Source organism: Lampris incognitus, chromosome 19 (assembly GCF_029633865.1).
Source record: "Lampris incognitus isolate fLamInc1 chromosome 19, fLamInc1.hap2, whole genome shotgun sequence".
Classification (NCBI taxonomy): domain Eukaryota; kingdom Metazoa; phylum Chordata; class Actinopteri; order Lampriformes; family Lampridae; genus Lampris; species Lampris incognitus.
This window is the reverse complement of record NC_079229.1, coordinates 21,241,003-21,385,181: the sequence shown is the minus strand read 5'-3', so window position 1 is coordinate 21,385,181 and position 144,179 is coordinate 21,241,003. Positions and strand designations below refer to the sequence as shown.

The window sequence follows — 144,179 nt, the reverse complement described above, 5'->3', positions numbered from 1 at the left end:
GCCAAAGGTGGTTGAAAATGGCAGACTAAGATCCTGTGGCACTTCAAGTTCCAGACTGACAAGCAGGTGCTGGCTAACCAACCACACATTGTGGTGGTCGACAAGGAACAGAAGACAGCAGTACTGATAGATGTAGCAATCCCGAGCGACGGCAAAATCAGGAAGAAAGTGCATGAGAAGCTAGAGAAATACCAAGGGCTGAGGGAAGAACTAGATCGGATGTGGAAGGTCAAATTCACAGTAGTCCCAGGGGAAATAGGAGCACTAGGGGCTGTGACCCCCAAACTGGGAGAGTGGCTCCAGCAGATTCCAGGAACAACATCTGAGGTCTCTGTCCAGAAGAGTGCAGTCCTAGGAACAGCTAAGATACTGTGCAGAACCCTCAAACTCCCAGGCCTCTGGTAGAGGACCCAATCTTGGGGAAGACACACCACCCAAAAAAAGGGTGAGAGGGATATATAAGTGCATTGTAAACGGCTGGTAAGGAATATCACTGTATCTTAACAGACAGAGGTCAAGTGCGGGTATGCCTGTTATTTATGGTTTCATTTTCTCATCCACCCCTCTTTTCTCATGTTGTTGTTCAGCCAACAGTATTGATCTGACAGACACTGGTTTGATCCCATACCCCTTATTGCATGGATATATAGATCACAGACAATGGGAGCAAAGTACAATCTAGGTGCTCTGTGGATTTAGTTTAGTGGATGCTGTTGTCTTAGGCATGTTCATGAGTTACCAAGTTAGCAAGCACAGAAACAAAAATATACTAGTGTATGACTATGTTAACTTTATGAGATGTACAGACCTTGTTTAACCCCCCTCATAAGACATGGGGAATTCTCAGGATGTGCAATACTCAGAACTGCATGTATATTTAGCACATAGACCAAGATGCTGTGTTCTCTTAACCTCTTTTCATTTGGGCATTTCATTTGGTCACGTTTGTTTTTGACACATTGTTCAACTTTGTCACTCCTACTTCCACCATTTGTATTCAGTTTAACAGGTTACCAGTCGGTAATAGTGCTTGTGCTGCTGAAAAAAAGTCCATCTAAACTTGACCTCTTGTTGAATTTAGTATGAAAATCTTTTTATTCCAAAACATAGTGAAACTGAGCCTCAAATACCTAATGTAGAATTCTGCCAATGAGGTGAAATGATTGTGTGTTTCCAATGCAGTTTTACTTTGCTCAAGATTTTTTTTTTTAAACATAGCCCTTATCTTTAAAAGTAGATTGCGCCATTCTTGTCAAGAAAATGATACCTGAGTCAAGGAATTTCTTCAAATTGATTTGTATTTGAAACAAGAGAAATCGTCTCAACCTGTTTTGTTTTTTCATTTGCAGAAAAATTAGTCTAAAAGATAAGACTCGCTACTAGATTTTGCTACTTGGTGAGATTTGCAGAGAAATCAGAATTCAACATTCAAAAAGACTGCTGAGCTCAAACCCCGTGGTGCTGTAAGGGAGATCTACGTGTTGCTTGCAAAAGCCATAATTCTACAAGGGCTTTTTATCATTTATATTCAGCAACAGATGTATATATTATTCAGAAATATCGGTGTCCAGGTAGCGTAGTGGTCTATTCCATTGCCTACCAACAGGGGGGTTGCTGGTTTGAATCCCCGTGTTACCTCCAGCTTGGTTGGGCGTCCCTACAGACACAATTGGCCGTGTCTGCGGGTGGGAAGCCGGATGTGGGTATGTGTCCTGGTCACTGCACTAGTGCTTCCTCTGGTTAGTCAGGGTGCCTGTTCCAGGGGGAGGGGGAACTGGGGGGAAAGCATGATCCTCTCACACGCTACGTCCCCCTGGCGAAACTCCTCACCGTCAGGTGAAAAGAAGTGGCTGGCGACTCCACATGTATCGGAGGAGACGTGGTAGTCTGCAGCCCTCCCCGGATCAGCAGAGGGGGTGGAGCAGCGACTGGGATGGCTTGGAAGAGTGGGGTAATTGGCTAAGTACAATTGGGGAGAAAAATGGGGATATATATATATATATATCAGTGGAAATGGAAGATGAAGCTCTGTGTGAGTGCAAACACTATTTTAGAAGGGTTCTTTTCAGTTTGTGGACCCAAATAAATGCTTTAAAAAGTGGAACATGACAGTTATTCTTATACCGTTCCCAAGAGGAAATGTTTGTAGTTATGCAATACTTACTTTGTTAGGTCCGCAGAGTTTTCACTTGCATGTGATGGCGGAAATAGAGGCCTTTTAGTTCAAGTGTTGAGCCTGGAGCCTAATGAAAGACATCTGAGTGTCATTAACTTGCCAGTTTTCTGGCGTCAGGGCCTCTGCAGAATTATGGTGGAGGTGTCCACATCTGGCCCCAAAGCGCTACTGGGTGCAAAGTCGAAAGTCAGATTAAGACCAAGATTTAATTTTAATAGAGTACTTTCCACAAAGTCTTGGCTCAGACAGTCTTCGTGATGCGTTAGTGCCCCCCCCCGCCCCCCATGCTTTTCTTATGTTAAATTATGTGCTTGGCTGCAGACAAGTGTGTGCCTTATTGTGTGGGTAATAGTTTCTTGTTTGGCCTATGTGTACCATTGCATGAATGCACAAGTACTTTTCTGTCATTGATGTATGTGTCTTTGTGGTATTAACTTCTGAATTCAAATTCCATTAGCTTCCTTCACTTGGACCCAGATGTCTCAATGTGCTTGATGCTTATGTTGTTATTGGCGGAAGGACAAGTATGATACACTTTGTGTCCTAGTAGCAGGAATCTTTTCTTGACCAGACTGTTGGAACCACAAACTGCATGGATGCAATCGTCTTTATTTTTATTCAAACAGCATAGGCCGGTGAGCAATCATTTTATCACTGTAAATATTTATGCTTTGAGTGACAATCTGCCACTGTTTGTTGAAATTATCTCTCCCACTCTCTGAGCGGCAGATGGTGTATGTTGACAGTTGTAAATGGTCTCAGAGAATTCATGTCTGCCATAAACCTCAGCTAATTTCCTATTTTTAGTGATAAGACCCACCGGCTGTGCTACCACCCCTGACTGACTGTGTTTGCATGGACTTGCGTATCCCGGTTGTGATCAGGCTCTTGAAGTTTCCCATTTTTGTGTTTGTGCATGTAAACATCATATCCTGATTTCAGAAACCTGAATAAGCCCTTATCCCGGTTTTGAGAGAAACCCAATTATGCTAGCTGGAGTACTCCAAGAGGAAGTGAGACACCGAAACAGAGTTTTGTCTTTCAGTGATGAAAGAATTAAATATACTTGGAAGATTAGATGGGAGAAAGTGTCAAAATGCTGAATGCTGCCAAATCCGATGTTGGCAATTAATAGTACTAAGCCCGCTATAAGCCAAAGTGGTCCGATTTTCAGTAGCCACAGTCAAATTAAGGTTAACAGTTACAGAAGATTATCAGATTAACGATTTCAAAATTGCCAGTTTGTGTTGTAAACATCACAGGCGCCTGTGCAAATAGCATGCTGTAATCAGTAACCGGGGTGCCAATATTTAGCATGTATACGGGCATATGAATAACCAGATTTCTCTGTGTTCCATGTAAACGCCATACCCCGAATATGATCAAAACCAGGATAAGCCTCTTAATTGGGATACTCAAGTCCATGTAAATGCAGCCACTGACAGTTTCCAGGGCTTTTTTTGCTTTTCCCAGAATTTCGATAACAGGGGTGGCTTGGTTTAGGTCTCTGCATCAGACACGGTTGATTCACAAAGACAATGTGCTCCCGCTTTGGCTGCACATTGTCTTTTCATCTCTACAACTAAGCTTTCTCGCTCTCTTTATAGATTACTCTCTATCCCTAGCTCTCTCTCTTTCTCTCACTCTTTATTTCCCTCTGCCTGTCTTTATTTCTTCCTCTTTCTCCATTGAACTCACAATATCTCATCTTTATATGCCAAGTTTCAAGGGGTTGCAGAATGGGGGGGGGGGCTAGTTGTAAGGCTACATTCAGTGGTCTTCCTGTGTCATTGGGTTGAATTTCCTGTGCTCCAGCAAAGGAAGGGCCGAGTCAGCAAACACAGGGAGTCTGTGGGGTTTACTGTACAGAAGCTCCTATCTCCACAGGCTAAGCCGCTGGCTCATACTGTTGCAGACCACCTCCCCCAGCGGACCCACCGATCTAGACTGCATCATAGCCCGATGGTAGGGGATGGGACATTAGGTGCTCACTGCTTTACTGTGGATCCCCTTTCAGAGTAGCGCTTAAGTGTTAAAACAGATGCCTCAGTAAAAATGCTTCATTTCACAGACGCAAGAGTGCTTTTGAACAATCCCAAGTCAAATGTTTCTCTTATCTTTTTAAACGGTTTGTGAAGTTATGAAAGTGATATGGCATTGTGTGTGGTGATATTTTTGGAACATTTTGTGGTCTTGACCTACAAAATATTGATTAAAATATCAGTAGTTTCAATGCTGTTTTTGGTTTATGTCTATCTTTACCTTGAGATCTTAAAATCTCTTTAACTTTGTTGCTTCCCCCAAATGCTCTACTGGTTTGGCTTGTGGAGTAAATGCAGAGGTCAGGTGGAGAGGAAGAGTCAAAAATAGCTTGTTAACAGTGCTCAGCTATTTAAGATATATGGACCTGGCCCTCCTCCAGAGGCTTGGGGGTCCCTTTTTCCTCATTTATCTCTACCAAACCATCCAAATGGTGAGGACAAGCTGTGAAGTGATCTGGACCCCAGATAAAGCAAATATGTTTAGCTTGGAAACAGCGCAAGTGTTATTGATCTTCTGACTAGAAAATCACTGCAGTTACCTTAATATCCTTTCAAGGCAATATTCCACTAGAGGTGTATCTTTAGCCCTTTTCACACATGAGGGGAGAGCTGGCTTGCGGCCACCTTATGTGGTTATCTGTCCAATGTGGTTAGTCCAACATTTTTGAGACCAGCAGTAAGCTGTGTTTTTGTCATGTAGCCATCTCTCTGGCTATGTTACAGGTGCCAGGAAACAAGCTGTCTTGTTACTCAATGAATTCACTTCGATCTAAAGCTTTACTATTTCAGGAATAATATATGTCCAAATCACAAAACTTGTTAGCTCCAATCTCACACTTTGCCTCCCGCTCAGTGATGGCTGAATTTACAGCTAGCTCAACAGCTATGCTAACAATGATTGCATCTCTAAAACATGTACTTTTTTGTTTAAGATAACTTTCACAAAGGAAAAAATAACAACAGCAAACAAAACCATTTACTTTTTCCTGAAATCAACCCAAGGATTCAGAATCTTGATTATGCCTCATATGTTATACAAAAAAAGCAGTACCTAGCCATGATCTTCATAGGGCATGGATTAGCAATCTCTTTGGATCTTGGATCTTTGAATCTTGGTACTTGGATTTCCACTGGGTATAATATCTGCTCATATCTATGTAAATGGCACAGTTTCAAAGTAAAAAATGGAAATGTGGTTTTTCTGAAGAAAGAAATTGGATATTCCTTCAAATGATCAACACACACATCAGTGTTACAAAATTGACTTCGTAAAAGCTCTCAGAGAAAAGAGGGGACAGTGCGCAAGAACACTACAAGAATCTTCTCCTCTCTCCTGCTCCCAGAGGACAACTTGATTCATTGCTTTTGTCTGCAGTGAGCGGGCCTCCCGGATGGGGTGATGGGGAGGTGGTGGTGGTAAGAAACACAGACAGACTCTGTTTGGTATTCTCCTTCAGTTGCGTAGGACAGCTTGTACGTCTTCAGGCCCAGCCGTGTTCTGCACTCGGCACAGTTTTGAAGGGTATGTGATGTCAAGGGCTGTGGTTTAGCTTGGCTCGTGAAAGGAGGGAGTGAACTGAACTATTGTGTGGTGGTTGGTGGGGGAGGAAGAGAGTGAGTGAGAAAGTGAAAGACAGAAATGAACAAGGGTGAGAGGGAGGATGGGATCAGGATGCCATAGATATAATTGAGACAACCCTCACATAATTGTATAAGAAAGATGGTATCAGTGGAGTCCAGTGTTTGGGACACAGAACGGAGGATGAAGGAGAGAATAAAGGGCCTAAGCAGAAGGGGTAGGAAAATTGTAAAGATCCTTCTTCCCTTTGGACTTGAGGCAACCCCTTTTTCCTTCAAGCAAGGAGCTATGGACCGCCCTTTCCTGTTTTTACTTCTTTTCCATTCCTCCTTTCCACGTCTGGAGAGGAACAGCAATACTAAGTGAGGACAGCTTAAAGCTAGTCCCTTTTCTACAAGAGAACTGCTACACTGAGCTACTGTTTTTTTCCCCTTTCTCCTTGTGTGCAATCCTCGTTCTTGCTCGCGCTCTCTTTCTCTCTTTTCCTGTCTCTCTCCCCTTCTCTCCCCTCTTCCACCATCAGCTCTGGACGTTATTATTCACTAGAATACTTAATGCACTAAGTATATTGCCAAGTTTTTGCAGTTAAAGAAAACAAAATCCACCCATTCAGTACTAATGTCTGTGATTTGGCTGCACAGTTAGAGTAAGTTTTCTACTTCTTGTCACTTACCCAGTTATCCTTTTGCACATAACTCAGTTTTACAATTTTTATACATTTTATACTTGTCTGTAAATGCCCTTTCTTCCTCACAATTCTATCAAGGAACATGATAATTATGAGAAAACATAGAAATAGGGGATTGTGAGAGACAGGCTGTTACAAGTAGCGCACATCCAAATATGGCATCCATTCATGGCTGTCATAGTTCATGCATCCTAAAGTTCAGTAATAGTGTTAGCTTACTATCCTGGTCTAGGAGCATTCAGCCCCTCAGGAATGCCCGAGAGCCCAGAGCCATTTTAGTCATGCGCCACAGTGTCTGCCATGCATCACCCTCTTGCCAATCTAGACAACTACACAAGAGCTCATGAAACACCAGCTTGTCACCTCAGGTGTGTGTGGCAAGTGTACAGGTGTTGATGCATAGTATGTGTGTTATTTGTCTATGTGTTGGTGTATGAGTGTGAGATATGCATCTGTAAGTCAATACAGAACCTCACCAATACTTCATACTGTGTGATTTGTATACTCACACAAAATATAAAAAGTGCTCTAGTAAACTTTGTTTTAACTCAAGAATGCAAGTCATGTTAAGTGTGAGATAATGCATCATGTCCTCTCTGAGATGCGTGAAATACATGAAAAGTGTGGAGAGAAAATGACAGAAAAAGATTGTGAGAGATTGTGAGTTCTATTTAAAAACGACTAAAATTAAAGTTTTGTGTATGAGAAAGTCTAGCTCTGATCCATCTTGGTGTCTCGAAGTTATGCTGTCTGGATCTTTCCTTTATTTTAATACTTTCCCTTAGACGTAAAACACTTTTGGGCATTGCGGTTGTTTTGACAAATTCCCTTAATACTCACCATCTATCCCTCCCTCACATTGGCACCATCTTTCCCATCTGTCTGACAAGAAATATGAGCAAATTATTCAGTGTTTATGAACCTTTGCTTATCAGGGAACTAACATTTTATAATAAATCAAATTGACTTCATTCTTTGCGGTTTTAAATGATATTTTCCCCCATGTCTAAATATGGTATCTCCACATCATGGTTGTTAAGCTCCCCTTTCTCTATGAGAAATGCCTACTTAGCCTCTGCAGCAAACTGCTGCTCTTTGGTATAATGTCACACTATTTAGCTTTTAAAGCATTACCACGCAGCTGCTGCGCTTCATCGGAAGCCGTGTTTATTTTTCTTGTCTTTTCACCTCAGGCATTTTATTGACATAGTCTACATTTTAACGATTCCCTGGAACATCAGCCTGAAGCTCCAAAATAAATAAATAAATAAATAACCGGAAGACTGCAAAGGATAAGTGCGGTTCTGCCAAAAAAAAAAGAAGAAAAAAGACAGAAAAAAGTGAGGTGGATGTCTTTTTCCTCTCCTCTCAGCTCAATGGTCACAGTTTCAAGCTGTTCTCTGTTTAAACACGGTAGTGGCCCATGGCCTTAAATACTAGTGGGGCGGACACCGGCTCCAGCTCCCGACTCGCTAGCCACGCCCACTTTTGATATCGATACTTTAATAATTAGGTACATTAAATACTTACATGACGTATAATAATTACTAATGTAACCGGTTATTTTCTTGCCCGGTGCGGGATTCGATACGGGGTGTACTGCACCACAAGGCGACATCACTAACCGCTCGACTAAAGGGTCAGACCCGTTATCTATGGGCTAACGTGTCTTATTAGTAGTTTACAGTCGTCACCCTCTCCCGGAAGCGCGCCCTCGCGCTGTGTTTTCCCGCGCTCCGCAGAGACTTTTGAGGATCTGCACACTTCCGGATCCCACCGCTGCCACCAATGTAACCGATTATTTTCTTGCCCGGTGCGGGATTCGATACGGGGTGGTACTGCACCACAAGGCGACGTTACTAACCGCTCGGCTAAAGGGTCAGACCCGTTATCTAGGGACTAACGTGTCTTATTAGTAGTTTACACTACTACTACTACTTTCGGCTGCTCCCGTTAGGGGTCGCCACAGCGGATCATCCGATTAGTAGTTTACACTATATTAGAGAATAGACTACATATATGTAAACATACCAGCCAGCAGCCCACATAACGCCGCAGTAGCCAGCACGTTTCAAAGATGGATAGGCTATAACACGAGTGCAAGCGGAAAAAAACAAACACCCACGACAAACTAAAGCAATGTCTAAAAATAGCTTACTCCAATTTTTCACAATCATGAGAAGGACATGACAGTTACATGACGTCTAGCGTGCAATCGAGTGGCTCGTTCTGGACACTTCCGGGCGTACCTTTGAGAACCGTTGCCGCTTCCAGGTGTTCCTGCATTGCAGTAGCCAACGGCGAAACTACATCCACAAGGCCACGGAAGACGCCAGGGTTATCGGATGAGTCGGTCTCGTCGCGTCTGTTACGGGTCTAGATAGATCGATGCCATCGGCTATCCACTAGTTTACCTTAGATACACATGACCCGCGCTCCGGAACATGTTACATCACTTTTTGAATATACTTGGCTGCACTGAGCAACTCGTGTGTGTGTCATTCTTTATAAGATAGCCTACTGAAACAGCGTCCTCTAAGGGCTAGCTCAAATGCTCCACAGAATTTTGTGCAGTCTGTAAGCTTTGACAAAATGTGCCGGGTTTTGTCCACCTCCTTATTGTGATTCCGCACCCTCACATGGTAGCTCTCGTCAAGCTGTGCTGCTATGTTAGCCCGACCAATCATGGCTAGTTTTATAGCACAATGCAAATGTGCTTTGCTGGACTCGTGTTTCTTAGCCCGTTCTGAAAAGGGCTTCAAATCATTCGGCCCTGTTTTATTTAGTCCATATCAGAATCAGAAACACTCTTGTCATTCCACTTCATGCACTTCCTCCCATCCATCCATTATCCAAACCACTTATTCTGCTGCCAGGGTCGCGGGGATACGTGAAATGAAACGAAATGCCGTTTCCCCCAGCCCACAGCAGTACAACACAAGGACAAAAACACACAAAACTACAAGAACACGCACCCCAACTAACACAAATATCCAAACTTAAAAAAAAAATCACTAGCCAATCCCCTTGTCCTGACCCTGCTAGAGATGACCGGGACAATAGGCACGGGACACAGAATACTACTGCATCCCGCGTCGAGCAACCACATAGCCATGTTTTCTTTTCATACCATGTTCGCGAAAATGTCCTGTTGTAGGGTTTCCCTTTGTCCGCCAAGCTGCTTAATGACTAACTATTCTTGTAATTGTAGTCGTTCAAATCTTCTTCTTTTAAAAAAAAATAAGCTTTACGCTGTTAGACACACCAGGTGCAACATGGCTGTTCACTTCTGCGGTAACCGTGTGGACTAACCCTAGAAAACGGTGGAGGGCTGCAGAGTACGGGAGTAGGGCAGACTCATTTCCTCCCCAATGAGCCTATCTTGGCGCTTATTGCAGTTTCAATTTTGACCACAAGGCGCTATAATAAATTTGCCAGCCAAAGCGGGGCGCTGAGGTTTCCTGCCCCAATATTGCGCAACGCACTAAATTGAGACCGAATCACTGAAATTACGATTTTAACTTTCAAAGAGCCAAAGTTGTTGACTAGCTTTATTCATTTATTGCACAAAACTAGGTAATATTTATTGCAATGTAAATTATGATGTATTAACGCGGAAAAATAGTTTATGATTAGGAACTATGTTTTTGGGTGGATGATTTTTTTTCAGTGGGGCGCTGCCCCACCTGCCCATATAAACGCCCGTTTAAACGAGCAAAAAGCACATTATTACATTATTACATCATTACCTTTTACAATAACTATAGCCAATGAAGAAGCTTACCGTGTTTTCTGGACTACAAGCTGCATCGGAGTATTATTCGCACTCAGCAAAAAACGCGCTGTTGTGAGGGGGGAAACCCCACACACAAGTCGCATTTATATGGTGGTTCCAGATGCATGACAGTAGAACGGACATTCCGATTCCAGTAAACGTTTTTTTCCCTTCTTCTTCTGCTTCTTTTTCTTCTTCTTGGTGTTTATTGGCTGTTGGCAAACAACGAATTGGTGCGTTACCGCCACCAGCTGGTAGAGTGTGGCTCAGAACGTATTAGTTACGCTATCCCCCCCCCCCAAAAAACTCAAATCTTCTCAATTAAATTGGTTACTCTACGAAACTGAAATAAGATTTTATAACACGCAGTTGAATTATTCTGTAGAATATCTACTAAATCAAATTGTACTTTTATTTTCCATAGAAGGATGGTCAGAGCTGCGGCGGCTATTTGAACTGTGACCATGGTAGCGGGCTAAACCGTATAAACCGACTTGCGACAAGTCGCGGACTCTTTTTTGTTCTTTCTTTCGCGAACTCACTGGTTTTGCAGTAACGACCAAACGAGCAGTGGCGTGGTACGAACATTTACAGACCCACTTACGTGTGCTGGCACCATAACAACTAACAGCAATCGTCATTGTCTTTTGAACTACTCAAATGACCACGGCCAACATGTCAATGTCCGTTCTGTTCAATTGCTATGGGTGGTACAGTATTTTCAATTGAGTCACAAGATTAAACAGTGACATCTAGTGGCTGTACTTGAAATGCAGCGTATTTGTCCAACAGAATTACATCGTATAAATTGATTTAGAATACAAATCGCTAGACTGGCCAGACGAGTAAAAAATAGCAAAACAAAACAAACAAAAAAACCCAGCGACTTATAATCCAGTCAAGTCTAGTCAAGTCGTCAATTTTATTTGTATAGCCGGGAAATACGAATAAATTTGTCTATTTCAGTTGTCAGCCAAAGTGGTTTTGTGATAGTTTAGGGTTTGGCGATACTGACAAAGTCAGATGTCACAATATTTTTGACCTCGATGTTGATAATATGACGATATGTTGGGGATGACTGTTGGTACTTTCATAAGATATGTACACACGACATTTTTCAGAAATGATCATTAGTAAAGTAGATGTAATGACCAAGCAGGGTGTTCATTTCACTCAGCTAAAACAGTCGAATACGTTCAGAATCACTTTACAGTAATACAGACTTTAAGACCAGGGAATGACAACATTTAAGTTGTATCATGATATTATGATAACCCAAATCCAAGAAGATATGTAGTGTCACATCCCAATATCAATATTATATCAATATTGTCCTGCTCTTAAGTTTTGCTATTGGCCCAAAGCCTATGAGCATATCCGTTAATAGACTGTGATGGTGGCATTAGGTGGGGCAAGGGTTATTATGGGGTTTATCTCATTAACACACACACACACACACACACACACACACACACACACCCACACACACACACAAACGTAGAGCAGTAGAGTGAGACTCAAGCAAGTTGATCTAATCTTGAGGGTTGCAGACAGGCTGTCTGCCCTGTTGTATATAAACTCTCTCACACACACATACACACACACACACACACACACACACACACACACACACACACACACACACACACACACACACACACACACACACACACACACACAAATGGGCACTCAGGAATGCTTCACTCAACACTGCACACACTTAAAGTTGGAGCACTCTTGAACCACAGTGTAAGGAAATGCAGTCTTTTAATGTAGCCCTGGTGAATAGCCAATTAGTACACCCAATAGCCTAGCAAGATCATAAACTTCTAGTTGTGTTTTACGCAGGTAATGTCTTTAAGTCAGGGAGTTCTGAGTTTAAAAGGTGAAACAGTTCCTTTAATGTTCAGTGTGATCTAAATAAGAAACTAACGATTCTCTGTAAATGGGCTTCAACTTTCTTGAGTTCACCATTTGTGATAAGGCAGGAAACCGTTCATACATACCACAGTTATTAGATTTGTCACAAACTAAATAAAGCCTCGCTGGCCAGTCCACGATATCAGTGAGGTGGAACTATGCCACTGATATGGTATCTCTTTCCCTCTTAAGAAGCTATCCTAGCACTCGCTAATTATAACTGTCAGTAAGAAAGTGGAGAATTGTATAATATTCAGAGAGTAGGGAAGTATTGCAGAATTTGTACTAACTTTGAGGATCATTTAGTAACTGCTGTCTCTTATTGACTGTACAGATCCTAAACACAGAATTCTTTTTTTCTGTCCTCATCTTCAATTGTGGTATTAACATAAACGAGGATTACCGCACACTCCATATTTGGAGCAGACTGCTGTTCACAAATGGCCCATTTGGCCCAGACAAAGTCCATTTAGTCCCCTTGTCATTAGTAAGTCCATAAGCGTTGCATTTGAATTGGGGATGATTCATTGACATGGCTGACCAAGGGCCTACACAAGGACAGGGGATCAATGAGCATGACAGGAGAGAGGTTTGTTCCAGGGAGCTCAGGCTATTTACAGTACAAGAAGGACTGCTGTGAGGGAAGAGGAGACTCCAGACCAGGGAGATGTGCACTCGAGTGTGTCTGTGCATGCTAATACTATGAGTGTTCGTATATGTTCAAAGAGGCTTTATTGAATTAGCTTCCTGTCATCCATCCGGTGGCTGAGCGAGAATAGCAAAGACTTTGCCACTGGATAGTTAATTAGGTCCAGTTATAATGAGGCCATATACTGATGCAATCCATCATCTGTTGGTAACCTTTTATGTGTGTTATCATTGTTAATAACAAGATATTTGCAGCCGATACGGTGTATTGCTTTCCAAAAATAACATTCCTATTTGTGTTTTCGTTTTTTTTCCCCCAGATGGACCTGAAGCTGCTTTTGATATCCACTTTGTTAGGAGTCATCTGTTACAGTAATGCTCAGAAAGGTAAGACTTTTCTTTTTACCTGTAACCAAACGTGGACAAGACAAACTAATGTATGACAGGAGCATTAGTATTCTGCTCACTGACCGCACCAAATGTGGCGTAGCTGCATTGATCCGTACTCGATGTCCATCTCAGAAATGACGCCCGCCTCCGTCTCCGGAGGGATGCAGGCCCCTTTAGCATAATGATGTCATCATCCAGAAGTTGTGCTCCACCTTAGCGTCACGGACCACAGTGCATAATGGAAAAAGATGAAATATTCCTTCTCTGTCTCCAATTACTGCTAAGCCACGCAGTGTTCCAGATGAACTGATGTATAAACAAGGGGGGCTTAGCAGGCTGCTTACTTTGCAGTACCAATCATCTCTCTTAGTCTGGGTCTCCTCTTCTCTCTTTGTTTTCTGTCCAGAGGGGAATGAGTGCATCAATGCCAATGCCAAGTATTGTGGGGAGTGCATCCAGGCGGGAGCCAAATGCGGCTGGTGTAAAGACCCAGTATGTGGATTACAGCAGTCACCTATATCCCTCACCAAATGACGTAGTATCGCACCATACACACATGTCACATTACATCGCATTACTTTGATTGAACCTGGTTGCCTGCTGCTGGGTAACTCCAAGTACAAACTACTGATGTTGCAGTAAGTCTCCTGGAGGTAATGAGTCTAGCCTGTTGAATTTTGAGCTTGCCATTAAGTTGTAGTATGGCCTCCCACCCCTTTCCCAGAAATTCCTGAAACAGGGCGAGACCGTGTCAACCCGTTGTGATGAGCTGCAGTCTCTGAAGAAGAGGGGCTGCCCTGACAAAGACATTGAGAACCCACGAGGAGGACAAAGGATCGCCAAGAACAAAATGTTGACGAATCGCAGCAAGGGAGGAAAGAAACCCAGGCTGGAGGACATCACTCAGATTCAACCTCAGAAACTCAGTCTCACACTAAGATCAGGTGAGCAGCGAGAAAATATCAGAAAGAAATAACACTTTTAACATCACCGTGCGAGGATCTTTTGACAGGATACCGTACGAAAATATTGTGAAAAACCTGACACCAATATCAGATTACTGTCCTCGGGACGCTTTTAATAAACGTTTTGTAAAATACATTTTAGGACTTCTGTTTGGACTGAACAATTTTATCTGTTTGTTTTATAGGGACATACCAATGTTTTTGCCTGTTTTATTGGCCTTTTGGATGTATTTTTCCTACCTTCCAGGAAACCATTGGCCTCCATTCATTTCAGTACTGTATGAAAATTAACTTGCAGAGACTTGAACAAAGATTGGAGATGATATTTTTTGGTCAGGCCAAAAACATTCCTTACTTTAATTACCCTGACACCTGACACATATCTAAGACTGCTTAGTCTGCAATCATTGGTACGTTGTTTGGGCACATCCTCCAAAATGAAGGCTACGTGTCCGCAAGGTGCAATACCCACATAAACCATGGGGGCAGTATACGGGCAGTAACCATTAGCTTTTAAACAGTGTGTGTGTGTGTGTGTGTGTGTATATACCATTTTTTTCTATTCTAACGGGGACATTTGGTCCCCATTAGGATAGAAAACCAGAAACCACCTACCTTGTGGGGCCATTTTATGGGGCCCCACAAGTAAAAGGGTCTATTTTAGGGTTAGGACGTGGTTTTAGGGTTGAGGTTAGAATTAGGGTTAGGTTAAGGTTAGGGTAAGGGTTAGGGTTAGGCATGTAGTTTGCATGGGTAAGGTTAGGGTTAAGGGCTAGGAAATGAATGTAGTCAGTGAGGGGTCCCCACAAGTATAGATTTGCAAGTGTGTGTGTGTGTGTGTGTGTGTGTGTGTGTGTATGTATGTACAAAACAATCCAGCTTTTAACTGCAAACTGCATTGTCCTGCAATGACAGCATAACTTTTACACACAAAAAAAAAAAATTGACAGAATGTCCACTGTGATGGATTACCTATCTCAAGCACGTTTCAAGTCACTGCAAATTGATTTTCATGCTGCGCTGAAATAAATGGAAATCTATGGCTGCCTGGAAGGTGGGAACAAGTCATCAAAAAAAATCTAATAAAACTTCTTTGGAAAATGGTCAGGTGTAACGTGAAGTATACACCTTTTGTAATAAATGGGTTAAAACAAAGACAAACGCCAGTATGTCCCTTTAGTGAACATTCCCCTATCAAATGCAACTTGACTGATTGATTGATGGTGGACTTTAAGCAGAAAGCTCAAGCAGTAGTGCTTAAGCAGAGTGGGTAACAGTACTTACTGTACTCCTGGTTCCCCATAACATATATGAAGTACAGAGCCTGTATATGATTTTTTTTGTGTGTAGGAGAGCCCCAGTCATTCGACGTGAATTTCAAACGTGCAGAGGATTACCCCATTGACCTGTACTACCTGATGGACCTATCCTACTCCATGAAAGACGATCTGGAGAATGTCAAGAATCTCGGAACCAATCTGATGGAAGAGATGACCAAGATCACCTCTGACTTCCAGATAGGTGAGTGGATGCTTCCCAGACAGCTGGAAACCAGTATTTCCTCAACCCCTCTCATCATAACATCAGGGTGGCCTAGTTAGCAGAAAGACTAAAGGCCAGGATCTGAGCCCTCCTTGATCAGCTAAGAATTTGCCCTGCTGAAGTTTCTTTGAGCAAGACCCTTAATTCAGCTCCAGAGGTGCTGCACTGTAGCTAACAATATGTTCTGTCCTCTCACCCTGCACATGTTGGTGCACACTGTAAAAAATGTCAAATGAATGGTAACGTGATTGAGAAAATGAGTGATCTTCTACTACTACTACTACTACTTTCGGCTGCTCCCGTTAGGGGTCACCACAGCGGATCATCTGTTTTCATTTCTTCCTGTCTTCTGCGTCTTCCTCTGTCACACCAGCCACCTGCATGTCTTCCCTCACCAGATCCATAAACCTCCTCTTTGGCCTCCCTCTTTTCCTCTTTTCTTGCAGCTCCATATTCAGTATCCTTCTCCCAATATACCCAGCATCTCTCCTCCACACATGTCCAAGCCACCTCAGTCTTGCCTCTCTTGCTTTGTCTCCAAACCGTCCAACCTGAGCGGTCCCTCTAATATAATCGTTCCTAATCCTGTCCTTCATCGTTACTCCCAGTGAAAATCTTAGCATCTTCAACTCTGCCACCTCCAGCTCCACCTCCTGTCTTTTCGATCTTCTACTACCAAATTGAAATTAGCCAATAGCATATTGATGTCCACATTCTCTAAAAATGCCTGGTTGGTATTGGCTGTAAGTCAAATCCAACTCCAGCTCCTCACAAAATCCACTTGACTCATTTGGGTATATGTCAAATTGTAGATGTTTGCTGTGTTCTTAAAGCCATTCCACTGCACCTTTTTTTTTCTTTATTGGGATTTGCAAAAAAATAACGTGTCTTCAGAGTGTTCAAAAAGGGTAAAAAGTACACATTCCCTTTACAAAAACACACCACAAAAAAGTTGACAACTGACCCATTGCTAAACACCACAACAACCCACAGAAACCAAGAAAACAAACAAACCACACAACCATCAACAAACAACAAAAAGAAAAAAAAATCCCCCATCAGTCAAACAATAAACCGTGTCAGTAGTAGACACCAATAGTCAGTGCAGCAACACATTACTCACGTCACAACAGACTCAATATTAATACCCATCTAAACCACAAGAGCTGCCTCAATCAGGGATAAACTGAAAATTCATTTTCTGAACAAGTTGAAAGAATGGACCCCATATTTTCCCAAATTTATTGGAGGAGCAACTTAATGAAAATCTGTTTTTTTCCCATTGGACCTTTAACTTGATATTTTCAAAATTCGCTTGACTCATTTGGATGTACGTCAAATCGTAGACGTTTACTGCATTCTAAATGCCATACCACTGGACCTTTAACTTGACATTTTCAATGTTACATTTTCTTTAAAACAATTCTGCAAAAAAGCAACAGGTCTCGGATAAAATGTATTGGCGAGAGACAGCCTTTGGTAGTAGTGGATTGGCGTTGGCGCTTTCCTGCAAAGCAACAGTTTTGTTTGTGTTTTTAAACAGACAAACCTTCAGTAGATCAGGCCCTCAGAGGACAGTGGTGAGTCTTAATAACTGATGAATATGTCTTCATGCTTCTTTATGTATGACACGCTTATCAGAGTAGATTTGAAATCAGGGTGGCACGGTGGCACAGTGGTTAGTGCGGTCGCGTCCCAGCAAGAAGATCCTGGGTTCGAGCCCTGGTGTAGTCCAACCTTGGGGGTCGTTCGGGTTCGTCCTCTTTGTGGAGTTTGCATGAACTCCCCGTGTCTGCGTGGGTTTCCTTCAGGGGCTTCAGTTTCCTCCCATAGTCCAAAGACATGTAGGTCAGGTGAATCGGCCATGCTAAATTGTCCCTATAGGTGTGTGTATGTGTGTTTCTGCCCTGTGTGATGGCCTGGCAGCCTGTCCAGGGTGTCCCCCCGGCTGCCGCCCAATGACTGCTGGGATAGGCTCCAGGAACCCCCGCAACCCTGAGAGCAGGATAAGCGGTTCGGATAGTGGATGGATTTGAAATGATCTCTAAATGAAATGGCAGCAGCCATGTATATTGTCCTGTCTTTGTTTTTTCAAAGGCTTTGGCTCTTTTGTTGAGAAGACAGTCATGCCTTACATCAGCACAACCCCAGCCAAGATGAGGAACCCATGCACAGGTGACCAGAACTGCACCAGCCCCTTCAGCTACAAGAACGTCCTGAGTCTCACCAATGATGGCAATATGTTCAACACCCTGGTGGGCCAGCAGCAAATCTCTGGGAACTTGGACTCTCCTGAGGGGGGATTTGATGCCATCATGCAAGTGGCTGTGTGTGAAGTAAGTAGGAAGAAAACCCAGGGGAAAACAGGGGAAATAAACACACTGAGGTTCTGACTCCGAATTTATTCCAAGTTATTGCATCCGCTCCCAGCAGCATGGCAGCAGTAAAAAAGTTTATATGGCGATGTGTGATTAAATAGCTTAAAGAGAATTTTATGAGTGCGGTGGTTTATGAACAGGTTTTTGGATGCAAGGATTATCAGGATTTTTTTTGTCATATTCTGAAAGCTTGCACATTTCTAAGGTCACATGGTTCAGCGTGTTCAAGATAACGTTTTATTCCTATGGTTAGGTTGTAGTTGAAGTCTGTTGTTTTTTTCGTTCCACAGAAGCAGATCGGCTGGAGGAAAGTGACTCGTCTGCTGGTGTTCTCCACTGATGCCGGCTTCCACTTTGCTGGAGACGGCAAGCTGGGAGGCATCGTGTTGCCAAATGATGGGAAATGTCACCTGGAGAACAATGTGTACACCATGAGCCACTACTACGTAAGTAGCTCAGTATTCCTTGACCTGTTTTGAAGGCATTCCTTATATATGTTGAGGAAATGGTGGCTTATCAGTTTTAGAATGTTGTTACCCCGTCTTGTATCGTTTTCCATTTGGTCTGTGTCTCTGTCTGTCTGTCTGTTATGGAAAGGAAATGAATTTTTGGTTGTAACTAACCATGCAGTTCTCTCTACAGCAGCATTTGATAGGTATAATCCTTTGAAATGTTTGTGTCATGTGAAGTGAATTGAACTTTTTTTTTTTGTGACAAAGTTATGGCTAAAAAGGAATTTTTACCTTTTTTGTGACTTTGACCCAACCTGGTGGTACGGTGGCACAGTGATTAGCACAGTCGCCTCACAGCAAGAAGGTCCTGGGTTCGAACCCTGCGGTTGTCCAACTTTGGGGGTCATCCCAGGTCGTCCTCTGTGTGAGCATGTTCTCCCCATGTCTGCGTGGGTTTCTTCCGGGTACTCCAGTTTCCTCCCACAGTCCAACGACATGTAGGTCAGGTGTATCGGCCACACTAAAATATCCCTAGGTGTGAATGTGTCGGTCCTGTGATGGTCGTCTCCCCCCTGCTGCCCAATGACTGCTGGGATAGGCGCCAGCATCTCGTGACCCGACTTCCGATAAGCGGCTTGGATAATTGATGGATGGATGACACAAACCTCCAAATTTTAATTAGGTCATTTACGATAGAGAAGATGGACCATGTTTCCTGAAAGTTATGTCATTTGCTGCAGACATTTCCCTGTAAACTTGTTTATGGATGGGCAGACAAACAAATAGCACTAAAGACAATAAATACCCCATGGTTCGATTTGCTTCAAATTGACACCAAAAGTGTTTGATTTTTTTTTGTTGCTTCAAACATATATTTCTGTCCACTGCTATAGTAGGACATACGTTCATTTGAAGTAGCCACAGTTCAGGGGTCATGGTCATTAGGCAATTCATATAGGTTACTGATTTGTGCCTTATCTTCATGCGATTCTCAATTGGGTCAACACCCTAATCACAAAAACAGCTCTCAGGAGCGGGGAATTGTTGTGCCTGGCACAAATTATTGAAGATTTAAAAAGTATTCATGCTGACAGTGAGTTTTTTTAAGAAGTAACCTTTATTCTTTTTCTCCATCTTCTCTTTAAGGACTACCCCTCAATTGCTCACCTAGTCCAAAAGCTGAGCGACAACAACATTCAGACCATCTTTGCAGTCACAGAGGAGTTCCAGCCTGTTTACAAAGTTAGCCTTTTCTTATTTTGATTCCCACTCTTGTTTTCATTTGTCTTGCTCTCTCGCTCCCTTTGCTCTATTCATTTCCTTTCTCTCAATGAGCACATTCCTCTGCATGCCGTGTGTGCGTACGTATTCACCTATGCTTGCAGCATCTGCTCCTGGTTAATGTCCTATCTTATTTGAACTCTGATCAAGACCATCTGCTCTGCTGTGTTGTTGTTTTTTTGTTGTTGTTTTTTTAACCCCAGTCCATATCTGAGTTTGATAAGTCTCCTCATTATGTAAGTGTACATCAATCTCGCTGAGTTTTGGAGCATTAACGTCATTCTTTCATTTTCCATATCGATGTTAAATCTGTCTGAATCTAGAAACGCTAGAAATAGTTTAAATTTGGCCTCTCCGCTACTGTACATCTGTGTACCGAAGCTGGAATGTGGAGCGGTTCATGAAGCTGTTTTTCATCCCTGTTTTGGCTTTTTGGGATGCCAGAGATCAAACAGCTTTGACTTGTGCTGGCTTGTAAAATATTTTCTTTTTTTCAGGAGCTTAAAAATCTAATACCAAAGTCTGCAGTGGGCACGCTGTCTGCCAACTCCAGCAATGTGATCAACCTGATTATTGATGCCTACAATGTGAGTATAGCATGGACCCTATTTTAATCGTTTCCTTAAACCGCTTAAAAATGATGAATTCAATATTTATTTATCCTAACCACATTAAAGCATTCAACATTCTGAATGGTTCAGAAAGGATTTTAACAGTCAAAACTATTTTAAATCATGTATCCACATTGAATGCCCAGCTAAGCCTCTGTGTATTGTATGCCGTCCGGGTCAGGCTACCAGCTGACATTCCTCTGAAGTATGTAATAACACTCACGTTGTTATCTCTGGCTTTGGCAGTCTCTCTCGTCGGAGATCATTTTGGAAAACAGCAAGTTGCCAGAGGGAGTGACCATAGCTTACACGTCCCACTGTAAGAATGGCATAGTTAATGAGGGCGAGAACGGAAGGAAATGCTCCAATATCTCCATTGGGGATGAGGTGGGTATTCAACTCAAAAGTCAACGTTTGTGAACATTTAATTGATAGACATAGGCTTCCACTTCCCAATTGCGATAAAGATTTACGTAGAAGTATCATTTTGTTTGAGATCTACTCAAGCAGTTGGCAGTATCGCCCAATATTTCAGGTCCTTGAGCTTTGTGGGTTACCTGATTTTCCCCTTGTTTCTAGGTGACATTCACCATCAGTGTAACAGCTAAGGGCTGTCCCAAGCAAGGAAAGTCTGAGACCATTAAAATCAAACCCCTAGGCTTTACAGAGGAGGTGGAAGTTACCTTGAACTTCATCTGTGAATGCGAATGCCACAAGGACGCAATTGAGAACAGTGACCACTGCCACTTTGGCAATGGTACATATGAATGTGGAGCATGCAAGTAAGTCTTGTTTAGGTTAAGTTTTTACATAAGGTTTTTTTTTCTTTTGTATAATGCCCAATAAAGCATACCATGAAACTGTTAAGATTATGTGTGCAATTCTATTTTTAGTTCTAAAGAGCTGTTCCTGGGATATTAAGTCAGTGTTTTTTCACTCGTCTGGCTGGTGCTGGTACTTGTATTCCGAGGCGATTTATACAATGTTATTTTGTGGGATGAATACATTGCATTTCAACAGAGGCCACTATATGTCACTGTTTTATCCTGTGACATCGAAGTGACTTATATATGGGTTTTTTTTCCTCGCAACAATGCGTTTTTTGCCGAGTGTGACTTATACTGCAGTACGACTTGTAGATATGGTAATAACTCGTAGAAGTGTGGAAGTCCACACCAGTGAGATCTCCCTCATCCTCCCGTCTGTCTCAGGTGTAATGAAGGGCGTGTGGGCAGGCAGTGCGAGTGCAGCAGCAACATGGTGACCACGGAAGACATGGACAGGACGTGCCGCAAGGACAACGGCACTGACATCTGCAGCAATAATGGCGACTGTATCTGTGGGACGTGCGAGTGCAAAAAGAGAGACAATCCAGAGGAGCGATACAGTGGACAGTACTGCGAGTGTGATAACTTCAACTGTGACCGCTCTGGCAACAAGTTGTGCGGAGGTGAGTGCATCAGCTCTCACAGGGACAATAGAGGGTTTATTTTCCGACAATATTTACCACTTGAAATTCACCAAAAGTGATTCATCAGTCTCTCTAATATTAACTTCTGAAGATGAGTACATGACATTCATTGCTACAGTGGAACTGAAAGAGCATGTTGCAAGGATCATGACATCAGGAACCTGGTTACCACATGCAAGGACTCAATTAGCTACTTTTATATAACTGCAACATGCTATTGTATTAGAAACATCATATGATGTGAGATGGGGTGGAATATGTTCTATCCTCCAATTAAATTACCGCTGTCCCACTTTAAAATTTAGCTGTAATAGAATTAGATTTACTCTCTTTCATTCTAATGCTTTTATTCAATATTTGAAAAAATTTGCAAGCAATTTGCGATCATTGTTTGATGTTTTTGCCAGGGCACGGACACTGTGAGTGCAGGGTGTGTATCTGCGATCCAATGTGGACCGGTAGTGCCTGTGACTGTTCACTTGACACCAGTACATGCCTAGCGACAAACAAGCAGATCTGTAATGGCCGTGGGAACTGCGAGTGTGGTACCTGTAAGTGTACAGACCCCACGTTTCAGGGCCCTACCTGTGAGGCCTGCCCTACTTGTCCAGGAGTGTGCACACAGCACAAGTAAGTTTGATGGTCATTTTAAGATTTTGCTAATTATGTGTGTATGTGTTTATGCATGTATGGATGTGGCCAAGATAAATATCACTGCACATTACCAACAATACTCCAATTCCTTCAGAGAGTGTGTCCAGTGCCGGGCATTTGGCACAGGTGAGAAGAAGGACACATGCAAGAGCGAATGCGACACCTTCAACCTGATAAAAGTAAAGGACAGGGACAAGTTGCCCCAACCCAATGATGCCAACTACCCTGTGATACATTGTAAGGAGAGGGATGCCAACGATTGCTGGTTCTACTACACCTATGCTGTCAACAACACTGCAAATACGGTCCATGTGGTAGAGACGCTAGGTAAGCCGAGTGATGGAATAGAATGGGGTACTGTTATGAACAAAGGGACTACATGACCTGTTTCTAGTAAGAATATTTGCCTAGTTTTACAGATAGGCCACGAAAAGTTCCTGGTTAGAAAATGAAATACCGCCGCTCTGGTGGCCGAGCGGAATAAACCGCCGTTCTTGCAATCTGCTCGTCATGCGGCTGGGAGGTTCGTATCTCAGACTCGCCGTAACCGGTCACGGCCAGAGCGTCCACAGGGTAAGGCATTCATTAGGCCACCCTTACCCAAGGGATAGTGGGTGTAGATCGGTGTAGTGTTCGGGGACTCGTCGTTATCCAGCGAGCCCTCTGGCCCACCCGGGCGCCTGCAGCCAAGCAACTGAAAGCATTCTCCCTACGCCTCCTTCGCGGCTTGAAGGTGATGCAATCCATGTGATGCTTCAGCGTGTAAAATAGCGAGAGCAGCCGACACGAGTTTGAACGAAGCTGGTGTTACGCCTATCTCCTTCCTGTGGAAATGTGAGCCAGGGGAGTTATTCGACAAGAGTTCCGGCCATATGCCATTGGGTTAATCGGGTGGGATAAGGGGAAAAACTAGAAATAAATTTATAAAAAAAGAAAGAAAATGAAATACCAATTAAACTCAAAAGCAGTTTATTTTATTATTACCCTATGTAAATTAAGGTAATGTTTTTTATGCCGAGCTCAACCCAACTTAAAGCTATCCTTTAACTTCCCGCATTTCAGATTGCCCTGCTGGTCCTGACATCATTCCCATCGTGGCGGGTGTGGTTGCAGGCATCGTTCTGATTGGCTTAGCCCTGCTACTCATCTGGAAGCTGCTGATGATCATCCACGATAGACGAGAGTTTGCCAAGTTCGAGAAGGAGAAGATGAACGCCAAATGGGATACCGTGAGTGTTTGGTTGTAAATATTAACCACAACTGAGAAAGAATAGAAAGCCTATACAATCGAATAAATGTTTTCAGTTTTTGAGATGAGTTTGCATTCTGCTGTTGGTGAATAATTGAGATGTGAAAAACAGATGCTGTTCAAACGTTCTACGCAAGGCAAACTGCTGTCCAGGAAATGAACATGTGAATTAATTTGTTCTCTGTGTCTGATGAGAGTACCAGACATGCTAATGATTTTATGAATTAGTTCACTCCCTTTTGAACAGTGTCACAGCTGCAGAAATAGTTTCAATGATTTGCTTTCAAGCTGCACGCTAATAGTGTTACGCAATCTGCTCAAAAAATCGTGAAATAATGTCAAATACTGGATGGACTTTTTTGGGAATGTTATGCGCCCGAGCATAACTCACCCTTATCCGGGGAGTGGCATTTGAGCCTCCCCTTCCTGCTTCCTTCCGTCTTTAGAATTGCCAGGGAACAACAACCTGAGACTTTTTTTCAGCATAAGCATATTGTGCGTGCTTTGGCTCCATCTAGTGGTACATTATGATAAACCTGGTTAAACCACAGGGTAGTAGTAGATGTGAGACAAATGATCTCCTAAGTATATATTGTGCCCATGAGTGTAGGGGCCCAGTGTTGCATCATGGGTAATGGGAGACAGTAGCATGTGAGTTGGCTTTCGTGTCAATATTAAAGAGCAGAGCATCACAAGGATCTCTAATGAATCTCAAAGTGACAGCAAAAGTCATGCTTTTAGATGCAACACCACAATCAGTATTGGTATCACTGCCTATGGTACTATTGAGAGAGAAGATACGTCTGCCCCACGGTGGTTGTCAAGATGTGTTCATCAGAGAAGTATTCAATCTTGTTCTATATTAGAATAGACATTCCTTCTTTTCTCTCTTACTCTCTCTTTCCTGCTGTGGCTCCTCTCCATCGTTCTCACTGGCCTTCATCCACTTTTTTTTATCCTTTCTTTTGTTCAGTTTGATCTTTGTTGTTGTTTTCTTCTCTGTAGCAAGAGAACCCCATATACAAGAGTCCTATCAATAAGTTCCAGAACCCAAACTATGGACGTAAAGCTGCTGTCCAATAAGTTTGTATTCCTTCCCTCTCCGCTTGGATTTCCTGCATGGGCTTTTTCTGTTTCCTGTTTCACTAAACTTCAGTGTCTGTATTTTTATTTTCTATTTACCCTCTCTCTTAATACCTCAAAAGCACAGTCCAGTTTACAAACCCATCCACTGTATACTGTTGCCTTCTTAGTCAGAAAAAAAGCATGAGTGTGCTGTGATAAACAATACAGCTGAAAGTCACTAAACCAGTTTGGTGTCAGATAATGAAAACATACTTCTCATGGCATGAGTGCCTTTTCGTGTATAATATGTTGTATAAAATGATATAGGAACCCGTTTGCATCTTCTAGTAGTTGATCATTTATGGAATTGGCATGTTGTAACTGTTTATTGTGTTGTATCTACCAGTGTTAGCTGAATGACATTTACATGCTCAGTCTAACTTATGCCAAAGGTTAAATGTCCCTCTTTTTTTGCCAAAACAGTAAACCACATTTTACCTTGATTTAAAAAAAAATGTATAATTTTTTTATTTAACAAATTGTATTTTAAAATTGTTTAATTTTAAAAATGTTTTTAAAAAATTATATTTCAAACAAAAAAATGTAAATTTAAAAAAATATTTTAATTAAAATTATTGTAATCAAAATTAAAATTAATTTTAATTATTTTAACAAATTAAAACAATTTAGATAGTTTAACCTGTTTGGAATGAAAGTGGATTCTCCATACAGTTGACCACACATTTGTAATGTGACAATAATGAAACTCATACATGAATTTTTGCTTTGCAGGGTGAAAACCCCATCTACAAGAGCGCTGTCACAACGGTGGTCAATCCCAAATATGAAGGCAAATGATGGCCTATGTGTTTTCAATGGACAGTATTATCAAGCATTTGAACCCTACATTAAACACAATCAGGGCATGAGAGGAATAAATGGTTGATTTGATGTCCTTCATATGTTATTTTGTTGCTTCATTATTATAATGTAACATTTGGCCACTGCATCTGTATTTTTACTAACACATTTCATCCCTAAGCATTCAATGTATTTTTGATGTACAGCATATGTGTATATACTTTAAATTGCAAAAGACTATGAAATTAAGGTGTGGTTTTTTTTTCTCCTGCCAAAGGACTGGTATGGGCAAAGGATTTAGCTTTTTTCGTTTTCTTTTTTTTTTTTACCAATACAGCGTGTACAATATTGATGTATTGTTCAGATATAAATGGACAAGCGTTTCCAACTGTCTGTCTCTCTCTGTCTGTATCTTACATATGATCACTTTGTTTGTCTCTCGTCCACTTTCTCCCCTCTCTGCACTGACTTCCTGTGTATTTTTAGTTTTACAGAAAAGGGCCTGCGTTTAATACGTAACCCGTCTGCCATAGCACATTATATGTGATGTGTATTTATAGAGAACAAATAAACAGTAGGAAATACTGATTGCTCCCTGTCTAATTAAAGACAAACAAAAGTGTGGATTCTCACACAAATAGTTGTGGATAGATTGTTTTCATTTTGCAAAGCCAGTTTATGGATATCACTTGTAAGCAGCATCCATTGGAGAGAATATTGTTGCACTCTTAATGAGTACTGTCGTTCATGAAGGATAGAAATATAGACGTAAAAATCAAGAAAGTTAAAATTGGCACTAATTATTTTTAGCTTTAACATAATCACAAAAGGATTGTGTACCGATTGCTCCGATGGTGACTCCACGTGTGGCTGTGCTGAACAATTCAAAGGATTATTACAAGAAAAAATGTTAAAAGTAGTATTTTAATTTTATTTTCTAACTTTTTCTATTCATTCTCAGGTCTGTTCCTGTGTTCATGATCAATTAAGCAAAATATATTGTTGTTTCCCTGTGTCAGGTTGTTGCAAATTGTGAACTCATTGTGTCGGTCAATAGAATATGTTTAGTTAATCTTTAGACTATTAGAGCAAAACAAATACTTGTTTAAACAATGTTTGGAGACATCACATGTATCACCTCATCTTTTCAAACCCTTAAATGCCTCTGAATTACCACATAGGCCTACACAGTATTGTTTTCAAAGTGCCTTTTATTTCAATATCATGTTCACTACCAGTGCTGAATTTTATTTATTAAATAAACTATAAAAATGTCTGTGTATCTTTTTGTGAAGCCCAAAAGGGCCTGGTCAAATGTATCGTTTTGTGTGCTTATGTCCTGTTAATTTCTTCTTCTTTTTTTTATTAGATATGTTCACACCAAATTGTATCACCAAGTTAGACAACTCAACTCACCAATCAGAATCATGTTTATTGGCCATGTACGTTTGCACAAACATAGAATTTGACTCCAGTTTCGTGGCTCTCTCAAGTGTACTTAACATAGAATAACAACACTACAACACAACAGTCTTCAGATATATACACAAGGATGACTATATACAGGCGAAATAAGCGGTGGTAAAGTGCAATGGTGCAGAGAATATATCAGAGATGCTGAAATAGATGTTAGCAGATTACTTGCATACATGCCTGAGGTAGATGGATATGACAGAGCGTACCAGTACACATACAATGTACAATGCAGTATATACAAAATAGTTGGATTTATTGACAAGTGTTAAGCGTTCATTTGAATGAAGCCCACGGAAAGAAACTGTTTATATATCTGGTTGTTTTGGGGTACAGTGCTCTGTAGCACTTGCCAGAGGGGAGGAGTTAGAACAGGTTGTGACCAGGGTGTGATGGGTCTGCAGTGATGTTGCCTGCCCGTTTCCTGAGTCTGGAGGTGTATAAATCCTGAATGGAGGGCAGGTTGGCAGCGATGATTTTCTCTGCAGACCTAAATGTCTGTTAGTCTGTCCCTGTCCCGTTTGGTGGCCGAACCAAACCAGACAGTGATGGATGTGCAGAGGACAGACTGGATTATTGCAGTGTAGAACTGAATCAACAGTTCTTGAGGCAGGTTGAACTTCTTGAGCCAGCTGAGAAAGTACATCCTCTGCTGGGCCTTTTTGATGACTGTGTGTATGTTGGATGCCCACCTTAGGTCCTGGGAGATTGTGGAACCCAGTAATCTGTAGGTTTTCACTGTAGACACCGTGCTGTTGGTTATGGTGGGGGGGGGGGGGGCAGGGTTGGGGGACTCTTCCCGAAGTCCACTGTCATCTCTACTGTTTTGAGTGTGTTCAGCTCCAGGTTGTTATGGCTGTACCAGAGGTATTTTCTCTGCAGACTTAACTGTCCATTGTAGTCTGTTCCTGTCCTGTTTGGCCATTACGGCTATAATGTTCTCAGATTGCTTTGTATGAACAAAAAAGGCACACTGCTTGTCCTACATCGAATTTTGCTCTGCTGACATTTGTCTTTTTATCAGTTGAGTAACAGGCTCTTGTTAGGGCTGTTACCTCACAATGAGAGGGTCCTGGGTTCAATTCCAGCCCATCTCGGGTTGTTTTTTCCCCCCAGTCTTTAAATTGTCCATAGGTGTGAATGACATGGGGGTGACTGTGTGTGGGCCTTTCAATGGACCGATGAGCTATCCAGGGTGTCTCCCTGCCTTACACCCAGTGCGTGCTGGGACGAACTGCAACACTGAATTGGTAAAAGCGGGAAGAAATGATGGATGGATGATAAACACTTCGCTTGATTAAAATTTGAGGTACTGAACATTTTGGCCTCTGTTAATTTTGTTCAGGCTGTCCTCAAACAGTGTGCCACACATATTTGGCGGTAGTGCACTATGATTTTAAAAGTCCCATTCATAAAATTAACAAAAACAACATCAAAAGGGCCAATTAATTTGTCATCGATTAAATACACAAACTCTCTTCCCTCTTCATCATTTATTGAACAGAGGCAATTACCTAAATCTAATTTGCTTGAGATTTATTCCATTCTGTAACGATATTACATTATAAAATATGAATAATGTAAATGAGTTTTCTTCTTTCCCTGCACAATATTGGAATTAATACAAGTGTTTTTTATTACAGCTATGCTTTACGGATTTTTACATAATTATGTGTATCTATATTAAGAAAATCTATGTGATTTAAGTTAAAAAGAAATGACATTTTACAGTACGCAATGCAATATGTGGAATCCAGTCGAGATTGACGCAATCTCGCGTTGACGAGACTTAATCTCACCGGAAGTACAGAGACATCTTCCCGGATGTACACCGAATGTGAGGGTTGAGCAAGTCAAGAGGCTGTCAAAATATCTATTGCAAGCTGTAAACAGCAGCACATTTATAACTAACGTCATCGTGTCAGCAATCACTTGGTGTGCGCCCGACTAATACAACACACAAGAGGAAATGGACGATGACATACTGACGACGCTGAAAATATTGATAATAGGAGAAAGTGGGGTTGGGAAATCCAGGTAAGATAAAGTTACCTCGAAGAAGTTGATGTCGTGGCTGCTACGATAGCTAGTTAGCTCGCTAGTCGTCCCTGTCTTAACAACTCAAAGTCATGTTAGATTTAAAGCTAATCGCAGCTAACAGCAGGATAAACCATCTCACTCGATGTTAATGTATTGCCAACGGATATCATATCTGCGTTGACGCTACTTAGTCGGTATGAAATGTTTACTGTGTTGGTCTTACAAGGCAAGCTACCCTTAGCCTGGCGATGCTAGGTGTGACGTCATTCGCGTTAGACCGTATGATAAATTGGTGTACGACGTTGCAATCAAGGGACTTGACCAAGTTTCCCTCCTCTCCCTTTAGGTGATCTGCTTTTATTAGTATTGAAAGTTAATTTAGGATGATAGTCACCGTAGTGGCAACCCTTGGCTGATGTGTCAACATGTCCCCACAGAACAAAGACAACACCCTGTTTCAGTGAAGGGTTTTCAGATCACAGTATCAAAGCATTGTTTGTAGTGCTCAGTTCAGTGCCACAGTGAGACATCTAGCTCTCCACAAGTGTGGTTGGTTTTGCCAATTTTTGATTAGCAAAGGCTCGTCTTGATAACAAGAGTCTGTTTAGTATGATGCAAAGTAGGCTATAACGCTATTTCTAATGTCAGTCTCGTGATTGTGGCACTGCCAGTACAGAGTTCAGCCTAGTTTGTATGTCTCTATTTTTTCTGTAGCTGTGGTCTAGACTGCATGAAAGAATTGTGATAGCTTGAGCCTTGGACCATCACATTGCAAACTATTACAAATATCTTAATGCCTTCCAGAACCATTGCACTGTACAAAAACAGTGTCCCAATGTGTTGTAACAACAACATTTTGATAAATAAGCTGCCTGGTCCAGTGAAATGAAACCATCCTTCAAGGCGGTTGAATGATGAAACTGGCTTTATTTGTCTCTAAACAAAATGGGTTTTCAGTGTTTTCGTTCATGATCCTGGGTTGTGCTCTTTAACAAGATTTTTAAGAGATAAGATGTTATTAAGATTTAAGGATATCTCTATTTTCTGGATCAACCTAGAATTAGTCAAGATGGCTTTAAGTGATAAACTTACAATGTGCTGTTTTGGGCTTATTATACTGAAGAATGGCATCCAAATTGATTCTACTTTATCAGTGTTCAAAATGTTTATTCAGCTATAGACTTCTACACATTGGTCATATCTTGTGATTGGTTTTAGTTCTACTGTTTGCCTTGTTATGTTGTACTGATTATAATCCAGTTGGAAACAGAGTTTTCAGATCTTATGTTTGTTTTCATTTTAGAGAAGTTTCCTCCATTTGTGGGGGAAATTTTCTTGCTGTGATTGCATGATTTTATTGATTGAGTGTGCATGAAGTACATCCTTATATACTTAGGCTTCAGAGGAATATCCAGCTTTGTTGCGTTTCTTGAAAATGTCAGTTTGTTGCTAACTTTACTAGACCTACAAACAAACAGCTAGCCTGTCTTTTGCTTAATACAATAAACTAATTCAGAGTTTGATTTGGTCCAAATGCCATCATGGGAATCATCGTGGAACTAATACTCTATCATAAAGCAGACACACTGACAGGACTAATTTTTGACTTGCTTACACCCATTTGATCTCTTTCCCTGTAATCTGCAGAGGGCCTCAAATCAAAGCCTAGATTGTTACCTGGCAAGGAAAACACCCTTTACCTAAATAACCTTTTTAGAATAAATTTCTTTTTTGGCTGTTTCTCAGCACAGCTCAGCGGCCATGTAGACTTCAAACAATGAACACTCATCACTCCAGCATCCCTCTTCATGGGCCATGAAGAAATTAAGAGCATTATGCCAGTTGGTTTTATTCACAGGAAATGAGTGAGTTTATCCAGATCATCAGTGCTGTGATTAAGGCCTTTGCACTTTGATTAGTCACAGTAAGCAAGCGAACCCTGTCCTTTTGACCAAAATGAACCAGTGATGTCATCAGGAACTTGTGTAATGTATGTGAGGAAGAATGGGATCGATCAATAGAGAGGAAGAAGGATATAAAATAAGAGAGCTGATGCCTCAGGACAGGACAGGGCAGGTTTGGGAAAGATGGGCTATCTGGTTTAGGCAAACAGAAACTTAACACCAGGCCACCAGCTTACTCATTGTGCTTCCTCTGAAATAGAAGGTCTAAAGAAGATAAGGTCATTCTGCTTGGCTGTTTATTGCTGTATCCTAATAGCCCAACTTTATTTTCTTTCTTCTCTCTGCCTCTTGGTCGTAGCCTCCTTTTACGATTCACGGATGACACATTTGATCCAGAGCAAGCAGCAACAATAGGTAAGTAAGAGACAAGCTTTTCCCATGAATATTAACCACATCTATGAAGGCTAAGGACCTCAGGATACACCAAAGAGTTTAATGTCACTTCTTGACAGAGTGACAACTTATAAGGTGACACAGCCTACTAAACATGTACCGATCGATCAGCCGGTAACCGGAATCGGCCGATTTTCAGCTTGATCAGCTACGACTGGTGACCAGCTGGCCACTCACATATATCCGATTCTGTGCCAGTCAAATTTACATGCATGCGCCGCATGATGGTTCACGTTGCGTACACAGTGGCAGGCAGTAACGTCACAGCCTCACACACACAAGCTAAAACTTGTTGACAAAAACTGTCGTTTACTTTGGGAAAGTAAAACATGTTAGATAAAGTGGGATATACTACTGCAATTAATTTTCAGTTGGATTTTACTAGGGCTGTCCCCAATACCTGTTTTTGGGCTTCGAATACTCGGCAGCAAGTATTCGAAGTCCCAAGTATTCCGGGTCGACGACCGACTGTACAATAATCAAATTAAATAGATGACAGACTATAAAAACCAAATTGCTCATTTGTTTGCTGTTATTATTAATGAGTTATGTCTTTATCACATTCTTTCTTCTTTTCTTTTTGGCTGTTCCCGTTAGGGGTCGCCACGGTGGATCATCTTTTTCCATCTCTTCATGTCTTCTGCATCTTCCTCTGTCATGCCAACAACCTGCATGTCCACTCTCACCACATCAATAAACCTCCTCTTTGGCCTTCCTCTTTTCCTCTTGATTGGCAGCTCCATCTTCAGCATCCTTCTCCCAATATACCCAGCATCTCTCCTCCGCACATGTCCAAACCATCTGAATCGCGCCTCTCTTGCTTTGTCCCAAACTGTCCAACATGAGCTGCCCTTCTAATGTATTCATTCCTAAACCTGTCCATCTTCGTCACTCCCAATGAAAATCTTGGCATCTTCAACTATGCCACCTCCAGCTCCGCCGCCTGTCTTTTCATCAGTGCCACCAGCTCCAAACCATGCAACATAGCTGGTCTCACTACCATCTTGGAAAACCTTCCTTTTCACTCTTGCTGGCACCCTTCTGTCGCAAATCACTCCTGATGCTCTTCTCCATCCACTCCATCCCGCCTGCACCCTCTTCTTCACCTCTCTTCCGCACTCCCCATTACTTTGGACAATTGACCCCAAGTATTTAAACTCATCCACCTTTGCTACCTCTACTCCTTGCGTCCTCACCATTCCGCCGCTGTCCTCCCTGTCTTTCACGCATATGTATTCCATCATGCTCCTACTGAATTTCATTCCTCTTCTCTCCAGTGCATACCTCCACCTCTCCAGGCTCTCCTCAACCTGCTTCCTTCTCTCACCACAGATGAAAATGTCATCCGCAAACATCATAGTCCACGGAGACTCCTGTCTGATCTCATCCGTCAACCTGTCTATCGCCATTGCAAACAAGAAAGGGCTCAGACCCAATCCTTGATGTAATTCCACCTCCATCTTGAACCCATCACTCACTCCTACTGCACACCTCACCACTGTCACACTGCCCTCATACATATCCTGCGCCACTCTTACATACTTCACTGCCACTCCCGACTTCCTCATACAATACCACATATCCTCTCCCGGCAAGCTGTGATTATGCTTTCTCTAAAGACACAATGTAACTCCTTCTGACCTTCTCTATCCTTCTCCATCAACACTCTCAAAGCAAACATCACATCTGTGGTGCTCTTTCATGGCATGAAGCCATACTGCTGCTAACTAATCATCACCTCTCCTCTTAACGTAGCTTCCACTACTCTTTCCCACATCTTCATGCTGTGGCTGATCAACTTTATACCTCTGTAGTTACTACAGCTCTGCACATCAGCCTTCTTCTTGAAAATCGGTACCAGTACACTTCTCCACTCTTCAGGCATCCTCTCACTTTCCAAGATTGTGTTAAACAATCTAGTTACAAACTCCACCGCCATCTTTCCTAAATATCTCCATGCCTCCACAGGTATGTCATCTGGACCAACTGCCTTTCCACTCTTTATCCTCTTCATAGCTGCCCTCATTTCATCCTTGGTAATCCACCACAACTCCTGATTCACTATCCCCACATCATCCAACCTTCTCTCTCTCATTTTCTTCATTCATCAGTCCCTCAGAGTACTTCTTCCAACTTCTCACCACACTCTCCTTGCTTGTCAGCGCATTTCCATCTATCTTTCATCACCCTAACCTGCTGCACATGCTTCTCAGCTTGCACCCTCTGCCAATCGGTACAAGTCCTTTCCTCTTTCCTTAGTGTCCACCTCTCATACAACTCGCCATATGCCTTTTCCTTCACTACTTCTCTTTGCCTTACGCCGCATTTCCTTGTACTCCTGTCTAATTTCTTCATCTCTCTAACTATCCCACTTCTTTGCCAACCTCTTCCTCTGTATACTTTACTGTACTTCCTCATTCCACCACCAAGTTTCCTTGTCTTCCTTCCTCTGTCCAGATGACACACCAAGTACCTTCCTAGCTGCCTCCCCTTATCATTTCTGCAGTAGTTACCCAGCCATTAGGCAACTCTTCACGACCACCCACTGCCTGTCTTGGCTCCTCCCTAAACTCCACACAGCAGTCTTCCTGCTTCAACTTCCACCTTTTAATTCTTGCCTCTGCCTTCACTCTCTTCCTCTTCTTGATCTCCAACGTCATCCTACAGACCACCATCCGATGTTGCCTAGCCACGTTTTCCCGTCACCACCTTGCATTCTCCAATCTCTTTCAGATTGCACCTCCTGTGTGCACCTTCACCCACTCTTACACATCACCCTGTGTTCCTCCCTCTTCTTGAACTATGTATTCACCACAGTCATTTCCATCCATTTTGCAAAATCCCCCACCATCCGTCCTTCCACATTCCTCTCGACACCATACCTACTCATCACTTTCGTTCCCTTCACCAACATGCCCACTGAAATCTGCTCCAGCCAACACTCTCTCCTCCTTGGGTACACTCTCCACCACTTCATTCAACTCAATCCAGAATTCTTCTTTCTCTTCCATCTCTCACCCAACTTGCAGGGCATATGCATTGACAACATTCATCATCACTCTTGACATACTCTTCCTTTGGAATACCCTACCCCATTTCTCTTCCCATTCACACCATGGTAGAAATGTTTGAACAAACCTCCAGTGCTCCTGGCCTTACTTCCCTTCCACCTGGTCTCTTGCACACACAGTATATCTACCTTCCTTCTCTCCATCACATCAGCCAGCTCTCTCTCTTTACCAGTCATAATGCCAACATTCCTCCTCCCCCTCTCCTTCTCCTTTGCCCAACAGTAGCATAGTTTCCACCGGCACTCTGCTGGCCAATACCAGTGGCGACCATTGGTAACCCGGGCCTCAGCCGATCCGGTATGGAAATTTGATTTATGATCCACATATTTGATTTGGGAAGGGCTTTATGCCAGATGCCCTTCCTGACAAAACCCTCCCTCTTTATCCGGGCTTGGGACCGGCACTAAGAATGCACTGGCTTGTGCATTTCCAGTGGCTGGGTTTATCACATGCTATCATTAGGCTGTAATTATTATGCTATTGAGAGACAAATGCAAAATTGGACTTCAAGATATTTCCTTTTTATTGAAATAAACTGGCTACAAAAACACTTTTAAAGTGAAATCAGTTGCTCATGAAAAGCAATAATGCTTTTTGTCAGTGTAGACCTTAACATGAAATCTTAGATAATTAACAGCATTACTTCTGTTGCCTTACGATTATGTTTATGAACAGAGCTTGCATGCTGTGTTCATATAGTCACCTTTTTTCCTGTGCCATATTGCCAACTGCCGTTGGGGCGGGGGGATTTGAATACTAATTTTTCTGTCGATTACCATGGCAACAATCGAATGCAGCCCTAGACTTTTTATTTGTACAAAAACGCTCTGTTCAGTAACCTGGAGCACTTTTTATTTTGAGATTTGTTTGAGTGCGAGTGAGAGACAGTCTTAGAACCTGGTGCAGTTTTGGAGAAAATGTAAAAGTTATTTAATAGTCAGTGTTTTATTATGAACATACAATTGAAATTTCCATTAAAGAAAAGTTACAAAAATGTTTGTGTATGCTGTCAATAATAGTTCTTAAGGGGAAAAAAAATGGAATCAGCAGGTCAGACTTAAAAAAGGGCAAGTTGGAATCGGTCACGAAAATTACAATTGGTGCATCTCTACAGCCTACTTCTGCTTTCCTGACTTGATATCATAAATTCATTTTCAGAAAAATGGAACATCCACCACCACAGGCATATAACTATCCAGTAGGGCTGGGCAGTATGGCAAAAAAAGAAATGGCTTAATGGAATGATTTTTTTTATTCAGAAGCATGATTTGGACTAAACAGCCTTTACTAAATGCAATCAGATATGCTAACTTGGAAGTAAACACATTTTTGTTATTCATAATTGCTAAATGGCATCAAAAACATTTACAAAGATACAAACAAGTTCTGTGACAGCTGTTCTCAAACTTGAAAGTGTAGTTTTGGGAACGGTTCCTGAACAAAGAATTTACAACTTGGGTTATAGATTGGGTTGATTGTGTTCAAGAGAAAAGATCACAATTTTCAGCATTATCTCTCTATACATAAGCTATATATTGTAAACACTCCATTAGCAGCCATAATACTGAGCAGTCTTGTGTTTGTCTCTGACATGCCACCAAAACTGTCTGTCTGACATCAGTGGCTGACAATCTGTAATGTGAAAACAAGCCAATAGCAATTTTTATTTGCATGCTTTTATTTGAGTAACAACACTGTATTCACACTTCTCATACAATCCAGCCTATCAGCAAAGCCTCTGTGAGCTTCATGGGACAGATGTCTGGCCTCGAGATGCGAAACTCTCATACTCATGAGACCAGGAGGGGTCATGAGACTCCTGCAACTGCTCTGGTCCTCAGCAAACACAACTGGCTGCATAAAAAGCGCATCAAGAACACTTAGATATTCATGATGTTAGCTTCCTTTAGCTCTCCAATGAAATCATTATGAATATCTCTTATATTATTGATATTATTATCAATATATCACCCAGCTCTACTTTCAAGCCAATTAAAACAGCCATTCTTCTATGCTTCCTAGTCTGTTGGGCCTGCTGTTTGCGGTGACGTTGTACTGATCAACAGTGTGCATTGTGACAAGTCTTTTATCTTATCTGGAAAATGTATCTCAAAGTTGGCTTGTATCATGTGGCAATTGCACATGCTCTCTCTGCTTGAACTTTAAAAATAGGAGTGTGTGTGTGTAGCAGCTGGATAGCTCAGTGCATAAGAAAGCCGGCTTTTCCGCCTGAGATCAGGGGTTCATACCCTGGCTGGGACGAGTATTCAGTAAGAGTCCGTTGCTTAGACTCCTAATGCCAGACAAACCATCTACCTCAGACATGAGTGAGAGTAACACGAATAGAGTCATACAAGCTTGGACTTTGCCTGGGTTCCCAAGGTCCACATCAGGTGCTGGGGAACCAGGACAACCTGATGAGAAATGGGCTACTGGAACAAGACATTCATGGACAAGGGCTGAAAACCTGGAACTGATGGAATGCTACTAAAACAGCAGACCCCAGGAGAGGGGTTATATGAAGCATATACACTACCGTTCAAAAGTTTGGGATCACCCAAACAATTTTGTGTTTTCCATGAAAAGTCACACTTATTCACCACCATATGTTGTGAAATGAATAGAAAATAGAGTCAAGACATTGACAAGGTTAGAAATAATGATTTGTATTTGAAATAAGATTTTTTTTACATCAAACTTTGCTTTCGTCAAAGAATCCTCCATTTGCAGCAAATACAGCATTGCAGACCTTTGGCATTCTAGCTGTTAATTTGTTGAGGTAATCTGGAGAAATTGCACCCCACGCTTCCAGAAGCAGCTCCCACAAGTTGGATTGGTTGGATGGGCACTTCTTTGAGCAGATTGAGTTTCTGGAGCATCACATTTGTGGGGTCAATTAAACGCTCAAAATGGCCAGAAAAAGAGAACTTTCATCTGAAACTCGACAGTCTATTCTTGTTCTTAGAAATGAAGGCTATTCCATGCGAGAAATTGCTAAGAAATTGAAGATTTCCTACACCGGTGTGTACTACTCCCTTCAGAGGACAGCACACACAGGCTCTAACAGGTACTATTTAATGAAGATGCCAGTTGGGGACCTGTGAGGCGTCTGTTTCTCAAACTAGAGACTCTAATGTACTTATCTTCTTGCTCAGTTGTGCAACGCGACCTCCCACTTCTTTTTCTACTCTGGTTAGAGCCTGTTTGTGCTGTCCTCTGAAGGGAGTAGTACACACCGGTGTAGGAAATCTTCAATTTCTTAGCAATTTCTCGCATGGAATAGCCTTCATTTCTAAGAACAAGAATAGACTGTCGAGTTTCAGATGAAAGTTCTCTTTTTCTGGCCATTTTGAGCGTTTAATTGACCCCACAAATGTGATGCTCCAGAAACTCAATCTGCTCAAAGAAGTGCCCATCCAACCAATCCAACTTGTGGGAGCTGCTTCTGGAAGCGTGGGGTGCAATTTCTCCAGATTACCTCAACAAATTAACAGCTAGAATGCCAAAGGTCTGCAATGCTGTAATTGCTGCAAATGGAGGATTCTTTGACGAAAGCAAAGTTTGATGTAAAAAAAATCTTATTTCAAATACAAATCATTATTTCTAACCTTGTCAATGTCTTGACTCTATTTTCTATTCATTTCACAACATATGGTGGTGAATAAGTGTGACTTTTCATGGAAAACACAAAATTGTTTGGGTGATCCCAAACTTTTGAACGGTAGTGTATATATACACTACCGTTCAAAAGTTTGGGATCACCCAAACAATTTTGTGTTTTCCATGAAAAGTCACACTTATTCACCACCATATGTTGTGAAATGAATAGAAAATAGAGTCAAGACATTGACAAGGTTAGAAATAATGATTTGTATTTGAAATAAGATTTTTTTTACATCAAACTTTGCTTTCGTCAAAGAATCCTCCATTTGCAGCAATTACAGCATTGCAGACCTTTGGCATTCTAGCTGTTAATTTGTTGAGGTAATCTGGAGAAATTGCACCCCACGCTTCCAAAAGCAGCTCCCACAAGTTGGATTGGTTGGATGGGCACTTCTTGCGTACCGTACGGTCAAGCTGCTCCCACAACAGCTCAATGGGGTTCAGATCTGGTGACTGCGCTGGCCACTCCATTACCGATAGAATACCAGCTGCCTGCTTCTGCTCTAAATAGTTCTTGCACAATTTGGAGGTGTGTTTAGGGTCATTGTCCTGTTGTAGGATGAAATTGGCTCCAATCAAGCGCTGTCCACTGGGTATGGCATGGCGTTGCAAAATGGAGTGATAGCCTTCCTTATTCAGAATCCCTTTTACCCTGTACAAATCTCCCACCTTACCAGCACCAAAGCAACCCCAGACCATCACATTACCTCCACCATGCTTAACAGATGGCGTCAGGCATTCTTCCAGCATCTTTTCATTTGTTCTGCGTCTCACAAACGTTCTTCTTTGTGATCCAAACACCTCAAACTTGGATTCATCCGTCCACAACACTTTTTTCCAGTCTTCCTCTGTCCAATGTCTGTGTTCTTTTGCCCATCTTAATCTTTTTCTTTTATTGGTCAGTCTCAGATATGGCTTTTTCTTTGCCACTCTGCCCGGAAGCCCAGAATCCCGCAGCCGCCTCTTCACTGTAGATGTTGACACTGGTGTTTTGCGGGTACTATTTAATGAAGATGCCAGTTGGGGACCTGTGAGGCGTCTGTTTCTCAAACTAGAGACTCTAATGTACTTATCTTCTTGCTCAGTTGTGCAACGCGGCCTCCCACTTCTTTTTCTACTCTGGTTAGAGCCTGTTTGTGCTGTCCTCTGAAGGGAGTAGTACACACCGGTGTAGGAAATCTTCAATTTCTTAGCAATTTCTCGCATGGAATAGCCTTCATTTCTAAGAACAAGAATAGACTGTCGAGTTTCAGATGAAAGTTCTCTTTTTCTGGCCATTTTCAGCGTTTAATTGACCCCACAAATGTGATGCTCCAGAAACTCAATCTGCTCAAAGGAAGGTCAGTTTTGTAGCTTCTGTAATGAGCTAAACTGTTTTCAGATGTGTGAACATGATTGCACAAGGGTTTTCTAATCATCAATTAGCCTTCTGAGCCAATGAGCAAACACATTGTACCATTAGAACACTGGAGTGATAGTTGCTTGAAATGGGCCTCTATACACCTATGTAGATATTGCACCAAAAACCACACATTTGCAGCTAGAATAGTCATTTACCACATTAGCAATGTATAGAGTGTATTTCTTTAAAGTTAAGACTAGTTTAAAGTTATCTTCATTGAACAGTACAGTGCTTTTCCTTCAAAAATATGGACATTTCAATGTGATCCCAAACTTTTGAACGGTAGTGTATATATATATATATATATATATATATATATATATATATATATATACACACACACACACACACACATACACACAGCGGTGCTTGAAAGTTTGTGAACCCTTTAGAATTTTCTATATTTCTGCATAAATATGACTTAAAACATCATCAGATTTTCACACAAGTCCTAAAAGTAGATAAAGAGAACCCAATTAAACAAATGAGACAAAAATATTATACTTGGTCATTTATTTATTGAGGGAAATGATCCAATATTACATATCTATGAGTGGCAAACGTATGTGAACCTTTGCTTTCAGTATCTGGTGTGACCCCCCACCCCCTTGTGCAGCAATAACTGCAACTAAACGTTTCTAGTAACTTCATAAGTCCTGCACATCGGCTTGGAAGAATTTTAGCCCATTCCTCCGTACGGAACAGCTTCAACTCTGGGGTGTTGGTGGGTTTGCTAACATGAACTGCTTGCTCGCTTTAGGTCTTTCCACAACATTTCGATTGGATTAGGGTCAGGACTTTGACTTGGCCATTCTAAAACGTTAACTTTATTCTTCTTTAACCATTCTTTGGTAGAACGACTTGTGTGCTTAGGGTTGTTGTCTTGCTGCATGACCCACGTTCTCTTGAGATTCAGTTCATGGACAGATGTCCTGACATTTTCCTTAAGAATTTGCTGGTATAATTAAGAATTCATTGTTCCATCAATGATGGCAAGCCGTCCTGGCACAGATGCAGCAAAACAGGCCCAAACCATGATACTACCACCATCGTGTTTCACAGATGAGATAAGGTTCTTATGTTGGAATGCAGTGTTTTCCTTTCTCCAAACATAATGCTTCTCATTTAACACAAAAAGTTCTATTTTGGTTTCATCCGTCCACAAAACATTTTTCCAATAGCCTTCTGCCTTGTCCACGTGATCTTTAGCAAACTGCAGACAGGTAGCAATTTGGAGAGCAGTGGCTTTCTCCTTGCAACCCTGCCATGCACACCATTGTTGTTCAGTGTTCTCCTGATGGTGGACTCATGAACATTAACATTAGCCAATGTGAGAGAGGCTTTTCGTTGCTTAGCAGTTACCCTGGGTTCCTTTGTGACCTGGCCGACTATTACACGCTTTGCTCTTGGAGTGATCTTTGATGGTCGACCACTCCGGGGGAGGGTAACAATGGTCTTGAATTTCCTCCATTTGTACACAGTCTGTCTGACTGTGGATTGGTGGAGTCCAAACTCTTTAGAGAAGGTTTTGTAACCTTTTCCAGCTTGATGAGCATCAACAACGCTTTTTCTGAGGTCCTCAGAAATCTCCTTTGTTCTTGTCATGATACACTTCCACAAACGTGTTGTGAAGATCAGACTTTGATAGATCCCTTTTCTTTAAATAAAACAGGGCACCCACTCACACCTGATTGTCATCCCATTGACTGAAAACACCTGACGCTAATTTCGCCTTCAAATTAACTGCTAATCCTAGAGGTTCACATACTTTTGCCACTCACAGATATGTAATATTGGATCATTTTCCTCAATAAATAAATGACCAAGTATAATATTTTTGTCTCATTTGTTTAATTGGGTTCTCTTTATCTACTTTTGGACTTGTGTGAAAATGTGATGTTGTTTTAAGTCATATTTATGCAGAAATATAGAAAATTCTGAAGGGTTCACAAACTTTCAAGCACCACTGTATTAGGGATGCAAGATGATATTGGCACATCATCGGTATCGCCAGATATAAAGGCTCTAAAATGAAATATCAGCATCGTTCTGAAATGCCAATATGACAGGCTGATGAGATGACGCTTTAATTATGCGTACGCAACGCAAACCGTTGACCAGGAACGGATTGCGCGCGCTTCACATAGGCGGGACGCATAGGTGCCAATTTATGTTTTTGCTCGTGGGTGCCCTAGTTAAGTGAATATTACCAAGGTGATGATTGTCACAAAAATCACTTTTATTGCACGAGCTTTTGGACCCCCCCCCTTTTTCTCCCCAATTGTATCCGGCCAATTACCTCACTCTTCTCAGCTGTCCCAGTCGCTGCTCCACCCCCTCTGCCGATCCGACGAGGGCTGCAGACTACCACTTGCTTCCTCCGATACATGTGGAGTCGCCAGCCACTTCTTTTCACCCGACAGTGGGGCGTTTCACCAGGAGGACATAGCGCATGGGAGGATCACGCTATTCCCCCAGTTCCCCCTCCTGAACAGGTGCCCTGACTGATCAAAGGAGGCGCTAGTGCAGCAACCAGGACACACACCCACATCCGGCTTCCCACCTGCAGACACGGCCAATTGTGTATGTAGGGACGCCCAACCAAGCCGGAGGTAACACGGGGATTTGATCTGGCGAGCCCCATGTTGGTAGGCAACAGAATAGACCACTACGCTACCCGGACGCCTCCTATAGTCCTAACTTTAGTAATTACCGTGATGTAGGCTTACTTAGGCTGCTGTCATCTGTTGGATGTAGATACAACCCGCAACGAAATGCGACACTGTTTTGCTACACATTTTACCAGGCTACACCATATCAGCACAGTCTTGTTTATTTGTTAATTTCTTTATTTCTTTATTTAGTGATTGGGCTTCCTTGTGGGTGCTCAACCTTTTTGGTGGGTGCTCGAGCACCCATGGGATCAGCACCTATGGCGGGGTGTTTTTTAAAAAAAAAATTTTTTACCTGCTTCACCAACTGTGGTGCACGTGGTTGCATGCCAGCCATATTTTCTGAGAAGATTTCAAGTAGGCTACTTTGGAAAATGGGTAACCAAGGGGGCAAATGCTTTTAACTGGTGTTGAATTAATCAACTAGATTGCTTTAACTACAGGATCATGGATCACATTATTGTTTTATTTTAATGTGCAATGAAAAAAACCCCACAAGGTTGCATTGCTGCATCGCATTGCATCTGATACAATGAAATGTATGTTTTAATTATTTTTACACAGATTGTACTCATGTTTTACACAATTCTCTGTAGTTTTTACCTGTTGGAGGGCCGCATAGCCACGCGTAGAGAAAAAAGAAAATAGACCAGCCATAGAGATCAGCAGCGTGGGTGCCTGCGCGGGTGCACGCGGCTTCTGTGGTCAGTGCAGCAGCTTCAGTTCAGGCCACTACAGGACAGACTTGATGTTCTCTGTACATAGGTGGGGGGAAAAATGTGTATATATCAATATCGGCAATGGGCCAAAATGAGTTGAAAAATATTGGCCATCGGCATCTCTTATTTATTTCTATCCAATATTGTGCATTTCTTATTTATATATATATATATATATATATATATATATATATTGCTTATGGCATGAAACAGGCTTGTACTGTCTCAAAGAATTTACTTGACTCACTGGATTATATATATATAACTTTGTTAAAAGAAACACTCAACAGTAGGGATAGTGCTCAACAAATAAGGAGCAAAATAATCCAGTTAGTCAAGTATATATATATATATATATATATATATATTGCTTATGGCATGAAACAGGCTTGTACTGTCTCAAAGAATTTACTTGACTCACTGGATTATATATATATAACTTTGTTAAAAGAAACACTCAACAGTAGGGATAGTGCTCAACAAATAAGGAGCAAAATAATCCAGTTAGTCAAGTATATATATATATATATATATATATATATATATATACATACATAGATGGATATATCGAACATCTGTCAGTGTCACCACTGCACCACTCATAAGTGCAGCCACCCAGCTATTTGATTTATTGGAAGCTTAACAGGGAGTGTTACTTAAAAAAAAAAAAAACGGTAGACTGGGCTATCCATCTCCTGTGGTAAAACAGTGACCTTAACAGTACATGGTTCTGGCACATAGTGGTCTTTCCAGATCCTGGTGGATCTGAAAATTATATCAATTTTTTCAAGCGGTATTAAACATTTTGATGCATCAAGGACAACCCCTGCCATTTATTCAGGTGGTTTTGGGACTGTCACTTCCTTAGAGGGCAAATTGTTCATTAAAATATTCAAGAACTCAGGATTCATGGTCCTAATGACTTGGGAGGCTGACAGTCCCCCCCCCCCCGCCTTTATCCCGCCTAATGTGATTTTTTGAAAAACTTCTTGCTCACAATGCTGTCTCTGTTGAAAGAACCAAAAACACAGATTCAGATTCCCAGAGAGCCTGGAGTAATAAAACCCCATTATTTTCTACAGGGCAGGCATGCACTGCTACTGTTTTACTTGGCCAACTGGAATCTTTGCCCAACATATGTCTTCTTCGAAGTCTAGCCCTCCTCATCGATTCAGATACCCTAACATTCAAAGCAGGAAGATGGTTTGTAATCTGGTATCATTCTCACACATTCAGATTAACCCTCCACCCACCCAGATGCACATACATACCTCCTACATACATACCTCCTAAAGATCTTAGGTTACTGAGTTTGTATTTATCAATTTGCTGCCTTTAACATCAGCTTTCTCAAATTGCACATTAGTACACAAATTTGTTAATTGAGATTGATTGGACTTTTATACAGCTTCTTAATAATGCAGGGCGGGGCCTCTGGGTAGCATGGCGGTCTATTCTGTTGCCTACCAACACGGGGATTGCCGGTTCGAATCCTCCGGTTTGGTCGGGCGTCCCCACAGACACAATTGGCCATGTCTGCGGGTGGGAAGCCGGATGTGGGTGTGTGCCCTGGTCGCCGCACTAGCACCTCCTCTGGTCGGTTGGGGTGCCTGTTCGGGGGGGAGGGGGAACTGGGGGGGAATAGCATGATCTTCCCATGCGCTATGACCCCCTGGTGAAACTCCTCACTGTCAAGTGAAAAGCGGCTGGCGACTCCTCATGTATTGGAGGAGGCATATGGTAGTCTGCAGCCCTCCCCGGCTCAGCAGAGGGGGTGGAGCAGTGACCGGGATGGCTCGGAAGAGTGGTGTAATTGGACAAGTACAATTGGGGAGAAAAAAAGCGGGGGGGGGGGGGTGCAGCACTACGTTTTTGCCCTTTTTATTTGAAGTTTCATGAAGCAGGAAGAATTTCTATTAGTTTTTTTTTAGGGGGAAGGAAGCTATTGTACAAAGTCTTTGATAAGTAGGTCAAACTACGTAAAAGTAGGACAAGGATGTGCGATACAGTATAGCGGTCAGTGCAGCCTTGACGTGTACTCCAGGGTGTTTTGATACAGAGTGCCTGCTGGAGTCTCTCTGCGTGTAGCCTGTATCAGCTTAATGCAGCTCTGTTTGAGGTCAGCCAAAAACAGTCTTGTCTGCAGAGATCAGTCAACCTTGACTCCAGTGGTAGTGGCATCTTGTTGTGTTGTGATATTACTAACAGATGACGCCTGCTCTCCGGGAAAGGCCTATCTGAGTTCGCAGAGTGTGGGGGATGCATAGGGTACTGTTTAGTGTGGGATCTGAGGAAGGATTGCTCTCTGTGATTGACAGTTTTCTGAATGGAGTGTTAATGCACTTGTTCGAGTGATTGTCTATGTGTTGTGTGTGAATTGTATGTATTTGTGTGGGGAAGTGTGTGGTGTACAGGACTGTACGAGTTTGTAACTGTGTGCATGTTTTTTATGCTTGTGTGTGTGTCATGTGTGTGTAGATATGTCAGAGCGAGAACCCTCTGCATGAACACCCTCCCATCCCGCCCCTGCTGCCATGTCTCTTCTGTCTTGGCTCTGGATCCCCCCCCCCCGTCCCAGATGTAAAAACAGCCCGTCCCGAGCATATGTTTTCCTGGTAAATCTGTCAGTGCATGCTTAAACTAAGGGCGATGCGTCATCCAGACGCATCATGCTGTGTTTCCTCAGTGAGGCAATAGAAGAGATTTACTTGTTGAGAGCACGGAGGACAACACTGTTATGTTTGTGTAAATGTATATTGCCTTGGAGCCAGTCAGGGACTTTTAAGGTGAATCATGGTGCTCCCTGAGCCATGTCACAGGTGGCTTTTGTGTGTGTGTGTGTTCATTTATTCTCATTCCCTAATGGAGCTCTACCAAGTTGGTTTCACGGTCGATATCTATTCGCATATTAACCCATGCATTCTGATTGATATGCATCCATCAGTCTCACCATAATTTCAGTATGACACACAGTCAGGCTAAGCGTCTGTCTGAGTAGTTGGGGTGAGCGGAAGTTCAGGGACATTGGTGTGGCATGTATGTTTTGACAATTCATCATGGATGATTATAGCCTGTCATGAAAGAATATTCTTGGCAGCTATTAGTCAGACCTGTAAGACTCATCAGATTTGGGTTTGAATGGGATGAGGTAATCATGACAGCATGAGTGATTGACCAGGCTGTGTGTTTTGGCCCTTTTTTTTTTTCCCTTGTCTAGGTGTTGACTTCAAAGTGAAGACCCTCACTGTTGACGGTAACAAGACTAAGCTGGCAATATGGGTAAGTGACAAACCCAAGGTGTGCTTCAAGATTGAAATTACTCTCTGGAGAAAACTTGTGCATTTGTCTAGACTTGTCAATCAAAACATGGAAACGACCTTTGAAACTGTCTCATGTATAGATGTCATTCTCTGATTTCCCAGAAGATGGCGTTCAAGTAACACCGTTCCAAACAACTGGTTTAGGGAAAAAGTGAAAGTTTTTCCTTTTTTTTTTTTTGTCTTCACTGCTTGGTTTTCCTCCTATTTGAACCATTAGTTTTACCTTCCAGTATGTACGGCATGTGTTTTTTCAGGACACAGCAGGCCAGGAGCGCTTCCGTACCCTGACACCGAGTTACTACAGAGGAGCCCAGGGAGTTATCTTAGGTAAGGCAAGCCAAGCCACCACTTAAAAACAATTGGGGTGTGTGTTTGCACCTGTGTGCATTCCCCCTCTTGCTCAAGTCGGACCCAGTCAGGCCTCGGTTGTAAAGAGAGTGATGGTTTTTCATTCTGTGACTCATGCACACACACACACACACACACACACACACACACACACACACACACACACACACACACACACACACACTAATTTCCCCACCCCCAGTTACTTTCTCTCTCTCTCTCTGGAAGTCAGTTTATAGTCAGTCAGTTTATACCTATTACTCTAGCCTTTCAAACGGACGTGCAAATGCACACACAGGATCTGATTTGAAAACCCTTAATACTAAAGCAGACATCCTCTGCAGCCCACGGGCGTCACCATTCTGATGGCATACGGTTACAATATGCTCCTTTGTAGCACCAGGATACATAATCACGTGAGGCAATTTGTCCTTTTGCTCTCTTAAGCAATTCATTGACGCTGCAATATTTGGCTCTATCAAGTTCTGTTTCTTACATCTTTTTATGTAATTTCCCTTATCTTGCAGCAATCAGGACATTCAGGCTTGAAATCATTCCTTCAATGATGTTTTTCATTTTTCAAGCGCATGGGTTAGCAAGATCTCATGAGGCGGTCTTTTCTTAACAGCTCTGAAATGTGAATAAGTCTTTGAATACCATTTATAGGAAATGATTTGGAGTAGTATATGCAGTTATTGCTCCCTCCACAGGGTAGCCTTGTAATTGTGTCAGTTATTGATGGGGGGGGGGGGGCTAAAATACAATGACAGGCTGTCCTTCAGCCCCTTTAGTCTTATCTTGCCACAGATAAAAGTGTGTGTGTGTACACATTTGTGTCTGTTTATTTTGAAAACTCCTTGTCCATATCATCTTGTCACAGTGTACGACGTTACGCGGCGGGAGACTTTCGCCAAGCTGGACAACTGGCTCAATGAGCTGGAGACGTACTGTACAAGGAATGACCTCGTTAAAATGCTAGTGGGGAACAAAATAGATAAGGTGGGTGAAATGCTTTTCTCATAAGAATGCAGCGGTGGATAATGATCTTGGCACATCTGGTGTTAGCAGTCATTTATGTACGTTTCAAAATACTGAATTAAGGGCTCTTTTTTTTTTTTAAATGTTTCACTGATACTGTGTCCCACAACCACATTTTTCTCGTTCATAAACATAGCTTTGACCATAATGTTTAAGTGGTAAAACTTAACCACAGCTGTCTTTCTGTCATTTATTTTCTTTCCCATTGAATAATATACTAGACTGAGTCCACACTTTAAAAACGATGTTCATTTAATTTAATTTTAAATTCTACGGCTGGGTTGCACCAACAAGGGTTAATTTAATCTAAGATTAGTTCTAATCACAGTTTAGCAAAACTAGGTTTAAAATGAGTGAATCCATATTTAAAATTAAGCTCTACAGCACAATTAAAGAAAATCTCAGTTTAGTAAATACATGTTTATTGATGTAAACCAAAATTACATAGAGTTAAATCAATATGGAGATACTTGCTTACCAAAATTAAAACAAATAAATATAAATAAATAAACAGGCTAAATAAACAGATAAATCTGCATGCTGTGGGGACCTAGGAAGTTTAAATGGGGGGGGGGGGCGTTAACTTTCAGCTGCTCCTTAACAAAACGTTACATTGTTTGCTTGCTAGCTAGCTAAAAAGTTAGCCTACTGATGACATTGTTTGCTAGCTAGCTAAAAAGTTAGCCTACTCATGATTGCTTGGCAGAGAAGCTCCAATTTCTTCTCCTTTGAGAAAAACTTGTTGGCTGAATTAATGGAGCCAAATGGCCAAATAATAGAAGATTTAAAAAAAAAAAAGGACAACATAACGGCAAGGAAAAAAGAGACTACCTGGCAGCAACTGGCAGACTGTTTTAACGGAGCCCCTGGTGTGAAAGAAAGAAGAAATGTTGCTCAACTTCAACCTTGCTGCAAAAACATGAAAACAAAAGGCAAAAAGGTGGGATTTGTCATCACACACCACTTGCACACACTGATAGAGCAGTACACTTCTGGTTTTGAAAGAGCTCCCCACCAGGTCTGTGAACTGGGATGTGGGTATAATCAATAGCACCCCTGGAAATCCAGCTCGCCTGTAGAATCCAGCAGCTGTTTCCCCCGTTGGAGAGAACCGAATGTACTGGTTCCTCAGACTTACTATTGCAAGTCTGAGGAACCAGTACAACCAGATACTGCTGACAATTTGACAGGCAGTGGAGCTGTTTACGCCAAACAGGACCCTGTCCACCCTCTCCAAACATCTGGTGGCATAAAATCTCGGGGCCAACAGGAGTTGGGGCATTGGTGGTACAGCTGCATTTCTTTCACTGCCATGTTTGACAGACAGTCCAATCTTCCTGTTCAGCTCCATAACAGTTTGCTTGCTGAACCGGTATCTTGAGAGAGAAATTCAGCAGCATCATGAAACTCAATTGGGTTGAGTCTGTCCCTTAACTTTCTTCGAGGACAATCCATCTCTTAAGGCAGCCATTGTAAAAGTTAAACCTCTTCAAGTGTAGTTAATACTGGATCACATTTTAAAATGGACTTTAAAGTTTAGTGCAGCAGAATTAAATTTAATCTAGGTTTAGAGTAAAAACTAAACTCAGGGTTACGGTTCAAATTTAATTTTAAGCTAGTTTTAAAATTTGGTGCAACATAATTTAGTTAAACCATGATTTAATTGGGCTTAAAAATGAATCCTTCTTGGTGCAACCCGGCCTAACAAATCTTGGAACTTTTAGATACAAAAATTAGATATAAAACTTTTAGGAAGAACTTTTAATAATTAAGATACTGCTCAATCCAGAAGACACGTGATCATTAGGAAGCGGCTCTCTCAAGTGACCACAACATTGCAGTAGTAAGTGCTGTGTTAAAGTTGTGTTAAATAGATCCATTATAAATGTATTGTGTGCTTTTCTCTCTCCGAGAAAAATCCCTTTCTGCCTCATGACAACTACAGAAGCTGACAAGCCTGCCGTACAGACCTTATATGAGCCATTACCTGTCTTGTGTTTTAGGAAAACCATGAGCTAGACAGGAATGAAGGACTGAAGTTTGCAAGAAAACATTCCATGCTTTTTATAGGTAAGTCAGGAGGATTCCCCTCTGTCAAAGACCTGCTGGGCACGAGTTAGAGCAGACGATTCTGCAGGGGGAACCGCTTTCGAAATAACTGTCATAGCTGCTGAGGAATGCTTGCATGGCTCTATTTATAAAATGGTTTAAACCTTCCCCATATTTTCCATTGATTTCTCTGCTTTTCTCCTGCATTTTATCTTTACATTTGTCAAGAAAATAGTTCCTTAAAAGAATTATTGTAAAAGCATGGTATTTATCCTAATCAGGTACTCAATGAGCTTTGTTAATTTGAAAAAGGTTTATGGGAAATTGAAGAATTTCCACTCGTCCCAATGTTTCCCCAGCCATTTCATTGTGTTAATTTATGATTTTTGGATTTTGAATTAAGATTTATATCTTCATCCTGTAGTTATTACTATCATATTGTTTCTGGAAATCGTCGTCTTTGGTAGCGAGTATTGCCAGTATCCCCTAATTACCTCCTAAGGCCCCACTATTAGTGTCCCAGGTTGACAGTTATTGTTGAGACATTTTCCACTGCTCGCCACTCCAGCTAGCAGATGTTGACATCAAGGTGCAGATACTAACTGTTGTGTCTGTGTCCCATCTCCCATTCTCCCCCTCCATCTCCTCCCCTCTTCTCCCCACTCCACACCCCTTCTCTCCTTTCTTCCCGTTTTCTTCTCCTTGTTCTTATTGCTGCTGATACTCTCTCACTCTCTTGCTTCTCTCTCGTCCCCCCCCCCCCAATCTTCTCCATCTCTTTGCCTCTCTTCGTCTGCCTTGGCTGCGCTCTCCCTTACCAGAGGCCAGTGCTAAGACAAGGGACGGGGTGCAGTGTGCGTTTGAGGAGCTGGTTGAGAAGATCATCCAGACCCCAGGCCTGTGGCAGAGTGAGATACACGGCCGAGGAGTCCAGCTCACTGACGAAGATGCCGGGGGAGGAAGCTGTGGTGGCTACTGCTCCTTAGTCTAGACGTCAAATATACGCGTACACAGACACGAGACACACACACACACACAACCCACGTTCACAGACATATGCAACTGTATACAAACACTACATCAACACACACATAGGTATGTGTATGCCAAAACAATGTCACACTCCCAGACATATGGAAAGTGCTGCATGAACAGGCAGAATCTGACTCTACTGATGCGCGCGCGCACACACACACACACACACACACACACACTTGAAAGAAAAGAAAATCTCGCCATCCCAGCAGGTGCTGTCCTAGAACAGAGGTCCCTCCTCAGACATGAAGGCTGCGGCAGTCAGACCGTCTCCCATTCCCCAGAGTTGTGAGGGGCCATCCCTCTCTTCTCGCCAGCTGTGTTGATACACACAATGCTTTTTGCACACTTTCCAATACCATGGCTGCACTTGAACACTAATAAGGTTCAGCCCTCCTCTGTTTGGCATGTGAGGGAATGAAATGAGTTTCTCTCTCCTGCAGTATGTTTTAAGTTAGAGGACTTTCTTTGTTTGCTCTTTTTTTTCCCCTGCATGTTATTATTTTTGTCTTTATTTGAAATGCTGTCATTACAATGAAACATGAAATAAATATTAGCCCCTTCTGTTGGGCTAACAGCTTAAAAAAGCATCTCTTTTGCATGACACAAAAAAAGCTATTTTTGATCCTTAATTGTATCCATCTTGCCTATTTTTCTCATGCCACCTTGCCACAAGAAACACAATAGTATAAAATTCAACTCTTGTTTCCTTCCCCAGTGTGTCTTGTCTTTGCTCCATGCTGTACGTGACTTTGTGCCGTCCCCCAACACGGCTCCCACCTTACTTAATACTGCTGAATTTTGATAAGCTTATCTAGCCCAAGCCGTCTTGATTTCCCTCTCACCAGCCCGAAGCAGGGGCTGGGATCAAGTGACTCTGATGTCCACACCTCTGCCCCCTTTGTTCACATTGTAATAGCTACCAAGTGTTGGTAATAACGTTCTACTACTTTCCATTGACTTGAACTCCAGACCTCTCAGCATCTTTTGAAGGGTGCATAAATCAAAGAGATTGGCACAGGCAAGCTTTCCGCTGTGTGCTTGAGGAAAGAGGAAAAAAAAGGCAGAGAGAGCGAGAGAGAGGGTGCAAGAGACTTAAAATTGCACGCCTTGTTTTGTAACTGGTTGCTTTAATGGGGTGTGACCTGCTGGCGCTCGCTGAGATAGACAGATAATACCAGTAATATCACTAGCTCTGTCATGGCCTTCCATATAGATCTCTTTGACTTGGACGAGACAAAGGAAAAGTGTTCAATATTAAACAGGACAGTGAGTCATGAGGGTGTTTCCATTGAAATTGGAAAGTCAAAGAAAAAGGCTTCATGCTCCACATCGCTAATGGATTTCACAGTACTCCCGTCTCTGTGTTCATCTGTGGGAGGCGGTTATGGATGTACTGTAACCCTGACCTCTGACCATGTTTGTAGTATTGGAGTGCTGGCATGTGTTTTAAACTTCTGGGAAATGTCATTTTTGAGAGCTTGACTTTGTGACAGGGATGGTGAATGTGACACAGATGCCTTTATGTCTAATCATAAATTAGGATAGATTTATCTTCTTTTTATTATTGCATGGAAAAAATCGTTTGTTGTGTCGTTTCCTACTTGTTCAATGGATGATCTGGAGAGACCGCTAACTCTGAACACTTAACATTATGGTTGCATTTGTTGAAGCCTTGCATACAGGTTTACCATTGGATTTAATGATGTATTCATCTGAAAGAAACAAATTTACTTGGTTATTAAACTGGCACAGGTATCCTTTGTTCTTGTCCATATTTCATTTGCAATGACATGTATTCCTTGTAAACGGATGTGTGCACTTTGAGATTCCTGTATGAATTGTAAAGCTGTATGTATACATATTTCACATCTAAGTCGCTCTATGTATTAAACTAAATAAAATACTTTTTTTTTTAAAGGAATCCTTTAATGTTGATACATATTCCGAGTTTGGTTATGCAGCCGTTGCTGGTTGTAACTCAAATGAGCCAAATCCTATAATAGACAAACGTAAATCTTCCTAAGTAATTGGTTTTAAAGTCTGGTCCAAGCCTTCAGCGAAGATGACCTATAGCTCCGCTGTCATCGTTACCGTGTTGGAAATGTCACTGTTGGGTGAGGGCTTTTTCACTCAACGCCCTACGAATTCCTCCCGTCTTCAGGATTGAGAGGTGTGTTTAAACAGTGTCCGAGGAACCCTCAGACCCCAGACCTGTGATCCGTCTAAATCATCTTCTTGGCAGTCCCCTCAGGAAACACAACCACCACAGCCATAACTCTTTTTGCCAGTGCTTTAACCGGGATGTGCATAATTCTTGTGTGATTATGAAAGGGCCTTGGCTAGTAGGCAGAGAGAAAACTCTTACCCTGTTTGCGCGTATGTTTCATCTCTTGCCGCAGTCCGGCCTGTCGTCTGGAAATATGTCTCAGTCAAACTACAACGGAGGCATGCAGCATACTGATGCCTTCATGTGGTCCAACGTTGCACTACTGCGATTTCCTCAAGTCTGCACTGAAAAATATCTACTCAAGGGCTCAAGTAAAGGGATGTAAAGATCGTTGAATAGCACTTATTTTGCTCCTATTCCTTTCAAGGAAGGTCAAATCAGGAGAAATGTGCTGCAGACTTGCATAAAAAAGAGGCTGGGGTTCGAAGCCCGGACAAGGCTTACTATGGAAGCTGTTTTTGTCGCAAGGTTTCATTTCACATCAACTGGTCAGATTAGGAGTCCAACATGATGCCTGGTTCTCCAATTGGCTACATTGTGAAACCTGGGAATCGGCAAGCAAGGGAGGCTGATACCAGAGGTGCAGAGGCCAAACACTTTTTAGCACACTCAGGCTTAAGAAAATAGGCCAAACTCCTGAGAGATCTCCCTCACGCCCCACCCCTGTTGCCTCTGAAGCCAGGAGAGAGGCTCTTCTGGGATGGCCTGATGGGCTGCTGTCTGCCCCAGTCTGTCTGAGCGTCTCTTCAGCCACTAAACTCTCGAGCTGATCTGGCTCTCATTAACAAAATCTTGTCTCCCTGTGCTCCTCCTTTCGCCGCAGCAGCAGCGTATGGATTTTGGGTTAGCATTCAGACGAGCCCCTCAGGAGAGTAGTCATGCTGTCATGAGTAAAAACGTTACGAGACGTCGGGCATCGTTTCATAAGGTGTTGGGTTCCCAGACGTCACTCACTTTGTCATGCTCATTGCCGGCTGCTATCAGTTAATTGATTTGCCATGCTGACTGACCGAGAGCACGGAAGAGAGTCAGGGGAAGATTGGAGAGATCATGGCTCAGCTGCAGCCACCTGAATTGTATATTGTGGTGAACAACCAATATGTAGGCCATTAGGACAGCTTCATACTTTGTGACAGCGGAAATGTGATAGAGCCAGGGTAACGCTGAGAATTGCAGCAAGCCATGGCTGAGTTCACTTTCACAGATCTTTTAGACAAGGCATCGGAGCCCTAGGGTCTTAGGGTTCAATCTTCAATCTGTGTAGTTTAGATCAAGCTTCCTGAAGAAAAGCTTTCTGCTCCGGGCAGAAAGCCTTACAGGCACCTGTACGTCTGCAGACGGTTCACTGTTTACGTTCTGAGGTGAGGTAGAGGAAAATGCCCCTTCGTGTCTGCTCACTCCTTCCTCTGTAGTCAGCCAAAGCCAGGCTCTGGCTTCTCTTAGGTTACCCTCTCAGCACCGAATAGACAGTGAGGTAATGACCAGCATGGCCAGAACTGATGGCTCTGTCACTGCAGGTGGAAACACTTTGATTATGCGGAACCTCGTGTTTACATCGCTGCACGCGCTTACATTTAAACTCTGACATTTCATTAGGCACCGGGAGAGTCCTGTTTCAGGGCTGATCTGTTTTGAGCTGCGCGACCTGGTCGAGACCTGCTTACCCTCCACGTTACTGAGCAGTTAAAGCACTGCTCAGTAACCCTAAAACACACTGAAGGGCCTGAAATCTTGTCCTCCTTATGTGGGCCTGTATAGGTATTTTTTAAGACTATCCAACGGCCTAGTTCCCTTCCCCCCCCCCCCCAAGCCCTTTTCTGCAACAAATGGCTTATTCTCAGTGTGCAAATAAAGTGAAAATGTTTAGCAATGCACATGCAAAAGTTGAATTTCTCATGCAGCTGACGAGTGTTGTCTCAATTCCCCAACTTAAACACAAAACCACATACCGCAGTAACAACAATCAGCAACAACAGTAGCCTGTGAATCACTCCGAATCACAAAAAGTTGAGGTTTTCTTCCAAAATAACACATTTTGTATTAAATGTGAATTTTAGTGCATGCATTTTTGCATTTTAACCGACTTAAAGCTGCTGCAAAGTTATTGATTGATTTATTTTCTTACTTTGAAGCATCCCCGAGGTCAAAAGCAGAAGTATTTTGCAAAAAAGAGATTTTATTTTGCACAAATATTGCCTCTTGTTGCAGAGATCGGCCACATTCACCCTTTCTGTGTTGCTCGTACATTTGTTTTGAGAAGCGCGAGAGATGATGTTTTGTCAAGAAAAAGAAGATACACAGCAATGAGGTAATGTATCTCTAATTGTGGCTTTGTATCCTGTCTGTGTGCCATAAATTGTTTCATCAGATTTTGTGGGGAATCCGACCCGAAGACAAGCATTTGGACTCATTATATAGCAACATCTAATCTTCTCTGTGATGGTCTCATTTGTTTATGTCAGTCATATGACGACATCAAATTTAAACTGAGACTGGTAATCAGTGAAAAACTCATCGTAGCAGAGCAACATCGCCTCAGAACATTTATCCCTCAGTTTTCACTGGTTGGGGTTTTGGGGTGAATGGCAGAATAGTCTTAGTGCTTTATTGGGCAGAGAAGCTAAATCTCTTTTGGAGGAGAGGTGTTATATGATGGACTTAAACGTTGAATCAGAGAACCACAGTGGGGTCTCTGGCACGGACGCCACTGTGGTTCTCCATGAAACTACATACATGGTTTGTATGTAGTTTCATCGCCACGTCAATGAAACTACATACAAACCTTGCTCAATGAACCCAAACAAACACACCTCATCAATGAAATAACAAACGCACACATTAATGTAATGCGGTGCAGGAGTTAGCGTTAGTGGAGACTGGGATACAAGTGACATCATCAATAACGGCATTTGATCGCACACAATTGGTATATTACCTCGTTACACAGCATCACATTACAAATCAAGTTATCAAGCAGTATACGATCATCGTGGTCTGCAACTGTAATAACACATACAAAGCAACAATTCAGAGCAGGGAGACCCATTGCTTTCCAGGCCTTAAGCTACAGCCAAAATAACACGCCTTGTAATAATGCAAAATAAGACTCAACAGTGATGTTCATGGCTTGGGGAAAAAAAAAGATGTATGATGATCTTTCATCTGGGCAAACTTGTCAGTAACTTTCCTGTCAAAGTCCACCAATCCATGAATGAATTCCTTTTCAGTTGATAGCATGGCAAGTGAATTTAACCTCTGTTGCCCCATGGCGTCAAATGGTGTTGCATGTAGATGCGTAGCAACGCCGATACCCTAAACAACGTTTACTAAACGTCTCGACGTACGTCATTCAATCTTATTATTTTTTATTGGCTGCTCTCAGCATGGGGCAAACATGATCGTGCCCCACAGCTCATTATTGAAAGCACGCTGAACATGCACAGTGTTTTCAACTGCTCACTCGGTTTAAACGTACGCTGACGGGCCCCATGCTCACCATACGAAGACTGAGACTGACCTTTACCCAACAGGTACACAGGAAGATACGTATGTCGGACAGCACTACTGTTGTCACATTGTAGCGGGGAAGGAGCCCCGCTATGTAGGGGTATAATTAGTATAGGCCTGCCCTGGACGTCTAGAAGAACGCCAGATCAAGGTCTGCCCCCCCCCCCAAGTACAATTAGCCCCAGTACCTACCGACAGTAAGTGTGTTTTACCTATCTGGCTTGGCCCTCTGATCCTATGTGAGCCAACACAGGTATGGCAAGGTGGGCTTCAGGGTGTTTGTCTAATCGGCACAGTGACTACCTGAAGTGTGGTGGGCTCCTGACATAAACCTAGCCCCATCCCTCTCCTCCCAGTACATAGCTAGTAAAGTGGGGGCGCCCCTACTCCAGGGCAGTAGCAACTCCACAAAATGTATAGAGTCAATAAACCTACCACAGGTGAACAACGTTTCAGTAAAACAAAAATGTTTGACAGTTTCTCAATAACACAAATCCGGTTTACAAAATAGCCCACTCTCACTAAATTGAACAAACATGAAAAGAAGATGCGAACAGCCCCGTTTCGTCGGGCTCTTCTCGCCAGATCTCCGAGGCTCACTAACCTAAATCAGTCTTAGCTGCGATGGTGGTCTTCCCTCGAGTTCACAGTTCAATTAGAAAAATAAAAACATACCTCACTTTCTGATGAGGGTCAATAAACATAAAAATCCAAATGGCAGGCCACGTAGGGCAGGTAACTCACACCATGTACAGCAGGATGAGGCAGGGTGAATCGCCGAGATGACGTCTGGACGCCAAGGACTCTTCTAGCGAGCGGCTCCCCGTGAGACGGCGCACGTCCGACTCCCGCTCCGCAAGCAACGGCTTGTTACCAGGTTAACCGTGGTAGGGCTACACCGACTTCCATTCGACAAGGGTTTAATTTAACCTCACTGTCGAAGGCCTACACTGCCGCCTTCTGCTTCGGCCAGCCCCACGTAGCGCTGCTAGCCGCTACACCACTAGCCTCCCGCCCGGAACAACACTCTGTGGGCCGCCATAGTCCGAGATCCTTCCACTTACTTACAACCCACGCGTCGCTTAGCAGCCGAGCCGTCTTCCCGAACTGTATTTATACCACAGCCTATTCCTTCGTCCCTCGCTCGCCCCACCCGCCGCCATACTCGAGCCAGGCACTCGCTTCCTTTTTCTCCCCTTCCGCTTCCTCTTGCCCGCATCTCTAGCCCCGCCTCCCTCACCACCGATACGCCAACCCGTCCTGAGTGAGATAAACAGGCCAGTAAATAACCACTATCTGTATCCTTATAAATGCTTTATAAATTGCCCCCCCCCTTTTTTTTTCTCCCCAATTGTACCCGTCCAATCACCCCACTCTTCCGAGCCGTCCCGGTTGCTCCACCCCCTCTGCCGATCTGGGGAGGGCTGCAGACTACCACATGCCTCCCCGATACACGTGGAGTCGCCAGCCGCTTCTTTTCACCTGACAATGAGGAGTTTCGCCAGGGGGACGTAGCGCGTGGGAGAACCACGTATTTCCGCCCCAGTTCCCCCTCCCCCCCTGAACAGGCGCCCCGACCGACCAGAGGAGGCGCTAGTGCGGCGACCAGGACACATACATCCGGCTTCCTACCCGCAGACACGGCCAATTATGTCTGTAGGGACGCCCGACCAAGTCGGAGGTAACATTTGGAAGATGTTAATGAAGATACTTTAAACCGAATTATTCATCGTGTCTTGCAGTGGCGACGCGGGGCCAGGACCCATCAACCCCTAATGCAGAGACGCCGTTGGCGAAGCATACTGACATCTTCAGGAGCAGCAAACCTACATCTCTGCCTATCTATCAATCATTCCCGGGCTCCCCCCTAACTTAATAAGGAGCTTGCCCTGGGTTAGCAGGAAACCTGTTCCTCTTGTTTGCCGTGAACCCATGGCCCCGGATCAATGTAAGTCAGTTTCAACTTGTAACGCGGCTGTAATTGAGTTTCCTCACATTTGGAACTCTGTCAATCTAATTTATACCTAAATGATTGCACTGTAACCCACACGTGTTATTCTCGAAAACACCAAGTTGTGTGTAAAGGCCCTAAAGAAAGCAGGAGACGGGAACTCCATGCCCTTGCGGAGGAAACCCCCTTCGCCACGGGGGATGCTGTCATCCCTGGCCTTGGGTTACTGTGGCAATAAGCACATGGGCCCGGGACGGCACAGGAGCGGGGGCACCATGGTCGTGTGGAAACAAAATGGAAGGATGAGTAGATCCATTCATTATCCTGCCTCACATAATCCACCCCCTATTCGCTGTGTTGCCGCGTGTGGTATATTTCCTGCCACACACCGCCTTCCCCTCAGATTCCACGGCCGTGGTGTCATTCAGCGTGTCACACAGCGTCCTCCGAGTCCTACTTACGCTACCGCTACAACCTGGAAGCAAAGACCCACGCACGGAGACCATTGACTTCTATAATAAACTAATCACTTTGTATCAACACGGACAGGGTGTAAGCTTTCCACAGGCCTGAAACACATTTTCTTGGAAAAGACGCATGTTTTACTGCTGTGCTATGCTCCCGGTGAAAAAAAATCGATATTATCAAACCCCCCCATGTGGGTGAGATGATTGGCATGTATAGAAACAAATTCATTATTCTGTATAAATAAGCCGGCCCCACTGGTATAATTGCGTCGCTTATTTTGCTTTGCCATGCTGATCTGTTTTTTGGGGTTGGAGCAGAGAATTTATTGTAAACCCCAAAGACTAAAAGTCCTCGTTTTTACTTTGAAGAGACACATAGGTCTGCAAGGCCGCAGAAGATCTGCCATTACTTTATTGAACTTTTTTTTCCACCTGTCAAATGCCAGGTCGTAGTCTGGAAGAGGGGGTCTTAAAGCAGAGGTTTTAAGCCCTTTTACTACTCTCTCTGGTTGTGCGCTGTGTCTCGGTGTTTGAGGCCTACTATGGTTTTTCCATCTTGGCCATTTGCAGCCGTCCCGTGTGCCTCGAATGTAACCTGAGGTTAGCTTTATTACTGCAAGCCACAGGAAGCTCGGACTCTCTGGGTGTAAGGCGGACAATTGGATTTGAAAACACGAAGCCAACCGCTAGCCCCACCACCACCACCACCACCACCACCACCAGCACCACCTCCAGCAGCAGGCTGGAGTCACATAAAGCTCTCGGCATGGAAATCGTACCCAGGTCACACAAACAGAGGCTACTTCAAACGTGCGTTGGGGGTTTCTTTTCATCCGGACCGTCTGCATCCACTTTCAATCAGATCCCCAAGAACAACAAAGACGTTAACGAGTATTTTGCAACTAGCTTGCAAGTTATTCTGCAGGGTTCTGGAACCTTCACCCACCGCCATGTCTGAGAAGAGGAACTCTTTGATCTCTGGTTACTAAAAGCTTCATGAAGATCAAGAAGAGAGTTGGTCTCCAAAAGCAGACCTGTCCCCCCATTTGAAACTCACGGCCGTTGACATAAATTGCATAACTGGGAGAGAGGAAAAAAAATCCCCGAAATTTGTGTTTTTAATTATCCGTATGACCATAACATACTTATACGGCAGTGGAAATTTGTTGATTAATGAATACAAATTTGAATGACGTATGGGAAAACATTACCTCACAAAATCATATATTGAACGTCCGGTCTATAGTCTCCAAAGGTATTGCTGGTATGTTTTAAAAATGACCCACTGTGGAGCGCCTGTAGGCATTTTATCCAAAAGAGTCGGCATACATTTTATAGATGTTTTCAGAATTATATTCACTTTAAGACACTATATAATGCTCGACAGTTTAAACAGCGTTAATCAGTGTGACATGGGCTTCAGAAGAGAGTCACTGTTTGAATGTGTTTGTAGCAATGCCAAGGGAAAATGACACCCGTATGGCTTAGACTTGCTTCCCACAGATGTGCACACAGATCTGTATCCATGCACTGTGTGTGTGTGTGTGTGTGTGTGTGTGTGTGTGTGTGTGTGTGTGTGTGTGTGTGTGTGTGTGTGTGTGTGTGTGTGTGTGTGTGTGTGTTTGTATCGTCGGTAGCTGGTAACTAACCCACCCTGTTGACACGGTGGGGCGCAGGGGGTGTTGGGGCTTGACTATTTTGTCTACACCTCACCACCCTCGGCTGTAATATGGGCTGTGTTACTACCCTGCTGGGCTTAACACAGAGTGGCACCGGCTCCAAAACACTTTCCCCCCGTCTAGCTTTACACAAACGCCATGCCCAGAGTGGCCCCATAATAAAAGAGCCTAAAGCCTCTCCATCGCTTGGTCCCAGGCTTCCTGGGGCAGTAAGCAGATACAGTAACAGCCGTGTGTGGGTGTAGCGTGGCTACGGCTTCCCCGCGGGACCCAACCTTGGCTCTTTATTCAGGGGGCCTGAGTGGCTCCTAAACTCATTTACGCTCCTGGATGCCTTGGCTTGGCTTCACAAGCAGGGCAGCATTGCTGGGATAAAATATTTACATTCATCCAATCAAGCTGCAGACAGTAGCATGTATATTATATTTCTGTGAGGTCATGGTCTGCCCTCCACTGCCACCCTGACTGAAGAGATTTAGGACTAGCTGACGTTCCCCGAAATAGACCAGAGAGCCAACCTCAAGAGGTTGTTTCTTACTTTACTATCCTTACTCTCTCTCTCTCTCTCTCTCTCTCTCTCTCTCTCTCTCTCTCTCTCTCTCTCTCTCTCTCTCTCTCTCTCTCTCTCTCTCTCTCTCTCTCTCTCTCTCTCTCTCTCTCTCTCTCTCACACACACACACACAGAGGACCTCTGAGTCTTAATTTTGACCTGGGGGAGGGGTGTGTGTGTGCTTTGAGCGGCTTGTCATGCAGCACATCAAGGCCGGCCTCACTGCAAACCTTGATCCCCTACAGTTTGCATATGGAGCCAACTGATCCACAGAAGACGCAATATCTACCACACTACGCCTCACTTTGTCACACCTGGAAGGGAAGAACACCTATGCGAGGATCCTCTTCATCGATTTCACCTCAGCATTTAACACCATCATACCACAACAACTGGTGGAGAAGCTGAGGTTGCTGGACGTGGACACTGGTACCTGTACCTGGGTCCTGGACTTCCTGACGCAGAGGCAGTAGACAGTTAGGGTGGGCAGCCACACATCAAATTCCATCTTAGTGAGGACAGGTTTACCCCAAGGCTGCATCCTGAGCCCCCTCTTGTTCACCCTGAAAACCCATGACTGTACTGCCAAATTTGACAGCAACCACATCATCAAGTTTGCAGATGATACAACAGTAGTGAGTCTCGTCAGCAATAATGATGAATCTGCATACAGGATGGAGGTGGAGCAGCTAATGGCGTGGTGCGAATCCCACAACCTCTCCCTGAATATAAGCAAAACAAGGAGCGGCTGATTGACTTCAGGAGGGCTGGCAGGCACCATCATATGCCGCTGACCATCGACGGCGCCACTATGGAGAGGGTCAATAACATTAAGTTCCTGGGAGTGCACCTGGCGGACAACCTGACCTCAACCATTAACACCTTGGCCATCGTTAAAAAGGCCCAACAGTGGCTCCATCCCCTCTGTAGACTTAAAAGGGCAAGCCTCCCAATTCCAGCCCTCACCACCTTCTACGGGGGCACCATTGAAAGCATTCTAACCTATGGTCTAACTTCCTGGTTCAGTAACTGCAAAGCAACCGAACAACACCAGCTGGACAGGACAGTGAAGACAGCTAGCAAGATCATTTGTGCCCCTCTCCCCTTCATGTTGGAGATTTACCATCAACGCTGTGTTCACAGAGCCTCCAGCATCATTGAGGATCCCCACCACCCTTCTCACAACCTGTTTTCCCTCCTGCTGTCTGGGAAGAGGTACAGGAGCATCTGTGCTAAAACCAGCAGAATGCTAAATAGCTTCTATCCACAAGCAGTCAGGATTATTAACAAACTGTGCCCCCCCCCCCCACGGTCATGCCCATCCACCTACCCTCTAACCCCCACCCCCTCACCCCACCAGTGCTGGGCACTCGTTGACAGACACCGGTGGTCAACATTTAAACTGAAATGGCACTTGAATGGACTGTGTTGTTAATTGTTTGTGCTTTTTTGTTTTGTTCTCTCTGTTTTTATGTTTTTAGGGAATTTTTGGATGTGTATTTTTTATCTTCTCTGTTGCACTGCGGTGGGCTGGGAGAAACAGCATTTCGTTTTTATTTAGGTACATAATGAAAATGACAATAAACTAAATCTTGAATCTTGAATCTTCTATTCTTTCCCCCTCCTTCAACTGTGAATCCAATTCCACAATTGCTGAGAAATCAAGCTACCGTGAATGAATTGGATGTTGTATATGACCATGTACATGCCCTCACAAGGTGGTCTGACAGCCAGCTGCCCTCCCAAACAGTGTGGGGCCTTCAGATTCAGCTTATCATTGCTACCGCTGTACAGTGCGTGCTCTGTACTGTCAGTGGTGAAAGACCATATCCTCCAACGGTCCCGTGAGGTCTCCCGTGGTCCTTGCTAAACGGCCCTAAAGTCACGCAGCGGGATATAAAGCTCTGCTGTGCACAGCTGTGAGGCCTCCGCTGAGGCAGATGAGCTGTGGATGAAGATGAAGATGAAGTGGCAGCGATTATGAGGGTGGCAACTGTACAGAGCTACAGACTCCGGATCGCCAAAATGTCTGCCATGGCTTATGATGGCATCCACTGCAATTTTTTTCTTTTTTTAACAAATTCCCCATCCAAAAAAATCTGATGAAGTAGATACAAGGCGTCGTCACCACAGTATCTTAAGTAACAGCCAAATCATAATTGTGTTTTTGGATTGATGTAGCGATAAGGTGGCTTGGCTCTGAACTCAACAGTAGATGCAATCCATTAAAAGTGAACATGGTGTAAACATGAAACACAAACCAGGCAATTTGACTATTCTGGACAGATTATTACATTACACTTAAAAGACCTCTGATGGCGGCCGGGTAGCATGGCGGTCTATTCCTTTTACACGGTGATCGCCGGTTCGAATCTCCGTATTACCTCCGGCTTGGTCGGGTGTCCCTATAGACACGTGTCTGCAGGTGGGAAGCCAAATGTTGGTATGTGTATTGGTCACTGCACTAGCGCCTCCTCTGGTCAGTCGGGGCGCATATTCGGGGGGGAGGGGGAACTGGGGGGAATAGCGTGATCCTCCCACGCACTACATTCCCCTGGCCTGGCGAAACTCCTCACTGTCAGGTGAAAAGAAGCGGCTGACGACTCCACATGTATCGGAGGAGGCATGTGGTAGTCTGCAGCACTCCCCGGATCAGCAGAGGGGTGGAGCAGTGACCGGGGTGGCTTGAAAGAGTGGGGTAATTGGCCGGATACAATTAGGGAGAAAAAGGGGGCAAATCCAAAAAAAGAAAAAGGAAATTATTGTCACTCTGTAAAGGCATCAACTAGTTGTCTTACTGTAATATGTAAAGGGAAAATGCACATGTATTTTGCCAAACTTTACTGCATATGATGATGCACAATTCAAATAACCGTCCAGAAAACAAAAACAAAACACTGCTCCCTTTACTACTGTACGAACATGGAGGCAAAGCAACCAGAAAATAATGGAAAAAATGTCAAAAGGCCGTTACTGAGTTGGATTCTTCTAATAAATTACATTGCTAATGAAATTTCATGGAAGACCATCAGTAATCCTTGATGGATTTGATCTTTCCAATCCTTATGTGTGCTGAGATGCAGACTGGTCAGCCCAGTGTCAGACTCTCTTCGTATCCATTCTCAGCACTCGATCTCCAGCCCATCCAAAGCACTCCTTCGTTGGACGGGATCTGATCTATGGCTGGATGATAAATTTTCTTCCAGCAAAGAAGAGTAACTGTACCGAGTAAAAGTTGTAACTAGACTTCATGAATCTGTGAATCCCCCATGGTGAGATCATGAAAACAGACGTCTCCGCCGCACAATTTTACATCGAACATGTGTATTTATTTATCAGATGAGGAAAAAAATAATAGATAAAAGTTCCATAAGTAACATCTGGGATAATGGGCTCCTGCATGGGTTGAGCGTGCCCATTTGATTGTAGATTTATGGTAACATTAGGGTTTTGGCCCAGACTGCAGACTGGAGCAATATGGGGCGTATTTACTTGAAGGCCCTCAAAACTGGCTGCCACACTTGTGCCATGTTGCCTGCCAGGTTTAGTTGGTCTCTCTCTCCACCAACCCCCCCACCCCCCCTCACCCTTCAAACTGTCTCATTGTCTCCTCCACTCGCTCTCCTCCCCCTCGACTCCGCAGACAGATCACCCCCCTGTGTGTTTCATATCATGTGCTGCTACAGCGCGAAGCGTGCATGCTTGCGTGTGTGCGTGCGTGGCTTTTAATAACACTTTAATACCAGTGATACTCTTCTTTAATACTGGCCTTTTCAAAACAAGGCCTGGGAGTTTCAGTTGGTCTGGACACATGGAAGCTCTTGTGTGGGTTTGTTCTCTGCACCGGTCAAGAGATCCGATACCCTGCGGCACATGCAGACATGCGATTGAAGCCCACTCCGTCCATCAACAATGTATCTTTGTGTTCCCAAACACAAAGTGTTAACGTGAGAGGACCTTCCAGTCCCCCCCCCCCCCCATCGCCACCCACCCCCCTCATCCACCCCAAGCTTCGTCCACTGCCAAACCGCATTCCTCCGGCAGCTGCCATTTCTTACATCTGCTGCATTGACGTGGTTTCACTTGACTCTAGTGAGGAATTTATTTAGCTTTTCTGTGATGAAATATTACACAGAGACATCGGGTCCAGCGCTCCTCTACGTCTTATTTGTGATCCCCCGGCTGTCATTATGTTATGAGTGCCTGTGGCTTCTGTTCTACTGTGCAATCTGCCCAGTGCTTCCACAACCAATACGAGTAACCATCGCTGGTGGAGGAAAAAGTGTTATTTTCTGACCTCACAAGACAATGGACACTTCCAGCAAGGTTCCAGTGCTGATGTGGGATGCCACATATCAGCCAGCGTAAAGAGAGGAGAAGGCCTGAGGTGGAGCCTCCCGCCTCTTTGGAGATGAATGCTGGGAAATGCTTATGAATGTTGCAGTTGAAGATGGAGGATAATGCACTTTGAGTGAGGCACTGTGGGGGCACATTGAGGTACTGTGCAAATTGCATGCTGCCCAAGATCACATCTTACTTGTGGAGCATTGTGGATAAAGCCAAAATTTCATTGCTTGGACGAAGGCAAAGCCCACATGGAATGGACGATCCAGTCAGAGGATGAACCTTGGAGGGCAGGGTGGTTCAGTTGGTGACGCCGCAGAATTTGAAAAACAGCAATCATGTAATCATGGCATGTGGAACTACCATGACTGTTATTTTTGAATTTTGCTGCCTCAGCAACTGGCATGCTGTCCCAAGTTCATTCTCTGTCATGGAAATAGGACTGGAGGTCTGCCCAAACCCAAGCATGGAAGTGTTGCCTTTATGCATTGCAAAAACTTATGGCTGATTGAACAAGAACATTGAGTTACAAACTGAACCAGCCAAAATACACTTGGATGAACATAAAAGTGTCATACCATAGAGATTCAAACTTGACTTTAATGATTTCATATGTGTATATGAAAAGGGACCTTGTCAAAGTTTTATTTTCACAGACAGAGGTGTAGGTATAGGATTATATTGTAGGACCCCCCCCCCCCCAGCCGCAGGTCTGCCTTTGACCTACAATACCACTGGAAGTGGTCTCTGTTTGTAGCAGCTGCTTTGAAGGGTCTGTCTCAGAAGCCCAGAGAAAGGCCAATTACGTGGATTTGGGTTGTTAGGAAACAGCTGAGGAGCTGCCGGCTTGTCCATCCCTGTTACTGTGTGTGTGTGTGTGTGTGTGTGTGTGTGTGTGTGTGTGTGTGTGTGTGTGTGTGTGTGTGTGTGTGTGTGTGTGTGTGTGTGTGTGTGTGTGTGTGTGTGTTAGACTCTTGGCTGGACTGAGACGTGGGATTCAGAGAGGAAATTTGCCTGCATTATCCACCGGTAAACAACGAGGGTGATCCACTACATGTGGCCTTGCATAGAAAAGGCGTGTTTAGATGTTGGAGGCAGCTGAGAAACAACTGTAGTCAGAGTTCACAAACCCTTGTTTGGCCACTCTAAACATGAGGCCCATTGTATAACAGGGTGTTGTAGTAGTGGGAGTGCACCTTGGATTATGTCAGGTTGCAGCAGAAAAACAGAAGTGTCACGTGTAGTTCGTCTGTTTACGCGTTATCGAGAACACGCCGAAGCACAGGTGAATGTGGTGAATGAAATCATCTAGATAAAAGTGAAAATTTCACAACAGACACCAAAGTACCGAAGCAGATATTTCCTGCTTTGTCTTCCCCCTCCACCCATCTATTCTTCCATTACATGAAAAGCGGTTCTCCCTTTGAGTTTACTTTGGCATCCTACTTGAATTAAATGTTCCTGATCTAGTCGCGTAGATCCATTTCCCAATTCCCTTGAGTGAGGACAACATGTGTGCGTCCACACTAGTTTGTTCTTACAAGTGCAATTGACCCCTTTGTGTGTAAAGCAGCCATGTGTCACACTTTCCCCATGGTTTCATACCCAAAACCCTTTCAAAAAACAAAATGGAAGATGATGTCCACCTGGAATAACACTCGACATGTCCTCATTTGGCCAAAAGGAGCATTTTCTTGTGGTCTCTTGTAAGTACATCTTTCCCTCTCGGTTTCTGGTGGTTTCTGTGGACGTTTATTATGAGAAATGAAGACAGGAAATATTGTTCAATGGCCTTAGGTTAGCGCAATAAGGAGAAGAGTCAGAAACCGCCTAGAAACAGAAGGCAATCCAGGAGAAGAGCTGGACCAATGTGGCTTTAATACAACAATGAAACCAGGAGAGGAGAAAAAATGCCAGAATTCATCTCTCATGTCTACGGCAAGTATGAATGATTTTAAGGAAACAATCCATTAAGAAACAGAAAAAAGGAAAACACAACTATACTATCTGACTCTTGCAGTAGCGGCCTGGTCACAGAAACGAGTCAAATTTGACTTCTCATTTGGACTGATCAAGTTTCTTTTAACAAACTTTCTAATTACCGAGTACACTGCAATTCAAATTAAATGTGATCTGTAACTGTTTCTTGCAGCAGGATCGCAAGTGAAGTCCAACACTAAAATAACACTCGGCCCACATTGCATAACTTTTATTGACGTGATTCATTTACTGAAAAATCTCTTAAGGTATGTGCACTGGAATCCGGCTGCAGCGCTAGCCAATGTTTCCCCATCTGCTCCAAAGACAGTTCCTAATGTCAATGTGCAAGCTCATATTGTTCTCATCAATGGACGTGCCTGCTGAGGGAAAATGCGAATTTGTGGGTTGTAATTTGTCTGCGCAGTATAAAAAAAAAAAAAGCCCCCCCCCTTTTTTGACCCTTTGCCTTCCATGTGATTAGCTTTGGTTCACAACAGTGTCTATAGTCTCAGAAGTGGCCGGCGCACCTCACCTCCTCACCCTTTACACACTCATGAAGTTAGGGCTGATCTAAAACAGCCCTGTACCAGAAATGATTTCAAGGTTGTACCAAGTTTTAATCAGTCAGTTCGTTCAGGAATCTAACAGTAAGGCCCAGTTATTGTTCTTATATTTGTATCCAAGGGCAGAGGACGCAATCCTGACTCTAATGAACAGGGCTCTTTGGAGCATCCTTCACGGCAAGGTAACTAATTACTTCAGCATGCCACAGGAGTCATATTTCCTCATCAAATGGGAAATGATTTTCAGAGCGGCTGTGTTCTTGGATTTCGTTCTGTGTGGTTTCGGCTGCTGACGGTAAATTTGAGTTCCTGGCGGACAGAGTAGCCAAGGTGAAGTCTGGAGTCTGTCAAGCCACGGAGTTTGCCAAGTGAGAATCTCCACTTGTCCATCTACCGCACCAAGATAACCGGGCAGTTCCACTGCTCCTTTCAAATCTTTCAGCGAAAAGAAGGGGAGGCATAAGTAAAGAAAAAAAATGGAGTAGGAGGCCCGACAGCATGGAATATCACTTAGTTTTTCAATGGAAAATATGGCTCAGGGAAGGAGGGGGCTTGGCCAGCTCAGTGCACTGAGGGATGAGCGGAGGGAGATGGGGTCAAGGCACCTGATAGGATTATTTTAGGAAGTGTCAGGGCAAAATATCTCAAAAGGACAAGGCTGACGTCCAGTTAGTTTCAGAACCAGCAGATCCACAGGAAGCCCAGCAGGCATCTCATTCAGCCTTTGGCCACTCTCTCCATCTGCCTTGTCCTGATTGATTTTGACTGACAGTTAAACTGCAGTACCCACAGCTTGAGGTGTCCTCTGCTGTTGGTGCAGGAGAGGGTCCTGTCTCGCTCTCCATTCCTCTAACGCTGTCTTTCTCCCTACTTTCTCTCTCTCTCTCTCTCTCTCTCTCTCTCTCTCTCTCTCTCTCTCTCTCTCTCTCTCTCTCTCTCTCTCTCTCTCTCTCTCAGCCCCAGCTCTGTGGCAGAGCTCAGGTTTGGGACGAGTGGTGGCATGGTAGAGCCATCAATAGGAAGGGAGTGGGTCCTGGCTGCTGAGACTCAGCCCCGAGGACAAAGGCACACCTAGAAAGTATAAACCATGAGTTCACTCTTCCCCCCTGATCCCCAAAGTCAGACAGCCTCACCGACCTCAGAAACACTACACAATGCCCCTGGTTGTCTACCACCAGTATCATACAAGAATCACAATACCACAACTGTCTGTTTGACCTATACACGTAGAGTTCCCAAGTACCCCGCGTGTCCACATGTGGCCAGCGGATATAGACTCTGAACTTTATGAAATCCCCCCCCCCCCAAAAAAGAGGAATTTATCGCCTCATGCCTCTTCCCTTTTGGACAAGGTCTCTCTTGAGAAAATTAGATTTCTATCTCATTCCATATAAATACCGGGTCAAACAAATAAAACGACATGTCTCACTTCCTCCTCTCCTCTAGGTAGCAAAAATACACAAGCGATAGCAAACACTGGGGCCGCCGGTGTGCACTACTGTATACATTAAGCTTGCTGTATACATTAAGCTAGCTGTGATTAGCCTGGTTAGCTCTCACAAACCTGCTGCGCTGTAAATAAACATCTGCTGCACGGCGATCTGCGTCGACCGATGGCTGGACTGGTGGGAAAAAAAAAGAAAGAGAAAAAGAAAAAGAAAAAAAGTAAGACGTCGTGGTGGTGCCACCCAAAATAACTATTTACAGACTGGAAGTTGCCTTTCTTCGTCCCATCTCCGCGACAAATCGTGTTCACTTGGAAGCGAATGTCCGCAGACGGACTTCGACAGGAGGGACTTGACAAAGTGCGGCGTTTCCGCCCTGAACAAGAAACCAACCGCATGACACGAGCTCAGGTATGTCGAATTGGTGAATTTTAAAGTACAGCGCGGTTAACAGGTATAATTAGGGGTCGTCCTAAAACATACTAAAATAGCCAGGTTTTGACATTTATTTTTCGATTTTTTTACCTTAATAGATTAGCATACATTTCTTTAATTAACTGAAACATTAAATTCTCACTGTCGAACAGTAAAGATTCAAACTCGTGAGAGTAGGAAATAGGATTTAACATGAACAAATGAGACGGAGCAAACAGCCCTCTACTTCATTCAAAGGTTTATTCATTGTTTGAGGAAGTAACAATGGGGTTTTTGTTTTTTTTGTTTGTTTTTTTTTTTTGGGGGGTTTTTTTTATTCTCAAAATGGCATTTTACATATGAGCAAATCAGACAATACAATGAGATATGCATTTGGTCATTGGATAAAAATCCAGTCTCTATCAAAAGGAGAGAGAGAGAGAGAAAAAAAAGTCTGAATTCATATAATTTAACAATAAAAAAAAATACCTTCACCACTTTCTTTGTTTTTTTTTTACAGTTCTTAATAATTTATAGCCTTTAAAACATGTCATGTCAAAACTTAAATTGCTTTCCATTTGCCAGCATCGCTGCGAAAAAGCAGGGTTTGTGCTGAAAAATGATGTACAGTACCAAAACGTCGGCTATAGAGACCCCCTTTTGTTCGACTCGTGTAGTTGTTGATGACTGGCTGATGCTGTAATGCCGCAGGTAAGAACAACAATGGCTGCTCTGTGCGTCTGAAGCCTCCCTCCCTCTTTAATTCTTGCTGAGCGGCTGTTTCGTGTGAGGTGTGAGGGTTTCAAGTGGTCCAGAGGTTCAGAGGGCTATTGGAAACACAAGGAGCAGGCCTAGGCTAGCCTGCAGCTACCCTGCCTGGATCAGGTGTATAAAAAACACATGTCGACCCCACCGTCCCCCGCATAAGCAAATAGTGCCTGGGGATTGGCTAGTGCGATTCCTTTTATTATGCTTCCATAGGCACGCTAACAGGAATAATACAGGGTTGTCCTTCAACTTTTCTCTTCTATTCAGCTTTACGTAAAATCAACACATTGTGTTTTTTAATGTCCCCCCCCCTCCCGTAAGTTCTCAACAGAGGCTGTGTGTGTTTTCTGACCGAGAACCGAGAGTTGTAAGTGCAGCCATTTTTTTCTTCAATACTTTGCACATTCAAGAAAAATAGATCCAAAAGTCACTTTGTGCAGCTTGTCTCCATAAGTCCTTGACCACAAGAACAGTCTGGGTTGTCAAACACAAAAAAAAAGGCCTAACTGCACAATAATAAAGAAGTGTACATTTTGACACACACAAAACAGTACCTTGAAGATATACAAAAAATTAAAGAGTCGGCAGAAACAGCCAACTTCACTCGCTCCCAACAGTCCAAACGTGATTTCTCCCATTTGTGTACTTGGCATTGGTCGCTACAATGTAAATAACATATGCACTGTACATACTTTATAAGCATTCAGAAGAGATTCTTTCCATTGGATCACAAAAGAAGCTCTTAATGCGGTGTGCTTAAGTAAAAACTTGGCTAAAAACCGCACATATACAAACTGACAATAACAAACACGTTGAACACTTGCTGGCCGACAAAGAGATAATACTGAAATGCAATTTTGGAGAAAGAAAAAAAAAGAAAAAAAGAAAAAAAGAAAGAAAAAAGAAAGAGAAATCTTTCAGTCTGTCCTCTTGCTTCTTGTAAACAGCAATTTGAACATAATTCTAAACAGCTGAGAGGACTGAGGATCAAAAGACGTGGTGGTGGTGGTGGTGGGTGGATTCTCCATCTGAACTACCTTGTTCTGAGCAGAAATGTGAAAAGGCAACACTGTCCACATAAAACAACACAGATAACGCAAACAAAAACATCCCTTTTAGGTCATGGCCGCCTTTGTTTTAAACAGATACCGAACAGAAAACATGTGTTTGTGCACATATTCGATGTATGTGTGTGTGTGTGTGTGTGAGAGAGATGTATGTATAATATATGTCTGTTTGACCGTGAGCGTGACTTCACTCTGGACCCAGATGAGCGGCTTACGCACGTGTCGCTGACTAAAAGCCCTGATAAGAAAGGAATCCTTCCCTGGAAAATGAAATTCAAGGCCGAGTCAGAGAAAGTCTGTGGAAGGTGGAGATCGTTGGCCGCTTATCGATCCACCGCTCACGTTAGTGTGAGTGTTGGCTGAGGTGAACTTATCTTGGTATCCACAGATATTGTTGGCCTGCCAGCACCGAGCGTCTGACTTGAGACAAAACAGTGGTCAATTTACAGTCAAAATGAGGACTTGAGACAAAACAAGGACAATGTCATCGGGGAAATATTGCTGGGCATCGTTGGAGCCAGAGTCCGTGTGTTTGTATGAATGTGTGTGTGTGTGTGTACCAGTCGTACTACATGTCTGGGGCAGTTGATGTTAAGAGTTCATTAGTGCCTCAAATGTTGAGCTCATTCATAAGGCACACCATGTTAGCAGAACGTTTCATTCAGGAACACAACATCCTCAGCAATGACCGTGAATGTCAATCTAGCCTTAGGAAAATAATCCGTCTCCAATACAAAAGAGGCACCTTAGTATCTGTAGTTTGAAATGACAACAGTTGCTGAGTTGTTTGTTCGAAAAATAAAGGCACTTTGGCAAAATAGAAAATTTTGTGGTATAAAAAAAGAAAGAAAGCAAAACTCAGATTCACCAAAATAAGTTAACATTGCAAAAGTGTCTCGTTCATGAAATACTGCAGTAAAATAAAAAAAATCAACACTTGTCTATTATGAGTGCAAGCAAACGCATCAGGAATGTAACTATCCAAGGCCTCTTTTTGCAATTTACAGACAGAGAGAACAATGAAACAAAAGAGAGAGTTCTTTTTGTCTTTCATTCATCCTCATTTCAAACCAGCAAAAAAAAAAAAAAAAAAAAAGTTCATTCAAATCTTTGTTTCAGTTATTTTTTCCCAACTCTGATGAGTTTGCCCAAATGGGAACATTTGCGGTTTTGCATAGAGAGGGGAAGGATGATGATAGCGTGGCGTAAGCTAATATTTCTGTACCAGCGGCACTTTGACAGTCTTGATCTCCGCTATGTGGGAAGACTTCTGGATGATACAGCTGGTGGTCCCCGAGGGGCTGTCCTTTCCTTGTGCCAAGTTGGTCAAGGCCATGGCAGCATTGATCTCTTTCCAGTACGTCTCGTCTTTGCCCTTCACCTTCTGTCTCTGCATGCCGCCGACGCCACCGCTGGCACTGATGATCAGTACAACACACACACATGCACGCACACACGCATGCAATACACGTACACACACAAAAAGAACAGGACACAGGGAGCAGAGAGTTAGAGGACAAGCTCAGTTTGTAACTGATGAGCACAGTAGATGTGAACAGCACAGCATGTTAAGAGGTAGCATGTAGAAAGGCCACAGAACACTCACTTGTCACATTTACTTGATCCATTGTCCATGGTCTCTGAAAGCACGAGAGGAAAAAGAAAAAGGTTAATTTTCCAGTGTTTTCTGGGGTCGATGAAGATTGATTGAGATCCAGCTCTATTAAGGACTAAGGGGTAGCATGTGTGCATGACTGCATATGTGTGTGTGTGTGTGTGTGTATGTGTGTACTTGTGCGCTTGTATACAGATGAGTGTTTGTGTGAGGTCTGTTGTCCGTACACCCTCTCGTACACAAACAAGTGTTGCTCTGCTATCCGTCAACGCTTCACATGCTGGACAAATAGGACGTTGTGAGAGAAGCCATAAAGAAACAAGGTGACTAATAGGATCGAACTGAAAGATGTTTCGTATGACTCATAAACTCCATTCTCTAATATTTTGCACAAAAACACATGGGCCTCGGCCAGCATAATTGAGTTGTCTGAGGAAATGAGACTGAAAATGAGTGAGCGCAAAAGATTGGAGGGTGAAAGAGAAGGCAGCAAGTGAGTCAGGGAGAGAAAAGATCGATGCCTGTTTTTTTTTGCTCAAATGGGAGTAACCTCTGTCTCATATGTTAAACATTAGTGAGGAATAGCAAAGTCATAAACAATAAAACCCCACTTCTATTCAGGGCAAGTTTACCTCAGCATACTGTTTGCGCCACCCAGAAGACAACAGTTTGAGACCGAGGGACCATGTGCACATGTGCTTGTGTGAGTGTGTGTGTGTGGAGCAAGATGCTGTGATGTTTCAGAGGCTGTGTAATTTTGCTTCAAGCTCGTAGTTATTTTTACCAAACAGGTAATGTGACGACACAGATGTAGAGGTCCCATGCATGCTTCGGGCAAAATACTGAAGTTAACTAAACAGCAGACACACACCTGGGGAGCTTATAAGAAGGCAGCTTGGCACTGGAAAAACAAGACTTAGTGAACTGAAGACTTGCTTTCCATAGCAACTCGTACTAAATGTACCACTCCCAAAAAAATCAGGTGTATGCTGAAGCAGTAAGGAGAATTTGACTGCCGTGATTTAAGAATGTCCCTTTTTTACTTAACCTGTGACCTTTCCTCGGGGTAAAAACAACAACCTGTTTTATGAAAGGTCATGACATTAGGCCTCATGCAGCCTGCGATGCTGGCCGAGCTGCTTTTGGTTAGCCTTATCGCCCTCCCAGATGTCCCACCGCAGACATTTGCCCACTCTCCTGCTCACCCCAACACCACATTGCCCCATGAAGCACGCATCGAAAATGCCAAGCGGTGTTTTAATGAGCCCACACTCATGCTGCCTCCACCGCAAGGACTTTCCCCGATGGCTGTTTCGGAGTGTTCCTTCCCGCTAAAATAAATTAACTCTCACCCTTTCATTTTCACTGGAATTTCTTTCCCACGTATGTTATATGTGATGGGGAAGGTCGTACAAGGACGTGGCACTCGGGGTTAGAGTTGTCGCATAAAGCCACAGCTGTGCAAAAAAATGTGTCATTGCTCCACACCCAGGGCTCCCAACATCTCCGGTGGGCGGTCGGAGAAAACACTGGCGGATATCACCACTGTGCATCATCTCCTCTTGCCCTGAGGGTTTTCAAAGAATGAGACCGGCTGTCTAAGACTTGAAGAAGACGCAACAAACACCCCAAACGCTGTCCACTATGCGCCGGCGGTTTTCCAAGAACATTCCCGTACAGCTTGACCCGTATCAAAAGGTTTTGGGTTTGCAGGGCCCCAGGCTAATTTGGGCCAGACTATGAAAGTTCCCATTCATTTTGCAATAAGCATATTCCACAAGGGGGATATGGACTTCATTCCCTCTTATTTTTTATTCTAATGATCATTCACACAGAAGAATTAAATGAAGGACAGTTTGTGGCTGTGTGCAACATGTGTGTGTGTGTGACAGAAGGATGAAGACATGATAACCAAGAGGGACAAACCACAGTTTAAGATTTCAGGTTTCGGTTTGCCAAAGCATTCCAACAAAATCCTCACATTGTGTAGTCTCACCTAAATGCTCTCCTCTCCTATATTTCCATCGATGTTTATCCCACTTCATCTATGAGTCCTTTCCTTCTGAAATGTTCAACTGTCTCTTTATCAAGCCTATCATCCTCTGTCCCCATCCCATCAACCTTTTGTCTGAGTACCTTGCCGTGATACCCGGTGATTCAGGGGCTTGAGACTGGGCTCTCATGCAGCCCAGCCAAAAAAAATGCAATCTTTCCAGTCAATGCTTTAACAAAGGAAGGAAAATTCTGTAAAATGTCCGACTCAAGAAAACAGATTTTTGTCTTTTGACTTAGAAAGCATTTTTTGGGAGTCTCTGATATTATCAACCCTTTTTTTTAAGCTGTGAAGCACCTCATGAACCTTGCTGGGGGGGGGGAGGTGAGGGGGTGCATCTGAAAATATATGGCATTTTAAGACATTAAAGATTCTGCATTTTTGTAATTAACAATATAATTCTAATTGGTAAGAAAAGTGGCAAAACATTTTTTCTGCAAGACTATTCTCTCAGCCTCTCCCTCCTATTCTGTCAGTTTATATTACCTATGCGGTTTCAGACAAGGTAGGATTTCACAGAAACACCCTCTACAGAGGTGCAATGCAAGTAAGAGTGCGCTATCACCTTTAACCTGCTCACACAAATCAATCTTCTGATACAAGTTTTTAAGTGTTTCTATTGTGTCAGTTTGCTTTTTTGGGTTGTTGGATCGGTAGAAACATGATTCAGGGGAGCTACTATTAGCTCTGTTGAGCCAGGGCAGGCCTCTTTTTTTACAATGTAAATGTTAAGCGTCCAATAAGGGTGTAGTGTAAATAAAATGTAATGTTAGCTTCTCAGTTGAAAATTGTGCAGTCCATACAGGCCTGCTTTCAATTACAAACTCAAGACAATGATCCCATATCGATCTACTCATGACAAACTCTCACAACGGTTGGGTTTCACATCTGTGACAGTATGACCCTGTTTACACTTGGTTTTAAAATGCGTTTTTTTGCGATCGGATCACAAATGGACAGCGCTAAATACAAGTGTAAATGACCCCCAAAACGTTTTGTGAACCAGTTACTCAAACCACTAGCCGAGGTGGCCTGGGACGCATTTGACCACATATCTTTTGTAGTGTAAACGCTAATGCGTCCTGATGCATCCCCAACAAGGACATAACGGGAAAGCTTCTTCTTCTTCGGAGTGACGAAATCTGATCATAAGTGGTCAGCAGGACACATTTGGCGACACATGAAAGACACAGGTGTAAACAGCGATGTGTCTCGCTGTCCACTTGTGATCCGATCGCCCGAAACAATTTTTTAAAACCAAGTGTATACAGGGTCTATGTGTCCCTGTTTCTCTTCACTTTCTTCACTTTTTCTTCCTCTTCATTTTTGTTCTCCCTCTCACCTCCATTTCTTATTTGGGTTTTGTTTAAACCAGACCTTCACCTGATTGTGAAAAACAAGTAACAAACAAAGTACACAAACAAACAAACAAAAAAAGAGCTCATCTTGTTAGAGATGATGGGACATAGCTAGTGTTGCGGTGGACGTGGGTGCACAGTGAGCAGAGGTTGTGCAGACGAGCTGCAGGCCTCTTCATCCAGTCTGTTGATTAATACCAGTGCCGGCAGACTGGGCCTGATTAAAAATGAGCTCTATTCTGCATAATCACAGCACTGTAATTACAGGCCAATTACATTGTTTTCATGTGTTGCACTGTTGTTCCCTGAGATTTAGTCGTTCCATGTTTACTGTCGTGTCACTCAGCATATGAGACTGGTTGCTAATAGTAATGCAAAGACAACAGCGGCAAAAATCAAACATAGACACACTGGAAGAAAAGTCCATTATGTTGTTTGACCGAAGATGTCTGGCAGTCACTGTAGTAAGAAAAGGATGACAGGAATGCACAATGAGTGGGTGCACTCCCGTGAGTAAAGCAGCCACTGTCCCGATGCTCTTTTGGTCAATAAAAGGTGGTTGAGAGCATGAGTCTACATATGTGGTGGACAACAGCTTTACAGGACCCCAACCTGGATCCCGAGAGCCTGGAATACCCCCTCCCCTGATCCCCCAGTTCCAACCTGAGGGAAATCTGGACCCCAGGATCTGGAAATGAACCGCCACACGCAAAAAATTGTATTTCCAAAGCCTCGTGCCTAAAACATCTAAAACTCAGATTTTTTAAAACAACGGCTGTGCCAAAGACTCTATAAATCGACAATAAATCATGGTGGGCCTTTTATTATTTTCTCCTTCTTCTTTCCCCTCACTTTTTTTTTTTTTTTACTACAGCACATTGCTACTGAAAGTCGGTCCACTTTGCTGTTGCCTTTGGGCTACACTGACAGTGGGGTTTCATGGACCGCCAAAGGGAAAGCTAAGAAGTCTGATGGTTTCTGGCATTGCAGTGAAAGTCCAAAAATACAGCTCACTTAACATCGCCACAGGGTAATGAAATGACGAGAAAGAAAAACGAGACTGGCCTCAACAAAACATGGCGAAAAACAAGGGAAAGCAGCAGGAGCTGACAAATGAGAGAGGCGGTGGGGTACACCTGCTAAGAGGGGCAGCGGAGAGACAGGCCAAGGGTCTACCATCATCATTAACATCTGGTGCTGTTGTTAGCAACACACAACAATAAACACGGGAGGCCCCGCTGCACAAACCAAAGGCTGGGCTGAATTACGACGCAAACAAACACACATAATACACAGACAGACACACAAGCGCAGACAATTTGAACTTGGTTTTGGGGGCAAGTTAATGAGCTAAGCCTGTTTCTTACGACTGACTTACAACCTGAAGCGTTGCAGAGATGTGGCAAACATCATCAGTGGCCTGAGTCAAACGTCTAGCGGGTTGAGGGCAGAGAGGGATCATCATGTGGTCGTCAGCCCCTCGCTCCATTGAACAGGCCAGTCATGAGGTTGATTATGACTCGAGTATTACGGTCAATCCAGGTGAGTCATAGTGCTAAGCTGGTCAGAAAATCTGTTTTTCAGCAGCAAAACCTAACCTCCGGGAAATAAAATAAAACCTGTCATGAGACAAAGAGCTCTCCGGAAATAAGGTCTTGTTCAATTAGCTGCACAGGCAGATATATGAACAGTTGGAAAGGTTATTTTTTTGCCAATTTTTTTGTGTTCCAAGAAGAGTAAATGACTACTACCTCAAGCAATATACTGGTGCTATCTTTGATTTGAAACCAGTCCAGGCCCCCGTCTTGGGTACGGGGTGAGAGACCAGTTGACAAAGAATGATCATTCATACACTTGGACTCAGGTTTTCCTCCAATTTTATTTTTCATATACTTTTTTAACAATCTGTGCTTTTTATAATGTCAAGCAGAGTCTGTAAATGAAGTTAGAGATGCCTTGGCACTCTTCTAGCTCACACTCTGCCAACCCTGCTTTATATTGCCCCTCCCAGTCATTTCAGTCTGTCTCTCTCTCAACTCTCTTTCTCTCACTCCCCCCCCCCCCTCTCTCTCTCACACTTTTTCTGTGGGTGCTGAGCGAGTAGAGTCTGAACTGTCAGTTCCACTCAGACAGCCAAAGGCACCACACAGGGCATAAATTTAACACTTTCTCAGTTTGCAGTGACAAGATCCTTTCATCACCTTTAAAGATATTGATGGGCAAGACTAATAATTAGCTACCACACTTTATAAAATTCTCTCTTACACACACACAACTGCTTCATCAATGTAACTGCCGCACACTCGCTCCTGTCCCGTGCATCTCTTTTCCCACTGTCTGCACAGCAGATGACAGGATGGTGCGTCTCCACCACTGCCATGGGGTGAGGAAAGACGTCGTGGATCCAACAGTAAAGATGAAGCTCCACGTCCCAGGGAGATGAAGAAATAATAACAGCGGTTTCAGACATTTAAACATCGCCCGCTCCTTGTGTTTATGTGTGCCAGTAAACACAGGCTAATCAGGGCCCCTGTAAATCAGCCAAAATGAGGGGAGCCACTCAACAGGAAAGTAAATACAATGTCATGGCTTTGTGTCTTCTTGTCTGCATTTTTTTCTGTGTGTGTGTGTGCGTGCATGTGTGTGAGTGCACACTAGTAGAATGTGGGCAGAAAAACCCCCCCCAATATCCTCATCTTGGGTTAATATCGGGCCTTGGTTTGGGGTTGGTGTGATCGTGCTGAGCATCTGCCGCAGACAGTCAGCGCAGGAAATGATCATGCATTGGATAAAGAGAAGGGAAAGAGGAGGGTAAGCGGTAGAGAAAGAGGAAAAAGAGGACGGGAGAGAAAAGGAGTGAGATAAAAAGAGGCTTGGACGGGGATATTATCTGAGAATCAGTCGACGCATAGTTTAGTCGCTTACTTCAGGTCAACAGGAAGGCCGTGCGGCTGGCCCGAGACTAATTACTACAGCGACGGCACCCCAGGTGATGTCGGGCTAAACTCACTGCTAAACTATTCAAGCAGATGCCTTATCATCCCCCTTTTTTTATCCCCGCTTTGATAGAAAACGTACAAGAGAGACAAAACAACGGTGGATCTCCTCCGTGTGGCCATTCCCCCCATGGCTCTCTGAGCAACATCCTCCGCGAGGAACAACTGTTGTTTGCGGCACGCACAACATTCACATTAGGGAAGAGAAAAAAACAAAAAACAGAAACCACGGGTAAACATTATTCAGATTTTTAAATGTTTTCTTGTTCCCCAAAATAGCCTTTCTCCGGACTCAGAGGACAAATGATATGTTTGAACCACACTCACTGCATCATTATGCTGCATTTCTCCACAGTGGTAGGCTGAATGGCTCTCTCACACACTTGCTGGGGGTGAGTTCTGTGTGTGCTTTAGTGCATGTGTGTTGGAGTATGTATAAAGAAAGAGAGAGAGAGTGAGAGAGAAAGAACGAAAGAAGGAGAGGGCCTTGACCACTCCTGTTAGGTCACACCTCTGGTCTCTCGTTAAGCCTCTCTCACTCTCTCTCGCCCTCTTCTTTCTCTTTGCCCTGCAATCTTCCTCTTTTCCATGGGAACACAATGGCGGTCTATTGTTCTAGACATGGCTCTGTTTTTAAAATGGAAACAATTTGTGTTTTATACAGACTGGGGTCGACCGGCTCAGTTTTCTTAACAGGGCAGCTGTGTTTTCTGAATCTGATGCGTTGATTGCGTGTTTACGCATGTGTGTGTGTGTGTGTCTGCGTGCACGCATGTGCATCTTAAATCCCTTGGCGTGCTGATGATTTATAAATGATCAGGTTGAGAGATGGCCCTGCTCATTATTCCGCACTCTTCCAGTTCTATGTTAAGCAGTTGTGCGTAAACAGCGGCTGTGCTGATGCTTGTCTGTTAGCACTTCCCCACAGGATGACGGTCTGAATGAACACTGTCTCGTTCTGTTGATGTCTACTCTGTTTAGTGGTCAGAAGCCAATATTCTATCTTCAAATGAGAGTTTTTTTTTTTTTTTGGTTCCTGTCTGTCTTTTTATCCACCTTTCCATTCCCATGAAGCGGCACCACAGCATGATTCCAGGATTACACTTCACCTCTGCCAACTCCCATTCGTTCCCACCATTGTACCAGCCGCACCCAAATGGACACATCACGTAGTCCCTTATAGATCACTGCAGACCATGCTATATCGAAGAGAAATGCAGAAATAGCCTCCAATGTAAATCTTTTTGATGTACAGCCCTGTCGAAATGTGTGTTCCCCTCCCAGATGCCGTACACCTGCATGTTAGTGTGCATATGGTCATACCTGGTGCAAGCAACCAAAGCAACGCCAACACACACACCCGTGTGCGCGCGCACGCACACACACACACACACACACACTGGCACGCAAGCACTCATTTCTTCCAGCCACGCTCCTTCTGTCTCTTAGTCATCTCCACTGTGTTTTCTCTTTTCTCCCTACAGACCCCCCCCCCCCACACACACACACACACTACTGGAGAAATACAGCCGCTGATTTGGGCTGAGATGGAGTGAGTTCCTCCCTCTCCGCAACGGTTCCTAAAGCCCAGCCTGAATCCAGTGAGTCTTGGCAATACAACCTCTCCGTTTCTCTCCCTCCCCCCTTCTCTCCGTCTCGCTCCCCTTCTCCTTTCCTACAAAGTTGTGGAAAGAGCGGATGGCGGCCAGTCGATGCAAAGCTCTGGATTCCTTAGGTGAGGAGTCCTCATCCATCACTGTGCAGGAGCGCTGCATTGTCACTAAGCAGCCCCAGTCAAGCATTGTCTTCCCGCTGGTCTGTTCCTATGGAAAACTACCATCGTCCCTCATCACTGAGCCAACGCCACTGTGACGCCGCTGCCTATACTCAGACACTAGAGTAACCGTCCCTCAACGGAGCTGCTTTACGAATCATCACAAAAAGGATTTTTTTTTCTCTCTTTGGAGTGGAAATGCAAGAAGAATCAATGGTTAAGGAAATCCAGTTAAGTATGGCTTGTTAGTCAAAAATATGAAAACAGCCACGATAGTAATCTCTGGATCCTAGCAAACCATCAGTTCTTTCCACCTGTCTCTGAGCCTGATCAAACCTAGGAAGAAAAAGCCACTGAGGACGGGAAAACCAAACATTCCCATTTTCCGTATTAAGATCACTTCTCTGGTACAAAACCTCTCCTAATTACCAAACTCTTTTTCAGTGCCAGAAAATTCTCCAGGATTCAATAACTGTCTGGCACTCATTGTGACCTGATTTGAGAGGCCCTTGTGATATTCGCCAGCCATCGCCAAACACTAATGTTTTCATTAAACATATTTCTGACGAAACTATGTGTTAAATTTGACTGCCTCTGGGAGAGTTACTCGAACAGTAAAACAAAGACGATGGCCAGGCACATCACCTTAGGAGAGTGATACTGGTTGATGGGAGTGTGATCTGATAGTTATCTCAAATACATAATTAAGCTGTTTTGGCCCTTTTGGGTGTAATAAGTATAAGAATTATGTTTTTGTTTTACTGCAACTGGAAAACATCTGAGGGGCTTTTATGTAGTAAACAATGGAAAGTCGGTTGAAAACAACAGTGATAATCATAAGATTTCTAACAGCCTTTCTAAAATGAGTTTTTCGTGAGAAAGAAATAAGCATTCATTATCTTGATTTACTGGACGCACTTTAAAACAAGGCATATAAAAATCTAATTTTTGGAAACTCACTGGAGTGCAGTGAGTGTTTTGCTGAAGAGACCTTCAATTGTCAACAAAAATGCTTATTTCTAAATCCAGAATGTTTCAGATGAGTAAAAACACTGGAAATATCTCCCTAGTCTGTGCATTCACACACAGACTACATTGCTCACAGCCACTTCCATCGGACATGAAAGATCGAACCTGAGAAAACGTACCACTGTCAACACAATGTGAAAAGACTGATTGAGATCTTTCGGTCTCAGCCCACAGAAACGGTGGGACTATTTGGTGCATAATGATCGATATCATATCGGACGGGGTGAGATCTGGTGCAGAGCAGGGAGAAAAGCATGCAGCCAGATTCCTGCCATTTAATATCCCATTAAAGGGTAATTTGGCATGAAACCCCTGGCATGTCCACTGGAATTCTACTGTTCCCTGTGTTCAATGAAATTCTCTGTAGGGTTTTGACTGTGTGTGTGTGTGTGTGTGTGTGAGAGAGAGAGAGCGAGAGAGAGAGTGTCTATGTGTGGGTTTGCAAAGCATGCATGGGTGGACATATGTGTCATTGTGGTTGTGTGGCATCTGTGAGATGAATGTCTGCGGCATGTGTATGGTATTTATTTATGTACCTTGATGTATGTGCCTATGTATGCGCCTATGCATGCATGTGTGTGTGTGTGTGTTAGTCGCGTGTGTCAAGCTAACAGCCTTTAAGGTTTCCACTGTGTGGACTGGTTAAATCTACACTCACCATCTCCGGCCACGTCTGACTGCCCTCTATAGTCAGAGATAACACCGGGCTCAGGCTGCTGCCAGAGCAGCCATCGCCAATTGTCCCATCAATGGGTGTTAAGCCTATGGGTTGATGGTTGCTAGGCATGCCACTTCTGCTTAGGCCAATCATAAGTGAAGCAGAGGTTGGGCTTATGCAAGAACTTGCCATCAAGGAGAGAGAATGTTCACCCTTGCACTCAGTCCCCCATCCCTCTCTGTCTTTTACCCCCCCCCCACACACACACACACATACACACTCTCTCTCTCTCTCTCTCAGCCAACTCAGACTGACCATAAAAGGACTTGTCATTAAAAAAATATCTGGTATGTACAGACAGGCGAGAGAACGAAAAGAAATAATGCAAATTCAAGCTTAGAGCCTTTTTTCCTGAGATCAGACATGGAACTGGAGTGTAATGTTGCACTTATTTCCCCTTCTCTTTTGAAATGTACCTGTGAACGTTCCTGTGAATCTACACCTTGGGGAACTTCCCATGAGTCGGATTCAAAAGCCTCTTTTTCATGTAACAGAGTAGCAGCTCTCTGAAGATGCCAGAGGGCAAGAAACCTAAGAGAAGGGAGCCAACGTCAAGAAAATTAACAAAACCAACGAGATAACATAGTTACCACTTAAAAGGGAGTGAGCAAGTTAAACAACTTTTAGCTTCTGTTACTAACTCTATAAGAGAGATATACATCTCTTTTGGTCCATCCATCTCCTCTCTCTCTCGCTCCCTCTCTCTCTCTGTCACTCGCTCTCCGAGCAGGCACATCTGTGAGTAAGACCAACATTTGCTCAAGTCAAAGTGTTTTTAATATTGTGACCATTATCACAATCACAATCACTGACACATTTCCTCCCCAAAACCCACACACAGACACACACAGACACGCACAATCCGGCAGTGATTTCTAAATTCCTCTCCCTTCTTTCTCTGGTAATACGAAACATATTTGTCATTATGTGCAGGTTTTAAACAAGCACAACAAAAGAAACGTCTTCTACCTACAAAACCCTCATCCATCCACCACCTCAAGCTCAACATCCCCCTTGGGCCCTCTTCATGCTGAAGGCTAGGCGACTGGAGAGCCTCATGTGCAGCATTACTATCAGCTATGAACAAAGGGCCAGTGTTCTCAGCTGAGGAGGAACTCTATGCCGTGCTGAGAGAGATCAGACTTTGATTGGTCACAGCACCTGCGAGCCGTGGCTGAAACACCATAAAAAGCCTTCATAACAGCGTTCTTGATCTGTAGGACCTGGCCAAAGGCACTCACTTCACCACGGTTGAAGGACTCCGCCTTAAGAGAGTAAATTTAATTTTTTTTTTTATAAACAGGATAAATACGGGAGATTCACACACACACACACACACACACACACACACACACACACACACACACACACACACACACACACACACGTCTTTGAGCTGCATCTAAGAGTGAACGTTGTTCCCAAAATGAAAACCGTGACTGCTTTTTTCCGAGTGAAAGCTACTTTTTCCAACTTGGGTAAGCTTTACAGAAGTGCCTGCTTCCATATCTGAAACCCCAAAGGCTTACATATGAAGCTTTGCATTCCTACATGTGCGTGCGGACACACACAAACACACCCACACACACACAGGCTGTTTGCCTTGCCCTTTCAGTGAGACCTCATGGTAGGATCAAAGGCATGCCAAACAGTAGTCTGAGAGTGAGCATGTTACACATGGCCTTGTTGTGTCTGGCCTGTTAAACCCTGGTTAGGGAGCAGGAAGAGGCGGTGGGGGGCAGGCCAGCGGAAATTCCCAGTGTACTTGGTTGAAGAGGGTGCAAGACAGCTAGGCAAAATGTGTGTGTATATATCTGTATATGTGTGTGTGTTAAGTAATCACACATGTTCATGAAGTGTGTGTGTGTGTGTGTGTGTGTGTGTGTTAATATATTTGTGTAGAGACTCAAAAGTATTGCTTAAATCTAATATAAAACACTTCTTTTCGGGCTCAAGGCCCTCTTTACCATGTCTCCATTTCAGCTGCCGTGAGTATCACATTTAGCAGCAAACATAAAATGTCAAATCAAAAGAGGGCAACAGCAGCGGTCTGTATCGAAAGACAGACTGGGAGGTGGACAGATGTGAAACATTTTGTGTGTGGGATGGGGGTAGGGGACTGTCGAAGAGAGAGAATGTGAGATATGTGTCTCCTTACCAGCCCGATAAACAAAGTTGGCTTCGGCCTCAGAGGACGAGGGTGAGAGCAGCTCATCATCATACTCGTTAGAGCTGAAGGACCCGGAGTGGTTCCTCCTGCGGGCGTCCATGACGGCGTTGGCCACCATCACGTGGCGCAGCGAGTCGTTCAGGTAGCGATGCAACAAGCTGCTTTTGTACTTGGGTGGAGACACGTAGTCCTCGGCCAATGAGGCGGCTTCAGCGGCCGACCGCAGCCCCGCCCCCATGCCCATGGCCATGCCCACCATGGAGGAGCCTTCTTTCTTGATAACACTCTGGTACATTGGCTTGCTGAACTCTCCAGGGTCAGTCTGTGTCCGCTGAGGGTTGTCCCCGTCTGTGCCATTAGAGGTGCCACCATGAAGAAAAACAAAAGAGAATATCATTGTGATTATATCAACAACAAAATATGAAAAGTCTTGTGCAGATGAGCTAATCTTGAATCTGAATGCCAGGGTAGGATGATTCATCGCGGAGCTCCTCTCCTCTCCTCGCTGTCCTCCAGTTGGCATTGCCTCGACAGCAGCAGGGCCCAGCGCACTTTTGAGTAGCATTACCAAACCATAACCAATGGTAGTCTATTTCCTCTCCATCAAAAGGATATCGCCCTTTTCTATTCCTCTGCAGAAATAAATAATTTCCAGGGAGCTCTACGGCCTAAGAGATTGAATTAAAGCATGAGTCCCTACCTGATGAAAGAAACTGGGGAAAGATAAAACATGGTGCTGAAAAACCAGATATCCTCTGGCAAGAGGGAAATCAGAGGTAACTTCACTATAGATACTGCCCCTGCCAAGACTGTAATTGGGTAATTTGGGCAAGTTGGATTTTTGATTCAATCCTGGCCAAATTATAATTATAGCCTCTACATATCAAAACCACATGGAGATATTTGCTTTTCTTCCCCAATGCTGTCTGAGGCAAATATTCAAGGAACGCTACATTTGAATGTATGACACACAATCTCCCGGGATAATACATGATCTCCAACAATAAATTCAACCTGTCTTTAAAAATCTCTCAGCAATGTTTGGTTCTGTCTTTCATTGAGGAGCCATCACATCCAGGCCTGCAAATTCTGTAAATATAACCTCTTCTTTAAGGTGCCATGTCAGTTTAGCTCTCCAGAACTCATGTAGCAAATACAGTGTTTGTGGATTCATGCAAGCTAGCTACAAAACAACCAGGGTGCAGAACCATTTGGGGACAGTAACAGGAATGTTCGCTGGGTCAGTGGGGTCAGGTTTGGCCCCGTAAATAGTCACTGGAACAAAAGCATAGGCTTACAAACATAATGGAGGGGCAGGAGAGGCAGCAGGCTGTGGAGAACTTCATAACCATAATGTGACAGGGGGAAGAGTCTGGGAGATATACAGAGTCTCCAGCGGTGAAGTGGCCAGTGGCGTACACAATGCAAACACCATGCGCACATTCCTTTCCTGACCACATTTTATCTCTCCACCTCAAAATCTTAATTAGGGACCATTGAGTGACACCACAGCTCACTCTATCCCTCTCTCGCTCTCTCCCTTACACACACATGCTCTCTCTCCTTTCGTTCTCTCTGTAAGTCTTGTCATTTTTCTTTCTTTTTTTCCTCAGCCCATGCTTTCTGTGCTGTCACAGAGAAGGAAAAGGGGCAGAGTCTCCCCTGGACAGTGTGTATGCGCAATAAATACAAGGCTGACAGAGAGCCACTCATTCCCAATTGCAGGCTGGGAAGACAGAGGCCGGCCCAGCGGGGTGTCTTAATGACAGCGTGTCACAGCCCTTGGGCCTCGGCGTCCGTCGGCTGGGACACACACGCACCATTTATAAACACAGAGCATGGCCCTACATAGCAGCAGCCTGCTTTGGTGGCACCACTGGATGCAAGGATGGGAAGAGAGGAATATGAAGAGAGAGGTGGGCCATTTGGAGAGATTTAGATGTGGGATAGAGGGAAGCGTAATGTAAGGAGGGTTTCTCTGGTGATAGCTTATAAACAGTAGTCATGAGTGTAGTTTAGGGTGTGTGACCAATCCAACTGGAACAGAACTATTCAACAACTATTCAACAATATTTATAAAATTAATTTGAATCATAATAATAACCACATAACCACAACCAAATAAGGTATACCTATGTTGAATCCTGACAGGGAAGCTCTTCGAATTCTACTTCAGTAATATTGCAAGCATTTATCTAATCCAAAACCATTTTCAAGCAAGCAACTGTAAGGTGCACAAAGGTCAGAGCAATGAATGACACTGACAATTGATGACATACAAGCTGCTGGCCTGTTACAAATCTATCAACTAGGTATGATATCAGACAAGGTGAACAGAAAGGCTTCAGAGACTTGTTTGTTTCTGTTTTTTTTTCTTTTGCAGATGGGAGGATGGGAGGAGCGACAGTTCTCTGAGCAAGTGGAGGAGGAAGATATGTACATAATGCCAAAAATCAAAATGAAGTTTTCCACTGCACTTTGAAGATACATCACTTCAACTTGAGAATGGAAATTCAACTATGAGGGCAGTGTCCTCAGGATTACTATGTTATTTTATGTTATGTTGTTATATTATATTATGTTATCTTATCTTATATCATGATGTGATGTGATATGATGCTATGTTGTGTTGTGTTGTGTTATGAGCTGTACCTTCTGAGCAGCTGTCGTCACTGCTGACACTCAGCCTCTCGGCATTGCCCTGCACGTATTTGTTATAGAGTTTGATCCTTAGTGCCCAGCTCAGGTCCGGCTGTCTCACTGTGTTTTTCAGTCGCCGCCGAGCATTGGCAAACCAGTTGGAGACCTGAGAGACATGGAGAAAGGGAATTGGAGAGGAAGAGAGAAAAGGAGGGAACGTAAAAAGAGAGGAAGAAAGAGAGAATTGTTAGCATACAGCAAATAGAGACGCTTGGTATTGGTATGATTCCAATACTTCCACATTTATGACAAAACAAAGACTATCCTTTGTGAAAACAGCTGTTAAATGCCTTCTGTCAGTTGCTCTGGAGGAAAAGAAAGAGAGAAAGTGAAAGTATGAGGGAGGCAGAGAGAGACAGACAGACAGACAGACAGACACCAAGGCAAGCTGCAGATGTAGACACAGTAGGTACACCCTGATGCTGAGCTCTCCCCACAACCTGAAGTGTCTTCACAACTCTGCAGATGCCTCTCAGCATTTTGTGTCAGTAGTCTGTATCAAACTGTATCAAAGCCATTTTAGAAACATTTAACACCCTTGCATATGCTGGACAGCCTGCAAGCAGAATGTTTCATTAGCTAATGTTCCAACCAAGAGATACATCGCCTGTGCTTATTCTGGATCCAGAGAGCCTCCTTCCAATAACACATTTTTTCCAAACACTGTCTTCAAGATGCAATAAAAAGGACACTTGAGCCAGACCTCTCCCTTTCACTGAGAAGGGAGATCATTAGATGTTATACTAGAATAACTTTTCATGCTCAATAGATTTCAAGCGGCTTATGAAGGGGCTGGGATGGGGGCCTTATGCTAGAGTACTTATTCTTCTGATCCGGCACTTTCTTTCAATATCGTGTTTCTCATTAACTAAGACAGTCTCACATCGCTGTGCCTCCAGCCCTAGGCTGCGGCACACCAAGCAAACGCAGCTTAGCAGTTGAGTGCGGTAAATGTGGCTTTGACTGAGAAGACTGAGAAGAGGTGAGGCAAGGCAGGGCAGGTTACTGATGAGGACTAGAGAGGCGGCTGTAAATAGGCAGAGACAGAGAAAGAGAGAGAGAGGAGCGACAGAGTGAAAAATAGAGAAAGATAGCGGGATGGTGAGTCTGCTCAGAGCAAAACCAGCAGAAATTAAATGGCCAATACATTGGCCAAACCAGCTCTATTGCTTATGGACCAACTACACTGCTAAATTAGTATTGCCAGGGCATGATTTCACCAGGGATGAAGAGAGGTATAACCTTATTAGCATAAATTACTATACATTTTTAATACCACCCTCATCAAAGGAAAACAATTCACTTGTCAGTCGTCACTCCCACTGAATATGACCTTTAATATTATTCCAGGTGTTATGGTGAGTGAGGTGTCAGGTTGATTGTATATTTCTGAATTTAGCTGTTTGTTTGTGTGTGTGTGTGTGTGTGTGTGTGTGTACGTGCTTGCATGAGTGAACATGTGTGCGTTTGTGAGTGTGCACACAGTACAACGTCCCATGTCTAATGCAAAGCATTCCTCTGGACTCTGTTCCCCCCTCACCAAAACAAACAGCTTCATCAGACCCAAAATGAGAACCAGATTAGGCGCCATGGCTGGGGCCCTGAAATAGCCACCATAGACTTCAATACTATATCAGTGACCTTGTCAGACAGATGATACTGCTCGTACTCAGCTGTACGTGCCAGACAGAAAAGACACACATACACTGCTAAGTTCCCTCCCTGTGGCCAATTTGTCACTGACTGAAATTAGGTCATTTAGTAATTTCCTATTTAAAATATTTGTGTTTTGGGGCTTGCGCAAGTGAACAGGAAGACTGCATTCATATATTGCACCTTAACGGAACATAATCCAACAAATGTAATCTTGTCACAGAGCATCAATATAGTAGGCTGTAGAGCCATAAACTACCATACCCCGCTTAACTTTATATCATTTCTGTGAAACAACTACCGAATACTAAAATATGGAATTTGAAAGTGTAGCAAGAGCGGCGTACAAAAGGCCATGTGCCTCTCTGGGTTCAAAAACACCTGTTTCTTTATTAAATAACTGTGGTTCAAACGGGGCTCTGCAGAAGCTACACAGACGTTTGCCATTATTTCATGCTTCGACCATCCAACACGTATCACGTTTCAGTCTTCCCCGGTGCTATAGATGAGCTTTAGAATATAGCAGCAAACAATTATTTGCTATGTAAAGCGGTAGAGGAGTAAAGGCGTCCTGGGCAGAGAATAAAGTCCCATTCCTTCTGTGTGTGTTGTAATCCGAGTTCCTCTTTGTTTTGGAAACTGGTCTGGCCGCGCGTACATGTCAGTGCATGTGAGGTCGCTAGCGTTAGCAGGGTAGCTAGCAAGCTAACGATTACGTTACATGGGATTTAGGTCACTCGGCAGATCGAAGACATAGCTCCTCGCCGAGGTGAATACATTACTACTGTTAATGAAATAACGCTATACCGTAAAAATATCCCGACCAACGAAATAATAGCCAGGAACGCCAAGGGGGGTGTTTGTTTTGCTCTGAGATGCTACCGCCGAATGCCATATGTAGCACCGTCAGTTAATGGAGACTAGCCCACTCATTAGGTCGATCTCTCTCGCGAGATTTGTTCAGTTTCATTTTGTATGTTTAGTCGCTCCACCGAAAACGTCATTTACATAGTCTCATTTATCACACTGGCACCTGGCATCATATATCACTAGCATGTCATAGCCGTACTAAATTAGGTGTTAGTGGGCCAGTATTAGTATCTGTTAGTACGTAGGAATGAGATAGCAAGGGGTGCATGTCATGTTGAACGCATGTTGCTGAAGCGCGCCTGAGATCGTCGAGCAGTGCTGAAGAGGAAAATCAAAGGGAAAAGTAGGTTTATATCGTCACGGGAGCATAAAATGTCAAGTGCAGGTGGAGAGTCAGCACAATAGTAGACAGACACCGATGATAATGGCGTCTCAAGTGAGTAAGGGCGCAGCAGTAATGGCCGACATCTGGAAGAGGAGCAGTAATCATCAATAGGCGAGGGGGGGAGGAGGAGGAGGAGGAGGGGGGGGGGGAGGGTGAGTGGGTTTGCTTACCTGGACCAAGGTCATTTGCGAGCCGAGGGCCAGCAGTATTTTCTCCGTCTTGGTGGGGTAGGGGTTGTCTCTGTGCTTGTATAGCCACTGTTTGAGCGGCCGCGCCATGTCCTGCAGCGCCTGGCGCTTGTGTCGCACCTTCCCGCCGCTCGGCCGGCCCCTGGATCAGACAGACACGCGCTTAGCACGGGGCTTTGTAACAGGCTGCATAGCGCAGAAATGTCACATGCGTTTCCTGGCAGTGACTTATCAACCTTGACGGGTACCGCAATCGCTGCCTTATGTGTTTAGACCTTAGAGGCAACCTTGTTTTTATTATTATTAATATGCGTTGCATCTGCTGTACTGTCAGTTTTGCACACGTCAAAAGTCTGGCAATTTGTTTGATACGATAAACAAGCCTATAAAGAATATTTTTTGGGAACTGTGATAGGCCAGCATTTTATTTATTTTTTACTCTAGTTAGGATTAGTGATTTTTTTGTAACTTTCAAATATTTTTTTCCATGTGCCCTCATTTAATTTCCCTTAGTGTGTTTTCCCCCAACAATGAACATAAGCCTCAACAGAGATTTTCAGTTTGTCTAACCTCATTTTAAATAAATTTGCCTTGTGTCCCAGCTATAATCTTAACGGTCTATCCTTCACACAATAGCCTCCTGCATTCATTTAAATGATAAAAAAACAAAACACAAAAGACTAAAATAAGATGGAAAAAATAATCAAGACACGTTGTTTATTGTAGCAAAACATAGTGCAGCGGTTTGCATGTGTCCGCCATGACAGTAAAAAGGACAGTATGCAATTTTCTCACCAAACCGAGTCAAGGCACACTGGTGTGCGTGCGTGTGTCTGTGTGTGTGTGTGGGGGGGTTGGTGGTGGTTGTGGTGGGGGGGGGGTGAATGAGTGAATCATCTATTGTAGGTTTTTTTTATTGCGATCTCCTGCAACCACCAGCGCAATGAAAAACTGGGGAACAATTTTTTTTCTAAAGATAACCCGAATCCACGACAAATATTTTAAGAACAAAAAGCCATGCACAAAAGGATGCATGGCCTATACTGTTTCTAAGGGCTGCAGGTTGTTGCGAGAGAGGAGAAGTTTCACCTGCTGCTTCAGGTCTGTTAAACCTGTAGATGTCACTATGGCGCTGCGCTGGCTTCCTCCTTCTCTAGCTGACCGAAAAAAAAGCACTGCTGCGGATGAAACATTCTCCCTCGAACTAAGGTCTGCCTGAGGTTCATGTTGTACAAATATTTTCCTTGTAATCTAGATTCGTATGAACACGCTAAAGGACACTTGACTCCCCTGTTTTAACATTTTGGTCGACACACATCCTGCACACGCACCCCTGGCTTAGTTATTTAATTGTTCTTATTAGCGCTGATACTTCCCCTGAGGTGGCATTTATAGTTATCCACGACCTTCCTCTACATGTCTCTCTCTCTCCCCCCCCCCCATACACGCGCGCGCGCGCACACACCTGTCTGTATATGTTTCTCTAACCCCACACCAAGCTGCAGAATATTTGCATAGCTATAAGTATAACGTGTTTCGCAGCATCACACTTGACTTGATGGTGTGCATCCACAGCTCCGCTGTCTGTGACAGGCGACAAAGAAATACTAGTCTATACGCCAAACGCCGCATTATCTTTTTTTCCCCTCCCGCTCTCTGTGACAAGAGATAGAGCAATAACAAAATCAATTTAGAAAAGAGAAGAAAAAAAACATGCAGGCCCAGTGTGATGGACTCGATCACACGGTGGGTATTTAAAGTAAATTACGTCTTTTAAACGCACCGGAACAAGCAGTCCCGTCATCTCTGCATCAGCATGCGGATCAAACCCGGGACGGGCAACAAGGGATGTGAACACCCTGACATGAATGATCATTATAGCTCGCACGTTCAACTTCCGTGAACATTTAATTAACTGGCATTTGTGCATTTAAGGACAAATGTGTCAATGTCTTCTGCAGGAAAAGTTCTTTTCTCAACTTGGAAATGTTTATTGGGTTATTAATTTGAAACGACCATTGCACCAATATGCGCCAAGGGTCCATGATTCCGCTGCAAGTTAACAGGTTGGTCGCTTGTGTGTTGACTACTTACATACTGCATTAACATTTTGATGTCGGCGTGTTATATATATATATATATATGTATATATATATACATATATATATACTGTATATATACATATATACTGTGTGCAAGCCTGTTCATCCACACGTACCCTGTCCTTCTGTGTCGGATAGCGGCGTTATCTTTGATGGCTGGGTTGCTGGAGAGGAGGTCTGGATGTTGCCCATCGATTACTTCTAAGTAATTTCTGCTGCTCATTTCCACCTCCTTCGCCTTCTCTTCGAACAGGACCTGGCTGCTCAGCTTGTTGAATACGATTGTGTTCATCTTTGGCAAGATATTTCCCCCCCGTTTTCTGTTGCGCAAAACAAACCAAAAAAAAGGAAGAAAAAAAAGAAAAGCCTCCTGGGACGGTCACAGTGCTTACTGAAGCTGCCACGGTGTCCCCGCGTCTCTCCTGTGGAGCAAGTGGAGTACGGTTATCTTCAAGGAGGTGCTCGTTACCGTAATGAGATATATACACTCAATCATACACGTTTGCGCCGCGAATCGGCTCACCGAAAAGGAGGTCGGTCATGCGTAACGGAGGTATCGTGTTTGATTAAAAGGCGCACATGGGGTCAGCACAACGTCCCTCTTTGCTTTGGTGACTCGGAACTAAGCAAAGTGAGTGACAATCGTTTGCGCAAACTAGCGCGCTCAATGGTCAGATGTGCCACCGACTCAGCGCACGTTGAATACAGAATAAAACAATTCAGGGTGCTCGATTTGACAAGAAAAGAAGAAAAAAAACCAAGGTGTAATCGCTCAGTGAAACCTGGTGGCATTGCAGACAGCGAGCCCCATCATGGCAACGGGCGTACGAAGCAGAACGTAGTCGTGCGTAAAGATGCCATTCAATGTATGCGGGGCTGAAACGCGCTCCACGCTGTCGCATGTTGGTACGAAATCTCCTACGTTGACAGAAATGTCGCCGCGGTTTGTTTTGGTTAGTCATCCCGTTATTCACAGACGCAACTATCGTTTCAGAAATCGAAAAAAACAGTTTGTAGCCTAAGCGCGTTATTTTCCTCGGTTAAAAGCGAGGGTTTTTGAATTTCTCTGTCATAAAAGAACAGAAGTAAACCGTACATCACGACTGCGACTCCAACCGCGGGTTGACGGCACACGGTGATAAAGCGTTATCATTACTGTTATCGTCACCATGGAGGCGAGGAAACCGCTGGCGAAATCTGCGCCCGTGCGCTCCAACAATTTGGATGTCTTATCAACTTATTATCAATCCCCGTGACAAGTCGGTCCGTCAATCAAAACAAACACAATCGCGTCAGCCGGCGGGTTTTTAGGGGGTGAGTTACCTGTTCAGCAGCCCTCCGGCGTCTCTGTGTTTAGTGTAATCCCTTTCCCACTCGTCCATTCCCTGCTCACATGTTCACCATCTAAGTTCCTGAGCTGAAACCGCACGAGCCGCGGCCGCGTCTCCGCTTTATTCGGCGACCTGCGAGGTGGCGCCCGGGACTCTGAATATCACACCCTTCTCATGTTTCCCAGCACGGGGCCTCAGGCAGCGAACATAAAGTTAATGTTTTATGCCTGTTCCGCGGCCGGCCATTTGAAGGGAGGGAGAGGGGGGGGAGAGGAGGGGGAGGGAGGGAGGGGGGCGCATCAGGGATAACAGCCCCGCGCTGTGTTGGGACAGAACGGGTCTGCACAATTTCCATCAAAACGACACTCTTAGTGTAGTTTACGTTTGCCTAAACACACTTCTTATTGCTGGCTTTCTGAGCTCGCCCTGGCACGAGCGGCATATAATATGGCAGCCTAAGGGAGCGCGCGCTGCTGCTGCTGCTGCTGCTGCTGCTGCTGCTGCTGCTGCTGCTGCTGCTGCCGCCGCCGCTGCGCGCAGGTGGATGGTTAGTATTTATTTCATAGATGCACTTCAGAACAAAGAAAAAAACAAAAACAAAAAAAAACCAACATTAACTTTTACAGCTCCTTTTTTTTCCTGAAACTCCCTTTTCTTCTCGGAGTCTACAGTCAGAGGCGAGCTGCATGGGCTAAACCAGGAATCAAACGCGAGCCCGCAGACTTTGCTGTGAGCATAATTACTTAATCAGAATCAAGCCAAGCATAGTCCGAGTGGCTTTGGTGACATTCAGAAAACATCTGATGAACCATAACCCAAAGTTGTCACATTTTGTGGCCATGACTCAGATATTCTGAGGTTGTCTTCTAAACGTCCTCCCGGGGTTTATCCAAGGTAGTGATTCGAAGGACACGGCTAAGCAGCAAGACCTATATGAGGGGTTGCAGATCTGTATAATTATTGTTTATTTGTGTTTATTTTCATTTAACAGGGAACGTTACTTTGACTAACGGCTCGTGCAAACATGCTGACTCGCTCGTGTAATCGCTTTAATTAAAGCGGGGCAGAGTTTATTTGCTTAAGTTACATGCAATATCCACGTTTACCTCATCGCCTCAAGTGAATTCATGTTACCTGCTGTGACCTCTCATCTAAACGTGTGGGATCAGTCGGCAAACTGTTCCCGGGACGCTGGAGTTGAACAGGGCCTATCCATAGCATCTGTTTACTTTGTTGTTAACCTTAAATGTACCCTCTCTAAGGCCTCTGCTGTGAAACACTACTGCATAGCGTCAATCTCAGACTCCTTCTGGCTGTTCACAATAAATGATTCAACAGGTAGGAGCACACCATCAATCACGACAGTCCTGCTTGGTAAAGATTTCTTTGTGGGGGTGTTGCACTGTCTAGTACAGATCACATGTAAAGCCAATAGCCAGCACACAGCTGTCTTTTCTCAGGGACGGATTTGTGCATTGGACCGACACCACTTTTCTTTTTTCTTTTTCTTTTTTTGGTGTCTAATGTTTGCAGCGGTGACATCCACACTGTGTTGCTTTTTCACCTCCAAACAGCCCCCTGAGCAGCACTGAGTGACCGTCACCACCTCATCCGGTAGCCCTTCACCTGCAGATGATCTTCAACCCTGTCCGTTATTTCTGCAATTAACAGTTAAACAACAAACAACATTTGCACAATGAAAATTAATTTCTTAGTCCCATTCTCAGCTGTTTGATTTTCGCCTTTATGACGATTCAATCTTATGCATGATTTTGGACAAACTTGGACAGATAGCAATCCTATCCCTGCAGCGAATAACTTGGAGACATTTAGCATATGGCCATTGAGCAGACGGTGTCATGTGTGTTTTGTATAGGATGCTTTACCCTTCACTCATTCGTCCACTTCAGATTCAGGGAAACTAATCTGTCCATGGGTTTGGTCAGGTACAGAGGGGCATTTGTAATTAGGATTTTATTTCTGCACATTCATGACACTTGGGTTGCCCTGGGGGGGGGGGGGCATTGAATTCCCATCCATTTGCAAACTTTGACTGAAGGGGCAATTAAATGTTTATACTTCATAAACGAAACACCACTTTCAGCACAGAGGCAAAAGAAGGAGTGGGAGAACAATGAAGATCCACATTTTCACAGAGCAGCACAATGCTCCAGACTTAATTTGGAGCATGTAAAAGCTGACACGCAGATGACATCACAAAATTAGTTGGGAACACCCAATTTATGCCTATTGATACAATCAAAACAACCATTACTCAATGTGTATTGGAAGACTTGGCCAGGGAGGTGGCCAGGACATGAGATTAGTTTTACATGTTACACCTCATACCATTACAATACAAATTAATTTTTAAACCCCAGTTTCTGCAACCGCAATCCACCCCTCATTTAAAGTGACATTTTCACACCGGAGAAGGATTTGATTTTGCGATGTTATCCAATTTGGAATTACATAGGGACCACTTGTAAAGCCACAGACATATTTGATCAAACAATTTCCCCGCTTTGGTGGAAAATGTGACTGATGGTAGCTGAGAAGAAAATTCTTTGATTGTTTGAAATGACTGTTCACAGGTTTTAAACATTCACAACACTAATCAGAAAGTATAAGTCTGCACTGTCTATCCAAGGCAACTAAGAGCAATTGAATCAAACCCAAAATATCATTAGAAGTTGTTTGGGCTTGTCCTTGCAATTACTGCTGAGAATAATTGTAAGTTGGCGCACCAAATACTCTTTTAACCCTCCCATTCACTGTTCTCTCTCTAAATACAGCTTTCCATGAACACACAAATGACTACTAAATAAGCACATGCTAGTTTACTGGGAAGAGATGCCAGTTCAGTATTCAGTATGCATGGATGTGACGGATACAGCCGTTAGCACATGCACACTTCCAATGTGAACTGGACATTAATATTTCTTGCATTGGAGTTCCCAGTTGAATGAGGGCCGACTTCAGTAAATGCGATTCCCATGCAAATAAGCCCTGCCAAAACTACTCACTCATGTAAGAATAAAAGAAAGACATATTTGAATTGGTCATTTATAATGCCAGTGTGAAAACCTTTGGGAAATAGTTCAGTTATCTGTGTGTCATCACCTCTAAAATTCTGGCTGTGCAAGCTTTGGTTGCTGAGTCTTCAGGTATTTTTGCTTGAGAGCAGACAGCTGGGAGGCTCTGAAAGAGTCAGATGTTCATGTGCAAACTGATGGAGAGCAGCAAGTTATTTATATATATATATATATATATATATATACATACACACACACACACACACACACACACATAAATAACCCACACACATGCACGCACACACACTCACACTCTGCAATTCTTCTGTGAAGAAACTCAACCCTGCAGTTTCTACCACAGCCTTATATCCTGTGCAAAGGCCCCAAAGAGTGCAATCAAATCAGTTGCAGATTCAAATTGGATGTTCTTTAATGCTTTGCTGATGATTTGTTGATTTGGTGCTATTCCCCTCAGTTGCATGTCTTCCCTTCATGTCCAGAGATGTGATAGCTTGATGAAAACATCCTGATGGAAACCCTGGAATAATGTAATTTTTTGGTGGCGTTCCACAAGGAGCTCTGAGGATGGTTTTCAACCCAGTGAGGAAAAACCTTGCTGGGCTCACAGTATGGTCAACAGCTGTGCTGCAGCGAGCCTGTGCCAAGTCATCACTGTCTGATGTGTGAACAACGCTGCACTTCTGAGTATCCTCACTAGATTCTGTTTTCAAGTATACATTACTTCCTATTGCCTTTGACCATGCTGTGGCTCTCAGTTGTGCTGTGGGGACAACTTTGAAAGGCTTAGGAGGGTTTTGGGAAAATCCTTACATCCCATGCACAAAAAGTACATTAGACATTGTTAATTTGGATGTTATTACAGTTTGTTGCAGTGAATGTTGGTTAAATTACAAAAAAAAGTTAACTAAAAGACTTCCCATATTATTAGATTATAATATTGCAGAATCATCATATTTATTTTATTCTATTTATTTATTTATTTCCCCCCTTTTTCTCACAAATTGTACTTGGCCAATTACCCCACTCTTCCGAGCCGTCCTGGTCGCTGCTCCACCCCCTCTGTCGATCTGGGGAGGGCTGCAGACTACTGCATGCCTCCTCTGACACATGTGGAGTCGCCAGCCGCTTCTTTTCACCTGACAGTGAGGAGTTCCGCCAGGGGGACGTAGCACGTGAGAGGATCACGCTATTCCCCCCAGTTCCCCCTTCCCCCCGAACAGGCGCCCCGGCCAACCAGAGGAGGCGCTAGTGCAGCAACCAGGACACATACCCACATCTGGCCTCCCACCTGCAGACACAGCCAATTATGTCGGTAGGGACGCCCGACCAAGCCGGAGGTAACATTGGGATTCGAACTGGTGATCCTGTGTTTGTGTGCAACGGAATAGACCACTACGCTACCTGGACTCCTAGAATCATCATATTTATTATGGTACTGTTTTATGTGTTCATGAGCTGTTGCTTGACCAATTAGCCCATTGGCTTGGGGAATGTAATTGAGGCTCAGTGGTGAAATACTACTTTTGAGCAGTAGAGTCCTATATACCCCTTTCACACTGGCCAAAAAAACCCCGCTAACATCCGCCTTTTTACATTGACCAGAGGCGGACATTAATGGGTTTTTTGCAGGTTTTTTTGGCAAGTGTGAAAGGGGTAATAGATATCAGGTATGACAGACAAACGGTCCCCCATGAATGACCCTGCCATAAACTGTTTTGGGCTGCTAAACACTAACCCCTTGTATTGCAGTTGATACAACTGATGTATCCTAAACCCACGCCATGCTCCTTCACTAGTTACAGTGACTACAGAGCAGGCACAGGAACGCTTAATTTGAAGTTAAGAAACACTGAATCACCGTGAGTACATCACACCTTCGGACAGGCCTGGAGAATCAATCAGCATCACTTTCGCATATTGCCGTCTTTATTCTCCAGCTCCACTCGTGCTTGCAAGACAAAAGTTCAGTGTTGTGGTCAAAATAAAAATAAATCCACCGAGGATAAAATCAACAAAACTTCAGATGTTATTTCAGCCATCCAGTAACAGGTAAGTTTCCTCCAACAGAAACCCAGTATGTTCCGTAAGCAATGTACATAACCCAAAGCCACAGCTGTCATGACCAATGTAGGTATTATTAATATTGTTGAGACCTTTATGGAGACGGTACTCTTGCTGCCTTGAAATCTGACCCAGACGTTGTGGTATTTGCCCACTCATTTCGCTGTTTATTTATTGTCATGGCAGCTTGTTATTTACACTTTATGGATGGGAACGTCAGGATTCATTAGGGGTGCGAAAGCCTTTTAAAAATGTCTCAAAAAACCGCTGAGAAATGCAAGTGGATTACAAGATGGCCCTTTAACCTTTTAAGGAGTACTGTAAGGTCACATGACCAGGCCGGGGAAGGGAAATGACGCAGAGAGGTAGCCTGCTGTGCAAACAGCGGGAGAGTGCGACACGCAAGGCACACAGCAACAAGCCCGGTGGTGTGAGCAGACTGTAATGATATAAAACCTAATTTACAGATCGAGAACAGAAGCTGTGTTCACCCCTGGGCCTCGGCTAGGAGCCCCGGCTCTGCTCTGCTTTTGGATGGAACTGTGAGAAGCCCTTGTGCATATGCATGTTTTTAATGGCAGCATCACAAGCAAACCATGCTGCTGCCGCTGCTGTGCAACAGTTTGTGATTTTATATTAAAAAATGGCAATTAGACAGCCAAGGGGACAGAAAGCCACTTCTAATATTTGGAAAGAGCTTTTACTGTTCATTAGTTCCTTTTATGAAATATTGCTGCAGAGTGCCTGGGGAGATGTGGGATCTTAAAAAAGAAAAAACTTCAAAAAGAAAAGTTCCATTTTGAAACAATTGAGCTGGTATCATGATATTTCACCCTATTTTCTGAACTGCTGCCTGACCATAAAAAAACAGCAATATAAATTTACTTCTCTGTCCACCCACCCAACTGTGGACAAATTTAATTACTGCAGAAACAACATTTCCACACTTCAGCCTTTTGTAATGTGTAGTCCTTGAGTGTGGTTACGTCCATCACTCAGAGCTATGGAGAAACATCCAGCGGAGTCTGGATGGACGGGTTAAGGTCAGGCCGATGGTGAGAACTAGCATTTGAGATACAAGGGTGCGGCAGACGCCAAGGCCCGCAAGTTTCCTCAAAACAGGAACAACAACATCAGGGATATCCCTCCACTATTTCCATCCCCTCCATGAAGCCATTGGACGCACAAGATCTTTGATGGCAATAAGGAGGGCCAGCACCGGACGTAATTGCTGCCTCTGCCGAGCCATGGAGGCACAACCTCTAATTTCCCATGAATAATGTCCCTGTGTCTGCTGGCAAACCAAAGAAAGTGGCAGTTTCCTTTCTCAGAGGGATTGTGGCTTAACTAATACACTCGACTGTGGCTTTATGACCAATGGGCCAAAGGGCCAGGCACCCAAAACCAACTTACTACAGCGCTTCCGCTCAGCCTCTCCCCTGTGCTCCTCAAAGAGCTACACTAGGGTCAGAATGTAAAGTGCAGCAGTATTTCTTAATGGCAACAACAAGAAAAGGGCTTTGCAATTGTAAATCAACACTCCTCTGGCTCTGGGCACGTACCTGGAAGCTATTGTGGAGAAGATGAATATATCTTTCCCTTTTTAAGTTCTGTGGATAACGCTAAGCATCTTGAGCTTCCAGACAGTTTCTCTGGCTCGTACTATCAATGCCTGAAACACAGAGTGGAGACACACATCTCATGAATCGTCTCATACAGCCCTTCAGTGAAACACGCAACAGTTGTTTAATGGTGTCAGTTGTGATCCGTTAAGTCAGTGACCTCGGTATCGATAAAAATAAAAGGAGGGTGAGAAGTAAAGGTGGAGAGGCGAGAGGCGGGTTATACAGCCTCGTTAAAGAGCACTAATGACTGCAGCTTTCCCCTTTGCTTGTTTAAGCTAGCGAACGGTTTACATTTAAACATTTACAAAAAGATCTGTTTCGACATACAGGCATATTTTAGGGACTGCGAAATGTGCACAGTTAAAGAACCATTTATCACCGTGCATTTATTTGCTTCTAAAGGTTCGGAGACAGTGGCTCACTCCAGCTCTCATTTGAATTTGGATTTCCAGTTGCTTCTTTGGAATAATCAAGTTAAGGTTCACTCATCCTCTCCCTTCAGCCCTGTGCTCTCCCAGTGACCCCCTGATAACAGCTGGTAGTGCTTAAACTTCAAAGCGTGATGAAGATTTTCAACCACATATTTTTGATGTTTTGCTAATTTTCTATATTAGCACATGGCTGATTATTAATGATGAAAGTCCCTTGAGCTTTCGCGGCAGTCTCTGTGGGTGAGCGCTGAACATCTTAGCTAATTGGGACCAGGACAGTGGGATCAGAAAGACTGACAGGCAGACAATCATAACAGAGGTGGGGGGGTGTTGGCAGCAGTGGTGGTGGGCTATGGGGTGGGGGCAGCAGCCTTTACTGTAATGTGTGCAACAACGAAGCCTAAAATCACCTGTTTTGATTAAACAAGAGCACCGGACAAAAGACATGGGCTGCATGGACACGCTCAGCTCAGCTACAAAAGAGGAGCTTTCACATGAATCACCGCTGCAATGTCCAAACGTGCACAGCTATTGAGATTGGATTTGACAAAGACATGATGTGTATAAAATGTGAAAGTTATCGAAGAATATGGAAGCCTGCCCCTTTCGATAAAAACAACACAAAACCTACAGCAGTTAATGCTTTTAGAGGAAAGAAAATAACAGTTTGTGTTCCATAAAAACTCTCCAATGTATTGTTTAATGGCTGGTGCTGAGCAAAAGGCCATGTTACTGTTTTGGTAGAGGTAGGCCCAGTTGGCCACAAATAGCTACAATGTTTTTCTTTTTACTGACAAAAATAATGAGGATGTTTAGAAATATATTCTTCTTATTATTTATTATGACTACCTCGCCCATAATGCAACGGAAACTAAAAATGAAGCAAATTTTAACTATAAGGAAAATACCCAAACTGAATATGGTTTAAATTCCTGCTTATGCATAATTTATTGTTGAGAAAGAACATTCTAATGTAGTCCCTGTTTTGATTAAGATATCTTGCCCATTTATATTAATGTTGACTGAATTTATGAGTGGCATTTAACATTTACAAGAATATCTTGATCTGTATAGACTCCCCAAGTTGGATGGTGCCAGGCTCGTGTAAAACATTGGACAATAGGTTGCTCTGTTTATCCAAATGGCTCACTGGAGGTTGTGTGTTTGATGAGTTTGGGTTGGGAACATCACATGGCAGCAGACAATGTGTTGAAGTGGACGCTGAGTGACCCAACCAGATGTGGGTCTTGTTTAGATATTGGGGGTCTTGTGCGGATTACGTCAGGAATGTGTCTGCAGAGAACATGCTCCAAACCGCTCCACTCTCAAGAAAGTGTGGGGTACTTGGCATGAATGCACATACAAGAATGAAGCTTATTTATTTTTATCATCAAAATTGCCACAAGCAGACAGACGGAGGAGGAGGAAGAGGAGAAGAGTTCCCGAAAATGTTTATACAGACTTCTGATGAAATGATTGATGTAAACATAGAGCCAAGGATAAAAGCTTGCTGATAGAACGGAAGCAGAAGGGAACATAAATATAAACTCATCAAACAAGATTTGATTCAAACCATTCGTATTTTGTGGGATGGGATGGGGAGGAGAAAGTCTGGGGGTAGGGGGGTAGAATGGGATGGGATGGATGCTGTTGTAAATATTTGCCAACGCTGTCCAAACCAGAACCACAGCATGAGTGAGAGCAGTGGGTCTGTATGAGGTGTTGTGAGTGATGACAACCGTTAACCGTATCGGGCCTTGTCATTGGCCAGTGCCAGAAGTCGGATGTTGCGTACACAGCCTGCAGAGGCCTCCTGGAGGATCTCGTCCGTGGAGCCGATCATACCCAGGAGGAGCTATAGGAACACAGGAAACAGAGGTGAGAACTGACCCGGCCAGATGTCAAATAGGGCAGATTCAGTATCCATTAGAGGGCTAATATAGTGCAGGTATAATTAGGTTTTTTTTTTAATGGCATTGCACAAACCCTCAAGCATACCCACATTAGACCATGTACTTCAAATGCCATTTTTAAGTAATTACAATTGCACAGTCAAACCCATGTAAAACTGAGTGACTTTAAAAAGAAATTTAAGGGTAATGTATTACACGGTTTCAGCTCATCTCCACCCAGAACATCTGAAAAATGCTGATTTTTGTGGGATAGAAGTATTGGTGGGAGAAGAGGGAGTGCACTTCTGACTCTGACAGTCTATTTTTAGTGTCTGCCCACTGATGTCAAACTCCTGTACCTCAAAATATGCAACAATACATCATCAGTAAGGGCAGGGCAGAGGTGAAATATCACACTAAATGAGGGCAGCGACTTCTTTGTGTGTATATATATATATATATATATATATATATATATATATATATATATATATATATATAAAGTGGTTCGGTGAAGTTATCTTGGCCAATACTGAAATTATGTCTTGTACTGGAAAATTTTCTTCAGGTAGATGGTCAATGTCTACAACTCAAAAAGTGATTAAGTTAACTTTACTTCAAGTTCACAACTGATTGTCGTTACGCTATTGCATCTGTAAGCACGTGAGTTTATCAAGGGCTGGTTAAAAGGCAAATTCTGTATACTATCATCCATTATATATATATATAAATAGAGAAATGCACTCACTGTGCAGTGACAGTCCCAAGTGGCAATCACGTGTCCCAATGTGTGTCCATGTATCAACGCATGTGTGTGTGTGTGTGTGCGTGTGTGCATGCGTATGCATGTGCGTGCATGCATGTGAGCATGTGTGATCTTTGTGTGTCCCATTTTAACCTTCCAAACCATGCCTCAGCAAAGGGGTTACAGCTGCGAGCACACATGCCTCTGTAAGTTTGTTCAGATGAAAGTCAAGCGAAGCAGACTCAACATTAAAAACCTGTGCACACCACACCACTCCACAGCTTTTCTACCGCTCCAAAGGTCAGATTATATCCGACTATTACTGGCTTGTATAACGGATATGTTTGATCTTATTGTAGAACAGGGTTTTTCTCTCTCTAGAAATCTTTAGATTTAGAGATGTATTTCGGGTTTCATAAAATTGTAGATTAAAATGTTTTTATTATGTTCAAAGAGCTACTTATTACACAGTTACTTATTATATTGAACATCTATATAAATTTGTAGCTCATGCAAAGCAGCTCTACAAGCATAGTGGCTGTAGTACACTGAAGGAATGTATTTTTTTTTATAGATTACATCTTTTGTTTTTTCCCCCATCTTTTATCTATTGGATTTTTTCTTTATGTAAAGTTTGTGGCTGACTGCAGAGTTGATTTAAAGTAAAAGTAAATGCAGGCAGAAACACACAAACACTATGCTGGCACAATAGATGAATCTAAATTTGTTCAATGTGTGCTCCTTCATGAAATCAGAATGGTGTGCCATTGAGCTCTCCAAAGCCACACTCACAATTATTTTGGATACTTTCTTGCTTACATCAATAACCAACCAAAGGCAACATTGAATCCCTAAGTTAAGCACTTGAGGACTCTCTAGCTCTCAACATAATGCAGTCTTGATACATACATCAATCGTTCGGCCGTTGAACCACTGTTGAGCCTGATACATCAAGGCCTAAACCTGATTTCCAAATGAGCATGAGCCAAAATGTCACCAATTACTCAGAATGAGTAATTGTAAGCTGACAATGCCTAGACTATGTCAATGTTGAAGGAAATGAACCTAAGACTTGAACCAAATTGCTATCAAACTTAGATCCTTCCATTGATTTAGATCTGAATTTACCAAGCAGAATGACTTTCAAAGATTCTACTAAATCCTTCTCTCTCTAAAGCTCTCTTGCTCCATTGCTGCCACCTTCTTTACCAGACAACAGATGTCAAGCCAGATAAGAAGTGCTGAGATCCTTGATCCTTAACTGTCATGCTAGCACACACTGGCTGTGTAGACATCCTTAATTCCCCCTCATGTGTTGACTTATCCCATTGCATATTAAGTAGCATAACTCACGCCTTGTACTCAACTTGCCTGTGTTTGGACAAATTTGAGAGTGTTGTCCTCTCATGTTATCATTGTGTTCATAATGCACAACAGAGTCAGGGCAAAGTTGAACCCTGACCTCTCTCTGTGTTACATGCAAACTTAAAAGGCTGCTCCACACATTTGTGTGGTTAGCGCTGAGCCAAGGAAGGCGAGAGGAGACATTCCCAGAATTTTCAGCTCAAAGATAAATAGTCAAAAGAAAACAGATGAGAGACGGGGGCAAACCATCCTCTCACTCTGTATGGGCGCGAACACGCTGCAGACCCACGGCAAAGTACAATCTACTAAAGGTTGTGAAAATAATACCACTCATGATTATAATCACATTTAGTGGAAAAGGACCTACTGTGGACCCACATGTTTTAGATCTCAATGCACTAGTGTCAGGGAGTATATGCAAAGCATTTGCCCTTGCTTTTTTTCTCTGATTTTTAAATAGCATCCAAAACACCTCTGAAAGCAAACTTACATCCACAAGCTCCAGAAAATATGCAGCCCACTCAAACAAGTCTCTTTTGTGAAAAGAGAGGATGCCTGAGAAGTGCCAGAGGCGGCGTTTTTGCCAACCTCATAGCATGTTATTCAGACGCCGCCAAATAAGGTCTCCCGAAGCGCACAGCTAGGCTAAGATAAGCGTGTCTCTCTATGCTGTTTTTTTCAGCTTAGCCCTTTCCCTCACAGCTGGGATGTCAAAGAATATAATACACCACTTGTTAGATATTCCCTGACCATGGTAATGTGAACATTTGCCCCATGTTTGAAAAATGAATCGTGAGTTTGAGGTTTTTTTGCACTTCAGAGAACTCCAGTGAGTCCTGACCTCCAAGAGGGGAGCCAGGGAACATGCATGCTTCTCTGGCTGTTTTCGGATGGAGTGTGGTGGGGGAGCGGGGAGGAGCGGGAGTGCGGTGTGGGAGGGCCGCACACATTGTTGCATGTGCATGCACACATCCTATTGCATACAGGGGGTGTCACGGTGTTAAGTGCATGTTGTTGGCTGCTGCTACTTGTAGGAGTTAAGGTTCAAATTCCCCTGTGCCCTTAGTCTGACAGCCATTATGGCTCCACCAGGCGCACTAGCCCACCGTTCCCATGTTTCAGGCTCCCCTGTGTAGGCAAACAGCACAAACCGACAGCAGTGTTTAACTGAGCCGAGGGGAAGTTACTGAGAGAAGTCAAGGTAAACAACATTCCCTACAGCCTCCAGTGAGCCAAAGACTGTTCCTCTCTCTGTCCCTCGAAGGGAAGAGGAAAGAGAAGGAAAGCAGCATTTAGATCAATGTTTTTGAGAGGAGAGTCTGATTGCAAGACTTTAAGTCTGAATCTTGAGCCTATTGAACCTGGGGGAAGCTACTTGACATTTCTGATCGTAGACATTCGGGGAGAGAATTAATCAAAGGGGCCTTAAATATTATACTCCATGCATCTCAAAAACACGGTGTTCATAGTAGAGTAGGTAGCATGCAGTGCCTTTATCATCAGCTCCCCACAACAACCTGAAATCCTGTTACACAGAGAGAAGCATGAATTAGGATACATTCAAACTATTTGCTATTTCTGGCAGAGAATACCATAGGAAAAAGTGGGTTCTCTGAGATGCACTTTGATTGCGTAATAATGCCAGACACCACTCTCTTGTAAGGTCGTGAGGCCATTTTTGCAGTGATTATTATATGTAGAGTACATAAACTTAACAATTGGTAAATGCACACGTGTTGCAAGTGATATGGCAGAAGCAGTGGAAAAAGTCAGCTGCTAATCGATCATGAAACCTGCCTCTTCTTCACTGTAACTGCTCCACACAGAAAAAATGTGGTCGGCGTCATGTGCACTCCTCTAAAAGTTGAACTTTTCTCAACTTTACAAAGTGCTCCAACTCTACCCAAAAAATGCCAAGTACAGCACCTTTGCCAAAAGTGGTCGCTTTCCATCCACATTGCAGCTGCTCCCCGTTGGCTTGAAAGAAAATAGGGCAGGGCAGTTAAGTAAAAAAAGAATAGTATAAAAATGCAATAAGAGGAAACGTGAAAAAAAAAATCTGAGGTTCTGTGATAATGATACTGATACTCCATGGCTTTCTCTCCTTCTCTGTTATTTGTTGTAATCTCTACCCCCCAAAGGCTTCGCTGCGCACTTTCACTCCTAAAGCCTGATTTTGTAAGAGAGAGAGAGAAAAAAAAAATGAAGAAAACAAACACTATCCATGCTGGGGCAGAAGTGTGCTCATGGCAACAACCGTGCAAACGTTTTTCTCATTTAGATTAGTCAAAGCCTAAAATACATACCAGGAACTGGCAACAGCTACGCACTGGAATACCTTCAGTTGAAAATTACCAATAATTACCATCCGCATTTTGTAATTTTCGTCCATTTACTTCACAAAGCTTTTCTTATGAAAGAGTCTCTTTAATACCAAACGCTGGCTAAAGCTGTCTATAAGGATTTACGGTTTCGGCAAACAATCCCCAGTCCTCTGGAAGCAATGTAAAGCACATGGGAGTGCATGTTGATTTTGTACATAGGACAAAATAAAGCATATCCATATAAAACTGTGAGATACCAAGTGTAGATGTCAAATCAAACGGGGAGGGCAATTCATCTCCTAGGCTAAAACTTTTCTTTGCCCTGGTACACACTGCCTCTGGGAAAAGCAATCTCCCATTCCTAGGCTTGTCCTGAGAGGCTGACAGGTTTCTTTGACGAGAGTAAAGGACGCTGGAGCAAACTCACAAAATGCCATGAAACAAAGGAGATAAACAAAGGTTTTACAAATTAAAGCAATTATCAAATACTTTCATTAATATCAATGATATTTGAAGTACATATCACAAAGGCTTTTTTGTGGTTTGAGAAAGTGAGAAATTGCAGGTCAATGTATACAGGGACTGATCTTTTAGACTGTGAAAAGAACAGAAAAAAAAACTAAGATAGGTCACTAATGTGTTTTCCAGTGTGAAATACTTTCTTTTCAATGGTTAATTTCCTCTGTGAGTCTTATGGGACTGGGCTATAGACCATTAAGGAGACTAGGGAGGAAAGTTACTCTGCGAACAAAATTTGAAGTCAGAGAAGTAGAGGCCTTCACAGCGAGAAATTATTTCCAAAATGTATACTACATGTGGGTGAACATGTTTTGAAAGCTTCTCAATGGCACACAAATGCTCTTTGAAATATGGTTGCAATAATACAAGAGGCAGTTGAGAATTTTGTACCGGGCTGTAAATTAAATACCGCCATACAGACAGGCCCGGCACTGGTCCTCGATAAACCCACTCCGACCCATTCAGCACTACAGGAGATATTGTTTTAACACATTCTCTGTGATAGGGGTATATATATCACAAAGCAGAAAAGTGCTACACAAACTCAATGGTTCCCTCACTGGAGACTGACAAGCTCTCAGGCCGTAGTGTTTCCTAAAGGGTCAGGCAGGTTAAAATCAGCCTCACCCCTCCCGACTGGCCTTGACTGAGGCCAGACTGAACAATGAGCCTGCCTGTGTTGCGTTTCCATGTCTGAGATTAAGAACAAATGAAACACTGCAATACAAGTGCAGTTACGTGGCCTTTAGTAATTAAGCTCTTTAAAAGTCCAAAAATACATTATAGAGTAGTGTTGAAACTCTGAACTGGTACATTAATAAGGGCAAACACAGAGAAAGATTAAAAAGGGTGGTATGCAGTGTGTTTGCACACACACACACACTCAAACACACACACTAACACACACATGAAAAAACCACACACACAAGCATACACAAACACACACACACGCAAGCACTAACACACATGAAAAAACCACACACACACAAGAGCCCAGAAACACATAAGCACACACCCATGCATGAACACACACACACACACACACACACACACACACACACACACACACACACACACACACACACACACACACACACACACACACACACACACACACACACACACAATGAGGGGGGGAGAGAGAGAGGGGGAGAGAGAGAGAGAGAGAGAGAGAGAGAGAGAGAGAGAGAGAGAGAGAGAGAGAGAGAGAGAAGAGAGAGAGAGAGAGAGAGAGAGAGAGAGAGAACGAACGAAATAGGACTTGTCCAGTTTTTGTCGTGGTTTGAGCTACAAAAAAACATTCATCTTAACGACTTTTGCAAATTGGACATAACTCTTTCGGAACACCCAATGTTCAGTCCAGCTACCAATTATGGCGAGTGTTGAACCACATACACTGTTACAGCAGATCAAGCTAGAGTACACCATTAAATGAACATGGGAAAAAATATTTGGCTGCAACGGCTGAACCGCTTCATAATTTATATCACAGTTGTTATTGAGGAAAAAAAAAAGAAGCAATTTTAACTCTCTGTGGCCACAAAAAGATTTCTCATGTGAAAATGTCTCTTTGCCGAACACGACTGAATTAGAGAATAAGCCAAAAACATTTTCCCAAACAGTGAATTACGGGTACATGATCAGATGTGACAAGTCATCAGTTACAGGGCAATCTTCATGTAAAATCTCTACATCACTGTCAGAGACAAACATAAACACTTTCTGGAGAGGAGCATGGAAAGAGTCCGATTGGCTGAAGTGCACTGACAAAACAATGCTTGTTCCTTTCAGGAACAGCAATTTTGAAATTGCCCTACACAATCTTAACAACAAAAGAGACTTCAACCCATGTAACTTTACAGAGTGAGAGACAGACAGATAGAGAGAGACAGACAGACAGACAGACAGACAGACAGATAGATAGATAGATAGATAGATAGATAGATAGATAGATAGATAGATAGATAGATAGATAGATAGATAGATAGATAGATACATAAGTAGAGAGAGAGAGAGAGAGAGAGAGAGAGAGAGAGAGAGAGAGAGAGAGAGAGAGAGAGAGAGAGAGAGAGAGAGAGAGAGAGAGATATAACAAGACCAAAGAAAAACATTGTTCTCTTTTAGCCTTCAACAGCTTTGACCCTGTTCCTTGGCCTGAAATATATCATTGATGCATTCTACCCTGATGTCCAGGAACAGCCCTTAGCAACAGTTACCCCCAGCTACAGCCCTTTGACTTGTGCTGCAATGGCATCTAGGGTCTACCGGGAAAATGGCACTTCGCACACACTGAGCTGTTTGCCTTTCTGAATTCCCATGACGGTTAGAAAGTGGAGTCATGTTTCCGCCACCGAATAAAACCCACTTTGTTTTCTGCTCCATCGGTCAAAGGCTCTGAAAATAGTCTCAGCTTTTCAAAGTTTATTACGATGTGTTTCTCACACATTGCTATAACAAGAGTGGTAGGAGGCCAAGATATTTTTGTCAGTGCCAATATGCTGCATTTAGCTTTAAAACACCAAATAACTACTTCTATAGATTTACCAAAAAAAAAATCTATAATATCTGTAATGATAAGTGATAGAGGAAAAAGCTTATGGTAGTTGTTGGCTTGGAACCATGTGCTTGTGTGTATTGCAACTGACCTTAACTACTCCATTCTCATGCATAGTGATGCAATTGTTGGGGTCCTTCGACAACTGGTACAGGGCCTGGGCTGTGGCACGGTGGACTGAGCAATCTTTGGACTTGAGGTAGCGCACCAGGGGGGCTACAGTTCCAGCATCCCCAAAGGACACCCTGTTGCTGCCCCACATACAGCAGCGGGCGATGGCCTTGGCCAGGTGGCGACGGAGCCTGTCATTGGTCTGTGTGGAGGAAAACAGGATGCTCTTGGTCACCAAAGATAAGACTCAAACAGCCACAAGCCCTACTATATTCCTACGAGAGGCTCAAGGTGTCATCTATCAACTCTCTTCTCATTAGCTAGATTTATGCTACAATGTCTGAGAAAATTGCATCATAAATCTATTGCTGAGACAGTTAAGTTGTATGTCAGCAGTAAATACAGTCTTGTTGAATAGGAAAATCTTGTTGTTTGTCTCCAGTGGTGAGCTGTACTTACTGTGTTTGTCAACTTGGCCAGCATTGGGACGACCCCCTGATCAGTGATGATTGCCAGATTCTCCTCGTCTTTGGCTATTTTGGCGATGGCGGCACAAACGCTTGCCAGAACCTCTTTGTTTGTTGACTTCAGCAAATTAACAATCAGTTCCAATCCGCCGACAAAGGAGCGAACCATTTCCCCTGCATCCTAAAGTCAAAGGACCTGTTATTAGCTGGTGCTCTCACCCTTTGCATATGAAGGATGAGACTGTAAAATCTGGGCAAAGAGGTGAATGTTTTAATCTGCCTAGGCAACATTCAAAGCTCAGTCAGTGCAGCCCAACCATATAGGACCGTTGCTTTCAATCATGCTTTCAACCATGTTTTCTGTTTGGCAGTGGAAAAGGTATGGACATAACAGCGCTGGCAGTTGTTTGATTTTGAATGGTTCTCTGGGATTTAGTTGTCAAACACCAATACAGTTGATCACATCATCATAGGGGTGAGTAAATTACACAAAAAGGATTCAGGATTGCAGGTTTAAGACAACATTCAATAAAATACTGTTATTTTGTTAAACCAATTTCAAAAGTGCAAGAACAACCCCCCACATACTGCCGACTGTCATGTCATTTTGATCTGTCTGATTCAGGAATAAGCACTTGACATCTTTGTCAGCTTCTCTTGTCCTTATTTTTCACAGCAAGGGAAACAAACATAGCATTAGAACTGAGCAGTGGCATTTTAAAACCTTTGCCCCAAGCCGACACAGTGTAGACTTAAGGCTTCATGGTTGGAATCCATGGCACCAGTGGGGTTGTGGGTACCACAGGACTTTCAGCCACTTATGGGACAATGTCTACAGAGCCAAGATCCCGGTGGCGAGTGTTGAGTGAACCACAGCAGAATAGCAGGCATGGATGCTTCAGTGGCTTCGCACATCTGGTCACTGTTTCAAATCACAACTCACCATATCACCAGCTGCCAAAAGGAGGAATAATATCAAGGTGGCTGGGGCTGTAATGTTCAATGCCATAAAAATAGAGAAGAAATTTCCCCGAAAATGTACAATTATGCATGACTGGATGTAAATCACAAAGCATGCTTAATCTGTTTTAACTCAAACATCAATTTAAATGTCCAGTACTGATGTATCATAAAGAACTGTGGAATATAATAAAACCAGCATTCAGTGCGAAACTTGCACTGACCAGCCAAAACATAAAAACCACCTGTTGTGTAGGCCCCCCTTGTGTCGCCAAAACAGCTCTGGCCTGTTGAGGCATGGACTCCACAAGACCTTTGAAGGTGTCCTCTGGTATCTGGCACCAAGACATTAGCAGCAGATCCTTTAAGTCCTGTAAGTTTCGAGGTGGGGCCTCCATGGATTGGACTTGTTTTTACAGCACATCCCACAGATGTTCAATAAGATTGAGATCTGGGGAATTTGGAGGCCAAGGCAACACCTTGAACTCTGTCATGTTCCTCAAACCATTCCTGAACAATTTTTGTAGTGTGGCATGGCACATTATCTTGTTGAAAGAGGCCACTGCCATCAGGGAATACCATTGCCATGAATGGGTGTACTTGGTCTGCAACAATGTTTAGGTAGATGGTACGTATCAAAGTAATATCCACATGAATGCCAGGACCCAAGGTTTTCTAAGCAGAACATTTCCCAGAGCATCACACTGCCTCCGCCTGCTTGCCATCTTCCCACAGTGCATCCTGGTGCCACCTCTTCCCCCAGGTAAACGATGCACATGGATCTGGCTGTCCACATGATGTAAAAGAAAATGTGATTCATCAGACCAGACTACCTTCTTCCATTGCTCCATGGTCTAGTTCTGACACTCACATGTCAATTGTAGGCACTTTTGATGGTGTACAGGGGTCATCATGGGCACTCTGGCCGGTCTGCGGCTACGTAGCAAGCTGTGATACACTGTGTCCTGACACCTGTCTATCACAGCCAACATTAACTTTTTCAGCAATTTGAGCTACAGCAGCTCTTCTGTGGGATCGGACCAGATGGGCTAACCTTCGTTCCCCATGCTCATCGATAAGCCTTGGGCACCCATGACCCTGTCACTGGTTCACTGGTTGTCCTTCCTTGGAACACTTTTGGTAGGTACTGGCCACTGCATAGTGGGAACATCCCACAAGACTTGCTGTTTTGGAGATGCTCTGACCCAGTCGTTTAGCCATCACAATTTTGCCCTTGTTGAAGTTGCTCAGATCCTTACGCTTGCCCATTTTTCCTGCTTCCAACACATCAACTTCAAGAACTGACTGATCACTTGCTACCTGATATATCCCACCCCTTGAAAGGTGCCACTGTAACGAGATAATCAATGTTATTCACTTACCTGTCAGTGGTTTTAATGTTTTGGCTAAACGGTGTACATTTGATCCATTCTTTTAAGTAAGCTATAGTTTCTACAGGAATTTAATCAAACTCAGTATTGAAAAATAGCAGATCCTATAACATGAATTTAATGTACGTTAATGTACTGATACTTTAGGTGAGCTGGATGTTTGACTGTGTTCCCCTCTCTAACAGAGAGCTCATACAGTAGCTGAGATCTGGCCAGGGTGCGGTTGCTGTCTATGGGCCCTGTGATGTTGTGCCAGAGGATGAGCTGTGTGTGCAGTGCAGGGCCTAGGAGCCAGAGCCAGAAGCCGACCCCCAACACACACAGGAAGCCCTTCCTCAAGAATACTGATGATGGCCGGCCGGGAGTCCCAGCGACAGAGGAAGCACTCTCAAGCCACCAGCTGCGACAGACTAGCCAGGATCTCTTTCAGAGCCTGGATGGGCCCCCAGATCTGAAAATCCACAGCATTATGAGGCTACACACGGAAAGGTCTCTCTCGCTGTCCTCTCTTTTCCTCCTTTTACCCGATGAGATGAAATAGAAAACACATTATATCCTGTGTATGATTTCAAGCTGAGGAAAGGAAGCCAAGCTCAAAACAGTGATGCAGAGGCTGCCCTGAGCTTTTCCCTGAAGTGATCATGCATGTTTACTGTGTCAGGAAAAACTAAATCAAGTATCCATAGTTGCACGATGTCCAGGCAAATAGATAATTAAACCCATGAGAGGACAGGTTCTTCTTCACTGATTGAGAAATGAAGCTGAGTGATTTTCTCCTATAACAATAAAGTACTTATGAAATATGCAGAATTAAGCTGTGGAGCAGGCTAGCCAGTGCTATATATGCCTGACTCTGTCTGAGGGGGGGCAGTGGTATGGAGCATCAGCAGATGCATGCATAGCATGGGTCTCTCATAAATCCACAATGGAACTGCTAACTGGAACCACATGGGATTTTTTTTATCTAAATAACTACTGCACTGAAGCAGCTGTATCAGGTTCCCCAGCTCGATGGGCAAAAAGAACTATTTAGCTCTTGTCATTGCCCTGGTCTCAGAAAAATCACCCAAAGAGCATGTACATGTATTTCCCTCAAATTTGGCACAATGACGTCCAGACAAACATTGTCAAACTTTGTTAACATTCAGTAGTGGGCCCATGGTACTCCTAACCCTCCATATGGTTGCCATGCATCATTTTTGCCAAACTTCTGAGCCAGAGAAATTCCATCTAGTGAAAAAGGCTTCACCCCCAAGACACCTGTCTGGGCCCAATATATCTGTTTAAACTTAACCAGATTGTCCCACTGACAAACTGTTTACTCTAATCACAGTGATAATCTAATAGAACAACACTATGTTTGTACTTGGAAATTATATGAGCCCCCTGGTATCAAAGGGCCACTGACATTTCACTGAAATAGGGGTTGATTGACACTGGTGTTGTAATACCAGACTACAGATGAGGGAAGATGGAGTAAAAGAGGCCGGTATATTTAATGAAAACAGGATGACCTTACTCTCACGTTTAAAAATCTAAATATCTTTTTTCATTCCTTGAATAGTTTTATCTAAAATTACAAAAACTACATCAGTATTCATTTGAAGTTGACTATTCTGCCTTTTGCACATGCCTGATGACAGCAGCATTTAAAAAGGTTCTTAAATGCTGTGGTCTTTTTTGCAAGCCTCTGCTTTGTACATGTTAAGGAGTGTTTGTATTATGGAACGGGTTCACAGGAGACACTGTCTGGCACCCTTTGCACTGTGCAAAGCTACTGCCTGGGTTGTGTGCCTCTGTAACTAGTAGCATGTTTAGGGGAGATTTTCAGCTAGGGAATCAGAAGTCATGCCACAGGATATTACTCTGAGTCCTCTCTGCCTACTTCCCATTTCACCAAACACAGTGTGCTGAGGAGGCTCCTCTGCTTCATATTAGCCCAGGGTTCATGTAAGCCTCAGCTGAAACAGCTCTGCCCCTACAAACCTCCCAATTGCAGTTTAGATAGAAGGCTTTAGAGACCCGCCTGGTGATATAAGCAAGCTACTGGGAGCAGGATCTACTTCTTGATGATGAGACAACATTAACTGTGCATACCTCTTTGATTTATAGTATATCATTGTGGTTAAAGTCTGTTTCACTCCTAAAAAGACAGAGAGAGTTGGACAAGAAATGTAATCAAAAGTAATAAAAAAAGTGAAATATGTACCTTTGCATTCTCAATACACAGACAAATGGCCCATGCAGCACTGGCTTGAACATCTGCGTTGGGATTTTTCAACAGCGACCAGAGCAGGCGAACACCATCTAGATGGTCAATGATCCTAGAGATAGAGAGAAAGAGAAGATTAAAACCCAGGAGAGAGGGAGAGAGAGAGAGAGAGAGAGAGAGAGAGAGAGAGAGAGAGAGAGAGAGAGAGAGAGAGAGAGAGAGAGAGAGAGAGAGAGAGAGAGAAGGAGGTAGAGAACAACATTGTGTTTCTATTTCAAAATTACTTATCAATTATTATGGGTAATAAGTTGTACAGTATCTCATAATGTCTCACAATCAGCCTGTTTTCCCCCTCATACCTTTTTTTAACAATGTTTTATTGTATCACTTTATGTTGTTGCATTGCTCTTATATACATAATACTGTTGATCTCATTGTGTTTTTGAATTATCATATACATTGTGCTTTAGCAAATCTGTACATAACTACAATCATGCCAATGAAGCTTCTTTGAATTTGAGTGAGATTAAGAGTGAGGAGTGGTGGGAGCAATGAATGGAGGGATATGGGAAGAGTGAAAAAGAATGAAAGAGTGCAAAAATGAGAAAGACATAGTGGACATGTTACTCTGATCTTCGATTAACCTCGTTCTCACACTTGGCAGAGGTCAAGAGGACAACTTTTCTTTTTATTAGACCTGTTTTTTTTCAGAGCTCTGTTCATATCAACTTGCTCAGGAACAGGCACTGTATAACCACTGCCAAGCATGATCAAAGGAGTCATCCACTGAAGCATGGGCTTTCCATCACAACCCGCCTTCAGTCCCATACAGTTCCTCTCCGACTCTGAAACCCACCCACTGTCTGTTAACTCAAGTCACCCTCCATAGGGAAGCTCAGTGATGCTAGGGCCAGAGGTTAACTGGTATACATCTGTGTGTAGCGCTTCATACATGGATTTATAAATAGAAACTAAGACAAACTCATACTGTATGGTGGTGGCTTGTTTTTCAACCCCGCAAAAAAGAGGATCTCTTTCCAAATCAAACAGAGCCAGAGACAGGTCTCTCTATATTTCATAGGGTCTGAGCAAAGTTTATTTAAGCGTGAGCTGTATTTCATGCAGCATACATGACTGTAGTAAGGACTGCAGTCAGGGTCTGGGAACCCAAAGAATTACGCCACAGTGCACCCGTTGTCTGGTATAAATAACATGTAACGTGTTCCCCATGTGTGCTTCCACCAACAAGGCCGACATTGAATGCTGTCGTAATTACTATAACACTCCCTAATCACAGTATCTCCGTGACTGGCAACGAGCGAACACTCATCGGGGACGTCCCCTGCGCCATCTGTCTTCCGTTTGCACATAAATCAGTCTGGGGGGATCATAACACAAGATTCCAGTCCGCGGGGCCTCTTAAATCCAGACCAAAAACAAAAACCGAGCATCATATCGTCCGCCAAAACAGCTCTGTCCTCCCAAGAAGCAGGTATGAAATGCATTAGCAATGAAGATACAGCTGACAGTGATGGATTAGAGGAGGAGACCACAAACCCTGGAGGCACTGAACAACGTGTGTCCGTCCTTGTAACTACAGAATTCTTCAGAGGAAGTGCTATGTCATTAACCACATGTTGCCTACCAATTTAGAATGAAAACAAACATAAGAGCATTTTATGGAAATTTTTTTAAGTGATTAGGACTTACTTTTAGTTTTCAGTAGCTACAGATAATGCGGTATTGCTTGGGAATGATAATTAGAAAATGATTGCACTGAACATCATATGGTGCTGTTTGAGTGATAGCTTTTACTGGCAGGGGGAAGCCATGCATAACAGACAGGAATTTTGTAGCTCACTGTGTGGCTACAGCAAAGATATGCATACATTACATCGTTTTGTTTGTTTTGCTTAAACAGCAAAAGTCTACTTGACCACTGGCAGTCTGAAAAACAGCTCTGGCCTTGTTGGTTTGAAGCAGGAAACAATCAAACGTGAGTTATGTTAATTGCTCAGCAAACAACTGTACACATACATGTCTCAAAATAAGTTATCACCACAAGACACACAAAAAATTCCTGTGCAAATAACACCTTTCGGTCTACAGCTTAGTGTAAATGCTAAAAGATTACAAGGCCTGGCCAAAATATATGTGCCATGTGAAAATGAGGAGAACATGGCTGCCAGGTTGATCAGCCTACATGTAAAACACTACTGTTGTTGGACTATCTCCTGCAGTTAGTGGCTTTATTGTGTCACAATATGGCACGTCTTTTATCCAACTTTATTGTTCTATTCTACTATGTTTCCCCCTCCTGCAAATGTATTACCCTCTGATACAATTACTGGCTGACTAACAGTGTGCATTCAAACGGAAAGCTTCATTTGTGTGTAGCGTTAATAAAGAGGGCTCTCATGGTCCCCGGACCATGCAATGTTCTGCAGTATTCAGGGTGAGGCTGAATGAAAGCGTAAGAAGAACGCAGACCATTCTAGACTGTGTTCACCATGTTTTTTTTCCAACCATGAGGTCTGAAGCAGAGCCTTAGTTACAGTATGTTCCCCTGACCAACTCAAGCCCTTACAGTGACCACAGACCGCAGGAAAACACTGGAAATAAAACCACTACCGTATTTAACGCAGCAGGTACAATAAACTAAGCTTTTAAAATGTGTCATTAAGCCGGCGATGAAAGAAAACCTACCTGTATAATTACACATTAAAATAACATACATTCCTTTAAATATTGGCCATGAGAGCCGAATGATACTGTCTTTGGATCATTGTTTTTGTGTTATTCCCTTGTCCTAACATATGACATCATTACTTAGCCAGGATAATGCGTTGGACCAAATTCAGTAACAACAATAGGTAAGCTGCTAATCACCTCTAAGCAGACTGTCTGCCCAGTAAAAACACTGTACTGTAAATGTGATCTGTGGAAGATGACAAACATCCAAAGAAAGGGGGACCTTGGCAGATGTACTTGAAGGGAGAGAGACTTACACCATGCTCTCCATCTCTGTGGCACAGGCACCAACTGCCTTGGTCACATTCACAAGCAGTGCCTTGACAAATGAGGGAGAGAAAGAGCACCCGCATGAATCACGATATGAACAAACAAATAAAAATCAAGCAGGTCTTTGATAGTACATGTTTCCTGGTGCAGCTGGGAGTAATTAAACATGCCTGGTTGGTTCCAGTGAGTAGGTTGACCAGTGGTTGGATGCCCCCACACTTGCGGATAATGGCCTTGTTATCGGGCACCTGTGCACACTCCCCCAGAGCTCCTACTACATTTACCAGCACCTCCTCAGGTTGCTCAGTTAGCAAGCTGATCAGGATCTCCAGGGCTTCGTACTCCTCAAACCTGAGAAATTAGAGAGGCTCGGGTTTTACCAGCGTCTTAGCGAGATTGTCATTGTATCAAGTATTGCACCTTGTCACCACATTGTCTTGTTGTGTCAGCTAACATCAAACGGGGAATGAACAGGAGCTTCATGACAGGGACTCAGCAGATTGTATGAAGAAGAATGAAAGAACAAGACTACATTCAGAGTCCGGGTAGCATAGCGGTCAATTCCGTTGCCTACCAACACGGGGGTCACCAGTTCGAATCCCTGTGTTACCTCCGGCTTGGGCAGGTGTTCCTACAGACACAATTGGCCGTGTCTGCGGGTGGGAAACCGGATGTGGGTATGTGCCCTGGTTGCTGCACTAGCGCCTCCTCTGGTCGGTCGGGGTGCCTGTTCAGGGGGGAGGGTGAACAGGGGGAATAGTGTGATACTCCCACGTACTACGTCCCCCTGGCAAAACTCCTCACTATCAGGTGAAAAGAAGCGGCTGGCGACTCCACATGTATCGGAGGAGGCATGTGGTAGCAACCAGGATGGCTCGGAAGAGTGGGGTAATTGGATGGATACAACTGGGGAGAAAAAGGGGGGAAACTGAAAAAAAAAAGACTACATTCATGCACTTGACCCAGTAGCAGAGGCAGCTTCCCATGCCCCAGCATGTACTCTGCATTACCAAGGGTTTTGTGTGACTTAGAAAACCTCACTGTTTTTTTTGTGATACAGCATTGTTTGCCAGGTTTATAGAGTGGTAAACTAGAGTAAATATTTAAGAGGGATATAACGCGGTTACATACAGCCTCAACAAACCTCTGATGTACGGTTAAGTTGTATGACTGTTTTTATTTACAGTTACAGTCACTGGCAACATAGCCCTTATGCTATTGTAGATGTCCAAGACTATTTGTTTTTAGTCAGGGTCCACTGAAACACTGCCTACTCTTGCAAAAGAAAACAGTACTAACGAACAGAGCTCTTGCCAAATTTGAGTACAGTGAAACTTACCAAAAAGAAAAACAATGGTCTTCCTATGCCACCACTGAAGTGTCATCTGCAGCCGACTACAGTAGAATTATCTTGTAATCGTGCACATAACTTTTGATAAATGGACAGGCAAGCCATGTCTATTTTTGTTAAGCCAATCCCGACTCGGATAATTACGTGATGGCAAGAGTAACATTACATAAAGCTGCCTGAAGCTGCTTGCACTGCAAACACTAGGTTCCACTTAAAGCCTGTCAAAAGGCTCAAGAGCCACAGTGGGGCTTCTGTGTTGCAGATTCTTATGATTGATTATCTACCTTTTCCTTCTCTCCCTCATGTGTTACAGCATCTGCTGTCATTTCAGGGTCTGTGAGCAGTGATTCTTCCTAGGAAGTGGCACAGTGATGACCAAAGAGGGATGGAGAAACCAACAGATACACTTGGAGACTGAAGCTGAACAGACAGAACTTGAATTCATGTGAAGTAGAACAGCAAAAAGTGATCAGCTATGGGCTCAGCAAAGCGTTTTAGACAGAACCTGAGGTAAGGAAAAGTATCATTTGGATAGGCAATTATGGTTTGCTCATCATAGCACTGGAAGAGAGGTAAGATGGAGGGGTAGTCAGTAATTGGAAGCAAACCCCACAATCTTGACCCCAAACATTATTGTGCTGGCAAATACAGTCCAAGACTTGGCAGTCATAACTTTCCATTGCAAAGTTATTCCCTCAGTCTTTTGTTAAGGATTTTTATACAGCGCTTGTGTGTCTGTAACACCTAAGAATGAGAGTTCAATGGGCCACAGATCAGTGCTTCCATAAATCTGCTTTTAAATCCACGCTAAATAATATTTCAATGTTTTGTTTTTTTTGCAATACTTTTACAAAGTCTTTTTTTTTTTCATACATACGTGTAAACTTTGGCCCCGACCCGGCCCTTTCTGTAACACTGGAAGTAGTCTTGTGGAAATCATAATCTCTTGACATTAAGACAATGTGTGTTTTACACAAACACTCATAAGTTACGAATGTAATTATATTTCTGGCCATCAATCATCTCTCATTTTGATGCATCATTAATCAGGTAAATAGCTAACACATGCTGCTGCTAGTCTTAAATGGAGGTCTCCCTGCCTGCCTCTATACTGTCCAGACCATGCAAAAGATCACTCACATAAAGGCTTGCTGTGTGCAAATGGCTACAAGGTCTATTTCAGGTTCTTGTAATTCACGAAAAAGAAAAAAAAACAGAATACCTCTCTCTCTTGTTACTGGTGTAGCAAAATATATTCTAAAATAATTTTCATCTCACAACATCACTCAGCCTATGATTGATTCTGAAATGAGTGCATGCCCCGAGTAGCTCTCACTGAAACTCTCTGTTACCATTAGCGGTCTTTTCCTTTTGACAGTAATGGCTTGGTCATTTCATTCCAAGCTTACATCTGACCTTGACAGTTTTATAAATGATTAAAATAACTCTAATAGAAAAAATGTATGAAAAATAATAAGACAATCGCATATCTACCTTACAAACAATATGTCTTAAAAATAATTGCCGTGCAACATGCTGGTTCACTTTTATGCTGGCAGCCAAATTTCGGCCATTGTTCACACCAAACCACCTGCAACATCCAAAAATAAATAAATAAATAAATAAAGCAAACCCAACACACACAGTAAAAATACTTAATGGGATCACTGCAGCCACGTTATGCCCCTTTAGTTCTCTCACGTAGATACCTGCAAGTATTACATTAACGATAATAAAATTGAGGGCAACCTTTAAAGTCTTTTGATGTGCGCAAATCAAGTGTCACCAATTGTGGTTTACATGTGGTTAATGGTACCATTATCATCATTCCTAGTGTTATTTTTATTATTATTATTATTACTTTTTCCTTGCATAGCAACAATGTTATGAGTAATTACACTAGGGCATGGAGCCTATGCTGGGAGTGTACTGAGATGCCGTATTACTCACGGCCAGTGTAGTTAACTTGTTTTATCGCCATGCCAAGCTGCTCTAAAAAGGGTTCCCAGTCTGCCATTTCTGCTGTTTTTTTTAAGAGGGTTTCTCTTTCAAAACTGAGTTGAATATGCAGGCTTGCTCGGAAGCCAGTGGCTGAGGAATAATGTGAAAGGTTCATTTAGTACACAAAAAAGTAAGAATTCTTCATTCTTTACGGTAATATGTTGACGGAAATGTCTCTTTGATGCTAAAAGTGCAAACGTTTTATCTAACCGATTATCATTGTTGAGCCTAGTCAAATCTGTCCACCTGCTTTTATGCAATTGTATGGAATCATGTAATGGATTCCTTACTTAATCTAATGTGGTGTGACAGCTGACACTCACTTCCAATTGAGAGGACTTAACTTGGACTCTCAGTGTTAGATATCATCCTGCCGGTTATGATGTATGAAGTGCAGGGAGATCTGGATGAGTATTACTGGGCATTTTTCTTACTATTCTTAGAATAGAATTGCAACACAATTGGAGTTTTACTGTTTCAGAGTCACATGTTAAACATTCTCACATAATCTTTCCTCAACATAAAACCACGAATCTCCAAAAGAGTATTCTTACTGAAACAAATGATTAACAGACAATGTCTTATTAGAACGCTGGCTCCATTGATGAACGCAGGCCTTGAATTTACTGTGAAGTTACCACGGTATTAAATCAATGCATGTGGTTTGTATGTTATATTCCTTGCCTCCCACTGAATAAGGAAACAAATATGCCTAAATCATTTGTTCGTGGAAGCCCTTCTGGAAAGGTATTGGGCTGCCAGGCATGGTCTCTGGGGATTATTTATTTTAGAAGGAAAATTACAGATTTAAGAAAATTATCAGACACTAAAGTGAAAGCCAAAAACAATTTCAGAAATGTAACTGTTGAAGGCACTGGGCTAAATGAAACTAAAATAACTGTCTGCTGTACATGACAAATGATTAAAAGCTCCATCAGTTTGCACTCTCAGACATCAGGCAATCACCATCTTGAGTTTGAAACCCCTCGGTATGTGCTTAGCTGTTTTTCGACACTAGCTAATACATCGCTGGTTTCTATAAAGTCAACACTTTAACTTTGTCTTTCATTTAATGGTGGAAAACAGTGCGTTCCACTCAGACAATCACATGAAATGTCGGAGCTAATACAAAAACTGTACATTATGCCCAAATAAACACTTCAATCACACATCATGTAAAAGCAGAGGGAGATATGACGGTATGAGAGTGGAAAAAATGAGACAACTAGTATGTGAAAGATTGAAGAGCCCCCATAAAAGCAGCACATAGGATGATTGTACAGCAACCCTAAGGCACACCAAGACACAGCTGAACCCCTCTAAATGCTGTTGCAGGGCTTTTCACTGGATTCACATACAGCACTAGTGCTGCTAACCGCATCAACTTTGCAAACATATTTTCCAAACATTATGGGCACATGTGGGGGATACGCTTAATTTCAATTAACCCCCTTCTAAATGGAGGGCCATTAGGTTTCTGTTCCTATGTGCGGGATTTGACAGAATAATCCGTCACCACTAATTACAAATAAGTAGTCATACATCTTAAAACATTGGGATATTTCATACCCCCTTGTATGTTTAAAACAGCACCTTTTACTAGTATTAGTCGACTTGTTATTACACTTAATTCACATTTGTATATGTGTGTGTGTATGTGTTCTTGTGTGCTTATGTGTGTTATGAAGAAGTACTAAAGTGAAACCCAGATTCCTGGTGTACTTAGCCACGTTCTCCATGCTGATGGAACATTTCCAGATGGCTCCGGTGGTGGCAGCTAGGAGCTGCTTGTTGTCTGCCTTGCTCAGCAGAGAAACCAGGGGCTGTAAGCCCTTGTACTGTCGCACCAGATCACGGGTAAGCTTGTCCTCTGCACACTCAGGGGCAAAAAGAGTCAAAAGGGGACATTTACTTCTAAAGTCTGGGTGTAATAAGGAGACCAAAACTCTGATATTTCATTTCATTTTTCTACAAAAAAGATATGTATGGAATTACTGTATGGAACACTGTATCCTGCATGAAAACAAAAAACAGTTACCTTAAAGATTGCACTGGCACAGTGCATTTGAAGCTCAGGGTTGTCACAGCTGAGGTTTTTGACCAAGTCCTTGATCATGCCCTCACTCTGAATAGCAATTCTGTAGCTTTCCTGTAGCATATAAAACAAACAAAACAAAAAAGCCCCCACATAAAACAGAGAAAGAAATCAGCTGCAGGTTTTTACTGCACAATTCATATGCCTCCTTCTACAGCATAACCACTTGTAACATTTCACTTTGTCAGGAGTGGACAGCTCACCTCTGAGGCACATTCCTGAAGAGTGCCCACCACAGGGGTGAGCATATTCTCGTGGGGGGACTTGAGCAGACGTGCCAATAGAGGGATACCCCCAGCCTTACGGATGGCCTCCTTGTTCCTGGTACTCTTGCTAAGGCTCCAGAGGGCCAGAGCCCCGCAGCGGGCCACCTCTACATCCTTCTCCTGCTCTGGAGTCAGCGTGGCCGAATCAGGAACACAGTCCAGCAGTTCCACCTGATTGTAGAGATAGACGTGAAATCTAACATACATGGAATAACACAACCACAAGCATGATGCAGTCACTCAGACAAACCCAGCGAACCTGACCTGAATTCAAGGACTCTAAAAGTTTCACTGGCTGAACTAGGGCGATAATAGCTTTTTCCAGATGAGAAAAGCAAGTTGTTGGCTGTGATTAGGGGCATAATTAAAATTCTATTACCATAGGGTTTGATAGACTTAAAAAGCCAGAGACGCCATGAGCGGAAAAATGTCAAGGCAGATGTTGATGTTAGGCCTGAAAACCCCAGTGTGACGGTTTATGGTCATCACTCAGTGTTTTAATCTATAGTTCCTGGCCAGTGAGACAGAGCAGGCAAAGCTATTACTAACAACACAGTTCAAAGGTGGTCTTGTAGTGTAGCGTGAAATTAATCTGCCTCCGTGAGTGACTTGCACATGAGAACATCCGATTTGGATCTGAGGAAAATATACAAGGCATGGGTGCTTTAATCACAGGTCTCTCTGTAAATAAACATGAATGCAGGTTGGGGGATGTCAAAGACATTCTATCTGTTCTACCACTGGATCCACTCTGGTGTTTGAGAGACTAGGTTAAAAAGAACAGGGTTTGTCACTATCTGGCAACTGCTGTACTGACAGGAAAGGACATTAATGGGTCACTGTGCATTAGTTTAGGCAGAACTTGTGTTGTTTCATGTACCATACAAGCAGATAGCAAACAATAAAAGGTAAGGGGTACATCCATACACTAAGCTACACAACACTATATTATACCAAAGATGGTTTAATGTGTGTTATTGATAAAGTAATCACTTGCCAGTTAAAAACTGGCCCACCTTTTGGGCTGTAAAAACCATACTTTAACCCTCACATGTGCAGAGATGGAATACTCCAAACTGCCCTATGCCAAATGCTATCACAATAGTAACAAATGTGACAGGACAGACATCTGCTGTTTTTCGCAAAAAAAAAAAAAAGATCATCACAAAACTATAACTTTTATTTCTGTAAGATAACAGTGCTGGGCAACAATGGCCGGCATGTAAAATGGATGCAAGAGTGGGCAATCTTGAAATGTTTCCATTAATGCCTTGACACTGAAAGTTTTACATTGAGAGCTGATCTGCAATTTTCTTTTCCTTCTGCTCTTTGTCATGACATTTACTAAGTCTAGAAACAGGGTTAGAGTGACAGTCCAATGGCTCCCCCATATTAAACCAACCTGAACTTTTCCTTAGTACCATTCTACTATGACTGACCAGTCTCTTGATGCCTCTGTACTGCCTGACGGTCCTCCTTGCTCTGCGGAACTTGGCCACATTGGCGATGGTCTCCGCAGCCAAGGCTTTGAGGTCCTTGACTGGTGAGTCTAGAATCTTCACCATGGTCTGCAGGCCACCCAGGTCAGCAATAGCACGCCGGATCTGAGAATTTTGGCTAATCTTCCGCAGGATTTTCAGGGATCCAATCTAATCACACAGATATACCAAACATCCTCAGACAATAATCAAATTATGAAAAAATGACATATGTCATGAGGGAAAAGACACTGCCATGCCTCATGTCAACATGAGGTCCGCATCTGTGTCTAGGAGCACACAAATTACTGGTAGCCAAACAATCACCCAAATCCCTGCTGAAAAATATGCCTGAACAAAAGCAGGTTAAAAAACACCCACAAGTCATTAGGTCTATCGAAGAATAATTGTTTCCCTATGTCTTTAAAGGCACATTCTCTAGCTCACTAAACTTCTTCAGTTAAAAACACAAGCTGCTACACAGGGCTGGCTCTGTTCAGGCCTGCAGGCCATCCTGGTCCAGCTTTGGCACGGCTACTCACTTTGCATCTGATTTCTTCTGTACCCAGCAAGTTAATGAGGACTTCAAGGCCACCTACATCCCGGATGGCCAGTTGGCACGTCTCCTGCTCTAAATTAAACTCCATCATGCAGCATAGAGCATCCACAGTGGCCGTCTGATTGCCGTTCTGAAATAATAATGCCAGGCATGAATGAATGAAAAGGGCAATCAGAATAAGGAAGAGAAAGTGTTAAAGAGAGAGAGAACAAGAAAATTAAACATTAAAGAAACATTTACAGACAGGAGTAAGGAGGACGTGGACCTGTCTTCCTTCTTCCATCTTTTATGACAGCACTTGTGCTGAGGCTGTTTGTTCTGTTTCCCCACAGTGTTTAGCTGTGTGGTGGTACACACTGATGGAAAGGCTATTTGTTAACTTTTTTGTTGGCCTCTGATTGATAAAACAATTAGACAATGACCTAAGATGAAAAACAACACCGCTAGCATTGCAACACTGATACGAATGGTGAAGTAGCGTTTTAAAAAAGAAACTCTGTTTTGACAGTTGCTATATACACATATGTGTATGACATTTCATACTTGTGTCTTAAGAATCAGAAACTCGGTAACTACAGCACTATTGAGTCAACAAGTAGTTTAAGGAAAAAAATCTGTTTCCTTGATCTAAGCGGTCAAGTTCTCCTACACACGAGAAAGGAAATTGTACAGATTAATCTTCATTGGCTCTCAATTATGATATATGATATGAAAAAACTAATAAACAAAAAATATAGATATTTAAACTTGACAATATGAGGACAAACCCTTGCATTTGCCAAAGTGTCCAAATACATGTTGCAGAGTCTCGTCACGTTGCACAGATCCACATAATGTCGCTGCTTGTAGGTGCAGATCGACAGCATTATGTCACTGGACATAAAAATATTTGGGTCATAGTGATATTCAAAGTGCTGTTCACGTGGCATTAAGTGCTATTTTTTTCTCTATTTCATATCTAGTTGCTTAACAAGCTTTGTTGACATTCAACTGTTTTGATTGTGAAAGGGAAAATCAGTTGTGGGCTGGAAACAGAAGTTCATAGGTGGGAAACACAACAGCAATGCAGTAATACTAGACGTACTACATGGCTTTGATATGCAACCCTGAAAAGTCCAGTCAAAAATCTCCTGGCAAGTGAACAATCGAAACTTTTCCCTTTTTTTTTTTTTTGGGATCCTTTAAATGCACCACAGATAGAGTTGTAGTTGGGAGGATTCACAGTCACTTCTAATTCTCTTGGAATTTTATTACCTGTGCATTTCAGACTTCAGGACCATCCCAAATATGCACATGTAAAAAGTTCTGCTATTATCTGTTCAAATACATAGAATATCAGCTATCAATATGACGGAGGGTGGTGGAATAATAGGTTTCCCGCAGCTGTAGGAGGGGCCGACTCATCAGTGTAGGCCGATACCACAAACTCCAGTGGTGTTTGATCATATCTCTCCCAAAGAGCAGTGCTCCGACACACTGGGATAATGGGCACATGTGTTCTCCATATCACCATGCTAACCTAAATGTGAACCATTTGCCCATTAACAGCAGTGAATCTACTGCTTCCTTTGTCTGTTCCACTCTCACTCTTCAAAGGATTCAGAGGGCTCGCTCCATACCTTGTAAAAACAACTCGAGAAAAAAAAATGTTTAGAAGCGATAGCTGCGAGAACAGAAAAAGGATCATATGCTTCTATTTCTGTGAGCTTTGGTCTTGATGTATTGAAGACATTCTTTAAAACACTGACAACATCTGACAATCTTTTATGGTGGAGGATCTTTGACTCCTTGAACATGATAAGGGCAGATGCTCATTGTGGAACCAATTTAACCACTCATCCACCTCAGTCCAGGAGTTTCTACATGTAGTCTAATATGTCTGCACGGTTTGTATGGGAATGTATTACCTTGTCGTAGCCACTGTACTAGGATGTCTTGGCTCAGTGGGTCAATTATCTACATACAATAACAAAATGCAGTTGATTTATAGACATCAAGAGTAGGTTACGGGGAAAATTTGTAGAGCAGTAATGTGTTTCATATAGGTCCTTTAAAATCCCTCTGAAAATCTTACTAATGACAGGTTCTGCTTCATAAACCTGAATGAGGTTCCACTGGTTCTATTGAAGAAATTTGCTACCAGCAGGATCCAGCAAAAACAATAGTTATGACTGATGTCCTTATAAATTACATCCAAAGGACAGAAATACCTTTAAACGATGGCTCATGTCACTGAGGGAGAAGAGAAGGAGATGGGATTTGTGAAAAATTAAAAAACTTGGTGAATATAGTCCTATGCCAGTGTATCAGTCAAAATTTTTTTTTTAAAAATTCCTTAATAACTGTGGATAGTGCAAACTACAATAGCTATTGCGGACACCTGCATGTGAAAAAAATCCCATGAGGAGAGTTTATATTGGCATAAATGTGGAATTCATACCAGACTAAAGGTGGATAATAATCATTAATCAGCAACTCAACACTGATCCCTCTAGAGAAGGATTAAGGTGGTTGTATAAATGATGTATCTCCTTAACTGAATAATTATGGAAATAAAAACATATTTATAAGAGACAAAGCAACACAAAGGATCAAATATCATTAACGGGGTTAACTTGACAGCAGCCACTGCAAGATACTTTACACATCTAGGTGTTTTCCTTAACTACAGGATAAACAATGAAATAGCTGAAGGCTTCACTGAGCTCTAGTTTTTATTTAAGTCTTGTTCCTCTGGAGCATCACAATATATTCTGAAATCTCAGAATGGTTCTCAGTATGTCCTTCTTCAGCCTCTCCAGGATTGAATCCCACAGCTAACCATGCAAAAGCAGGGATGCGTTCAATAGGATTACCACTGATACTCTATTGACCCAAAGACCCTTCTTTAATGGCTTAGTGGTGCGCGTGCTGTGTGTGTGTGTGTGCATGTGTGTGTGTGCGTGCGTGCGTGTGTGGTGTGTGTGTGTGTGTGTGGGGGTATTGAGTGCTGGTAGGGATGCACATGCACATGTTGAGTATACGTGTCCACGTGCACATATGTGTGTCCTCAATGCTGGACTGGTGACAGGTGGATGGGGGCCACTGCCTGGGTTTCACAGACCTTGGTGTAAGAAAGAAGTGCCCGTTCTTGGCAGAGGTCGAATGCTGGAGGATGCATGAGGTTTCCTTCTCTGCTGTCTCTGGAGCAGACTCAGAGGGAAGGGTTGTAATAAAAAGAGCAAACCTAACTGCTCTATTATGGGTAATGGAAAGGGAAAGAATGAATCATTAGTGGTACATTCTAACTTCATATTTGACATAGGATCTTCGATGAAATAAAACTCATTCTCTTGAGTGGCCCTGCTATCTCAAAATCAGAACAGTACTTCCTAAGCAAAAAAGGCAGGTCTTTGAAATGCTGCTTAAATCATAAGAAAGGAATTTTGCAACTGCTCTTGTGAAAATACATTCTTCAGATTAAACACCTTGTAAATGCATTACAAGGGTTTACTATTTTAAGGATTTAATTGAGCATTGTGTCTGTTAAAGTAGTATCACTGATACTTAACCACTTACAATATAATTAGCTACACGTTCACCTCTGATGAGGAAATTAGTTCAAACTGGCTCCTATGCACTGGAGGCAGAATAACTTTTAGTATAGCAATTAAGGAGAATGGTTCTCAGGAGAGAAGACTTGAGGCTGCAGTACAACAACTGCCCAGCAGAGGGAGAGCAACCTTTCTAAGGACTGAACAAATGATGCCTGTCAGCGGCTAGCCAACCCACCCTGCTAATCTACTCTGACACCTTGTTTGTACCAACTGCTTATAGACATGCACACACCACAACGAAATCTCCTGAGAAAAACTGCTCTCAACACTAATCTTGAAAAAAGTTTTTTGATGAATATTTTTGTAGTGACGATGAAAAAGCAACGGCTGGTACAAATGGAGATCTAGCCTAAAGAAATATTGCCATTTTAATCTTTTAACTCATAGAATGTATCAGCCATTATGAAATGGATTAAAAAGAAAAGAGTCTTATAGCTGGGATGATACCTGCCATCAAAAGCAGCAGCCTCGATGATAGAGAATACAGCGGCCCGGCTTGTCAAGTTTTAAATCACATTCATTTAACTTAATAAACAAGTTGCCTTAACTGTCACATGAGGACGTTTGATCATGGTTTATGAAACTACCCTATGGTACATGTTCGTTAGAGAGCATGTGGTAGAAAAACTACACTTTTAACATGTTTGTATAGATTATATTACAGTGACTGAACACCCAAGGGCATAGTTTGAATTATATAAACACTACACAAACACATATGCACACACACACACATGCTCATACTGGGTAGCAGGGAACCCATATAGTCATGTCATAGGTACAGGCCTTAAAACACATTAACGCCCCAGGAAAATATGCTTACATAAATATCATTAAAACACAAAACAGAGCATCAATGTGTTGCTTTATGAAGGCCTTAATCTTCTGACAGTACAAATGCCTGTCTATGCAGTGTTATGGGAAGAAAAAAAAAAGGGACTCCTAAAATAAAACAGATATTTAACTTGGCTCATGATAAGTTTAAGCTTCTGATGGTAATGATATTATAAAATGAATACTGGGCAAGCCCCATAAATAACTGTGCTGTATGGTTTCCAGACAGATAGGAGGCTGGAACATGTTGGTTACTGCTGTGCTGCATCGTGCTGAGCCACACACCCACACACACACATATACGTACGCACGCACGCACACACACACGCACGCACGCACACACACACACACACACACACACACAAAACTCTAGAGCTCATGGCACACTCTCACCAAATAGCACAAAAAATATACGAAACAAAAGGGGTTTCTTTATGTAAAATTGCCTTTTTCATATCACTAACATATTCTCTTTGCTTTTTGGACAGGAATAGCAACCTGCTTTTAGAGTGGCGATTTCCTTATATTACAGCATATCCTACTTAACTGTGCTAAAAATACCTTCCTCGAACTGACGCTTGGAGCATTTTTTTTATTTACATTTTATTTGGTTACGTGTGTATAGTCTCATTACACCCAAAGTTTCAAAACCCAATTCATAAATGTTTTAGTAATATCTAATAATAATACATAAATTCTTTACATAGTGTAAAATTAATCTTTTTTCCATGTTGAGATGACAGGAACTGTTAATTTTCTCACTTCAAATCAAAAACACATGTGCTGCAGCTACAGCGTTTCAGTTTTTTTATTATAATTAAATATGGAACGACAAGTTTGCAATGCATGGCTAAGTTGAATCTAAGGGTGAACGTTGTGGGTTTCTTTCCTTTTACCTAAATGTTTTTTTTTCCATTTAGCTATAATCGGATAGGTAGCCACTGAGATGTAGGGATCTCTGAAGTCAACTGGTCGGTCAGAAAAGACATTCCTAGTCAATCTGGGTCATCGCCATTCCTGTCCTCTTCTCCGTTCTTCTCATATTTTGACACATTAATATTCACCATATGCCGTGTCAGACCTATCAGAGGCACGCTTCATTTATGCTTCTGCGGTGTGGGCAAACAGAGTGTACAGCTGCTGCTGTCAGACAGCTCTTTCCCCTGTACCTTGGCTCACATATGCAACCGACCGGGCCTGTGTCACAAACCAGGAATCCACTAGCAAGGCCAACTGCCATCCTACTATGAAGCCTAACCTTAAATAGGACCTACGTATGGAGTATTTCATTAGCTGTCACTTTTTTGACAGTTGGTAACATGACATAATGCTATTGAGGTGTTGTGTTATAACTATTTTCAAAGCTATTATGCACAATTATACAATGACTATTAGTTCTTGATTCTCTGCAATACAAAGGGATGACTAAATCTAATCTTAGAGTGGACTGTAAACGAGAAGCACTGAGGCAGAGGCAAAAAATGCCTTTGAAGTTGGAAAATTGACTCAGGTCAGCATCAAAATTCCTGTATGGATCACAGGAAAAGAGCATGGATTTTACTGTTTCCTGTCAGTTGTGGACTGCCTTCGCCTGCAGTTGTACACGCTTTCTTCAAAGCACTGTTTCGGGATGAATTCTAGTACAGGCTGTGTGCAGTATCATGCAGCGGGGGGCTTTAGTGTACCTTGACATACTTGACCAGTTTCTGGATCTGCCAGTACTCAGCCGGCAGGTCTGTGTTACTCTCTGGCCGTCGTTCATGCTGGTCCTCGTCCTCCTCACTCTCAGATGAACTCTCACTGAAATCCACTATCGGCATGTCTCTTGCTGAGGTCTTACTGAACACAAGAGGACAGAACAGCCCACAGAGCAGAAGGACAACAGATAAGAATCTGCAAAAAGTGAAGAACTAGACAATACATAAACAGATAAAGAGAGGAAAAGTAATACATCATGACATTTTATATTCATCATGATGAATATAAAAACGCTATTTGTTAGTGCCTCAGATCCAAGTCATCTCTTCCTGTGTTTTAAAAGGAAAAACAGCTTGGTCATCCTACGCAAGGACTCCCGCTAAAGCTCCTCACTGAAATCCAAGTGTCAAGTTAGGCTTTCCTTAGAATCCAAGCAGCAGAGATTTAAAGATTAAACTACAGTAATGGGAGGACTGGAGTCGTCATCATAGGCAGAGCAGAGCCGAAACCATACGAGCAACCAGAAATGCAGATGGCTTTTTCAAGTCACTCAGGCCATTCGGATAAATGTATCATGAAAACTACGCACTGCGGAGCAATGAAATTTGGTACACATTCAAACGGAGCCACAGGGAAACCGTTCCCATGTACAGACAGATAGCATTTCCAGGGGAGCCCATTATCGGGGGAAGCCAGCCGATATGAATGAGCATTTTCCAGGCAGTGATGTGATACTGTAAACACTGAACAAGGCCTTCATTAAGCAGTAAGGCCCACACACACACACACACACACACACACACACACACACACACACACACACACACACACACACACACACACACACACACACACACACACACACACACACACATAAACAAACACTGCCCTGTATGCATTCACTCCTGTGAATGAGTGCTCCCAAAGGTCCCCTTGTGTATGTGTACCAAGGTAGAACTGATGAGCAGCAGAAAATGTTATCAGAGAACAGGGGCTAGAATCAGTCCAGTACGTTTACTAGAAAAGTGGCCTGCATACACTTGGCAGACACAAGGATTAGACCAGCTGAGGAACTTCAGATGCCAGAGGCTGGTGACAGGGAAGTGCAGAACAATCCATATATTTGCTCCCAGTCTGTACAGCAGCATTGAGGCATTGTATGTTAAATTTCTTCAGCAAATATCAGTGCTTATGAACAAAACATTCGCACAATTATATATTTAATTTAATCCCGTCTAAATTATTTCATGTGCACCTAAAGAGATAGCCATTATGAGGTCTGCCAAAAGAGAGCTCATTCACAGGACTTACATTTTCTGGGAGGACTGGTGCCCTGGTTGAGAGGACCCAGAGAAATCAGCTTTCTTCTTGTGATCAGATCTCAGAATCTTCTCCCGTTTCTCAGTAGGCTTCTCTTTTCGAAAGCCATCGCTGGGTTTCTTTTCCCCTGATTTACTGTAATGATATAAAATAAGAGTCATTATGCCTGTTTCTATTTTGAAAGTTGTTATTTTTCTAACATAATCATTATTTAATAATGCTGAGATGAGAGTTCCGCAGGCTTTTTTCTCTCCCAATTTAGATACTTTCATCCTGAGCCAGTCGCTCCTCAAATGGGGACAGTTATCACAAGGTACAGCTGCAACAGCTCAGCCCCTGCTAGATCTATTTATCAATCAAATAACATATGTGATAGATCATTTTAGCATTTTTCTCAAGACCTCTCAAAAGTATTCTCTCTGTAATTGGGCAGAGAGGTTTCCACGCAGTCAACGCATCCATTAACTTAGACCGTTGTATAATCAGGAATATTTGCGCTTGCCCTAAAATTTATAAACCATATAACCATCTCTTTATAATGTGTGACTGCTGGCATGCATAGCAGACGCACTGAGCACATGTGCATAACGCTTGACTCCAGCATCAACCCAGTCTAAAGCTCATCTCTTGATCTAGTGAGAGCCCCTCCATGCACAGTACGTGGTAGCCTCGCAATATTTGAAGACACATCTTACGAGTGGAATTATCACATACTCATAGGGAGACAGGAGACCGAGGTTCTTCCATTTCAGAGATGGTTCTAATTTCTTTTTGCTGCCTGGCTTGTTCGCTGTGTGCTGTTGTCTCGCCCTCTCATGCACATTCTTTTCCTGATGCTCGTAAGACCTCTGGGGTTGGCCTTGTTCCTCCCCATCAACCGATTCCACATGTTGGATCTTTTGTGTTGATGGAAGTTCTTCTTGAACTGCAAAATCCTGTTGGTGGGGAGGGAAAAAAGAAGGTTGAAGAGTGGGGGAAAAAGACCTCTCTCAATTTGCACCAAAATGCCTGCCGTGAGATATACAATAAATTTGAGTCGTAAAATTATATGGACTTGGGTCGATAAAACAGTTCTTCCTCTAACTGATCGTTCCATTAACAAACTATTAAGTCCGATTGTGATTCATTTCGAGTTATAAAGCATATTTTCCACCCGACAGCTGACGTGCAGCTTCTTTCCTGAGACACATCACGCACTGATCTCTGAGAGGGGGTGCTGGCGGCCGCAAGCCCTTGTAGAGCCTTATAAAAAAAATGGTCAGGGTTCTCAAACAGTGTCAGTGACTGTTCATATAAAAAACAGCCTTCGTCAACAATCACCATGCCTGGATAACGATTTAGGCCTAATTGAGCCATGGGAATAAAATTACATGTTCCCAGTGTTTTCCCCAGAAGAGGTCCCCTTCCATTAATTGGCTGAACAATATCAAAAAGTTTATTGTTTCTTTATATTCCTCGACCTAAAACCTCGCAGTTTGGCACAGGCACTGTTACTCACCAATGACTTTTTGAGTTTTGAAGGTCTTTGCCTAACTTTACAACCTTCATAAGAATGCCAACAAGACACATATGAATGGTTTGCAGGCAGGAAAGGTTTTAATCACAGACACCTGCTATGCAGAAAATAGCCGCTCAGACTGTCACTGGTTGCTGGGAGCTCATGTTTTTCGTACCTTTTTTAAAAGCAAGGGGGAAAAAAAGAATTAAGATGTATGTCTTTGAGCAGTTTTCACACACTTGCCTGGACTTGCCAAGCATGCCCAGTCACTTTTCCAAAGACTTGTTTTTCATAAAACATAAAGTGACCAGCAATTGGAAACATACAGGCCAATTTACTCCACCTCAGCAACACAGTCTGATTTTATTAAGGTATCCAACCTCCCATAATTCTGTTATACACAGAATGAACAAAGTCCATGTACTTTAGAAGGAACCAATCCAAATAGTATGGCAGGCCACAATAAAGGGCTCTATTTCAGGTGCCTCACTGCATCAGAGCACACTAGAAACCAGTAGACAAGTGCCATGTTAAGCAGGACTGACGTTTGCAGCCTTGCACGTTTCAAGTAACAAATATCTCACAGCAGCTGACACTCAATCATTAGCACCTGACTCATTTCTTTCATTTGTCTTGTTTTTTTCCCAAGCTTGCATGAATCCTAAAACTCCAAATACCTACATGTGTTTGGCTAGACATGTATCTAATTACATGATCAACAATGATGGAAAATCAGCAAGGCAGCAAACCTGCAGCCATAAGTCATAAAGTATCTGCCGGCGGTGAGACTTAAATAGTTCTCTAGTGAGTGATTAGGATGGAGAAGCGGGCTACATTAACTTCAGTATCTCAGAAACAAGAAATCCTCCAACCAACAGAGTAACTTTGCTTTGCAGTGACATGCACATACACAGCATGTCCAAATGTTTTAGTCGCACCGTAACTTAGACTTGAATGCACAGCTCAGTACAGTCTATTGAGTCCTTTTCCTCCCTGTGTTGCAGCCCTCTTCTCTTCTCTTCTGGCGGCCTCTGTTTATTTAATTGAAGCCGTCTAAACTAATTGTTAAAAAGGCCTGCTTCCATGCACTGGAAATGAATAGATGTATTTGGAGATTAGGTGCTGTTATCTTTGGCTATCACATTGCCAATCCTGGGCTTTTTGCACTGCAATCAGAGAGCTCAGCTGGGGTGTCACGAGATTCTGTTTCTGACTGACAGACAACTGTTATTCATTGCTCAAATTAAAATTGCAATGGATCCTTTCCTCAAGAGTGTCTATAATCATTTAATGTCTGTACATTTCATTATTTAAAATACAGAATGCCTTTTACACCATAATTTGCTCAGTTACAAGAAACCACTTAAATCAGTTAAAAAAAATAAACATTAAAATCTGTCAAGTTAAACCCAGCATAAAAATGACAAGTTCAAGGTGGGTTAGTGAAAAACATATTGAGAAAAGGTAATGCAAGCAAATGACTAAATTGCAGAACACAGAGAGTCAAGAGCTTCAAGTTCCTCGGTGTCCACATTACCGAGGACCTCACCTGGGATGAACGCACCAGCCATGTGGTGAAAAAAGCACAGCAACACCACTTTCACCTCAGGCGACTGAAGAAGTTCGGCATGGGGCTCACGATTCTACGGGCCTTCTACAGAGGCGCAACTGAGAGTGTCCTGACTGGATGCATCACCGCCTGGCATGGGAACTGTACTGCCCACAACCGCAAAACACTGCAGAGGGTTGTGCAGACAGCCCAGGACACCAGTGGATGTGAGTTTCCCTCCATCCAGGACATATATAACGTATGTTGTGTCAGCAAAGCCCGTAGGATTATCAAAGACCCCAGGCACCCCCAACTTTGGACTGTTCCAGCTGCTACCATCAGGCAAGCGGTACCACAGCCTCAAAGCCTGGACCAGTAGGCTCCAAAACAGCTTTTTCCACCAAGCAACCAGGCTTTTGAACAAAGAACATTAAAGACACTACTAAGCCTGTTGCCGGACTGATGGTACTGACCTATGGTTTTCAGTGGCTTATCAGTTTACACACACACGCACACACACACACAGACGTAGCTTGGCATACACAAACACAAATATGCAAACAACTACACACACATATGCACATTTATTAAGGCAGAGCCTGCATACACACACAGTACCTTACATACACCACACACCATTTGTTATCAGTATTGCTTTTTGTTTTGTTGTTATCTTATTGCTATTGTTGCTGCAGCGCTGAGGAGCTGAAACACAAGAATTTTACTCTCTTGTACTTGTATAATGAGACGTAACAAATAAAGGATTTTGAATCTTGAATCTTCACTACAGATGCACTGTGCTAAGTCAGACACAGCTTGGTACACTATAAAAGAGTAGAAAAGACAAGACCTTGACATGAATTGTGTTTCAGAAAACTCATTCACATCACTTTTTTGTTGTTGCTGTCTTTAGACGGGTCAGCTCATGGCATCCCTCTTCACACAGGACTCATAAAACATAAAAGCCACAATGACCTTTTCTTACACAGCTCGGGCTGGCACTACTCATTGGCTTATTAAAGCCTTAAGCTGCACCATTGCTTAAAATGGCCCAGTGTGGCATCCTGAGATCCATCACCAACTGATCAACCACAATTTGACAGGGAACCTTTGCACAGTGGTATATGGGACTAGTATAAAGTTGTTTTAAAATGGTTGAATGGTAATAGGTGTAAAAGGCAAGTTACAGCAGTAAATGTCCCAGTAACATGCCGGCATTTAATATAAAGCACATGGAAAATCTCTTAAGCCAATTAAAATAGTGAAAGCATTTTCATTTGATAAAAATATTTCTATTGTATTGAGCTTTTGTCCTGAAGCCTTAAACAATGAAGAAAAGGTCAGGAAAGCCATTAGGGAAAAACGCATATCTATTTCAACCCTATCTACAAATCCTATTAATTTGATAGATATACTGTACTTTTGAATCTTTTCTTTGACAGCAAAGTTGATAAAGGATATGTTTCTCAATCCTACTAACATTTTGATTGGCTAAGAACAAATTCATAAGGATCCACAGAAGTATGCAAGAAGGAAGAATAGAAATGATCATAGTTGCATGCAGAAAAGAATGCCCTTTCACTCATAACAGCCAGTAGCCTGGATGGGTCCCGGCATCTGATGAGCCTGTGATGATGCCACATTTTCCAACAAACATCAGAGCAAGTGAGAAAAAAAAACATGTTCATATTTTGAAATGATTTACAGATTTTTCGAGTGCAGCTGGTAACAATTATTGAGGCGATTTGTTATGTCACCAAATCACTTAAGCAGGAAATAGCACTACTGAATGAATCATGCACATTTCAGTGTCTGCACATGAATGTGTGTGTGTGTGTGTGTTTGTGTGTGTGTGTGCATGTGTGTGCATGTGTGTGCGTGCGTGTGTGTGAGTAATTGGGCTGTTTTTACATTTCGCTAACTCAGGGACAGATTTGGAACATGAAGGAGGACGCATCAGAAAGTTTTCGGCACAGTAACAATCAGACACTAGCTCACTGGTGAGGAGCAGCACAAACACTGATTTCACAATCCTAACTCCCACCACACATACAACACGCAATGCAACACACACACACACACACATGCAAACACAAACACAGACTAAAGCACACAGTATAAATAATGTGTGTACTGCTGATATTAACTGCATCTGCTTAAAATCTGGTGTACCTGTTTGTTTATGCTCTCTGCAAAATGTGGAGACCGACTCTTCAGAAGTGTTACCACATCTTTGTACACTTCACTTGTTTGCTCATATGCCTTCTCCTCTCCTTCCTGTTTTATACCCTGTGAGAACAAAGTTGAAAACAACTTCATTAATACTACAACCACAATTGTGATCTCGCCCACATGTAAGTTTAAATATAGAGTCAGCAAGCTCAGAGTATCAACTAAAAAGTCTAAAAAAAATAGGAACGTTAATCCATCTAAACCACTGTATTTTGTTTAGGACACTCCTCATTTGTGAGGTTTAGTTTATTGACATGTTAACCATATTTTAGTGTGTAGATTTTTTACTTTAGTTGAACCACTTCCAGGTGAAAAAATGCAGATAGGAAATATAGGGTTTCTCAGCAAAGTCATTCAAAGTGTGAAAAGGTGCTGTGGTGTGCAAACTGTTGATTTAGAATTAATTGCACACATATTCAGAGAAATTCACAACATTTGGCAGGTGTCTGGAATATCGCTATACAGCAGTAAACTTGGAAAACTGTCTGCTTTTCAGTTACATTTACCAAATGTTTTTGGAAATTCTCTTCATCATTAGGAGAAGTCTGATAAAGGGGCATTGTATTGTTAATTAGGTACCACATATATGTTGCCTGTAGTGGTTTCTAAAGACCACATTATTTCATACAGAAGCTTATGACTTTAATAGAAGTTGATGATCATGTTTATGCATTAATTGACTGAAAAATCTTTTGATTGAGCAATTAATCTTTGATGAACTTACCACAGTGCAGCCAGAAGATTGTTTTTTGAAGTGTGCACTGAATTAATTATTTTATTATGGTATTTGCCAATGATGCACGTGTAGTTGTATGGTAATTCGATGGAGCAAGCTACGATTAAATCATGTCAAAAGTAATTTGGGACTCTAAATCCTCTTCTCGTACAGAAGAAGGAATCAAGATGAATGTCACTGGTGTTATTCGTGTAACCTACAATGTTATCTCATCCTTACCCCATTTAGGAAGACTCCAGCTGTGCTGCAGGTGACGTAGAGTGTCTCAGTGTCACAGGGCTCAATCACAAGGTAACAAATCTCACCATGCACCTGCCTCCACGGAGGTGTGTGACAACCATTGGAAAACTCATAATCTATGTACAGAAAGATAAAGGAACCTGACACATATGCGTGACAAATATGCACTACTGCTTGAAATCAGGTCATATTTTGATTTTCCCCACAGGCATCAGGAGATGGAGGGAAATATAAAATTCCATGGGTTCAAAGAGTGCAGCATCACAAAGGAAGAAATCATAGCAAGTGTCTGGACTGCCAAGGAGACTGACAGATCACCCTGCATAGCACAGGTCCGAGATATGGGCCCAGGCCCTAGGGCCATGATTTCACTCCTTGTATAAATCATCTGCTAAAAACAAGGCCACATTGTGACACTATGATATCTTGTGGCTTCCTGGTATCACAGGTTTGGAGAGTAGTTGCCTAGATGGTTTCAATTTATCTTTAGCATAAGAGGACACATTTTTCAAAGGCTGCATTTATCACTTGATGCTTACGGGGCAATTCCTGTTATGACACTACAAATCTGCTGCCCTGAGACAAGTAAATAAATTAGCTAATGTCTCAGTATACTGAAATCTGACAGAATTAATGACTTCCATGTTTTTGAGAGGGTGGAATTTAGACTTTTTAATACTGTGGAATATCTAGTTTTAACCCTAATAGCAATTGGTTTCTCTCAACCCAGTGAAATGTGGAGATAATTCAAACCTGATGTGTATCGAACCGACTTCAACACACTCTTTTCCCCTTTGTTGCAGAAGCATTTCAACAGCTCTATTTCATTCTTCACCGCTGCAGGGTTGAGTCTGACTTCTCTGTTGTGAAAATGTTGAAAATTAAACAAAACAAGCATACAATTTATCTTGTTATGTTATGCTTGTGGCTTTTAACCGGCTGCATTTCTAATCAGAATACAAGCGTGTAAAATGAGTGGCATAAAAAGTAAGATGATTGATTGAACACAGAAATAGGAATAATTAAGAAGGGCACCCACAGGGATATCTTCATGAGGGAGCTGCTGAGGAGCTGGATGTCTAGGTGTTGGAGCAAGAAGAACAGCTTGGCCTTGACCTCAGAGTCCTTGGCCTGTTGCCCTCCTGTCACATCATCCACCAGACGCAGCACAGAGCTGTCCACTTTCTTCAGGGCAGTAGCAAAGCTTGGACCCAGTATCTTTACTATGGGGTCTCTATTCTCTAAATAGTCAATTGAATTTAATCAACATTTTAGTTTTTCCAAAATCAACATTTTAGTTTTTCCAACAGTTCACATCAAACATCTGCTCTTTTTTAGGATACTCATGATATTTAGAGCACAGGCTCAGGTGCAGAATTTATTCACTTTTGTGCCAAAGGACAGGCCCAATGAATGTTTTTTTTTTCAATTTATCATACATTTTACTTACTTTTGCAATTCATCATACTTTTTTTTAATCATACTCTTTTTATAAAACATTCTTTGGGGCTACGTTTTACTGTCTTCAGTTCTTCTTTCTGACAAGTACCTATCACTATATCTGGTTTTGGCAATGATCCTTCAGTAAATATCTCTGTACAAAATTACAAACATAATATGACGACAGAATAATCGGATGGAAGCGGTGGATGAAAGGGAGGACAAACAAATTGAGTCTGTGGGTTATGGAAGTATGCTGACGGCTGGATTACTAAGGATGCAAATGGGATTCAGATTTCATCCTGTGGTTGCCATGCTTACCTTCCAGACAAGCTCGAACCTCTTTCAGCCTCTTATCGTTTGCCAGCTGAACCAGTTTAGAAAGTTGACTAAAGCTTTGCACGGATATGGTTGGAGGGAAGAGCTGCAACAAGGGGTGTTCTTCACTGTCTTTTTCCTCAGATTGTACAGTTGGGCCACTGGTGAGGAGAGAAATGTCATTATATCACTATTATAAAAATATTTGCTATCACTCACAATCAATGAGCCATTATCATTTTTGCCAAACGATATTTGAAACAGGCTTTATTTTATGTCCTTTGGAGAGTCTGTAATAGCATTTTCCACATGTTGACAGCACAGTTACAGGATAAAAAGCTAACCACCATCAGGAAGCAGCAGAACAGATCATTGTAATGAAATAGTCTGGAATGTTTTCATGTTTTACAATAAATCAATTATGCATGTTGACATGAATTTAGTTGAAATATATAGATTTGAGTATCTGTGTGACAACATATCTTACAGAAGACACATAATACTTAAACCACTGGGCAATCAAGCTGTCTGCTTCATGATTTGACCAACCTGATGTCATAGCCTGTTTTGAAATCAGAAGGCACCAAGGTGGTGCTCCACTGCAGTGGCTCCTTGAACACATACTTGGCCTCCTGCGGATGTCTGGAGCTGAATTGTTCTACAAAGTGGAGGATGTCTTTCAACAAGGACTCATTGAGTGGTGTGATCTCTAGTTTGCCATTACCAGCGCTGAGTGTGGTCCACTGAGCTGCCCTCGTCAACGACGCCCCCATGACACCGGCTGCAACTTTTTAAAACTTGAAAAGTGAGTGAGAACAGCACTACAATCTGCTTATTACTGCATCACTATTGCCTGACCAGTCGTTTGGCAGCAGAAGCTTACACGCAACCCCAACTAAAAGACGTGTCTTTCCATTAATTGTGGAACACAGGGAGGAAGAAGAAAAGCATTGGTCGAGCAGGAAGGGTCTTCAAAGTTACGGTAAATTTACAGTGCATAAAAGTGCAAACAAGAGCAGGAATATATTTTCTCACACGTTTCATTTCACAATATCGCTTGAATAGCAAACAAACCAAACTGGCTAACGCAGGTCATCAGAGCTGATATGGTGAACATAGCTCAGGTTAGCTTAACTATGGTTAAGCCTTGACATCAGTTAGGAACCTCAGCGGTTCTTTTTGGCTTAGGTTATATGAACAGAGGTTATATGAACAGAACATACAGCATTCAACATTTTATTTTTTTGGCAAGATGTGAGCTTTAATACAAACTTACCTTGTAGGGCAGTTGGATTTTTATTAAAACATATACGTTGCGCACTATTATCTGTTAGTCGGCGTCAACGGACTATTTTCTATGGACTGAGTACGCTGCAGCGCACCCGTGGTCGCC

The 144,179-nt window shown here is 42.9% G+C and overlaps 4 protein-coding genes across 5 annotated transcripts in view; 2 read left to right on the top strand and 2 right to left on the bottom strand.

Moving 5' to 3' along the window:
* The window catches only part of itgb1a (integrin, beta 1a), a 31,373-nt gene extending 4,354 nt beyond the window's left edge, over window positions 1-27,019 (top strand). Inside the window, exons 2-16 of the mRNA XM_056299840.1 lie at window positions 13,149-13,215; window positions 13,625-13,710; window positions 13,943-14,162; window positions 15,534-15,704; window positions 17,823-18,061; window positions 18,394-18,549; window positions 19,702-19,797; window positions 20,334-20,423; window positions 20,694-20,834; window positions 21,027-21,229; window positions 21,659-21,897; window positions 22,326-22,548; window positions 22,667-22,899; window positions 23,635-23,801; window positions 25,679-27,019. Of these exons, the coding sequence (XP_056155815.1) occupies window positions 13,149-13,215; window positions 13,625-13,710; window positions 13,943-14,162; window positions 15,534-15,704; window positions 17,823-18,061; window positions 18,394-18,549; window positions 19,702-19,797; window positions 20,334-20,423; window positions 20,694-20,834; window positions 21,027-21,229; window positions 21,659-21,897; window positions 22,326-22,548; window positions 22,667-22,899; window positions 23,635-23,801; window positions 25,679-25,744 (2,397 nt within the window). The 3' untranslated portion in view covers window positions 25,745-27,019. The remainder of the gene's footprint in view (window positions 1-13,148; window positions 13,216-13,624; window positions 13,711-13,942; window positions 14,163-15,533; window positions 15,705-17,822; window positions 18,062-18,393; window positions 18,550-19,701; window positions 19,798-20,333; window positions 20,424-20,693; window positions 20,835-21,026; window positions 21,230-21,658; window positions 21,898-22,325; window positions 22,549-22,666; window positions 22,900-23,634; window positions 23,802-25,678) is intronic.
* Window positions 27,020-29,073: 2,054 nt separating this feature from the next.
* Window positions 29,074-52,867, top strand: rab18a (RAB18A, member RAS oncogene family). The gene is made up of 7 exons (XM_056299434.1): window positions 29,074-29,257; window positions 31,523-31,578; window positions 46,362-46,423; window positions 46,719-46,791; window positions 47,693-47,811; window positions 49,854-49,920; window positions 50,721-52,867. Exons 1-7 carry the CDS (start codon window positions 29,190-29,192, stop codon window positions 50,888-50,890), a joined length of 615 nt encoding a protein of 204 aa, XP_056155409.1. The 5' UTR covers window positions 29,074-29,189; the 3' UTR covers window positions 50,891-52,867.
* A 20,242-nt stretch (window positions 52,868-73,109) lies between these two features.
* mkxa (mohawk homeobox a) lies at window positions 73,110-94,909 on the bottom strand. Its single transcript, XM_056299782.1, has 7 exons — window positions 94,834-94,909; window positions 93,627-93,932; window positions 91,391-91,550; window positions 88,265-88,418; window positions 85,601-85,960; window positions 73,506-73,539; window positions 73,110-73,317 (listed from the first exon to the last, which is right to left on the bottom strand). Exons 2-7 carry the CDS (start codon window positions 93,800-93,802, stop codon window positions 73,110-73,112), a joined length of 1,092 nt encoding a protein of 363 aa, XP_056155757.1. The 5' UTR covers window positions 93,803-93,932; window positions 94,834-94,909.
* Window positions 94,910-103,755: 8,846 nt separating this feature from the next.
* Window positions 103,756-143,559, bottom strand: odad2 (outer dynein arm docking complex subunit 2). Of its 2 annotated transcripts, none has more exons than XM_056299792.1 (20): window positions 143,336-143,559; window positions 142,790-142,947; window positions 142,068-142,269; window positions 141,782-141,888; window positions 141,008-141,144; window positions 139,993-140,109; window positions 135,469-135,708; window positions 135,300-135,343; window positions 133,441-133,594; window positions 127,309-127,455; window positions 126,728-126,937; window positions 125,226-125,459; window positions 124,966-125,076; window positions 124,650-124,804; window positions 119,746-119,926; window positions 119,563-119,624; window positions 116,552-116,666; window positions 111,984-112,172; window positions 111,505-111,726; window positions 103,756-103,869 (listed from the first exon to the last, which is right to left on the bottom strand). In XM_056299792.1, exons 1-20 carry the CDS (start codon window positions 143,557-143,559, stop codon window positions 103,756-103,758), a joined length of 3,123 nt encoding a protein of 1,040 aa, XP_056155767.1. The 2 variants fall into 2 exon arrangements, with proteins under 2 accessions (XP_056155767.1, XP_056155765.1); XM_056299790.1 differs by lacking the exon at window positions 135,300-135,343 and adding an exon at window positions 134,765-134,884 and having other exon boundaries at window positions 135,488-135,708.
* Between the last annotated feature and the right edge of the window lie 620 nt (window positions 143,560-144,179).

Bases quoted from the DNA above. Each gene is read 5' to 3' on its own strand.
- rab18a (XM_056299434.1), top strand. From the start codon at position 29,190: ATGGACGATGACATACTGACGACGCTGAAAATATTGATAATAGGAGAA. The intron at 29,258-31,522 runs GTAAGATAAAGT...TCTTGGTCGTAG, and splicing joins AGTGGGGTTGGGAAATCCAG to CCTCCTTTTACGATTCACGG. The intron at 49,921-50,720 runs GTAAGTCAGGAG...CTCCCTTACCAG, and splicing joins ACATTCCATGCTTTTTATAG to AGGCCAGTGCTAAGACAAGG.
- mkxa (XM_056299782.1), bottom strand. From the start codon at position 93,802: ATGAACACAATCGTATTCAACAAGCTGAGCAGCCAGGTCCTGTTCGAA. The intron at 88,419-91,390 runs GTAAGCAAACCC...CATGTCTCTCAG, and splicing joins CGCAAATGACCTTGGTCCAG to GTCTCCAACTGGTTTGCCAA. The intron at 73,318-73,505 runs GTGAGTGTTCTG...ACTGATCATCAG, and splicing joins GGATCAAGTAAATGTGACAA to TGCCAGCGGTGGCGTCGGCG.
- odad2 (XM_056299790.1), bottom strand. From the start codon at position 143,559: ATGGGGGCGTCGTTGACGAGGGCAGCTCAGTGGACCACACTCAGCGCT. The intron at 126,938-127,308 runs GTGAGTAGCCGT...CTGTGTGATTAG, and splicing joins CAGAAGAAATCAGATGCAAA to ATTGGATCCCTGAAAATCCT. The intron at 119,927-124,649 runs GTACACCAGGAA...CTAATTTCTCAG, and splicing joins AGCATGGAGAACGTGGCTAA to GTTTGAGGAGTACGAAGCCC.